General features: G+C 38.3%; 1 long non-coding RNA gene across 1 annotated transcript; it reads left to right on the top strand.

Moving 5' to 3' along the window:
* Positions 1-49,048: 49,048 nt before the first annotated feature.
* On the top strand, positions 49,049-141,204 carry LOC123853823 (uncharacterized). The gene is made up of 5 exons (XR_006793213.3): positions 49,049-49,199; positions 66,724-66,810; positions 69,892-69,940; positions 130,778-130,854; positions 136,537-141,204. It is a non-coding gene; the product is annotated as an uncharacterized LOC123853823 (long non-coding RNA).
* The last annotated feature ends 2,975 nt before the right edge of the window (positions 141,205-144,179 follow it).

The raw sequence follows: 144,179 nt of genomic DNA, 5'->3' as shown, positions 1-144,179 counted from the left end.
CAACCAAGCCACCCAGGTGCCCCAAGAAGCACTTTCTACAGAGTCCTTTTGTCTCCATTAGCAAGAACAGTGACACATTTCAGTTGCACTTATTTTCTATGTTCATTGCCCCTTTCCTGCAGGTGCTGAAAGGATGCTGAATTGCAATGGCAACATGGCTTTTGAAGGTAAATTTTAAAATTTTATAAAGGTGTTGAGAGGACTAATGCACATATTTAAAATTTGATATACAATGAATATTGATCTGATACGAGGGATTACAAATGAAGTATTTAAACCCAAAGATGGCCTTTGCCTCAAGATTTTAATTAAATTTTAATTAAAATGAGGCTAATATTGACCTTTTCTATTGACCTTTTCATTATAAATACTTCTTAGTGCAATAAGCACTAAGTACAATAAGCACTAAGTGCAATAACCACTATCTCTGCTCCCTATTTCCCACACCCCCAACTTCATCCTCCCAAAAATCTTACCAACAGTGACTTAAATCAGCCAATATATAAAAATAATAATGACAGCCTTTTATAACATTATATGGCAGACAGGAGCCAAAGAATTTACTACTATGAATTTGAATAATTCTTACAGTTCTACCATCTCATTCCATCATGAGCCCCTTTCTATAGTTGATAAAAAATGAGAGAGGTCAAGATAATTGAGTACAGAGAATAAGACATGGACAGGTCAAATAGGTGGCCAAAGTCAAAGAGATAATAAGTAGGAGAGCTAGGATTTAAACCCTAATCATAGATGTGAGGGGGGAAAAAGGTAGATGTGGTGTATATGTATACAGTGGAATATTACTCAGCCATAAAAAGTACGAAATCTTGGCATTTGAAATGACCTGCATGGGGCTAGAGAGTATGATGCTAAGTGAAATAAGCCAGTCAGAGAAACACAAATACCATATGATTTCCATCATATGTGGAATTTAAGAAGCAATACTAATGAGCAAAGGGATGAAAAAATAGAAGCAAATCATAAAATAGACCCTTAACTATAGAGAACAAATGGATGGTTATCGGGGTGGGGGAGATGGGTTAAATAGGTGATGGGGAGGGGCTCCTGGGTGGCTCAGTCAGTTAGCATCTGCCTTCAGCTCAGGTCCTGATCTTGGGGTCCTGGGATCAAGCTCCATGTCAGGCTCCCTGCTCAGCCAGGAGTCTGCTTCTCCCTCTCCCTTTGCCCCTCCCCCTGCTTGTGCACTCACGTGTGTGCCCACACGCTTTCTCTCTCTCAAATAGATAAATAAAATATTTTTTAAAAATTAGGTGGGGGATTAAGGAGTGCAATTATGTGTTGAGCACAGGGTGTTGTATGGAAGTGTCAAATCACTATATTGCACAAATGAAATTAATATTACACTGTATGATAACTGGAATAAAAGTAAAAACTTAATCAGTCAGTCAGTCCAGGCCCTTAGGCTCCACCATTCATGCTCCTGTCATGGAGAGTCATTTTCCTGTTGATAAGAGTTCAGACACTTTGTTATCACTTTCTAAGTAAATTAGAGAAATTAACCACTACCTTCTTACAGGAAATTAACAGATTATATTAGGAGTAACAGGGTATTAGACTGTATAGATTAGCCCAAAGATATTTTTAAAATTTATTTTTATAGCACTTTTCAGTACTTATTTGAAAGATGTTATATCAAGCTTAAAAAAAAATCATAATCATGGGGAAATTACAAGTAAGAAAAAGAAAAGCCCAGTATTAGTAACAAATATAAAATTGTACGCATGTATAGTACATAATGACAATATTCTCTAATAACTACCCAAGTATTATTATCCTTTGCCACAAAACAATAATTTCTATGATATATTCTTTAATAATTGTAAGTCAAATTATTGTTTCCTCGAAAAAAGTCATGTCTATAATGTACACTTTCTAAGAATTTAGACTGTGCTACTTTTAGCAAAAGAGAAATTAAAAAAATAGTAGTTTGGACCAAATCCTATGATATCTTCTATATAGTGAAAGCTTCAAATATTTTACTACTTTAAATAATAATAAATCAACTCAGATTGAGACGAATATTTATTATATTTGGAATTAACAATAATAAAACCAAATATTGCCTTCTGCAATATTCAGAGTGGAATTTAATGGAAATAAAATGATCCTGTGAAGTTTGATTTTCTACTTAATACATTGTCATATTTTTGGAACCAAGGTCTCCCTAAGATTACATTACTTGAAAAGTTGAAATAACTGCATTCAAGTGTAAATCAGACTATTTTTCCTGGAGCCAATATCACCACCGTGGCCTAGTTTTACCTCTGTAGCCTTTTAAAAAATGCACTTAGGAACAGTCTGCTTAAATCAAAGAAAGAAGAGAGGAATTTCTTCTTTCTGCCTAAATTTTAAAACCTCACTTGCAATAAGAAAGAAAGGACTTCTGGACATTGGAAATTTCCTTCAAAACAGGGGAAAATCGGTTTTACATCAAGTGCATTCTTCAGTTGCAGAGTATTAAAAGAAAAAAATTAGATACAGTAGAATTTTTACCAAATGAACTGCTCTGTCTATTCCCAACATACCTTCAAAACTAAAGGATAAACGTATGTGTTTCCCCATTTCAGTCTTTCCTGGGAGGCTTTAAAAGATCAGACATATGGGTCGCCCCCGCGGAAGAAAAGCCTTACCTCCCTGTGGTGTTCCGCAGTCTCCACGTAACAGAAGACACTTACTTTGTAATTTACTAAGACACTGCACTCTGCGAAATCGGGCGCAAAGACAAACCTCAAACTGTAGTTGCAGCTCAGCTCCCGAGACAACATACCTGGGCTATATTTGGAAATGTCTGTGTAGACAAAACAGCGCGCGCTTGGACAGGCGGGTGTATGGAGGAGCGCGGCCGGCATTATCTGATTTCAGTGTCTACAGTGATCATATTAACTGAATAATTGCCCATTATTTGCTTTGTATCCTAGAGCCTAGGGCCAGTGTATTTACTTTCAAAGTGAAATGAAGAACAGAGGATAAGTCAGCTCCCCTATGACTTGTCCCTCCTCCCTCCCCGCTCCAGCATTGGCTTTTAGCTTTCCAAATTGAGAAGCTATGCCTAGGCCCTAAATTGAATTTCGCGACTTCATTTGCGATATAATCATGCAGGGCTCTGCACCCTTGAAGCGGAGGCTTATAGATGGCACGCAGCCAGGCTGTGCGTGTGCGCAGCCGCGCGTATGCTGAGCAGGTGAGGTGGGGCAGAGGTGGGACCAAGCAGCTCGGGGATGGGAAGCTCTAAGGGCGTCCGTGATAACTGCGGTGGGTTTGGTGTGGAACCTGCTATCAGATAAATCCGGTAGATTTTAGATTTCACTTAAAACGATTTCTGGACCTTGCCACTCAAATAGTCCTCAAATGTGTGCCTTTCTTTTCATCCCACTTCCAAAGTTCTAGAACAGGCCCCAGCATCAGTAACTTTGAGTATTGTAGCTGTCTTCAATCTGGTTTCCAAATTTCCTCCATCCAGTCCATCTTCGACATTGCTTCCAGAGTGTTCTCCTCAAACAAAACTCTGGTCATGCCTGTCTCCTCCGTGAAAACCCTCCAAGGGCATCCTGTTACCAGCAGGAAAAACTCCGAGACTCTCTGGGTCCCAGCCTCTTCTCACTTTGCTACCTTACCCTGCTCCCCTCTGACTTACCTTCTCTTGGAGTGATACCCAATCATCGCCCAGATATGTGCCCTGTTCTGGTCCGTACTTCATGCCATACCATGTATGTCTTCTGCTTCAAATTCTCCATAATGTAATAAACTTATCACTCTCCCCATTCTTAACCTCTCCATTAAAACTGCACTTGTTCATCAAATATGTTATATTTGTATATCAAATATTTTCTGACACTGGAGCTGACTGCCATTCATCTGTGCTTCCGTAGGATACTGTCCGTAATTTATCAAAGCATCAAAAACATTGGAATAAGATTAAAAATATATATCTCACATTATATAGTAATCTTTTCAAGGGGAGGGTTTTCCCATGACCTAGCACTTCTATCCCCATGACCCAGTAACTAATATATCAAAGACACCGCTTCAATATCTGTGAAGAAATTTCCATAGCACGGAGAGCCACACTAACCTGTTTATACTTGCTGGGTACGTCTTCAGCTTAATGAACGCTTCACGTCAGCTATCCCTGCAGGGACTACTGAAAGTTGACTTTTGCTCTAGGCTAAAAACAATATGTTTGAGAAAAAAACAATAACATGACTTCCACCCTTGAAACTTTCGTTTGGCTAAATTTTATTTTTTCCAGACTGTTTTGAACTACCGCATCAGCCACTACAGAAGTGTACGTTTTTGTATAGTAATTTTGAGTGACTTCAACAGACTCTATACTTGTGGGGGCCTTTATATGTTGGACTAAAAGAAGAATAAAAGCTAACATTCACAGCAGGAAGAACAATTATCAAATTCATGAGTCAGTTCAACTACAGTTGAAATACATGTCTCTTAAGACTGTCCTTTCCAGAAAGAAATTGTTATGATTCTGATTCTAATTGACTCTTGAAGGGTGATCATTTATTATTTTAAGTAAGACCTTATGCCTTGAAGGTAGTTTGAGGCATAAAAATGCTGACTTAGTATAGTCCCCTGCTGTGAAAGGCAAAATATGTGAAATTCAAACAGGGGGTCACCATTTTATCCTAAGCACAATAACATGGATGTAAGCAAATATATAAAATCAACCTTGGCTGGATAATAATAAATAAGACCTCGCTAATGAATTGACTTGCCTTACCCATTTGCTGATGTGAACTTCAATAGTCTGTAATTTAACACACATGTGCATCTTATCTGAGACTGTAGCAGTGTGGTTTAGTCAATAAATATATAGCAAACATCTCCTTGGTGCCAGACTCACCACTAGGTGTTTATGATGCAGATATGAGAGACATAGGCTAGAAATTGGAATATTTCACATTTTTGGGGAAAAGGCAAATGATCAAGCCAGTCATTAAAATGCAGTGTTATAAATGATCAATATGCAAAAGGTAGTACAAAAAAATAGAAGAGAGACATCAAACTCAGCGAGAGAGTTCCAGGAAGGCACTCTGGAGAAAATGCTGCTTGACTGGAATTCAGCAAAATTGTAGAAATAAGTCAAGCAGAGAATATGGCGGGACATTCCAGAAAGAGGTGAAGCAGGCACAATATGCTGAGAGGCCTCTCAGATCATGGCACATGTCAGGAACTTCAATTAATTCAATATGACTATTGGTTGCTTTATAGGGCAGGATGAAGAGATGAGGTCATAGAGGTAGGATATCGAAGAATGGACACCGGGTGTGTATGTCATGCCTAGTAGTTTCGGTGTTCTCATGTCTAGGGGACAACAGAAGGGTTGCAAATAAGAAATAACAAGATCATGTTTACATTTTATAACAGTAGAATGGGGTGACTCCTTAATCAGATCTATGGTAGAGATGGGAGACAAATGCATTATTCAGGGGAAGAAATAATGGAGGTCTGAAATAAAATATTGATGCAGAGAAGGAACCAGGCATGAGAGTCATTTGGAAGGAGAAACCACAGAGCTGATGGTGTACAAAGTGGTGAGCTAGAGGACATTGCCACAGATCTCTGGTTTGGGAGACTGCTGGATGATAATGCCACTTCCTCAAGATCAGGGATAAAAGAATTGGATTTGAAGAGCTGGGGGAAGTAAGAAGGGCTGACTTGTACACATTTTGAGTTTGGGTTCCTCTGGGGGCTTTCAATCAATGAAGTCAGTAGAGAGAATATAGTTGTTTAAAGCATGAGGCAGGAGCAAGGGCTTATAGGTGCTCATTGAGTCATGGGTGCTGTAATCACTCTAGAGAGGAGTGCAGAATAAGACATCGGGCCTTAACAGTAGGATGAAGGAAGAAAAAAGCTCAAAATTGCCAAAGGTTCGGGGCGCCTGGGTAGCTCAGTTGGTTCAGTGACTTCCTTCGGCTCAGGTCATGATCCCAGAGTCTCAGGATCGAGTCCTGCATCAGGCTCCCAGCTCAGCAGGGAGTCTACTTCTCCCTCTGCCCCTCTCCTCTCTCATATTCTCTCCCTCTCAAATAAATAAATAAAATCTTTAAAAAAAAGTTTTGCCAAAGTTTCGAGTACTAAAGGAAAGGAAAACGTTCATTGGATTAAATAAATAGGTCACTGTTGAACTGAAGGTTGTGATTTTAACACCGTTGTAGTGGATGGACCCAAGATGAAAAGGTTTGAGTGATGACTTGGAGGTAGGGGATTTGTAACAAGCTGGGGCTATTCTTTCAAGATTCATTGAGGTGAGGGGAAACATGATTAAAAGTTCAACACGTTTTGATGCTGTTTTAAGACAGGCTAATCTGACAGAGAAAGGGGACTACAGAGAGGAAGAGCACATACAAGAAGGGTGTTTGAGGGGTTTGGACCCAGAACAGAGAAAGAGAAATTGCACTTGGAAAAGAGGAGAAATGTATTCTCATCCGAGGCCAAATGGAAGGTGGGAATGCCAGTATGTTTTTACGTAGAGGTGGATGGCGGTTGGAGGCTGTTCCCATCTGGTGTCAAGTAGGAAAGAAATCATTTGCTGAGCTGAGAGCAGAGATAGTGAGACAGGTGAATGGACAAAAAGTCAGTTATTGGGGGGACAGAGTGCCAAGCCAAGTTGTCTCTTAGCACAACTGATAGCCCAACTGAAGCTTCAATGTCCAGTCCTGTTGTTCAGCCTTCCTTTCTCCCTTCTTTCCCAGTTCCTCTCTTTGTGCTCCGTTCCTCTTTGAGGCAACACAAGCACACAAATCCCTCAGCTCTTCCTGTGGAACATGTGAGCCCTGCCAAGAGATCTGACCACGGTCAGCCTGTGCAGCGAGCTGCCCAGGTCTTCGAAAGACATGAAATCATGTCCTGCTAAATTCTTACTAAATTCTTTTTTTTTTTTTTAAGATTTTATTTATTTATTTGAGACAGAGAGAATGAGAGAGACAGAGAGCACATGAGAGGGGGAGGGTCAGAGGGAGAAGCAGGCTCCCTGCCGAGCAGGGAGCCCGATGCGGGACTCGATCCCGGGACTCCAGGATCATGACCTGAGCCGAAGGCAGTCGCTTAACCAACTGAGCCACCCAGGTGCCCAATTCTTACTAAATTCTTAGGCAAAGGCCACCTTCTTCTCCTTTGGTCCATTTAATGGCTGGTGGGGATAATGATGGAGGTGGAGGAAGATACCATTCTTTTTTTCCAGTTTATGTAAGAAGTTCTTATAAATGAGATGCTAACCTCATTCTGATGTCATTATTATTATTATTAAGAATTATTTTATACATGAGATCTACTTTTGTGTCTCAAATTTTAGAAAACATAGTATAGAAATTTTGTATGTTTGTTAATTGTGTCTTAAACGGATGAAAAAACTGAAGTTCAGTACTTAAAGCCAGTCCCTGTTCTAACTTCATTTCTAGACTGATTTATTTTATTTTGAAGATTTTTCATAAACATACTCCAATTTTGGAGTTATAATATATAATATTATAATATTATATATTATAACAATAGGTATATTATATACATATATATAATATATCACAATACATTTTACTTAAATATCACACTCAATAAGAGATCGCTCCAGGGTTGGGTTATTTCTTTATTTCTTTATTCATGTTTTGAACATGGGAGAAATTGTTTAGGGAGAGACAGACTGGAAGCAACATAGGGGCTTTGATTTTATAAATATAAGGTTGTGTGTATTTCTGTGATTTCACAGTTTTATATATTGAAATGTACTTAATCTTAAAAGGGACCTGGTTACTTTAAAACTACGTTATTGTGAATATCTTTTTAAGTAGGTAATTATGTTTATCTGTGACTTAACTTCATTTTTCAAACTACATATTCTTCATAGCGGGTCATAACTTCATGACAAACCAAAGGTTGATTACGGCTATTTATTCGATTATGTTTCAAGTGAAGGCCAATCTGTCTGCACTGCACAGTGATATAACAGATTTGACTGTCCCTCAAATACAAGGCAAGGGTAATGTGAAGACAGGCAACATTGTTAATACCAGATATGCAGAAGCACAGAAAGAACTAGGACGTAAATTTTGGCCTCTGCCATCTTTTTGCCTTTTGAACTCCTGACACAGCATTTATCAGGATCTCAAGATTAAACCTCAAACTCCAAGCTCTTCCTCTGTGTTCTCCACACCTCCCCCCCAGAGTGAACAGACACACTGAGACTCCTTTGGTGTCTCATTTTCTAACACTACCCAGCAAACATTTTGACTTTAATGCATAGCATTAACTTTTTCTCCATAAATTACCCTGAAAGTATGCATACACTTTGTTGGTCATTCACATCCAAGAAACACCTGCTGTGGAAGAGTCAGGTTGAGCAGAGCTGCCAAACTAGGGAGACAGGAATGCGAGTGAATGGCTTGGGGTCCCTCACACTCTGCTTTCTCCCTACAAACTGGAGGAAGTATAGCCTTGAAGAGGCAGAGTAAAAAAATCCAGAAGATCCAGGCATGGAGTTAACTGACCATGTAGATGCATTAATTCTTCCAACAACTAAGGGTATACACCGGTGTTTTCCAGCAAGAAAACACTGAGAAATAACAAATAAGAGAACTGAAGATGTAGCAAAGGAAAATTATCCTTTCTGTATTTCACCACTGACTTAAGAATTGTGAAAACTGTCTTCAAATTATGCCTCCATATATTTACATGATCCTAGGTACTTGGCTTCTTTGTGTCCCATTTTCTCTATCACTAAAGGGAAGAAATTGTATGAATTGACCTCTACTTATCTTTACTCTCTGTTATTTACATTACAGAAATCCTTAAGTATAAATTCAAGCGTATTTTTAATGTCAGTGAAAATATTTTTAGTGATATGTATAAAAACTATGCACTAAATATTTTTTAAGTCATTTTAGCTTAAGCAGGGCTGAAATAATTTTTTGTGTCTTTTGATGGTCAATAATTCACAAAGAAAAAGGTCAGCACCATAAGAAAGTTAAAAAAAATAAGAATTTAGATGGTGCTTCTGAAGTTTTAATAGAAAATATAAGATTTTATTCAATAAAATAAGCTTGTTTCTCTTTGTTTAGTCTTTTTTTCATTTTATTATTTCCATTGTTTTAGTTATATACATTAGTTTGGAATTTCTCTTGAAAACCATATGCAATTCCATGTCATACAATTTGTTAGTTATTAAATCAGTAGATGAAAATGTTAAACTCAGGCAAATATGATAAACTATTTTGTGTAAAAACTTCTCCAATTCTTCTTAGCAAGTTAATTAATTGACTGTCCTCAGAGCTGGATATATACCTCTCCAAACAGAATATATATCACCTTGTTTGTTTGTTTGTTTGTTTGTTTGTTTGTTTGTTTGTTTTAGAGGGAGAGAAAGGGAGGAGGGACAGAGGGAGAGGGTGAGAGAGAATCTTAAGCAGTCTCCACACCCAGCGTGGAGCCGGACGTGTGGCTTGATCTCACAACCCTGAGATCAGGACCTGAGCTGAAATCAAGAGTTGGACACTTAACCAACTGAGCCACCCAGATACCCCAGAATATATCATTTTGTACTGCAACAATTTCATATCTGTGTCTTCCATCAATCCTATATAATCTTTGGAGATTAGTGCTGGCCACATGCATAGCACTTAAATTTTTATTTGAAAAAATAAGAAAAAACATAAATATGTATACTCCTCAAACTTTGCTTCTCTAGGTTTTTCTATAATATATGATCATAATCATAACCATCATCATCTCCTTCTTCATCAATACAGTCAACTTGATAGTTATAATAATTTTAGGTGGTATTTGTTAAACTTTTACATCTTCTAGGAACTATCTTTAGTATTTTACTTAGTGCTATCCTGATCCGGGTTCTTTCTGTCCTCTTCTGTGTCCTGCTCCGTGCCCTGGAATTTTGATCTTTGCAGAAAGCATCACCCAAGTTCCCTTCATTGGTTAGATTCTGTTGCCTGCAGCCAATGGCAGACATCAAAGAGGGACACAGGATGGAAGAAAATAAGATCAGGAATTCCTTTTCCTGCTTCCTCCCTGCATAGACATCAAGTCCAACAGGGCCTATATGCCCTCATGACTAGAGACCCCACCAGGGTTTCCTCTTTTCTGTGGGTCCACTGGTTTCAGATCTTGGCTACCTCTGATAACACTGTTTTCTCTCTGTGTCCACTGGGGTGCTAATGGCTTCCCACAATTGTTAAGTCTCTTTAAACTTCACTACTATTCCCTCATGTGCCCTTATCCCATCTTTATCTTTATAAGTAGTTTCTTCTTTAAAGTATCTACATTTGAACGATCTGTGAATTCTCTTTTCTGGCAGGATCTTTATTATGTAATAATAAACAAACATAGTATAAAATGTATAATAAAAATAATATTAAATATAATATATAAGTGTATGTAATATTTGCATTTATCTATTTATTTAACTCTATAAAGAATGTGCTTTTCGACCCAGCATTTTATGGTCAAGAAAATTGATACATAGAAATGTTAACTAACTTTCCCAACGATTGTATTTGGCAAAAGCCACAGGTGGTATGATAACCTAGAATTTTTTTTTTTTCCTGACTCCAGAATTTCTCATTTCCCACCTATTTTCCTGTGAAAAAAAAAAACTTCTGGTCATCACTGTTAGTACTCATAATTTTTTACTATTTCATAACCTGGGTTCTAGACCATCCCCATTACCTGGGTTCTAGACCATCCCTGGGGATTATGAATCCCCAGGGAGAAAATAATGTTTTACAGTACTTTTATAAGAACTTCCAGACTTTCTGGGTTCAGTAAACTGGGACTATCACTAACTAGTTGTTATGTTGCCTGTTATCAGTGGCAATCAATTATTAGTGGTTTAAAAATAATAAGAGTAAAAGCATGATAAACTTAATATCATCTTTGCCCCTAATCCAGGCAAGCAGCTCTGGTTATAGAGTCGTCTTTTTTTTTCCTTCTTCTTTTCAGCTGTTTCTCCTTGCTCAGTGCACACGGGTTTGGCATTTATTTTTCCTCTCAGTGGGAACACTCTGAGCTGTGGGTGGCCTCTCTTGAAACCTCTTGTTTAAAATGAAGTTGGGGAGGAAGCATGATGCTTTCTCAACAAAAAAGAGAACATCTGTTCTCTTCCCTGGAGGATAAAAATATAGTGAGATTGGACCCAGGGAGAGTTCATTTGTCCCCTCTACCTCCCCCCCACTCACCAAGCCTATTTTTTTCCCCATCTAATGGCCCCAGTGCAGACAGGGAGGCAGATTCTCTATCTTAAATCATATGCTCTTCCTGCCAGACGGAGACACTTGGACATGGTATCATCAATTATTGGTCAGTGAGATTGTGTTTCTTTACTGTTTGGGATTTCCAAAGGAAATAAGCAACAGTTTTATTTAGTTATCTGCTTTTCCATCTATCCTCCCTTCTCGAAGAAAAAGGGGTCCCTCTTCTGCCCAAACTTCATTATTTTGCTCTGTGGCCTTTCTCTTCTCGGACATCTCTCTGGTATTTCTCCTTATTTTGAAATAATAGCACCAACCCCTCACCCAGCTTTCCTTCTTCTAAACATAAAAGCAATCTAAATATCCCATGAAAATGTAAAAAAAAAAAAAAAATGAAAGAAATCACGTCCACACGTACTTCCACCTACGTCCATATTTCTCTCTCCTCTTCCACAGCAAAGTTTTTGCAGTGATTTTCACTCTCTGTACTGACTCAGCTACCAATCCACTCACTTCCCACTAGCCATCCAGCCTGATGCGGGCACTTCTGTGGAAAGGCTCTGACAAAATTCTGGAGTGTGCCTTTTGCCAAAAAAATCTAGTGGATTTTTCAGCTCTACTGTGACATGACTTATCTACCTGGTTGGACACTCTTGACTCCCCCCTTCTTGAAAAATACCTCATCTCTTGACTTCTGTGACACTCTGACTGACAATCTTTTTCAAAACTTCTCTCTGGTCATTCTTGGTCTTTTCCATGAACAACCCTTCCCCGCTCATCTGTTAAATGATAACGACTCTCCAGTGTTCTCTTGCACATGGTTGAGCTTCCTGCACGACAAAGTTCTGTGCTCAACAACCTTCTAGAAATTTGGGGAACACCACAAACAAAACATGTGCAAAGGACATATCAGCGTGTTTCACAGAGCAAACACACACTGATTCTCCAACCTCCCTTTCTCAATAAATTATACTATCCTGTTTTTAGCTGTACAAAAGAGAATACAGAGAGTCACCCTAAACCATCCCTCTCCCTCATTCCCTTATCCAAATTACCCGTAGGTTCATTATGACTATTACCTGCTCTAAAATCCATTCCCTGCTACATCTCAAGTGTTTCTACTTTGGTTGGAGTTGAAGCTTCTTCTGAATAAGTCAATAGACTTTGCTTTTCTTCCCAGCTTCACTTTTATGTCCCTCTACTCTCTCTTCCATGCTGTAGTTCGAGTGGTCTTTCCAAAATTCACACGTGCCTTTGGCATAAACTCAGAACTCCTTGGACTAAAGCTCATCCGAGTCATCAATTTTTTGCTTCATCTCATGGGCAGCCCTGCTAATGGTCTCATGTGTCAAACAAGACTGCAGATAACCACACATGAATGTTCTCCCAACAACTTGCCTTGCATCTTGTTAAAATTCTGGCAGGAATGCCCTTCCTCTGCCTTACTCTCTTCTTCATCCTGTTTAGAACCTAATTATTTCCTTTTTTAAAATTGTTTTTTAATATTTTATTTATTTATTTGACAGAGAGAGAAACAGCGAGAGCAGGAACACAAGCAGGGGGAGGTGGGGGAGGGAGAAGCAGGCTTCCCACTGAGCAGGAAGCCCAATGCGGGGCTCAATCCCAGGACCCTGGGATCATGACTTGAGCTGAAGGCAGACGCTTAGCTGACTGAGCCACCCAGGCGCCCCAGAACCTAATTATTTCTTAAGATGAAGATTTAAAGCCTGCTGGAGGCTTTCCCTGACCATCGCAGATTGGGTTAACTTCCTTTCTTTGAGCCCTTAGAGTACCTTGTATCTCTTTCCCTATAGTGTGTACACATTCCAGAGTCATTTTCAATCTACTTATCTAGCTACCCCATTGCTCTGTTCATTCTTTTAGCCTGTGTCTATCAAATACTTTATCTGTAGTACCAAATTCAGACAGTGATCCCTAGTAGTCTACAAATGTTGGTGGAGGAAATAAACCGTGAAGTGAATTATGTTATGGCTGGTTTGTCTAGTCATTAAGGAATAAGCTCTGGGAGGAATTTACAACTCAAGGTAAAGAGCATTTTCATCACTCACACTGGGACCTTTTGTGAACTCTTCTTGGGAGGAAGAGGGTTTGGGGGATTTCAAGAAAGAGATACCTTCTGTTTCACACCAGATGCTCAGAGAAATTGTAAAGAAGAGTTAAGCATTTACAAGTCCTCCCACAAAGTACAAAATAGGGGCTTTAATTTTACCACCTAGGAAACAGATTAACCCTACTTGTATCTCTTTTACAAGTGAATCTTTTTACTATAAAGGAACAGTTTGGCTCAGCCACTGAAAATGTAGCAATAGAATTTAGTATGTCTTTAATCCTGTTGCTCAGAGGTCCATACAATGAAGCACTCCACAGTGAAATGTCAGTATGTGCGAGGAGGACTCCAGCGTGGGTTGAGCTGAGGTTTCTCTTTCCTTTTATTTTGAAAATAAATGTAATCACTTAGCATATTTTCACTTAGCATGATATTTTTCAAGGTTCATCTCTGTATAGCATGTATCAGTTCTTCATTCCTTTATATTGCCAAATACTATTCCATAGCATGAATGCATTATTATCTTTGATTTTTTTCATCCATCAGTTGATGGACATATGAGTTCTTTCCACTTTTTGGCCATTATGAATACAGCTGCTGTAAACATTCGTGTACAAATTTTTACATTGGCGTAAGTTTTCTATTCCTCTTGGGTATATACCTAGAAATGGAATTGCTGGGTCACAATAAAACAGAATCTGCCGAAAGTTTTACAGTGGTTTTACCATTTTACATTCTCTCCAGCAGTGTGTAAGCATTCTGATTTCTCTCCAGTATCCCTAACACTTGTTACTTTATGTTATGTTCATTACAGCATGTCAATGTGTGTAAAATGTTACAGAAAATCATGGTTTTGATTTGCATTTCACTAATGGCTAATGATATTGAGACTCTTTCCATGTGACTATTGGCCATTTGTATATCTTTGGAGAAACATCTGTCCAGATCCTTGTAATGATATTGAGTATTTTTCATGTGCTTATTGAATGTGTGTTTCTCTTCTTTCTTTTTTCCATTTCTTTTTTCTTTCTTTCCATTTCTTTTTTCTTCCTTTCTTTTCTTTTTCTTTCTTTCTTTCTTTCTTTCTTTCTTTCTTTCTTTCTCTCTCTCTCTCTCTCTCTTTCCTTCCTTCCTTTCTTTTCTTTTCTTTTCTTTTTTACTTTCTTTTGGAGAAATGTCTGTTCAGATACCTTGCCTATTTTAAAACTGTGTATTTTTTTTTTAAGATTTTATTTATTTATTTGACAGGGAGAGAGATGGCAAAAGAGGGAACATAAGCAGGGGGAGTGGGAGAGGGAGAAGCAGACTTCCTGCTGAGCAGAGAGCCCGATGTGGGGCTCAATCCCAGGACCCTGGGATCATGACCTGAGCCTAAGGCAGACACTTAATGACTGAGCCACCCAGGCGCCCCAAAACTGTGTATTTTTTTTTTATTGAGCTGTAAGAATTCTTTATATATTCTAGATACAATTACCTTATCAAAGATATGGTTTGCAAATATTTTCTCCTGTCCTGTGGATTGTCTTTTAACTTCTTGGTGGTATCCTTTGAAACATACAAATTTTATTTTTGATGAAGTGCAGTTTTTTATTTATTTTTATTTTTTGTCACGTGGTTTTGCTGTCATATCTAAGAAAGCTGTGCTTAACCCAAGGTCATAAAAATTTACTCCTGGATTTCTTCTAAGAGTTTTATAGTTTCAGCTCTTACATTTAGGCTTACGATCCATTTAGAGTTCCATGTGCGTATGGTGTGAGGACAGTGCTCAGTTTCATTCTTTTTCATGTGATTAGCCAGTTGTCCCAGCACTACTTGTTAAAAAGACAGTTCTTTCCATATTGAATGTCTTGACACCTCTGTTAAAAATCATTGACCACAAATGCGAGTATATGACTGGACTTCCAGTTCTACTCCATTGATCTACTTATCTATCCCTGTGCTACCACCTCAGTTTTCATCACTCTAGCTTTGTCGTAAGTTTTTACATGGGGAAAAGTAAGTCCTCCAGCTGTGTTCTTTTCTGGACAGTTTTGGCTATCTTGGGTTGCTTGAATTATCACTCCTATTTCCATGTGAAGTTTAGGATCAGCTTATCATTTTCTGAAAAGGAAAAAAAAAGCTTGCCACAATTTTGATCAGGATTATACTGAACTTGTAGATGACTTTGGGGCATATTGTCATTTTAACAAAATGAAAACGAGTCCCCTGGTCCATAAATTTGGGGTATTTTCTTATTTATTTATATTTTCTTTCATTTACTTCAGCAATATTTTACAGTTTTCTTTTCTTCTTTTTTTTTTAAAGATTCTATTTATTTATTTAACAGAGAGAGAGAGAGAGAGCACACAAGCAGGGGCAGCGGCAGGCAAAGGGAGAGGGAAAGGAAGAGGGAGAAGCAGGCTTCCCACTGAGCAGGGAGCCCGATGTGGGGCACCATCCCGGGACACCAGGATCATGACCAGAGCCAAAGGCAGACTCTCAACCAACTGAGCTACCCAGCTGTCCCTATTTTACAGTTTTCAAAACAGAAGTTTGCACTTATTCGGTTAAATTTATTTCTATGGATTGTATTTGTTTTGGTGCTTTTGTAAATGGAATTTTCTTAGCTTAATTTCAGATTTTTCATTGCTAATGTATAAAAATCAAATATTTTGGTATATTGATGTTATACTCTGCAACTTTACTGAATTCTTTGATTAGTTTTAATAGTATTTCCGTGGATTCCTTAGGATTTTGTATACCCAAGCTCATGTTATCTGAAAATAGAGATAGTATTGCTTCTTCTTGTCCAATCTGGATGCTCTTTATTTAATTTTCTTGCCTAATTGCCATGGCTAAAATTTCCAGTACAATGTTGAATAGAAGTGGTGAGATCAGATGCCCTTGTCTTGTTCCTGATCTTAGGGAGAAAACTTTCATTTTTTCACCATTAAGTATGATGCTAGCTATAGAATTTTTATAGATACTCTTTATTGGGTTGGGGGAGTTTCCTTCCATTCTGAGTTTGCTGGGTGTTTCTTTTTTTTTATGAAAAAAATGATGGGTTTGGTCAAATATTCTTTCCCTGTTGACTGAGATGATCATGTGTTCTTTTCCCTTTATTATGCTACCATGGTGTATGTAATTGAAATTCTTATGTTGAACCAATCTTGCAATCCTGAGTAAGTCTGATATGTTCATGCTGTATACTCTTTTTTATAGACTACTAGATTCAGTTTCCCCATAATTTATTGAATATTTTCATGTTTAAATTTATAAGAAATATATTTAATAGTTTTCCTTCCTTGTGATGTCTTTGTTAGGTTTTTGTGTAAGGGTAAAACCAGCCTCATCAAATGAGTTTAAAAGTTTCCCCTTCTATTCTTAGAAGAGTTTGTGCAAGTTGGTGTTATTTCTTATTTCACAGTTTAGTAGAATTCACCTATAAGCTGTCTAGGCTGGGACATTTCTTTGTGGGAATATTTCTGATTAGTAATCCAATCTCTTTATTTTTACAGGTATATTCTAATTTCCTTCCTGAGTCAATCCAGTAGTTTGTATCTTCTAAAAAATTGTCCATTGTGTCTAAGTTATGTAATGTTCTGGTTACCTAATGTTTAACAGTCACTTAGATATCAACAAAATAACAAAAATTTTGTTTAAAAAGATAAATAACAGTATATGCAATATTTTAAAGTAGGGAATGTTTGGTAATTAATTCCAATTTATGGTTCATCCTAAATTAATTTCCCAAGGTAACAACACATGGCTGATGCTACATTATCTCTTATGCCCCGTACTTTGTCCAGTCACAAGTCCTGTTGTTTGACCTGTTTTAATCTCTTCTGCCACCACCCTAGTGATACAGTCCCATTCTGCATAATATTTTGCCTGGTTAATTTCAACATTCTTCTACCTGATTTCTCTTGGTTTTACACTTGAGCATGTTTAAATAGCACTGCACAAAGACCGATGTTTTCTGAAGGTTATTTCTCCACTTTCTTGAAGAAAGCCAGTAGAGTAGAGCAAATGGATTTCAAAGACCTATTTTGTACTGTCATCATACAGCAAAATAACACCCATGCAACAGCAAACAGGATGCCTCCACATGAGGAATGTGGGCATTTCTCTTATGAGACATTAGGCATAAATTCTATCAACTGTATGTATACACCAAATGCTACTATGAGCATCTTAAAATAAAAGAACAATACAACTCAGTGGCCACCAGATCAATGCAGCAGAAGTACATGCCTAGAAGCAAGTGGCCCAGAGATAATTCAGAACCCTCCCAAGATGGTCACTTAGATAATATGGGGAATTATGTACATTTATGTATAGTGATCCAAGTTGTTCCTTATTTGCCGAAGTTGTATATTGAAGTCATTTTCTTTAACTCAAATTTTAAGAAAGGAGACTTCAAGAATATGGAGAGATTAATATTTTGATTGTAAATCGAATTACATGTGTAGACCAACATTTCCCCAACTACCCCATACAAGCCCCAGCCCTTGGTAACTATCATTCTACTCTGTGTCTTATGTGTTCAACTTTTTCTTACGCATTTGTCTTTCTCTGACTTATTTCACTTAACATAATGCCCTCAGGATCCATCCATGTTATCACAAATGGCAGGATTTCCTTCTTTCTCATTGCTGAATAATATTACGTATGTATTCTACATCATCTTTATCCATTCATCCACTGATGGGTGAATAATAAGTGTTCTGGGCCATGATGACATACCTAGTCATGAATGGATTAGAGGTAATTTCCTTGGAAGATCTGTGTTAGAACCCATTAATTTCATAGACGCCAATTGCAATTACCTAGTAGCATTTAAGTGAGTGCTGTATATAAATGATTTATTCTCCTAACGGTATCATGAAGAGGGAAAAATTATCCTTATTTTACACTTGATAAAACTGAATCTCACCCAAGTAAGGAATAGAGTAGTTTAGAATTCCTTCAACAAAAGATGTTTGTTTTTATAAGCCACCCAACCTCTGCTATTTTTGCTCTAGCAACCCAAACTAAGACTGTGCTCAACATCATTAGCCACTAGGGAATTGCAAATTAAAGCCACTATAAGATATCATGACATGCTCATTTGTCTGCCTAAAATAAAAAGTCATACAACATCAAGTATTAGTGAGAATGTGAAGCAGCCAGAATTCTCAAATATTGCTGTGAGAATATAAAACATGAAATCACTATGATAGTTTCTCATGAAGTTATATATACACCTATCAACTCTGTGACCCAGGAATTCTGCCTCTGGGTATTTAGCCACAAAAACAGAAAATAGACATTTACCAGAAAACACATAGGTGAATGTTCATAAGAATTTTATTTATAATAGACAAAAACTGAAAACTGTCCAAATATCCAGGATGGTTAAACATATTGCAGGATAATCTCATAATGAAATACCACCCAGCAATGCACAAAATGGATGTCTGATCCATGTAGTAATTTGGAGGAATCTCACAGACATGATGCTAAGTTAAAGAAGGTAGATAAAATTAGTTTATACTGTATGATTTCGTTTATATGAAATTCAAGAACAGGGAGAATTAATCTAGAGGAATCAGAATGGTGATTTCTCCAAGTTGGTGATAAGTGGGGTTGGAGGGTGGGGTTGTGGTGATGAGAATGGTGAGGTTCTCTTTTCTTGATAGGGATGTGGGTCACATGGTGTATGCTTTTGTCAAAATTCATTGAACTTAAAACCTGTGTAAATTATATCTCAATAAAAAATTTTAGAAGAATCTACTTTAACTAAAACAACAACAACAAAAACAACAACAAAGACACCCAGCAAATTAGAGGGAGAGATTTTTATAAAGAACTTTAGATCAGTTCCATATATTTCTATCTATAAATCATTCACAAGCTTCTCTTTATTACTCGTAAGAGTTTCCTTTCAACACATCTTACAAGTGATTAAAACACATCAGGGACATGACGATTGAGAAAGCAGTAAATCTTGATAATTCAAGCTTTAAAATCCCTCGCTGTCTCTCTTCCTTTTATCTCCCCTCCCTTCTTGATTGGCTGAAGGTTTGAAAAATCCAATTAGCCACCTTAAGCCGCCACTTGGACTATTCAGAGAAAATCATTGTTCATACAGATAAAATGCAATCTCAGCTGTGCCCAGGGCTTTCCTGTGCTCGTGGCAGGGATTAAATTCTATACGGTCCTCTAATGTTCCCCACCACTCATTCCAGGCCAAAAAATTACTTCAGACTTTAACACCGTCTCCTCAGGATATGAAAGTTTCCACGTTTACCAAATCATTTTCATGGAGATTTGCTCTGCAGCTCCGATGAATAGAGACAGTGCTCTGAATAACTGATACCCAAATACTTAGATAGCTCTAAAAGAATAGCCTCATTTGATTACATACTTCCAGTGTACAGTGTTGTCAGTAGACATCACCTTAATTTAATCCTCCTGGTATTCCCAACAAGGGCTGCTCTAGAGGAAAAACATATACACACAAAACAAATGAATTCTGAGATCAGAGTTTATAGAAATTGCTCTAAATGATACAAGTACTGAGGGGAAGCAGCGTATTGTCCTCAACCATAAATCCAATTACCTAATTTGTATAGTTGCTACATTAAACGGAATACTTTGAAATAATAAAAAGATACTCATTCCTTCATTTATTCCGCAAGCATTGGTGGAGTACTTACAATGTGTTGGGAGGACTATGTTAGGAGTTGAGACCGAAAAACTAAGAAGATGGGGACCCTGGCCTTCAAACAGCATACAGTTGAATGAGGGAGGTGGATGAAGGAAGAAGTAATGTACTATAATATAGGTATGGAGAAGGTGAGGCAAGAAAGCCGAGACGGGGGGCGCCTGGGTGGCTCAGTCGGTGAAGCGTCTGCCTTCCGCTCAGGTCATGATCTCAGGGTCCTGGGATCGAGCCCCAAGTCAGGCTCCCTGTTCAGCGGGGAATCTGCTTCTCTCTCTCTCTCTCTCTCAAATAAATAAATAAAATCTTAGGGAAAAAAAGTAAAGAAAAGAAAACCTAGAAGGAGCTTTGAAATCTGTAATATAGTCATTTTCTTAGGCGAAGCTGAGAGCTCATCAGATCCCCAATGCAGGTCACTCTTGCAAGAGTTGCCTGGGTCTTGTGGGCACAGATGCTCTTTGCAAGGTGACTCACCAACACCTCCAGAACCGGCCGCCCGGGTCCCAAACCAATGCACTGGGTGTGGCCAGATTCATCCCAGTCCAGGAGATGAACATGAGCTTTCTCTAGAAAGATACTTTCCTTTCTCCTTTTTCCAGAGTAAGTTTCCATGAGGTGGGTGTGTTTGGGTTTTAGCAGGGAAGAACTCCACGGTGGTGTGTTGTTTTAGTGGTTAGAGTATGACATAAAGCGAAAACCATAAGTTCAAAGTGTCTGGCTGTTTACGGGAATCTCACCTCCAGAGAACTGGCAGCGGAGCGTAAGATTACTCATCTGGATTAACGTTTTGGATAAACACTTTCTTGTTAAGTATGACACGGACTATACATCTCCTGACCAAATTGTTCTCAGATTTAAACAGAGTATCTGAAGGAGGGTGTCTTTTTAAAGATATATTTAGAAAGAGACAAGTTACTTCAGTGCATTCTTTCCAGACGCTGCCTGGGGTTTTGGGGGCAAAACCACAGACCAGAGACTTGATACCACATTCTCAGTGAGAAGAGAGCTGACCAAGACTCCAGGTATTTCCTGTGACATCACCTCATCTATGTCTTGGCAGCTGCAATCAACTATCTCTGGTTCGGGGTGTTACTTTGGACAGTAATTCTAAAAGCCAAGCTATGGGTTCCTCAGATTCCAATTTATTTGTGAAGCCCAAATCTGCATCCTTGTCTGAGGTAAGAGAGTAAGTGCCCATGGCTGACATAACTGTAAGAATAAATCAACGGGGGCAAAGTCATACTCACAAAAACCCCAAATATAATACACTCAAGAGACAAGAGGGAGAATTGAGAGGATTATCACATCTAACCACCTGCTTCCTTCCATGGAAATGGATATAGGAGCTAGCATTTCCTTAAATGTTTGTTTGCCACGTTTCTCTAAGACGTTAAGGTATACTTGTGGTCTTTTTTTTTTTTTTTTTTTTTTTTGTAGATACACCCAACCATTTGTTGATCAACAGATGCATCTTCAGGGTGCCTAGGTGGCTCAGTCAATTAAGCATCTGCCTTTGGCCCAGGTCATGATCTCAGGGTCCTGGGATGAGTCCCACATTGGACTCTCTGCTCAGCAGGGAGTCTGCTTCTCCCTCTCCCTCTGCCTGCCACTCCCCCTGCTCGTGCTCTTTCTCTCTCTCTCTCTGTCAAATACACAAATAAGATCTTAAAAAAAAAAAAAAAAGATGAATCTCCAAGGTACCTCATTCCGTGCTTTTGGCAATATAAAAATTATGAAATAGAGATATTGCCCCTGAAGCAGAAATTTCTTTGTTTTTAAAAGATTTATGTATTTATTTAAGAGAGAGAAAAAGCAGGGGAGGGGCAGAGAGAGAGAGGGAGAAGCCAACTCCCCACTCAGCAGGAAGCCTGACACGGGGCTTGATCCCAGGACCCTGAGACCATGACCTGAGCCAAAATCAAGAGTCAGACACTTAACTGACTGAGCCACCCAAGTGCCCCTGGAGCAGAAATTTCTGATGCAACTGTAAACAAATAACAACTTCCTTCAAAATTAGTAAGTACCTAGCTACCCTCCTGTCTTAGTCCCTTTGGGCACTATCCCAAAAATGCCATAAACTGGATGACATATAGAAAACAGGAATTTATTTCTCATGGTTCTGAAGACTGGAAGTCCAAGACAAGGGTGCCACTATGGTCGGGTTGTGGTGAGACCCTTTGTTCTGGTTCACAGAGATGTCTTTTCACTGTGTCCTCATATGGTGAAGGGCAAAAGAATTCTCTGGGGTTTCTTTTGTAAGGCCACTGATCCCAATCATAAGGGTCCCACCCCTGTGACCTAACCACCTATCAAAGGCCCACCCCTAATACTATTATCTTGAGGATTAAAATTTCAATATATGAATTTTGGGGGGACATAAACATTCAGACCATAGTACTTCCCATCTTAAGATTGAGCAAACCAGAGGAGGCAAAAAGATGTTTTTCATCCCCCTAGACATGTTAATGATCTTGGGAAAGATTATAGATTTAATAGTACTATTAGTATAATAAAAGAGTGAAGTTATTTAAGTGACAACACTCTTCTAAGAAGTGTGGATATTATCAAGGGATAAGACTTTTGCTTCAGAACTATAAAGAGGGACAAATGCTTAATTAGAGCAACACTGTCTTCTTGCCAGGTTGGATATTGTTTGTTTGTTTGTTTTTGTTTTTGTTTTAATATTTTATTTATTTGTTTATTTGACACAGAGAGAGAGTGAGCACAAGCAGGGGGAGGGAGAGCAGAGGGAGAGAGAGAAGCAGGCTCCTCATTGAGCAGGGAGCCCGACTCAGGGCTCGATCCCAGGACCCTGAGATCATGACCTGAGCCGAAGGCAGACGCTTACCAGACTGAGCCACCCAGGCGCCCCCAGGTTGGATATTGTTAAATGGAAAGACTTTTGCTCTGCTGAGTACCTTGGTGTATTCAGATATGCAGGCTTTTGCATTCCATGGGCTTGAAGTCAAGTATGTGCCCAATCTTATATAGATCTGAAGGAAGAGAAAGGACCCAGCTTCATCCATGCAGATTTTCAAGAAAAACATGAGCATGTCTTGGACGCTAGACCAGTCATGGATTTCTGTTCCTGACAAAACCTTTTACCTCAAGATCCAGTATGGAGCTCTCCATTGCAGGGTTCAAGTTGCTACTGCAAGTAACTCATTCAAACAAACAAACAAACAGAAAACAGAACAAAATCAAAGCCCCACTCCCCCACCCCTTGCCTCTGGGATACATAGAGGAGCTCCTACCCAGAAAAGCCCCCCTTTAATGCAGAAGAGAATCTGAAGATGGGTCAAGATACAAAGAACACCACTGTATCTTTGCCGGACCTCCTGAAGTTGTCAGACCAGCCAAGAGTGTCTCTGGAGCACGAATTGATTTCCTGTGACTCACGGGACCTGAGAAGTCCTCCTGAGCCTTGGCCTCATCCGGCAGCTGGTACGGGCCAGTGTGGCGATGCAGAGAAGGGAGGACTGGTTGCTCAGGAGCCACCGTCAGGTAGTAAATATTGCATAGACGCCTAACCACAATTACTAGCTAGTCCTTCATAACATTTATTACTTTGTGTACTCTCTATGTGATTATTCATATTTGCCCAGGAACTTAAAAGCCAGAAATGACTAAAAGGTGGCACATGAATCGACTATTTCAAAATCCATGGATCGGGTTGTTCCAGAAGCATTTCATCAGCTTCCTTTTTTTTTTTTCTTGTGTAATTCCGACAGAGTTAACAGTGGCAACATTTTGGAGGAGACAAAGCTTGCTGCTAGTGTGTCCTACTTTTTGGTATTGAGAAACTTCTGTTATTTCCCCTTGAGCTTTATGTATATAATTCTGGATTCCTAGCTGAGTTCACACTTCCTGGCAAAACTTTCTAGACTTTTGCTCACTCTAACACTTTAACTCTGAATATCCCATTTCTGTTTATTCTTGCAACCTTCTCTCTGCTGCTGGATTGCTATCATATACCTTTCATTTGTGAAAGGATTTTTGTCAGTTTTAAATATTAATATGTTTCCTTATTGAAATTTCTCCGGGAAAAATAGCCTAATCACACTGTTGATTAGAAATTTAAAGACAAGACCTAGTGAAATTTGGGAACAGAAAGGAGTTTGGGGATTGGGAAGGAAATTGAGCCCTTAGATGATATTCAATAATACAGAATCAGTGGACATTCATTCCATTAAAAATTCATAAATAACATAAATAATAATTTTAAAAATTAACACTATGTGCAGGAGGAATTTAAATCATCATAAGTATATCTGCATAAATTACTTTCTTCCAGTTTGGTCTGTGTAAGCACACAATACCAAGCAAATTTCCTTGCTGGTAGCAGATTTATACACATATACACAAAAATGAAATCAATTTTGTTTTCCAGGAGACCCAGAAGATACCTGACTAATATTTTATAATACCTGACAGGCTCCTAAAAATAAATCAGTGATAGATAGATAGATAGATAGATAGATAAATAGATAAATAGATGAATCCTCCCTGACTACCCAGCTGGCCATTATAGAATTTAGGTACTTAGAGACTAGACATAAACAAGAATAATGTGAATTGCCATTTCACCACAAATGTGATGGTCTCATTTGGATCTGTTGCTGGGACATTTGGTCATAGGAAAATCATAAATGAAAAAGTGTACAGACACATACAAATTAGGAATTGAAAGATGGGCTGCTTGTTTTCTCTAGCCTTTTTTTTTTAATTCCATTATCTATAGGATCTGTGGGGTTACTTCACTTCCAAGGAGAATATTGTTATTCTAACTCCAAAGGATATAATATCGCTGAAACGTTAAGCTACAATATTTTCTTTAAATCCTGTTATCATTAATGGTGATCACTGTTTACTGTTATTCAAAAATCCAGTTTGACTGTGAGTACACCTAATTTGCATTCCTTTATACTCTGTGTTTCCCCTTGGCCATCAGAAGGAAGGATTGGATCATTTACTCTCTAAATTTGGATGTGGAAAATTATCTGGAAGAAAATATTTTTAAAACTCCAGGGATACCAGTTTATATCTGTAATCATAGATATTTTCCCTGAGTTTGAAATGAAGCAGTACAGATCTAAGTGTATATATGAAAATCCAAAAATTATTACTAGAAAAACCTATAATTTCTGTCTCCTCCTGTAGCAGTTGGCTAAAAGTAAATATTTGTTTACTCAGTAATTTATTTAAAATCCACTAAAAAAAGGGACTTGGGTTTTAGAGCAAGTTTTTGGTTTATTAAGCAAACTCCCATCTGGCCGCCAAGATCTTTGTACCTGCTTAAGGACATTCCCAAAAAAGATGAAAAATCAGCTTTGTTTTTTCAAGTCTACCCATTTAGGGAAACCTGGATGCAACTGAAACTAAAATGTTAAATTTTTAATTATGAAAAAGTGTTGTGTTTTTATAGCGGATCCTACCACATTAAGTTTTTGGTCTTTGATACAGCTCTGAGGAACACTCTATTGCGATCCATGCGAGGATCACAGATGACACTTTATCAATCACTCTGCCAGCAAAATCTCACATTTATGCCTAAGAATACAAACTCTCAACCCCTGACCTCCATAGAGATCCTTAAACCAGCAAGAGGAAACGCGTTTGTCTCCATGCTAAAATAATGAAGGTTTATGGATTGATAGATTTGATTCTCCGTATCTTAGAGAGAAAGAGGTAGTAGGTATTATGGGAGGGAAGGAGAGAGGAAGAGAGAAAAACAGCCTCAGTACATCTGAATCATTTAAAAACACAATGAATATCTCATGGATAGGAAAACTGGTTTGCAGATTTACATATAGGCACATAAATATATACATTTACATTTTTATAATTTTATATATTTTAAATTTATATGTTTATTTATATATTATATATTTATAATTTTATTTTATATATATCTATTTCATATATATATTCATATACATATATATATATGTTTAGTTTGTTTCTCTTCAAAGAGGTAGATTTGACCACAGAAGCTTGGGCCCCCACCTAGGTCTTAAGACCCTCAAGGAAGAAAAGCTTTGTTCGGTGCTTTCTTTAGAACAGTGTTTCCTAAGCCGTACGTATATGTGGATGAGCTGAAAATCTCAGATTGCTGTAAGCAAGTTTGAATTGAGACCTGAGAATCTGCATTTTTAAAAGCCTCCCGGGAGATGCTCCTGCAGCTGTGCCCTGATCTCACGTTGAGCAGAAAGGCTGAGAAGACCCAAGGACCTCATTATAGAGAATATAAGGAAACACTGGCCCTCACCCAAAATAGACTTCCTCTCCCATCATGGTGGATTTATTCTTAGTCAAGCAGTTCATAGTGCCTGTCTTCAGTGAAGACTTTACCTTGACCACCGCTCTGGGATCCTAACAAGCAGAATAGAGAAAGCCACACTTTTCAGCTGCATCTTCATCTTCGTGTCCTTCACATTCTCCTGGAATCTGGCTTAGGACGTGATTGCAGCATCGTGAGTTATCAGTTCACCTGTGCACAAAAGCAAACAAGGCAGGGTGCACCTGGAGCTTCTTCATGGGCCTGGGTTTGAGAAGACACCTCAGTTAAGCACTCAGCTAAACACGGGACACTTTAGTTACACTTTTTCTCCATTGTCATTAAACTACCTACTCATATGGACAACAAAATTTTAATGAAACAAACCACCACACTGGGCAAGCAATCGATGACTGTAGAGATTTCTCCACTTAAAACTACATGCCAAAACTTGGGTTTCAGAAAAGTGGAAACCTGTCTCAATTTGCCAGGAGATGAGCTTTTTGAGAAATTTCCATAATAGAATGTTGGAGAAGAAAACTGAAGAAGGCCTTCCCTCATTCAAAAGCTCTGCTCTGTCCCCCTCTCCCAAGGGTTTGCAAACTGCCCCTGGAATTTGCTGTGTCTTCTGCCCCCAGGCGTGAATGCTGACTACAGATGTTCAAAGACAAGCTAGGTATCTGGTATCTGCAGAGGTGTCTCTTCTCTCTAAGTGACCCAAGTTGTTAACCTCCTTGTAACTTGTCTTGTTCTAATGGTCCCCCTGGCACGCAGCTCCTCCTCAAACTTCTGCCACCTCTAAGTCAAGGTCTTCTGTCTTAACTTCTCAGAATACCAATATCCTCAGTGGTGGAACTGAGTTACCCTGCTGGTCAACATTCTCTTCCCATGTTATCTGATGGCTACAAATGGCCTGTCGGGTATCTCTCTCACTGACCTGGCTCCATAGAAGTCTGAGGGAATTCTGTGGGAAGGTAGTGGAAGGAGCAGAAAGGCTGATTAAGCCATTGCTTACATTGATTTAGTAGCCCCAGTTTCAACTGATGCTTTATCAACTCTTAAGTTCAGACCCTGGCTGGAAACTGAGTCATTCATCAAGAAGGATTAGAAAATGCAAAGGGTCCATAAATTTAACAGACTGATTCTTGTTATCTCCAGAGGTTTTCCTGTCACTTAAAAATGATGTCTGGGGTACAATTTGCATCTAAAATGGCCTTGGAAAGAGGCAAAAGGCCAGTCCTTCAAACTAATGAATCCTCAGGTTACAGAGAAATGCTCCCAGCCAAATAAAGCAAACCACATTCTGCCATATTCCAATCGGACCTACCCTGAATCAGCAGCAACCTTGCTAGTGGACTTTAGCTTCTTTCTTCCTGGAGAAATATTATTTTTCCCCCCAACAAAATTCACATTAAGTAGAAGTAAAGGTAGCTATGGAAAACAGAAAAACAGGGTGGTAAACCAAGAAAGCTTGGGTTCTAATTTCAGCGAGGCCACCAAATAGCTCTGTGATTGTAGACGAGTCACATTTTCTCTTTGGGCCTTCCCCATTTATAAAGTTGAATATCCAACGTCCTTTCTGTACTATTATTGTACAGGGTCTTTTCTTACTGTTCCAAGGCTGTAACAGTCTATGATTTTACAAAAAAAAAATAATGGCTAGTGATTTTTCTAATGAATTCAAATGTTCCATCTCCCTTCCTATAGGGTAGGAAATTGACTACTCGGTGCTTTAAAAGTTCTTTAGAACTCTTTAGTTCTCTAGAGTGCTTCATGTCTTCCTCATCCCAACCACAAATGATTTGAAGGTTATCGCTAGTGTGACATCACATCCTATGATCACCCAATCAATGTGTGTGTTTGTGTATGTTTGTGCATGTGTATATACACTTTTCCAGATAAACTTCTCTAAGCCATACCTCTGAAAAAGGAAAGACATGGTCTACTCATGTGAATACATTATTTGGATACTATTGTTAAAGGCTCGTGCTAGAGTGTGAACCCCAAAGTTGTGCCCACTGAAATGCGTGTTTCTTTTGCTTGAGGATTGTGACCAGGGTTCATTTAGACATAAGAAATGTTGCTGCCTCAGTAGGATTTTCAATATTTGAATAGATAAAATAATTGGATCAGGTCTAGCGTGTGTAATAGCCTGGTATCTTTGAGGGATACTTTTCTTTACGGGCAAAACTTTAAGAAATAGAGGGTTGCTTCTGGAAAGTAACATTTTATAAGTTATAATATCTCTGTGTTAATTCCAGTAACTTACTTTTCATTCAGATTCATTCTCCTTAGGGAAGCCTATGAAGATATCAAATCTTGTCTTATAAAAATACAAAGGACTACACAAAATGTTATGTAATAGAGATTCTCTTCTGAGGTTATTTCTATGGCAAGATGTGTTATTAGGCATTTTCAACTAACAAATAAGAGACACCCAGGATGTGAGAGCATGTGTTTTGATAAAGTCAAGAAAAAAGCAAAAAAGCTCGGGTGTATTTTCTGCAACAAAATAGTGATTTGGGACAAATTATTGTCTTAGTCCATCTGTATCCAGTAAAAGCCCCCCCCCCCCGCCCCCACCAACTTACAATGCATGGCTCCCTTTTAGAGCCAGCATCTATGAGACCTTAAATGAAAGAACAGTTGACCCCTGAGCAATGTGGGGGTCACGGGTGCTGACCCCCTGCGCTCTCACAATGCCAAGTATAACTTTTGACTGCCCAAAAACTTTACCAATAGCCTACTGTTGACTAGAAGCCTTATCGATAACATAAACAGTCTATGAACACGTGTTTTGTATGTTATATGTATTATACACTGTATTCTTACAATAAAATAAGCTAGAGATAAGAAAATGCTATTAATAACATCACAAGAAAAAAATACATTTACTGGACTGTCCCATGTTGACTTTAAAAATATCTGTGTAAAAGGAAACCTGCACAGTTCAAACCTGTGTTGTTCAAGGATCAACTCGTAATGGATGCTCATTTTGCAGTTTTCCAAAGTCATCAATTTTGACCTTTTTGCCTCACCTGATCAATTGTCTGCCCTCAGCAACTTTCCCACTAGGAAGTGTTTTTTTCCAAGTGGCAATTATACATCATAAACTCACTGAGTTACTGCTATCACCAATTTGCTTTCTCATTGCAGTGTTACAGCATTGTATGCTAAAATCAAGTTATACGCTCAATATGTTTTGTCAGCAAGCAACACTTCATATGAGTGACCAGCCTGTGGTCAGAGCCTTGCTACACTCTCATGTTGAATTCTTGAGTGGTCCAGTTGCTTCTCCTCTATCAAGAGGGTCACAATAACAATTCTTGTAGGCAAGCAATGTTTTCTCCACATTTTCTATTTTACATAATGTATAATGCCTTCTAAGTGTTTTGAATCAAGACCTGACATGGTTCAATGAACTCAGCAAATTTGACCTCCCGATATCCTATATCTACCTGTAAGCATTGTTAAAATACAGTGTGATTGTAAACCATCTTTGAATGCAAATAATTCTCGACTTAAGCCTGGAGGAAGTTTTTAGTGATCTAGCCTGAAGCCATTAGTCTAGAGAGGAGCTTGTCATTTTAGGGCTCAAGGCAGTGGAACTATCTTCTTATGAAACTATCTTAGGTATACAGTATGTTCAAAGGTTAGGAAAGGCAAATCTGAGAAAGAAGACTATGACATTGGGGCAAGACCAGAGGAGACCCTAGACTTGTCTTGGATGTTGGGGTGGTGTGCCTGAGAGCACGTTTTTGCTTTTACCAGAAGAAAGAATAATCCTAGTGGTGACAATGTAGGCCAGATAAAGTTAAAATTTCATAGTGTTTTCTTAAATTTCAAAGTGTAAATAGTCTGTTTCACTTACCTTCCTGTTATTCTAATATGTTATTCCAAGATAAGACAAACTAAGGGACAACTAACTGCAGTTTGAGGATTGAAAAATGTACGATTCCTAAAATCTTCTTATGCCCTTTAGTTTATGCTAGTTCCTTTGGAAATAAAGGACTCCCAGCTCTGTAAAATGTAAGCTTCACACATTTTAGAATCTCTATTTTAAAAGAACAGATGCCCAAAGCTCATCCCAGATTCTGAATTTTCTTCCCTCTTGATGCTCCAAACTCAACACACTTAGTTGAAATTTCACATCTTGTATATTTTCTTACTTGCTTCAATTAAGGAGCGTGACTAAGCCCCACTTCCATGGTTTCTTAGCACCGTGTGCAAATTTCTATTATATTTTTTATCACATTGCACCGTAAGTATTAGTTTTATGTCTGCACTTTCAACAAGGAACCACACTGACACCAGGTCAGGAATCTCTCCATAAATACTCATTTGTTTGTTTATTCACCAATGATATATTTTTGCCTTTGCATTTAGGTCTAGGAAATAAAGATAATCAAAATATTATCAACAGAGTAAAATAATAATCGTCAAATTGTAGTCATTTATCAACAGTTAAGTGAATGAAGAAAGGAAAAGTGGCTGCTAACCCCACCAGGGACAATAGAAGGCCTGGGACATGGTAGATAATTATAAATATTTCTTAAATGATGTTGAATAAATGAAGAATAAATTATTAAGGGACTTTCAAGTCAAAAGCCATATTCTCTTTAAATAAGCTTTCTTTCTTCCTTCTCTTCCTCTTTTCTCTTTCGCATTGCACGCTTCATCTAGGTCATTTGCGCTTTGCATCATACTCAATACTAGCCTCATACTATCAGCAAACAATCACAGAGGACTACCAGTTTGTTCAATTAGGGTTTTTCAAATCAAATGTATTTATGTCATTGTCCCTGTTCTACTTTGATATGAAAAGGAAGTGTCTGGTTACCATTGTAAATTCCGCTGGGTATTTGATCCCTAACACATAACACTGAACATTTTCTCTCTGACCATTTCTCTGCTCCAAAGCAGATCATTAAATTGCTCCCAGGCAGAAAGAACACGGACCAGAACAGCAGGGCACTTTTGTAATAAGACCTTGTAAATTGAAAGCCTTGGATACCTTTCCCACTGTGAGAACCCATGGAGACTGGTTCCTTTTAACATTGCATTAATAGGCTCTTCAGACCCAGTTAATTAAAGACAGTATATCTAGGCGGGCTCTCACAGGCATGGCAACTCTTAAAAACCAGTTCTTATCTTTAGATATTTTCCCTCTATTCAAGCTTACAGTGGTCGTCAAGATTTGGTTAACCCAAATCTTCTGAAACTCAGTCTCCCTCTTCCATATAGAGCCATGGACTTGAAATGGCCTGTATTAATCATTCAGTCATGTGCTTGAACTTTACACATGTTTTTCACAACAAAGTCAGATGTAAGGAGCATCTAGCTATGATTAACCAAGTCCATTTATTAAATCCCTGCTGGTTAAAGGAAAGGCTTATAATTGCAAATATCATGGCCCTACAGTTACAAACTGGGGGCCTGCTGAGAAACGCAGACCTTAATGAAGAGGTGTCATTAAAACCTCCAAGTCAGTTGAGGTAGTTAATCACTCAATTAGACTCTCATTATCATCTGCCCCGAATCAAAAAGGCTTCCCGCGGTCAAGGAGGGGTTGTAACCAGTCACTTTGACAGGTGATCCCCCTCCTCAAATACAATGGCTACAATAGGCCTTGGAGGAGAGATCAGCAGGACAGGGCTTGTATCTAAGCCCAAGCAGAGGCCCTGGGAGCTTAGACAGCCCTAGCTGAGGAGATCAAAGGCCGGGAAACAGCTGATCCCAGACTGGCTGGTGTCAGCCTGGTGTTTCCTCTGTCAAAGGCAGATGGAGAACCAACTTATTGATTGCTGGCCTCAATATTCTGCCCAGAATGAAAGGACTGGCCTGGGGGAATATTCAGGAGGAATGTCTGGCTTTGGAGGCCAAGGAAGCACAGATATTAAGAATCCGCTAGCCCTCCCTTCAGAAAAGGACTGCCTGAGGAAATGGAGGGCGAATTTGTAATTTTTCCACCACGTGGTGGCATGCGGGGAAGTTAAAACCAGCCATTGGTATAGTTTAAAGCATGGCTCTGTTCCATTTAAAGGTTTTTCAAATGCAGAGCTGGTCTTGCTGGGTGAGACTTTTCACTGGGGACCCCAATAACCAACTGAGGGTTCCATGGGCCAAGCAACACCATAGGCTAATACTGAACACGTAACCAGCAGCATTTCCAAATACCTGAAGTATAGTAAAATAGGGGGCTTATGTTGGCCTGACATAGCATTCTAACCTTTTCCCTAAAGAGTCAAATGCGCACCAAAGTCTGTAATTTAATGCATAGAGAATGGAAGATCTCCAAGCAAGAAGCACAGACGGATTCCTGGATATTCAGAATAGAATTGACCAAGTGGGACTTTATTCGTTATTAAGTCTAGTAAGTAAAAAAATCATGGACTGATACTGTCTTTAAAATAATTTCTCTTAATAGCTATCAGTCCTTACCCACCCATTCAAAACTGGGCTCTCTCTGCATGTACCAAATATCAAATCCTGCAGTAATTAAATCACATTACTTAGTCGTCAGTGAGGTTCATAATTCCTCCCTTTAACAGGAGACCATGAAAACTTTTTTTTTTTTTTTTCAATGCTTTTTAGCCTGAGATCTTTTCCTTAGAATTTGAGGGCATCATAGACTGTCTTGGTAAACAGGCTCAGTTGGTTTTATTTTATCCTGCCCTTCTTTAAAATGCTGATTTTTTTCCCCCAAGAGTTCCTTTAACATTTGTGAATTTTTGTCAAGCTAAAAAGTCTTTAAAAATGTCTGTCAAATCAAGCACTCAAAGGGCTTCTTTTGTGTTTTTAGTTTTGCAAAATAACTTGCTTACGGTTTTATTGCCAATAAATTTGAGATATGTTCATCTGCTTTTAATAATCTCTTAATTTACAGTATCTTTAGCTTTACAGAAACATTGCAAAGCTAGCACCAACTTCTCCTACATCCCACATCCCATTGTCACAATTAATGAACCAATATTGATAGATGATTATTAATTAAAGTCCATTCTTGACTGAGATTGCCTCACTTCTTACTAATGTCTTTTCTGTTCCAGGATTCCAACCAGTATACTGTTACATTTAGCTGTCACGACTCCTTAGGCTCTTCTTTGTTGAGTTTCTCAGACTTTCCTTGTTTTTTGTTTTTGTTTTTATTTTGTTTTGTTTTAAGATTTACTTATTTATTTTAGAGAGAGAGCACAAGCAGGAGGGGCAGGGGAGAGAGAATCTCAAGTAGACTCCTGCACTGAGTGCAGAGTCCAGCGTGGGGCTCAATCAAAATCCTGAGATCACGACCTGAGTCAAAACCAAGAGTTGGAGACTTAACCAACTGCACCACCCAGGCGCCCCAGACTGTCTTTGTTTTAGATGGCCTTGATAGGCCAGCATTTTGTAGGATGCTCACCAATGGCATTTCTCTAAAGTTTTTTTTTTTTTTTTTTTTTTTTCATTATTAGACTGAGGTTATGGGTTTTTTGGAGGATGTCTATAGATGTAAAGTGCCATTTACATACCATCATACCAAGGGTGCATTCTATCAACCTAACTTATTACTATAGATATTAATCTTTTTTTTATTATTTTTTTTGTTATGTTAATCCCCATACATTACATCATTAGTTTTAGCTGTAGTGTTCCATGATTCATTGTTTGTGCATAACACCCAGTGCCCCATGCAGAACGTGCCCTCCTCAATACCCATCACAGGCTAACCCATCCTCCCACTCCCCTCCCCTCTAGAACCCTCAGTTTGTTTTTCAAAGTCCATAGTCTCTCATGGTTCATCTCCCCCTCCGATTTCCCCCCCTTCATTCTTCCCCTCCTGCTATCTTCTTCTTCTTCTTCTTTTTTTTTTCTTAACATATATTGCATTATTTGTCTCAGAGGTAGTGTTTGTCAGGATTCTCCACAGTTAAGTTACTCTTTTTTCTCCTTTCCACACTGTGCTCTTTGGGAGGAAGTCAGTAGGGATAGCCCACCCTTCAGGAGTGGGGGCTATGCTTCGCTTCCTTGAGGGCAGAATATGTACATAAATTATTTTAAATTCTTCTGCATAGGAGACTTGAATGTTCTGAAATTATTAAGTAACTTATTTATATCAGTAAGCACTCATAGGTATTTCTTTTATACTTTGAGCTATTACCCAATACTATCAACTAGTATACAGGGCTTAGTGAATAGTCTTTTTTGCTTTAATCTTACAAATTTAACTCATTTCCAAAGTTACTTAAATCGGTACTTTTTTTTCCCCTTAATCTCCTTGAATAAGGTTGTTTCATACCTTTTTAACAAAAGTGGGTTACATCCTGGAGTCGCGTAGCCTTCTGGTTTTGTTAAAGATCACTCTTTGTGCTGGAACGTTCTGTGAGTTTTGACAAATGCTTAGTGTCATGCCTTTTTATTATACTATTGTGCAAAATAGTTGTACTGCCCTGAAAAAGTTCTCACTGCTTCACCACCCAATCATACCTCTTGGCAAATACCGATCTGTATATAATCTCTATGGTTTTATCATTTCCAGAATGTCAATAAATGGAAGCATACACTGTGTAGCCTTTACAGACTGGCTCTATTTCACTTAGCAAAATGCATTTAAAAATCATCTGTGTCTTCGTGTGGCTTAATATAGCCCATTCCATTTTATTACCAAATAGTATTCCCTTTATGGATAAAACACAGTTTATCTATATATTTATTGAAGGGTTGCTTCTACTTTTTGACAACTATGAAGAAATCTGCTGTAAACAGCATATTCTTGTTTTGGGGGGGGGGGGGGGGGGGGGGGGGGGGGGGGGGGGGGGGGGTAGCTGTACGCTTTCAGTCAGTTGGGTAATTACCTAGGAGCATGACTGCAGGACTGTAGGTTAAGACTGTTTAGCTTTGTAAGAGACTGCCAAATCGTCTTCCAAAATGGCTGCACCCATTTGCATCCCGACCAGCAATCAACGTTGAGAGTTTCTATTCTTCTTCTTCCTCACCAGTATTGGTATCATCAGGTTTTTTGGATTTTAGGCTCTTCTAACGTGTGTGGAGTGGTCTTGTATTGATATTTTATTTTGCATTTCTCTAATGACAAATGATGCTGAGTATATTTTCATATAGTTATTTGCTGTCTTTATATCTCTCTGGTAACATGTCTGTTGGATCTTTGGCCTATTTTTAAATTGGATTGTTTGTTTTCTTATTGTTGAGGTGAAGAGAAGTTCTTTTTTTTTTTTTTAAGATTTTATTTATTTGAGAGAGAGAGAGCACAAGCTGGGGGAGAGGCAGAGGCAGAGGGAGAAGCAGACTCCCCGCTGAGCTGGGAGCCCGATGTGGGGCTTGATCCCAGGACCCTGGGATCATAACCTGAGCTGAACGCAGATGCTTAACTGACTGAGCCACCCAGATGCCTCGAGAAGTTCTTTATATATTTTGGGTACACATCCTTTGTCAGATGTGTATTTTACAATAAAAGCTTGTCTGTGGTTTATCTTTATTTTCTTAACCGTGTATTTCACAGTGCAGAAGTTTTACATTTTAAGGAAGCCCAAATTATTATTTTTTTTTCTTTCACGGATCACTCTGTTTTAATTAAATGCTAAGAATTGTGAAGAATATGAATCTGTAAAGAGATTTCTCCCCCTCCCCCATAAACTTTAATTTTCAGTTGGAACAAAGAAGCAGACATACTCTATAGTTTCTATTTTAGTGACATTTGAATAGTTTGTCATTAAGTTGATTTATTTAAAATGTATACAAATGTCATTTCAACAATTCTATAGAAATTATTTCTAGTCACCCACTACTTTTTAATTTATAGCTGTCCCTAATCATTTGGTCTTCCCCCTTTACTCCCCTTTTAAGTGCCTTCTTTGAAAACATCTTCAGTAAGCTTTTTATTTACTTCTCTACCCATTTATACATAACAAAAGGAAATAGAACAATATCTTGCAAGGTTGGAAGATCTAAATAATATAAGCAGAGCACCTAGTGTATACTGTAGAATCTAACAAGCAGTTGTTAAATGGTGTTATCATAAATTAGAGTGACACTTAAATTATAAGGTGCCTGCACTGTGTCCATGGGTTTATCCGCCGTAAAAGGCAGGGGTCAATATAAGCCTACATGAAGAACCATTAGGATCGGATGTTGAGGTATATGCATCAGGACACAGTGGTTGAGGGCAAAAGTTCCAGCTCTGGGCTGCCCAGGTTTCTTCGCTATCTCTTCTACTTATTTAGCGGGGCAACAGCGGGCAAATTCATCTTGCTATGCCTCCATTTTCCTCAGCTGCTGACAGTACCATCTCCCTTATAGGATTGTGAGAGGATTAAGTTAGTTAGTGCCTGTAAACCCTTAGGAGAATGGCTGTCAATGAATACATGCTACATAACTATTTACTAGTGTTTTTCATTAGCGTGGCATCCCGAGAGCATAAAGCACCTTCCTATAATCATCATCTGCTAGTAGCTTATGGCATCGGAGTATATGAACCCTTTACCTTTAGAAGTCTTAAGATCGCCCAATAGACTTTGCTCCTAAAAACTATTTTTCTTCTCTTCCACTAAGAGGAGAAATGCGTGGTGAGTGTGGTGGTCGTGGGAGTGCAGTGGGAACATGGAGTTTGTTTGGAGCCAGGACTCCCTGCTGGAGAGTACAGGAGAGGCCTGGATGGGGGGAGCTTTGGAGGCAGTGACGTATGACAAATGACTTGTTGCGGCAATGGATCATCAGAGCCTGGCTACACTGGTGACATGTCCCGTCATACATCATCAGAGCAGTGCCCGGCAGGAGCAGCAGCCTGGAAACCACCCTGCCCCATAAATTTTAATATAGCCAAATAAGAGAGCTGTAATTTTCTTTTCTTCTAAATTAAAGATTGACACTCGGGAAAGGAGGGACAGAGGAGTCTTTCATAGGACCCAGTTGCTTTTCAAAGACCCCAAAGTCACTGGGGTCCTCTGCTGATATGCACTATCACCATTGCTCCGCAGTGAGTGAAAAAAAAAAATCCAAGTACCTTGGTTTAACTTAACCAGACTGCCTCACTCCCTGACCTGGCACAGTCTGCCCTATAATGTAGAGACAGCCTGCATTAACCTCCGGACAATTGTCTGAGATGGTGGATCACTTTGTTATTCTCCATTGGTCTATAATCAACTGATGGGAGTGCATTAGAGTTTTGGAATAAGTTTGGGGGGGAAATCAAGACTTCTGTTTTTTGGCCATGTTCTATTGTGATGGCAATTCAGTATCCTAAATGGAGCTCCCAGATAGGCAGTCAGACATGTAATTCCTGAGCTCAGAAGACTGGTCTGGAGATGAAAATTGAAGACTCTTTAGGGTACATATAGTATTTTAAACCATGAGAACAAATGAAATCTGAGAATTAGGTAGAACTGGAAAAGACAGGAAGGTTGAGGATGGGGCTCTAGGGCATTCCAATGTTTTGAGGTCCAGTAAGGGAGAAGGAACACTTCAGGAAGGGTGATAAGATAAGAAAAAGTAGAAAATAAAGCCAGATGGGAATTAGTGTTGGGGAAAAAAATCTAGAAAACAAAGGGTTTCAAGAGGGAAGGATTGGTTCTCCTGTGTCTACTGATGCTAAATTGTGGTTTAAAATGAGCATCAGGAGTATCATCTTTCACGAGGTTAATGTTGTTAGTAACAGTGTGAGAAATATCTATGGAGTGATGGGGATGAAGGTCCAAGTGGAATGATCTAAGGACAGAATGGTGGCTAAGGAATTAGGAATACAGACTATAAACAACTCTTTGATGAAATAGCATGTTACCAGCAAAGGAGATGGAAAATGGAACAGTAACTGAAGATGGACATGAGGTCTAGGGAAATCCTTTTAAAGCTGGGTGATATTAAGGTACATTTGAGTACTAATGGGAATGAACCATTAGAACAATAGAAGTAGGTGAAGCAGGATAGAAAGGAGGAAATTCCAGGAGTAGAGTCTTAAGAGGGTAGAGGGGAATAGATCCAGAGTATACACATGGCCGTGAATAAGAGCAGGGGCAGTTTCAATATATGGTGCATATGCAGGTGGGTTGGTAGATATGGTTGCAGTCAGATAAGGATTCTTATTGGATCTATTTTCTTTATGAAGTATGAATCAAGTCTTCAACTGAGAATGAGGAGTGAAGGTGTTGAAGATTTCAGGAAAAAGACAGTGGGGGAATATCATCTTTAACAGGGATAAATGACTATGTTAAAATGCTAAAATAGTCCAGAAATTTGGGGGTTTATTTGTGATCGTGAATTTTTCACCTTTCTTACTTCAAGGATTGTGCAGATCCTAAGAGCCAGGCATTGAGTAAGCGGTTAATGGGTAACTAGAGTTAGGTATTGCTGGGCATATTTAAGGACACGTGCAAGGGATCGGTTATAGTACTAGACCATGGGACATAGATTGCTTAAGAAGAGAACTGAACACTTGGATGTAAAGAGCTTTTGATGAATAATGAAAACATAGTGCTATAGACGGGTTGGAAGTACTGATGGGTGAGTTAATTGGGAGAACCAGCGTAAGTGAACTGGAGGGTTAGTAGTTGATACATGATCAAAGACAGTGACATTTGAAATTAAGATTTTAGAATTGGTATGGTTACGGATGGGGATCGAGTCTTGGGTATGCCATATAAGTGAAGGACCGACTGTGTAAGTCAGATGAGTGAAGAAACACTGTAGTATCTAAAGAAGAGAAAACACTGAGAGGCTGTTGGAGGATCCTTTTATATGGACATCAACGTTATTGAGAATGATAATAGACACAGAAGTGAAAGAAAGATAGCAAGCCAGATGCACAAGATCCACTTGGCAGGCTATTTTTCTGGAATCAGTGTTCCCCACACTCTACGCCCAGGATGACTTCAGAAGAGTATCTGTTCAGCCCCACATTTGAATAAAGGACCAAAAAAATGCCTCAGAGGAAGTAAACAGGGACTGGGTCTCAGGTATTACCCCGTCTGTGGTATCACACCTGGATGACCTTATAAACCATTCTAAAGTGTGGGGATCCTGAAGCTCAGGGACCAGGGCAGGGGTCTCAGTGTTCTGGGTCTCAGGACAGGACTGACAGAATACAAGATGAGATTATGATATAGGGCTACCGGTATTATTTCTTCCATGACTCGTTTTTATACATGGTACATGATTTATAATTTTAAAATACAATGACTTGAACGCTTGTGATTTTTGTTCTGTGTTGCTTTTTCCCCTGGCTGACTGAACTAAATATACCTGAGAAACAACTCTTTCTTGCTAAAGGAACATCTGCATGTTTTTCCTTCAGGAGAAGGAAAATACATTCTTTAAGACATGCCTTATACCCTCTCCCTGCATACTTTCCTCTATTGTAAATATTATGTTTTCCTAATTCATATTCACGTAAAAAAATAAATAACAATAGACTCAGTGTTGTTAAATAATTTATTTGAATGATAACCATAAGGCAACATTAAGATGAATGCTTTAAGACCCTGAAATGTGGGTGAGCCTATTGCTTGGTTTATAGGAATGTCTCCCTTCCAAATTATGCAGGAGACACTGATTGAAAATGAGGGAGGGACAGATAGAGAGACAAAAATAAATATGTAGAGACCTGCAGAGAGAGACAAAGATAGAGATCAGGATACCATCTCATTAGAAAAATACGTCTAAATTTCTGTAAGAAATCCCTATGCTATGGATGCTATCCCAAACATCTCTTGGCTAATATGAAAAATGTGAATACATCCAGCTAACTGGCTGGAAAATGCTCTCCAGTGCCATGATTTTTTTTTTTTTTTTTTTTTTTTTTCTGAGGCGGTACCTGTGTGGTTTCATTGAAAAGTTTCTTTAGCAGACGATGTTGGAAATTCAGGGAAGAGGTGCCAAGGGTTTCTTAGAAATGTATTTCATGGTACAGCACCAAGGGACAGCATGTATTTTGAATATGCTTCCACAGGAGGATTGAGATGCTGTGGGGTAATTTGTCCCCCCCACCTCCATATAATGTTAATGGTCCTAAATTAATTACAAACCCCAAATTAGTCTGCTCCCAAAAGTGAAAAGGAAATGCCTTCGCGTTTTCTTCTTCTTTTCAAAATTCTAGGGGACCCAGACCTGAACAAACCTCACTCCCACCTATCAAAGGATCCAGTGTGTTAATTCTGTTACTCACCCACATGTGTGCTTTTTTTCTTCTTTTTCTTTCCATTCTCTATTAGATCTCTCCTAAATAAACACTGCAAAAAGAAAACGAACTGGATTTTTAAATCTACAAAATAAATTAATCTGCAAAGAACGCTCTACTATTCAGAGAACCGAGCTAGTATTTGAGAGGAAAGGGAAGAAGTCTACCCACCTTGATCCCTCTCATGAGAAGAGAAATAAAATGTCCAAGTTCTTTCTGTTATGGGAGGTACCTTCCATCATAGAATAGGCAGTAGGAATGTCTTGCTTTTGTTACTATTCACTGCACTTTGTTTGCCCTCATTCATGTTCCAAGGAGAGTGATGGTCTCTACCCAGTTCCACACTTCACATTTCATATAGTCGCCCATCAGTTATTTGCATTAATGGGTAAAAAAAAGAGAAGGGGACACAGATGCCATGGATAACTCTAGAGAGAGAATAATCCTCAAATTGTGCCCATTTGGTCTTTGGAGGGTTTTCTTTTAATATAATGGCAGTGATGTGATATGTAGAATTTCTCAGTTCTTAAGTTAATTTCATGATTCATGTAATGACGTTTAATGAGGCACAGTCACCTTTCTCATCTGCCTTCGTGCTTGGCTCTCCTCTCCTTATTTTCATAGAAGGACTTATTTATATCACTTCTGAGACTGATTATTCCAAACCACTAACCTGAAGAAAAGCAGTCCTTTGCAAATCTTGCCCCTTCACACCTACCCTAGGGCAAGAGATACTTATTTTGGCTTTTGAAAATTTTTCTGCTTGCTAGCCTAACCTTATGTAAATAGCCCGTTTCCACAAAGTGCATAATTAGTTGAACGAATGAAAATGTTAATATAAATTTAAAAGCAGAGTCCTCATGGATAATTTTTAATTCCAATAATTCATTCCTGGATAATTAGGAATTCCTTCATAATTCTTAATTAAGGAACGGGTCATGTCCTCATACATAGTAGTCTTTTTTTTTTTTTTCTAAGATTTTATTTATTTGACAGAGAGAGACAACACAAGCAGGGGAAGTGGGAGAGGGAGAAGCAGGCCTCCCGTGGAGCAGAGAGCCCGATGCCGGGCTCGATCCCAGGACCCTGGGATCATGACCTGAGCGGAAGGCAGATGCTTAACGACTGAGCCACCCAGGCGCCCCCCATAGTAGTCTTCAAAATAAAAGTCATAGCAATGTTTGCAAAGGCAGGAAAAGTCCAGAAAAATAAGGTAAGAAATTGGGTAGTTTTTATGTACAGAAAGACGTATGATTCGGTGTATTTAGTTTAGAAAGCAGGAGACTGGGGAGCAGTAACTGATATTAATTTGAGAATGGTATATGAACAAGTAGAGATAAGAATTATTCTCTATCTTTGGACAGTTATTAGATGCACCCTCTTTGCACAGAGTAAGATTATGAGTTATTTATCTCCATAACCCTAGGGTCTAGCCCAGTGCAGTTCATCTCGAATAATTATTGGAGATTTGGACCAAAGTTAATGAATTAATTATTTAGTGGGCTTTATGATGACTTCAGGCACACTCTCAAAACTTGGGATTTGCCAAAAGGCAGGAAGAAGCTCAGATAATCCATCCATATTTAATATTTCTATGCATTTTACACTTAATCCTAATAATTACCATTTATTGAATATTTTATTCTACATTCAGCTCATTATACATTTTATCCCACCAAATCCTTGTCAATTAAAGAAAAAAGATAAGACCAAAAAAAAAAAAAAAAAGAGAGAGAGAGAGAGAAGAAATGCATGCAGTCTCACATAGCAGCCATTTAAACCCAGGTCTGTCAACCTCCAAAGGCTGGACATTTTCCTTCATGTATCATCACGTCTATACCAGGGCTTCTAATTATTTGACTGAAGATGCCTAGACCTGTTCTGTATTCCACCAGGTTAATTTCAAATGGTCTCTGATAAGAAGCTTTGGTTTTGGTTATCTGCAGTAACCAGAATTTAGACTTTGCCAGTGTTCTCACTATTGTTACTGTTTTAACGTTCTATTCATAAATTACACAAATTTAATCTACATGTGACAAAAATGGCAGTACACAATGTACAATGAGTAAATAACAGTTTATCAACAGAGAAGAGTTCCTTATTCTTTCCCAGAACAGGAAGGAAGTTCCCCTCGATTCTGAGAATCCCAAATGTCAGTCCCACCTCAGACACAGAGCTATTCACAGATTGTACCCTATCTTGTGTCTAGGATCTTCCAAATTTTTTTCCAAAAGACATCTCCTCATTTTTGTCACACGTTCTGCCTACAACAAGCATACTCTTTTTGCAGTGATGTTTTACACCATGTTAATGTGAGCCCATTTGTGTCTGCTGCAATGAGAATAAATTCGGCTAAGCTGTGTCTCAGTTTTAGAAATTGGAGAGGGGGGGAACAGTAAGGGTAACTGGCTAGTCCTAATCCTTGGGGACTGTGCAATGGTGCTATTCCTACAGATCAGGTGAGGACCAGCCACAATAAAACTGATGACAGATACAGGTTTCTTTTCACGTATTGATGCCTTACAAAGCATTTTAGAGTTTACTGTGCCCATGGTGCTTAAAGAAGATAAAATAAAATAATACCAACATCTTAAAAAGAAGGTGAGCTGCTTGTGTGGTAAAATGGGTAAAATAGTTCTAGAGTACAATTTTGCAGTATTCATCAAAGGTCTTACAGATATTCACTTGATTCTCTAATCCACATTCTAGATTATATTTTTTCCCGAGAAAGTAACAGCAGTTCTGCATACGGGCATGTTCAGAAAAGCTACAAATCATGCTAAACAAAATTTTGAAATATCAAAAAAGTATAGCTGGTTAACTAAATTACATAATATTCATACTAAAATCCACGTTATAGAAAACTATCTTTTATAAAAAGATGCTTCTAACATAGAATTAATTTAAAAGATATTGAGAAACAGAACACAGAGTAAGATCCATATTCAAGCAACAGTGAGAATCACATTGACACTCGTTTGCATAGGCATGTTTCCAACTCCTGTTAGCATTGACCTTTGAAAACAGTTTAGGCAGTTGTCCCTCAAATTCTATTTCAATCATGTAACTCCTCTTTAATCAGAAAAAAATTTGATAAATGCTCTAGTGGGAGTGCTAATAACATTTAGTGACTCTCTTTGTGGAAATGAGAATCAGGCCGGGCAGTAGAAAATCATAATGAAGAATGAGATGAGATATCTTAGATTTGGGGGCTTGTGTTTATGTCATCACAGATATCCGAGAATGTTCCAGAGTTTGGTGGCCATCAGAATAATAAACTACACCTTCACTACTTTGGTGCTCTGGCAGCCCTTATGATTTTATGACTTTATGACCTTATGACTTCTTTTTCTAGTAAATTCCCAACACTCAGGACTGTGCTCCTGGGGATTCTCCTATGGTCATCCCTTCCAAAGTCTACAGGCACCCGGATGTGGTTCGGGTCACCACCGGACTGCCTGTCCCTTGAAGACTGGATATACGCTGGCTGCTGACCCAACAGGGAGCCGTCCCTGCATTAGGAGCATCCAGTGAATATCATAAATCCTGCTTGTGAAATTATCTCACCTCCGAGAAGGCTTTTCGTCACCTGAGTAGTGTTGTGTCCCACTCATGAGGGCATCAGAGCCTTGTCACTACCATCCTATTTCAGTGGAGTATTACCACTTCACGTTCTCTGTTCTACAGCTGTAACGTGCAAAAATTATACGGCAGTTTCATGTCAACTGCAGTGATCAAAATATATGGGTGGAAAGCAGAGGATGGAGTCAGGAGAATAGTTTATTTATTTTTCTTTTTTTACCTATATTCATGTTCTACTTTTTTAAGTTCTCGGCTCTTGATGCAGCCAGAAAGCACAGTTTGTACAGTGACAGTAAAAGCCCAATAACATCCCTTTATGTTCATAGAAGTTGGTCCCTAGTGTTTTTAGGGGACCGAAAAACCCACAGCTATACCCAACAACAGCCCATAAAGCAGCTTGAGCAACAAAACGACTGCTGACTGATAGTTTTTCCCGTATTTACATGTCCTTGCAAGATACAGAAAGAAAAATAAATAGATAGATAAAAAAGTACCTCCTGCGCCACCACATTTAGCCATTCCTAACTGTGCCTTCAGGCTTTTCCTGCAATGAGAGAGTCCAGTAAATATAATAAATAAATAGCAGAAGGAACTGCCTTCCCCAGCTACCACTGCTACTCAGCTTACACCCTGCAGCAGAAGACTCAATTTCACTTTTATCATTATTTTAGCTGGCAATTGCTTAGACAATTATCCAGTTCTTCTTAAGAAGCTTAATTAAATTATTTATGAAGTTGACCTCCCACAACAGTGAACTCCTTAAAATTTCCTTATGTAAGAATAGAACACTATTTTATTTTGTAAAGGAGAGAGGTAAGTTAACTGTAGAATCACATGTAGTTAGCATTTTCAACTGCACTTGGGACACAAAGAGATTCTAATAAATAATACTGTTGTCCAAGTTGGTTTCTCTTGCCTTACAATGAAGAGGTCAACAATAATTCAGCTTTATTGATTGACTTGGTTATGCCAAAATCAAAGGGAGAAGTGAAGGAAGGTTGTTCTCATCCCATGTGGATGAAGTTCTTCCAGTTCCCTAATGGTTTAAAAAGAAAACGGGGCTTATTAGAAACCTGGGCCATCCCTAAAATACCATTATGGCAAGTGACATAGAGGAACCATTTTGAAATGTTGTTTTGTTGGTTTATTGCAGTAGTAATGACAGTAATTGAAAATGTTAGAGAAGATCTCTCATAGTCTGCTCTGTAGCAATTAGCTGAATTAGGGCACAGTTATTGGGCTTGTGCAGTCCCCATAAATATGCTTAAGACTGTAACCAACCATGTGCTCCTGTCAATCCATCTGTATTGGTTGTACTATGAGTATATGAAAACAGTATTTTCCAATGTATGCTCCGCTGTATTCTATTCAGTGGCTGTAGTTTTCCTCCTGTTATATATTCAGGCTATCAAAATTTGCAGGCAAATAGTGTGAGCATCCAGAATGATAGAAACCTAACACATCTGCAAATGATACTGGGGAAAAAATAGTGTTCACCTAAAACATTGGCTTTTGTAATAATGGGAACAAATCAGATGAAGCTATTTATCTACTTCAAGGCAATATTGAAAGGTTGCTTATTTCTTATCTTGTTTTCATTCTCCTTGGTACCATGCTTATGACCAGTTGAGGTCAACAAGGCTCCATCCATGAGATCTGTCGGCATTTGCTTTTAGAATGCAACATTTTAGTAAATGTTAAGAGAAGGTGGCCCGATCAGTGATTCTCAGTATGGCCCATGGCTGGTTTTGTTTGTTTATTTGGTTGGTTGCTTTCACATAGCTGGTTTTATAAGTAGCTGTTCCAGGTAGAATAAAGAGTTAAGTGTGCTAAATATGTAGAGGCATATTTAAAGATAATACCCATGGAATGTTTGTAATTATCTCTTTCATCCTTCTTCCTCATCCCTCTGTTATCTTCCTGAGAGTTCTATCTCAGGGCCCTCTCTGCAGATTAGGGAGCGTCAGGGAACCTCATGAGATACTCATACAAAGGCTCAGTTTTTCAATATATTGCTTTTGAGGCTTGAAGAAGTAGAGGAAACCCCATTGCAGGGTGTACCTACAGAATATATGTGCTGTAGTGCACCCACAATACATCATAAGAGAAGACTGCCTGTAAATGATTAAATGTGAAAATAAAAGTGTGCCTGTGTATTTGCAGTAGCTTCCTTCTTCCCTGGTCTCCCTGACTCCAGCTTCTTCCTGTTTCCAGCCTGTCCCACATTCTTCTGCCAGAATAAACTTCCTGGTGTAGTGGAGAACCCAACTTGAGCCTACACTATGTCTGGGCATGTTGTTTAAACTGATGGGCAGTTATGACAAGACATTTATCTGTAGGTGGGCTCGGGGAGCCTTTGGGAGAAACTCATCTTGCGGGAAATAAAGAATTAAAAAGTAAAGCTTGATCAAGTAATAAAACCTGAGTTGTCAGAGATGACAGATGATTCTGAGTTCAGCCAGGAGCCTGTGATTAGTCTACTGGATTTAGAATCTTCATCCAGAGGAACACTGTGGAGCGAAAGCTAGAAGGTCTGTTTTACTAAAAATTCTTTATACCCTAAGAGCAAAATAATCACTACTTGGTATCCTGTGAACTGTGGGTAACACAAAAGGCTAAAGGTTACTTGCTTTCATTTCTCTGCGGTCCCTGGTGGGCTTTTGGAACGAAAATGTGTTTCAGGGGCGCCTGGGTGGCTCAGTCCGTTGAGCGTTGGACTCTTGATTTCAGCTCAGGTCATGATCTCAGGGTCGTGAGATCGAGTCCCACACGGCTCCGCACTCAGCACAGAGTCTGCTCGGGTTTCTCTTCCTCTGCCCCCCCCCCCCCCCCAGCGCTCTCTCCCTCTCCCTCTAAAATGAATAAATAAATCTTTTTAAAAAACGTGTTTCAATGTATGGGTGGTAACACCTGTAGAGCTGGCAAGCCCTGTAGGATAGCTTTCCTCTAATGAAGTGCTGTCAGGGGCACCTGGGTGGCTTAGCTGGCAAAGCGTCTGTCTGACCCTTGGTTTCAGCTCCGGTCATGGTCTCAGGGTTGTGAGACCAAACTCTGCGTTGAGCTCTGTGCTGGGCATGGAGCCTCCTTAAGATTCTCTCCCTCTCCCTCTGCCCATCCTACCTACTCCCCCCGCCCCAAAATAAAATAAAAATAAAGAAGTGCTGTCAGAGATAAGAAAGAGACATTGGTGCCCTGGACTGGCACTTGGTAAGGCACAGGGAGACTCAGGGAAGCAGCCCTGGTCCCTCCTGGAAGGCCAGTGCTACACAAGGGACACCCCATGGTGACTGGCCATGTTTATTTATGACACGTGTGAGATGCTCCCTGAGACTCTCTGAAATATTTGAGGAAGCTTTATTTTTTTTTAAAAGATTTTACTTATTTATTTGAGAGAGAGAGAGACTGAGAGAACGAGTGGGGGAGGAGCAGAGGGAGAAGCAGGCTCCCTGCAGAGCAGGGAGCCCAACGTGGGGCTCAATCCCGGGACCCTGGGATCATGACCTGAGCCAAAGGCAGACACTTAACTGACTGAGCCACACAGGCTCCCTTGAGGAAGCTTTAGATGGAGCTGAAGCATTGAATGAGTGTGTGTAGGAAAAGAGATATAGGAATTTGCCCTTGAGAAATTACAAAATATTTAAGTCCTATGGAAAATTCAGAAAACACTGACATCCAAGTCCCTAGAGCCCACATAAAAGAGTTGTGACTATCTTGCCATATTTGCTTGAAATGCCAATTTTATGCTTTTTCTATTGAAAAAATAAAACATTATAGATATATCCATGTTCCCTTCTACTTTCTCACACGTACTTACCATCAGGGAGCTGAGACGTGGGAATCCATAAAAAAATTCTTCATGTTTCCTTTTCACTTTTGAATGTTAATACTAGTAGACTGTACACAACTTTTTAAACTTTTTACACTTATTTTAAAGAATACTTGATCTACTTCTTCTGTTTAAAATATTGTATAGTCTGCCGTCATTTGAATGAGCTGTGATTGATTTACGCACTTGAGGCACTGACATGTGTGCTGTTGTTGATTTGGGCAAAGTTTTATACACATGCTTGTGGTATACTTCTCATGCCCTCAATATTCCAGAAACTCCTACAATTATTTATGGGATAAAGCCCAAACCCATCCACGTGGCATTTGGGTTCGGCCATTAAGGACACGCTCAGACTTACCCATTGCTCCTCTCCTCCTAGGGACCATGGCCGTGTCACTCCAATGGCCATCCCATGAACTTTTCTCCTGCCCTCTCCCTAAAATCCTTCTTTCTGCCTAAGTACTTACTCTACTCTCCACCCCAGGCCAACGCCACTCTCCTTTTGCAGAATCACGATTCCAGTATTTGAAGTCCAGACTGTTTCATCCTTTTCCCCCCCAATTCCCAGCTGCATTTCACCTCCCCCCGCCCACCAATTCTGCATCTTCCCGTTTCATCTCTATTATGGAATTGGTTACACCTCTCCTTCAGTTAGGACACGTGTGTGCCTTCCCCGACTTTCACCTCTGGATCATCCTTAGCTCCTACCGTAAAGTAAAAGTTAAATGAATAAATAGGTGAACAAAGTAAAAAATAAATAAAGGCTCAATTAAATGGAAAGCAGAAGGTATTGCTAAGCCGAGAGTAGTCTTAGTGTTCCTTAAAGCTCAGAAGCCGGCCATGACTGCGTACCTCCTGGCATCAGCTGTCCTCTCGAAAATGCAATTGTGAGAAAATGCAGTTGTGAGAAATGACCAGCGAGCGGGCGGATGAAACCTGGCCCTGCCCAAACCACCAGGGGACATACACTGTTGACAGTAGGGACCAGGAGTGAGAGAAAACTCCCTTCTCTGTTCCTCAGCTCGGGCCGTGCGTGTGCGCATGTGTGCGTGCGTGTGAGCGAGCACGCATGCGCATTCCTCCATCAGCGGGATTGATTCACAGGTTGTTCCAGGCAGAGCCGCGTGAGGCCGAGTCAAGCCTCCTTGGGGGGCGGGAAGTCCCGGATGGAGCCACGTGCAGACGCAGGCACTCCTCCCCGGCTCTGCTCCAGGTCACGGGGATCTCTGGTAAGAGCCAGAGCCTGCTGCACCGTTAGAGAGAAAATCACTCGGCTCCCCCAGTCTTTTGCGTCCAATTTATGTCCAATTTGCAGACTTTCAACATTGCAACCTCACAGTTCATAAAATCAAACTCAGCCTGGGTAAGTCTCCAGGTAATGGATTTAGGATCACGGGAGGTGTTACCTGCAGTCCATGATGGGTAACTTTCTTGTTAACTAAAGTCCCTTTAGCTAAATGAGTTCCAGGTTTAAGTCTCCCTTTCTTTTTTTTGGCAGGGATTTGGGGGGTGGGGGGAGGGTAGGCGTAGAACTTTATTAGGCTGCGCGTGGAGAGCTTTTCATTGCAAAAGGCAACAGAAAAAAAAAAAAATTGGGATAAGCCAGTCTTTGTATAAACGGAAGGTGGTGAAAGGAAGGCTGTGTATGGGGGCTAAGGGATCAACCCTCCGGCTCCACTCGGCTACGTAGGGACCCGGGGAGACGGCCTGGTGCTCCAGGCGGAGCCGGGCCGTTTCCGCAGGTAACTGTGGCTCTGCGGGGAAGGCCCAGGGAGGCCGAAACCGCAGCGGAGGGGCCTGGGGGAGGGGCCTGCGGGAGGGGCCGGGGGGGCGGGGCCTGCGGGAGGGGCCGGGGGGCGGGGCAGACACTCCGCGTCTCTCATCCCCCCCCCCGGCGCCCTCGCGCTTGGGGCGAACGCACCTCCATCCGCTTGCCCTGGGGGGCGGGGGGGCTCTCATCAGTAGTCCGTCGTCGAGAGCAGGTCAATTCAATATTCTAGGTGTGTGTCTAAGCATGTGTGTGAATATGCATACCGCACGGGAGCCTGTGTGTGTGCTCACACCAACAATTGCGGATCTATTCCAGAAACCCACAGGGAACGATCCCTCCTAAGATCAGTGGCCCTTTAAACGTCAGGCTCAGAAGTCAGGTTAATTGCATGTCTTATGTTTTTCAAACAAGTCATGTTTGAGTCACTCCACTTAAAAAGCTAATAAAATGCTATTTAATTTTGGCCTTCTGTTACTCCTTAACCCAAGACTAGCTACTTCTATATTTTATTTCTTTGAAAAGTCGTTTCCCTTATAAAAATCGCATGGCTGTGTGTGTTTCATTGCTCACCTGGATGCACACGTCTCTTAAACCCTTCACCTTGCCTTCCTGCTCCCTGGACCTCCTCGTTCTCCCCTCTGTCTTCGTGCTTTTTGCCAAAACTATCGTTCTGTCTTTTCCGATCTCTCAGAGTATCATGATCTTTTCCAAAAAGAGCTCTGACTGCTGTATCTGAGAGAGAAAGAATGAGTATTTGACTTAATTTAGTGGTCAGATAATCTACTTTTACTAAAACAAGGGCAGTTCCTATTCTTAGAACTTTCAGTTGAAGAGGTGAGTCCTTTTATTACTTTTTTGTTGTACCTACTGGAAATTGTCCTATTGTTTCACACATTGTAGACATCTGGGCCAGTGTTGACATTTTATATATTATTGCAAGATTAATAAATAATAGACTGGCTATTATGGTATTGTTTTCCTTTACCAGCAGACTCTTTGGTATATATTTATAGACATCATTTATGTCTATAGGAGGTATGTAGTGCTGTGTTTCCATTTTCTCCATTTACATATCTGTAAGATGGAATTTGGGGTTTTGTTTTTGTCTTAATCGGGTTAGTGGATTGTCATAAATATTGGAATAATACAGACACACGTCCTAATCCTATCACTAAATAGGTGCTTACAATGTAGTGGGCATTTTTTTTTTTTAAGTGGGGAGAGGTTACCATGATATCATTCTTGCCCTGTGTCTCTCAACAAAGTTTAATGAGAGAAAAACAACTATTTTTTTTTTCTTTCTTTCAAAAACCCTACATAAACTCATTTAACCTTCTCGATGTTGTAGAAACACTTTATAAGAACGGTATGAGAAAGAGCTTCAAGGAAATATGCTAGAATGCGGAGCAAATGAGTAACACAGATTCTGGTGTCTGAATCTAATGAATGGACACAAATTAATCACCTGGGGAAACCATTCACTAGAACAACCATGGAGTGACTTTGATGACTTGTTGGAATCTTCTCTTGCTCATGTTATTTCTTTCATCTGGTTTGCCTCTGAGGGTCACTCTGCTCCTTCTTTACACATGGGTACTGTTCTTTGCTCTCCCTGGCTCATAGGAGGGAAAGTGGAGACTGAGACTCAGTCTGTTGGCTCAGTGCCTTGGGTCTTGTGAATAACCAAGTTTCATTGGGAAGGAGCTACCACCGTGCAGGGCCTTGATTTTGATATTGCAGTCTATCAATTTGAAGGGAAAAGAAGGTTAAGGACTTACTGGAAAATTTAAATTACCTCTTAGTCATGTGCCCGTTGGAAATTAAACTGCTCTCTCAGAACTTGGACTCCAGACTTGTCCTTTGGTTTGTGTGAGGCATCTGGAGGGGAGCTGTGAGCCAAATGTGGTGTCCTGGGTGGGAAAGGTGGTTAACCTGATCCCAAACACCTTTCCCTGCCATATGCCCCTGAGTGTCTTAGAGTTTGCCTTTCCAAGCCAAGCACCAGAAAATGTCTACAGGATGAGGTTGGGACAATTACATGGTGGTGGTGGTATCTTATTTTTTAAGAAAAGATGGGGGAACCCTTAGGTGTTCAGGGTTTGGCAAACAGAAATAGCAAAAGATTTTGGATTTAGAAATGGGGGGGGAAACTCTCTCCCTAGGACATTTGTCTTTTATTTCTGTTAGCAACTCATAAAATATGAGTTAAAAATTGTATTGCTTTTAATTCATAAAAGTTCTATTTGTGCAGAAAATTGTTACTAAAACAAATATTAGAAGCAAGAAATCAATAGCGGAATTAATATGATTGTCTTAAAAAAAGCAAGCAAACTGACAAAAATAATTATAAGTAACAAGTGTAAATTGTTGGTGGCTTGCTATAAAAACAATATAGAGTGATTAATTGCTTTCTTAAACATCAAGATTAGCCTTGAACTAAATTTGGAATTAATCCTGTACTAGCTGGGAGAAAATACTCAACTTTTCTATGTCTATTTCTTTATCTGTAAAAAAGAACTAATAGTTCTCATCTCAAACAACTGTTATAAGAATAACTGAGATAGCATATATAAAGCATTCAGCATAGTTGAATAAACGTAACATTTTAGTTGTAATTAGTTGGAAAATGACATTAATATTATCTCATCTAAAATTGTCATTAAAATATACAAAAAAGTTCTTAGAAAAAATTACAGAAAAAATGTAGGACCTATAAGAGTGAAAATATTAGATTTTACTATGAAATATAAGGTTTCCTTTCAGTAATGAAATAATATGCTATCTTTATAGATTAGGAGATTCAATATTATAGTGATGTCAGAATATATATAATCCATTGGGAATGTTTAGGGTGTACTATGTGTCAGCAACTGTATAATTATTAATATGTGTGTGTATACCCCAATTATTATTCATATCAACTCAGTGAAGAAGGAATTATTTTGTTCAACTCATAAAAGAGGATACTGGGGCATAAAGAAGAAAAAATACACGAGTCCATATGGCTGGTAGTTGAAGGAATGTGAAGTTGGATAGAAGTAAATTTTATTTCTAATTTGAAAAATGAATAGGACTTTGCAATTGCTTAAATGGTTCAAAATTAATCTGGAAAAGATAAGTCCACTAGAGCAACCAAGGGTAATTTTCAAACAAAGAATAGCATATGTACAATTATCTTAACAGGAATTAAAATATCTTATAAAGCCACGAAAGGACAGATTCATGGTATAGAATCGAGTCAAGAAAAAGAATCAAGAATAAAGGATATTTATCTCAGCTTGAGTCTGCTTTAAAATCAGTCTAAGAGAAACATTTGCATCCAGATAGCGTAGGGATAGGCGCTGGGAACTTGGAAGACTGGAACAAGGAAAGAGGCTAAGCCAATGTAAGGGATGCATTATTTGGCTAGTAAGTGGGCAACTGGGACTTGGGCACACTGGGTCATTCTGAGGAGCTCTGTACAATACATTTTCGTCACTGAAGATGACAGAAGAGCAGTGTATCCATCCGGTCTCCTGTCCCACACACTGGTCAGAGGTTGTCCTTGGTCAAGAGTACTATTCGCTTGTACTTCCGGATTGGTGTATGTGTCATAGTGGTGGAGTGGTTTCACCAAGCATCCTCTGCCACTGCGGCGGAGGAAGTCCCTTGCGCTGGAAAGGAGAGATTTCCGTTTTCAGAGGAGGCAAGTTGCCCTCAGATCTGAGTCCACTCCAGCAGTGGCCGGAGTATGAAATGGTCTGTAAAGATGGGTGAAGTCAGAGAGGGATTAGATGCAGGGAAACAGTTTCTAGTAAAAGTGGCATTTCAAAAGCACTGCGGAAATAGCATTTTATTTGATTATAGAGTTAGGGAAAACTGGTTAAAATATGAATAAAACTTACATAAAGTTAAGTTCCAGGTGAAATAATGATTTAAATGGTAGAAAACAAAAATACTAAAGGATTAGAAGAAAATACAGGTGCGTAGTTTTTTTTGTTTAAACGTTTGATTGGTTGGTTGCTTGTTTTTGTTTTTTAACAATCTTAGGGATGGAAAAGACTGTTATCATAATATTTAAGACTAAAAACCACATAGGAAAATACTACAACTAATTTTTAAAAGTTTTTTAAAAGTTAAACCAAAATAGTTTTTGCTCTTCAAAAGTTGCTTTCTTTCTCCAACTAAACAGTTTTATTAAATTAAATAAATATATCTGAAGTTTGACTAGTTAGTTGCCAAGTACTCATTATCCACTCTCTGCCCTAATATACTGTATTTACAGTACAGCACTTAGTAACTTAAGACCCTATGATCAAAGAGAGATCTAGGCCACCCTTAAATGTATATCTAAAATCTAGATGAATTTTTTTAAAGATCAAAGTCAGATTTATACTCAGAATCTATTAGGGGTGTGGATCTATAAATGGAATATCAGAGCAATTTAAGAGTAAAGTATTCCCCTCTTAATTTCACTGCTATTTGAATTTTTTTTAAAGATCTTATTTATTTGAGAGAGAGCGAGTGAGAGAAGGAGAGAGAGAGAACATGAGCAGGAGGAGGGGCAAAAGGAGAAGCAGGCTCCCCACTGAGCAGAGAGCCCAAGGAGGGGCTGGATCCCAAGACCCCAGGATCATGACCTGAGCCGAAGGCAGACATTTAACCAACTGAGCCACCCAGGCACCCCCAGTTTTTTTTTTTAATATAGTCATTTGAGACACATCTTTCTTTGTTACAGTTGGAGAAACTATGATTTAGTGGTGATGCCCACATTTGCAAAAATAAATAAAATAATGCAGAGAATTTAGGTATTTCATCAAATACTTATTGTAACCACCACCCTCTTGCATCCGTGCCTAATCATGTATCATCAGAGAAGAAGACTTTTGGTCTAAATTATAAACATATTTGATTATGTCTATACTTAGTTTTTATATTTTGATACAATTTATATATTCAGAAGGTGGCTTGCTTAATGCAGGGTAGCATAGGTGAGTTATTAGGCACTTCCATGAATGAACCATTTTCAGTATCTCTCATACTCTCAACCGAACAATGAATCTGAATTTTTTTTCTAATTCAGATTCAAATAATTTTTTCAACTTGTCTCTATTACAGTCTCATTTTTACAATTAATGGAAAATGGAAAAAATCCTCTCCGAGATGCTTTAAGTTGCAGAATAAGATCTAAGCAAGCAAAACAACTTTAAAAACTGTGTCATTTGTCAGAAGAATGCTAGATAGAAGAGAAATGGTCCTCTCCATGGAAGCCAAGACTGAGGAATACCTCCAAATAATATATACATGGTAGCCTGTTCCTTTCCTTAGTGTCTTTTTTCATTCATCTAGTTTTTGTGACCATGTTTTTCCGAAATGAATTTCATACTGAATGGGACCAAATGTTTCCATTTGTGTTTTGTCACTGACTTGCTTTTGATCTACTTTGAGGACTAGCAAACACATTTGATGAATTCCAAAACAACTGGGAAATTAGGTGAGGAAAAACACTGGCCACAAATTGATTATCGAGTGCAGCATAAACCCAGAGAAACTCACCTTTTGCATTTTCCAGGTTTTGGACATTAGGGAAACACAGTATTGGACAGAATTTGTGATGCTTTTCTCCATGGACCATGAAGGGGAATATCTTTGGGAAATTATCAACAGCTAGAATTTGTGCTGGCTTATGCTACTTTTTCCTTTCAGCTTGTCATGTTCTTTATAATTTTTTTTTAGCTTAATAATATGCAAAGCCTTGAATGTGCAATGCTCTCATACTTTCCACTGAGCTTCAAAGAAAGAAAGCAGAATGAAGCTTGTTGTAAACTTTTATTTCCATCTTCTGCTTTATGTAACCTTATTTTAGTAGCTCCAGTAAAATGTAACCACATTAACCAACACTTAATTTGGACTCCATGACGAAAGAAAGCCAAAAATAGCTCAGAAACAAACAAATTTGGAAAGTGTATGTCTGCCCCTACATCAGATGCTATCAAGTCACAATTTCTTTTTTTTTTTAAGCAGGAAAAAGAGCAAAGAAAAGATGATAGAAACTCATTGATAGAAGTATTTGGGCAACTGATTATTCTTTTTTCCTCTCTGCTGTGATAGTCATTATGTAAAATTATGAAATAAAAGGAAATGTGATTCTTTGTCTAATTCCAATTAGCTACATAATTACTAGTCAATTCTTTTTTCATGTGAAGTTAATTATATGTTCAATTTATTAAAAGTCATGGGTTTTTACATAAATTAATGGAATTATAATAGTATACTCTGTATATTGTCTGAACATATTACGAGAGTTTGATAATAAAGGTGACGGTGGGTTAAATTCGGTGTTCTTTAAACTATAATCAACACCTGTGTTTTCTTTGTACCCAACTATCAATCCACGACTGAATTGATTGTGAGCCACTGCAAAATACCTTATATTTGTTTAATGTTTTACAGCATATCAAATAACCTTATATCAGTTGTTTTATCTGATCCTAACAGTTGTCCATGGCATGTGATGTTTCAAAGAGTGTTAGCCAGAGAGCAGTGGCTTGATTGTAGATCTGTGACTCCAGATCCAGAGCATTTCTAGAATATCCAAATATGGTAGATGTTTACACTATATAAAATATGCATTGTTGTCTATTACCTATTTAAATGTGTATAGTTGATAACTATATTTACTTAAACTAACATCCTGGAATTTTAGCAAATTAATGAAGAACTGACATGCATCCAGGACCTAGTTACACTAGGATGCGCATTTCTGCTCTAATAATGTATTGTTATGCATAGTTTTTAGTAGGACAGATTTACTAAAAACTCAGTGGCTTCGAATAATACCCATTTTATTTATTTGACATGATTCTGCCATCTGGTCAGTGCTTTGCGAGCAGAGCTCATGTGCTTCAGTAGCGTAGGTGCAGGTGGGGGTTGGGGGTGGTTCAGGGCCATACTCCCAAGCAGGCTAACTCCCATGGCTGGAAGGTTGATGATGATTGTTTGCTGGAAGGCAGATGTATGGGTTGGCCACTAGCCTTGCTTCACACTTCTGCCTGGATTTCATGAGTCTCTCCCCCCAAGCCTCTCCGTGTGGTTAGCTTGGGTTTCCTTATAGGACTGGGTTCTCAGGGTAGTTAACTTCCAAAAGCTTCCTAAGGCTTAGGCTCAGAACTGGCCCAGTGTTACTTCTGCCACCTCCTCCTGGTTAATATGATTCCCTGGGCCAGCCCAGATTCAAGGGGAGAGGCTAACACGAGGGTGAGCATGTCAGGAAGTATGTTTCACTGGAAGCCATCGATGTATCGTATAGAAACCTGTACATAAACGATCATAGCTTTATTCATAGCAGCCTTACTCTGGAAACTACCCCCAGATGTCCTTCAGGGGATGAGTGGCTAAACAAACTGTGGTAAACCCATACTACTGAATCCTACTGAGCAATAAAAAGGAGTAAGTGCAAGAACTTTTATTAACCTTAACGAAATAATTCTGAGCAAAAAAACAAAACCAAACACTGATCTTAGGATACATGCCACATGATTCCATGTATACAACGTTTGTGAAATAACATGTTATGGAGATGAAGACTGGATTAGTTGTTATGTGGGGTTAGGGATGGGGAGGGTAGGTGTGGCTATAAGTGGGTCATCACACAGAGCTTTGCAGTGATGCTATAACTGAGTTACCTCCATTGTGGTGGTAGCTAGAGAGATGACACGTGATAAACTTACACAGAGTTACACATACATACACGTGAGTGGGTAAGTCTGAAATATGTTCCGTGGATTGTAGCAATGTCAGTTTCTCAGTTGTGATACTGAATTCTGTAACACAAGAGATAGACGTTGGTGGAGCTGGGTGGAAGGCACAGAAGAACTTCCCGTACATTTCTCTGTGGCTTCCTGTAAAGCTTTAATTATTTTAAAATTAAAAGCAAAGAGGAAGAAGAAGATGACCCTTGGGTTTGGAAAGCGGTCAGGGGGCATTTATGCAGTCAAAGGTCTTTGGCTCAACCCTTGGCCCATGTTTTATAAGGTGCCTAGGATTTTGTTCTTATTCAGGTATGGTGAGGCCAACAGATCAGGAGACCATTATCACTGAAAAGATAGTTTGTTACTCACACTTCCCCAGAGGAGGGAACAGGCACTATGCTACATAGACTGTCGGGGAGCAAGAATTTTCTGTCCCTTCAAGGTCCTTCTAGCCAGACCGAGAATGCCAACTAACCTGAGACAGATTAACAGAAGAAAATCAAATTCAATAGCATACAGAGAATCCACACAGACATGGGGATTCCAAAGACAGTCTGACAGGATGAGGGACGTATGTCATCCTGAACTAAGGAGGAGGGGGTAGGGGTCTGGGACTTCCAAAGGAAGGAATGCAATTTACAGGTAGATGAAAAAGAGTAATGTTTGGTACACAAGTGTCTGCTGGGCCACTTGGAAACAATTGGACAAAGAGAGAACTCTGATCAAACAGGCCTTTCTAGCTTCCTCCCTATCTGCCCTATCTAGCTCACATCCTAATGTAGTTGTCTATGGTGATAACCTCTGTTCCTGGAGCCCGTCTTCTATGTAAATTCTTTTAGGCAGTTGAGGGGCAAGTTAAGTGCTTTTCCTGTCTGCTGGGTTTTGATTGCTTTTTAATGACAAAGTGGCCCATTTGGGGGCAATCTGCCCCCTAGGCTCCTACAGGTCCACAGGGACAAGCACCAAGGTCAGTCGGGAGGCAGATCCGGTGTAGGGAAAGCAGGAACCAGAGCCTTGATTGTGGTTTTAGCCGGAAGGAAGGGGTGAGGCAGGGTAAGCAGCTGAACAGGTTTAGGATTGGATAGTTTGAAAACTTTTGGCAAGAGGTGGTCCCAAATTGTTCCAAACCTGGCCCTGGGGTGATTGAAAGCAGAAAGAACAATAGCTTGGTAAGTGAGAATTTGATAAAGAAGGTGATTGAACTCTGAACTGGTTGGTTTGCATATCAAAGGTGTGCTCACAGGCAAATTGATGGCTAGCTCTAGGAATTAGCTAACCCAGCAGGTTGTCTCTTTCCTCCTGGGGTTCTGAGTTTCCAAGACGGGAAAGCATCATAAAACAGAGAAAATAAAAAACATGATTAGTAGAGTATACTACTTCTTAGCAGTTGTAATAGCAGAGTGTTATTTGACCGTTTGAGCCTCAGTTTCTCCCTCTTTATAATTTGGATAATAATAATGCCAAGCTCCTAAAGTTACCATGAGAACAGACAATAGTCCACAAAGCACTTGACAACAGTGCCTGGCATCTATGAGCACTCCATGAAATATGCTAATAATATGCAGGCTTGGACTCTTGACAAAGCACTATCTGGTACAATGGTGGGTGGATTTGGAGGTTTCAATAAATCTTCACTCAAATAATAAATTATGTAATGACCAATATCATATATAGAATTCCGTTCTCCTGAAGCAAAATTCTTCTATCCTGTTTCCATTTTACTGTTACTTATACTAAATTCCAAGAGAAACTCCAGAGGGGAATAAATTTTGGTAGCAAAGAAAATCTTAGCACAATTGTGGGCTATAACATGTATGTAAGACAATTATTCCACAGTTGGAAACTGATCTGGAAATTACCTGCATGAAGCACAATAAAAATGGGTATTCTGACTTTGAACACCAACGCCCTTTGGTTTCTTCTGTGGCAAGCACTAGCTCTGATCCATTCTGTATTTCTAAGAAATGGTTGACTTTCAAGGGCAATATACTCAGGTCGCACACAAAAACCCAGTTATATTCAAAGGTTTAGCTCATTTTCTTTGCATGAAAATAAATCATGTTTTGTCAGCTAGAGAAGGTTAAAAGTCAATTGGTAAATGGATGGCTTCACCACTGATCTGTGGAACTTCACGGGGGCATCCAGCTAACTATGGCACCCCTCACCACTTCATAAATTAAAAACAATCCATAAATAACTTACCCCAAATTAGATGGGAGAATGACATTTCAGGAGGCGTGGGGATGGGAAAGACGGGGCATTTCCCTAAAAAAAATGAAAGTGGCCCCTTGAAAGATCTCAGAAGCATTGCTTAATTTCAGTCAATGTGACAAGCTGAGCACAGGCCTGATAAAACCCCAAAACTATATAAATTGTCTAAGAAAATTAAGATACAAGTGATCCACTTACATAAGAGTCTGAAGTCAGGTATCTTTACAACTGCACTATATTTTCTGCAATATGATATGCAATTAATTCTTCCTTAAATAAACAAACTGATTAAAATTTCATTATGCTGACATCTCACAATAAACCTGGATCCAGGGAACCCCTTTCTTTTTGCTTATGTAAGCCTTTATAATTAATTCTGGATTTATGTCATTTGCTGGTCAATGTTCCAGTCACCTTACTAACTAAGCAATTCCAAAGCTGTCGGAGCTCACAGGAGCCACTGAACCAGTGGGTGATAGCCCCCAGTTTTAATCTGATCCTTATTTGGTGAAGTTTTATTTTCCCGTGCTGTGGCATTTTCTTTTAGCCAAGCAATTAAACTGTAATGTCTTCACTTTTTGCCCCATGGTAATTCAAAGATTGAATTGTAGCCGGACAGATGTGGCAGCATAATTTGTCTAATTCGCAGCCTACTAACACTTTTCACCTTTTAATTATCTTTTTTCCATTTCAGCCCCCAGAACTATTTGGTCCTAATTGATAAATTTAAACTCTTAGTTTATACAAAGATCCTAAGAATTTTCCACATCATCTGGCGATGCTCATTTGTGGTTGTGACTTCTCCTCTCTGAGCAGATGTTGACTGGGCTCCAGGAAGGCATGTCAGTGCCACACATGGAAGGGGCTAGTGGAGCATCTCCGAGAAAGCAGGAGACTCTTGAGGACCTGGTACAGTTTCCCACCAAGCTGGTAGTATGCAAAGGGCAGTCAAAGTCAAAGCCTCACTCTGCACCTGACACTTGGCTGTGAGCTGGTGTTCCCTTTCACATTTGAGCATGTAGAATTTTCACCAGCTCTTAAATTTGTTCATATACATAAATGGTTTAAGAGTGGCCTTTTGAGGGTAGATCTTAAATGGTATCATCTCAGAAAAGAAGGGTAATGATGGGAGTGTTTGCTAACAACAGGGTTATCATAACTTTTTTTTTTTTTTTAAGATTTTTATTTATTTGACAGAGAGAGAGAGAACACAAGCAGGGGGAGCCACAGAGGGAGAGGGAGAAGCAGGCTCCCTGATAGGCAGGGAGCCTGATGCGGGACTGGATCCCAGGACCCTGGGATCATGACTTGAGCCAAAGGCAGGTGCTTAACTGACTGAGCCACCCAGGCGTCCCAGGGTTATCATAATCTTGCAACATATACATGTATCAGATCAACGCCTTGTACACCTTCAACTTACACAATGTTACATGTCAGTTGTATTTCTCAGTGAAGCTGGAAAAAAACAAGAGTGGCTTTTCAGTAGAAACAAAACAAAATCAAATAAATCCTAAGCATGTAATTGGTACTTTTATCTCAAACACGTAGGGCGTGATTATGAAGTCTTATGTCATGAAGATTTTTTTTATGATCCATTCTGTATTTCTTCGTCCCTTGTCAGCACAAGTTACATCCTGCTTTGAGGCGCAAAGTCTTCCAGGATTCCTAGGTCTCCGAGATACTCCTTCTCTCTGAACAATTTCATTGCCTCTGACATTGACGTTCCATTTTCTAGTTAGATTTTTTTTTTTTTTTTTGAGTATGACTATTCATTCCACAAGCATATCGCTTAATCCTAAAACAAGTTAGAAGGGCTTCCAGGGTGAGACCCAGACATTTTCTGTTTTTTTTTTTTTCTTTAGTCTTTCAATGTACATAAATTATATAGTCTAGGAATTCATGATACAGCCAGAGGGAACCATGTTCTATTCATTATTTATTCTTATCTCACTTTGTTCTAAAAAGGTTTCAGGGTGGTGTCCAAGGCAGTGTATTTGAACCTGAATAATAAATTATTTTGTAATAAATGGCCTTGCACTGTACACTTACATGATGGTTTTATATCATTTTCATTCTGTTTAACCTCATGTCAGTTCTGTGCACTAAGAGGCTCTCTGTCGGTGCTCTGCAGGTTACAGAAAACCAGATCATGCTTGAAGCCGTGAGTTTCCTCTCCTGTGTTGCCTCCCCAGGATGCCTCTCCTCACTGAGGAAGAGTATTTTTCTTTTTCCCTGCACCAGTGCATTAATGACTCATCTTTGAGACAGTTTAATAGATACACTGAAACTGATTATTTGGGAAAGCAAACAGATTGAGATTGGTGTCATGGTCACGGAAAGGTAGGCAGGTAACGTGTCTTATCAAACGCTAACCCAAAAAATTCCCAATGAATTCCATTTTGATTTCCATATGGATTGAGGGGAGATGATATTTTTAATGGGGAAAACAAATAGAAAATCAACTCTACACGGATTGTTCAGCTGGTTTAAGTATGAACTGATGCTCCTCTGTTCTCACGGACTATACTTGGGATTATAGAGCAGGTTGATGACCACCAAGAACTTCCGAGCCCCCAGAAAGAGCCATAATGCATAGGTCTACCCAACATGGGGACTTAGAAAGGATTTATTAAGTAGCTTAGCTTTGTTTGCATTGATAAATGAGCCTTTCTAAAAAAAGATTTTCTTTTTTTTTAAACTCGGATTCTAAGTGAGCCAGCTGCAGATGCTGTTGTCATTATGAGAAACCGTCCATCTAGCTTTCTTTCAAAATCTCCCAAGCCCTATCCAGGTGTTGAGATTTAAGGATGTGCCATTTCTTCCATCAGCTGCACAGGATGGACTCACCCACACTGTCAGCACCTCGTGCACAAGAGAAGGCTCTCTTTGTATACTTCCTCAAGGCACCTCAGTGTAGCTGTCTCATTCTGTTTCAAATTAACATCAGTGGTCATTTCCGCTGGCGATGCTGTGTAAAAGGAACTCTATATCCTTCAACTGTTCTCCGTTTGCAGGGCACCATGGGAGGCTGTTAAGATATGCAAATTGTGTTGTCTCAATGTACGCTCCTGGGTAATTTTTTCCCTCTTCCTTTTAGGAAATCTAAAAGAACGTGTTAGAGTTTGGCTCCTAATACTGGAGGAAATAGAACAGTGAGTGTGGGTTCTCCCTATGAATCTTCTCTTGAGGATAGATTTTCTAATAAGGTTGAATGCCACACTTTGGGGCATATGGCATGGACCAGTGAAATTGCCTGGTAAAATCACTAAAGCAATCTTTAAATACACTGAGACACGGTCACTATCATATGAATGTTTGCTGATTACTTTTCTAGATATAAAATTTCGCCAGAGAATGAATTCTGCAGATACGATCTGTAAGTAGTTTTAAGTCACATGGTGAATAATCGAATTTTATCTCTGTGACCTAATAGTTAAGAATATAGGAGGGACGAGACTGCCCAAGTTCAAATGCTCACTTCCATTGACTATGTGATGTGCGTTGCTTAAAATCTCTACATTTTGGCATCCTCATTTTTAAAATCAAGATTATAAATCCTAGCTCATGGTCTATCGCCAGATAATGTTCCTGTCAAGCGGTCATCATTCATTCTAGGAAAGCTAATATTGTTATTGTTATTTAATTGCTTTGGGGAAAATAAGTAGTTGATTGAATATTGCTTATCCCGGGCATTATTTGAGAATTCTTAATGACCCATTTCTGCATCAGGGATCTGATCAATTGCAGCTGAATTCACCCCATCCACCTGTTATATATAATCGATAGATAATTTAATAATAACTTTCTTATAGTAATTAAGCCAGCACAATAATACTGTTTTTGCCATAGTGGAAATAGAAAAACAGAAGTGATACAGACTCTAGCAAATGGCTTAGTGTAAAGGTGTAGTTCTAATTTAAATACCCCATAATAGGTCATTAGTGCAGTGTGTGTCCTGTGTGTCCCCCCTGTCCCAGTCATTCCTCCTCTCCCCGTCTGACACAAGACAATAGCTCCTAGCTCTTTCTCCTCACCCTTCTTAATAAAATCCATATTGTCCAAACAATGGCTGCTAGTTCATAGGCACAATTCCTCCTTCTTCTAGAACCATCTTTGACCAACTATTCCAGAAAATTGTCACTGAAAGGCACCACCTGCTGAAGCCCTACAGAAGATTCTGCCCTCCCTGCCCACGTTAGAATGCTCTCAGGCCTGACGTTTTGCAAGAAAGGCTTATTCACGGTGCCCTTGTTGATTTTCTCCCACAGTAGTCTGTATTTTCCTTTTTCCCAAGTTTAAGAAATGCTTCTCACAAATGGCAGAATATCTTATTTTTTATCACCCGTCATCATTTTGAAAATAATCATTTGAGAGAACAATAACAAATTATGATTACTGGTAAGAAAGCAAACTCTTTCAAAAGTCCGTAAATCAGGGCTATTGTCCAGGATATGCTACCCCAGGATATGGCATCTTGGCCTATTGAGTATTTCAAGTTGAACGTGTTGGAAAAAATGGCAGAAGCAGGCAGGATGCTCTGATCTCCTTGCCCGCTTGCTTTTCTGTCCTGAAGCAGGTCCTAAAACGCTCATGAGCAAAGAGCCACCCTCTGTCCGCAGGAAAGGAGCATCCTTGTCTCTGAGAAAAGGGGATCTCAAGAAGAATCCTCACAAATGGGCCTCACTGAGTTTTCCCCAGTTTTACTACCATTACCTCATAGTCCTTAACCTATCCTGTTTTTCCAGAACTGTCCACTCATCACACCTGGCATTTAAAATGCACAGGTCTTACTGTTTTTTGGGGTCTTCATTTCCTTATAGAGGCTCCGGGTCACATAAAACTTACATGAAATAGATGTGTATGCTTTTCTACTATTAACCTGTCTTTGTCAGTTTAATTTTCATACCCAGTCAGGAATCAACCCTAAGAGGGTTAAGGAAAACGTTTCCTCCTCCACATCAGCTTGGATTTAGACTCTGGGACATGACACATTTAGAATTAATTCTAGAAGCCCCTTACAACAAAATGTTCCAGTTGGTTAAATGCTTCCATTAAAAGTCAAGTAACTCCTGGCACTCTTCTCAAATATTATAAAAAAGTCCGATGTGGAAACAAAATAGGTAAAGTCATAGCTGCCCTAGGAGAGACTCAGAGATACTGCAAGTTAAAGGAGCTCTAGACCAGGGATCATCAAACTAAGGTCCGCATGCTAGATTCAGCTGGCCTCCTGTTTGTTTTTGCCTAGGAGTTAAGAGTGGTTTTTATATTTTTAAATGGTTGAGGAAAAGCATAAAAAGAAGAATCATATTTTGTGACATGTACCTATTATGTGAAATTGAAAATTCTGTAACCGTAAATAAAATTGTGTTGGAAACACAGCCACATCCAATTGTTTGCCCTTAGTCATTCTGCTTCTGACTTGCAAGAGCAGAACTGAGTAGTTGGGGAAAAGACCACTGGCTCCCAACCCCAAACATCTTGACTATCTGGCCTTTTATGAAAAAAGTCAGCTGACTCCTGTTACAGACCATCGGAATTATAGATGGCCATTAGAGTCCAATTTTCAAAGCTCATTTTCATGTGTTGGTTTAGATGACATAAGAAATTGCTTATATTACAGAGTTAAGGAAATAAAAGCACGATGGGAATTATATACAGTGTAATGTTGATTATGTAAAATCAAAATGAGTAAATGACTTAAAAAATAAATATGCTTATATATTAACAGTATTTGACCTCAGATTGAAATTACACACATTCTGTCCCCTGCTTTTCTCTGCTCTTTTGGGATATCTACAAACTAGAAAATCAGAAGAAAGTAATCAGAAGAAAATCAGAAGTACAGTTTTAAATAGAGCTTATTTGTATGACAGTCTGTGAAGGTGTTTCTACACTTTGGTTCTCGTACATCAAACAAGGGACATATTTTATAATTTATAACTATATTCTGCTAGTTAAGGCTCCAAAGACCACATCTAGTTAACTTTATCTCGAAAAATCCATATAACACATATTTTTTTCCAAAATAACTCTTAAATTATTAAATACGTTTAATGGAAATCAGAATCTAATTCTATGAGTAAGCTAAATGTTATGTTTCCATTATTTTGTTAAACTAAGAGAAATATTGCTAATGAATTAGCTACAAATTGTAAATTTTGAATGGGGAATGTAGTTGTTGGAGTTCAAGAATACATTTTAAGTTTCAAATGACTTAATTGACTGTTTAGTTATACATGGAGAAAATCCATTTATATAAATATTAATTTTGTGGCAAACATTTTCCATTTCCCTTTTTTTTTTAATGAAAGAGGATTTAAAAAAAACAAAACAAAACCCTAAACTCAAGCTCTTTGCTATAACTCAAGTACACTGAGAAGGATACAGTTCCAGCAGATGTTTACCTATTTGGAAATGAAATACGGAGATGTACATGAAGATTGATAAAGATGTGCGTATATGTGCATATATTCAAGGCCAGCTAACTCTACAGATTTATGTATGATTAATTTCAGTTAAAAGAATTGTACCTTATAGATTTGTTTTTCTGGTCATGATTTGCATTGTCAGTAATTTTGTAAATGGCTATCCAGAGAGGACATTTGTTATTGGCTAGGCTGATGTATTGGGCCATTTTGATCATTCTTCATTTACAAAGCATTTGTTTGCTTCCATTTGCTTGTGGCAGATTGAAGCAAACAGAAACAGGCTTTCAAATCATTATAAAGCCAAGTATTTTTTGCAGCGAAATACGTGATGAACAGAACTTTAGAGAGCCAAGTAAGAAATAGATGCATCTAACAAAAGCTGGTCCTTCTTCCAAAATACAATCATCACTTCTTAATTATTGTTGTGGTTTTTTTTTTAACATCTTCTTTACAATTTCTCTATTCCTTTTTGTGAAATGAAAGAACACAGTGGTTTTTTGGGGGGAAGAAAAATATGTCAAAAATGAAACAAATTGTTGCTTGAATGTTCACTTCAAGTAACTCAAGTACATAAACCTTATGAACGAAAGAGTATTAAGTTACACTAGGCCATGCACTTATGTTTTAAGGGAGATCATTAGCTTGTAAAAATAACTCATTAAAATGTTGATTTTGTTTTTCCTTCATCTTATTAGAACAGGCATGAAAATGCGTGATATGTACGATCATACTGTCTTCTGCACACAGGGTACTTTTTTTCTCCGAACTTGAACAAAAACCTCAGAATTCTCAGCTGAAGTCAGCACATGAGATGGACCCATCCATGCTTTGGAGGTGAGCTCTTCAAGGTCAAGACCTCCTTGCGTTCATCCATCTACCGCTAGATAGCGTTGTATTCATAAGAGCCGACACGTAGGCAGTGCTATCCATGTCCCAGACACTTTCCTAAGGGCCCTCATCAGTTGCCTCATGGACCCCTCTTGACAGCCAAATGCCCCTAGGGGCCATAATCCCCATTTCACAGATGAAAACACAGGCCCCACAAGGTTTGGTAAATGTGCCCAAGGCACACAGCTGTGAAGTGAGAGAACCGGAATTCAAGCCCAAATTCCATCCCGGCTCCAGCACCTGGGTGGGCTACGCCTGCATAGTGCAGCTTCTTTAGAATGCAGTAGTTGCTTCTTAAGTGTCGAAAAGGGCTATAAATGTGTGCTTCTGGTTGTGGAGGGAAGCACATATACTCAGTAGATTTGCTCATCAAAGCACCTGTTTCTGGGGCGCCTGGGTGGTACAGTCGGTTGAGTGACCAACTCTTGATGATCTCAGGGTTACGAGATTGAGCCCCTCAACCAGGGATTCACGCTGAGCATGGAGCCTGCTAGAGCTTTTCTCTCTCCCTCTCACTCTGCTCCTCTCCCCATTCCCCCCTCCCACCTCAGTCTCTCTCTGGCACTCTCCCTCTCTCTATCAAAAAAAAAAAAAAGGCACCTGTTCCTAAAAGTCCCCACTCTTGTCCACCTCAACCCAACCGTCATCAAATGCCTTTCTCCCCATCACTGTTCTCTGGAAGCAACACCATAAAATTATGCACTAATTACTGTGAATCCTAATTTTGTTAATTTCCAATGGTTATCTAACCTTTTAAAATATTTTCCGTTTAAAGAATAAATTAAATGTTATCCCAGAGGAATCCGTTACTAATAACAGGAAAGACTTTGGGGGGCCAGAGGCCCCTCTGTAGCACTGCTTCTAAAATCCAGCCACCAAAAGGCCATTCATACTTAATGCGACCCATTGCTCATGGAAAGCATCGGAGACAAGGTACCAGGACCTCTAATAAGTTGAGGAGCTCACAAAAGTGTTTTAAATTATTTTAAAATAAAAAAAACACTGTACTTCAAGGTCAAATAAAAGCTTTAATATATAGTACTAACATTTATTTTCATACCAATGCAGTTTTATTTTTTATTTCTTTTGAAGATTTTATTTACCTATTTGAGAGAGAGAGAGCGAGACAGAGATAGGGAGAGAGAGAGCATAGTGAAGAGGAGAGCATAGTGAAGAGGAGAGGGAGAAGCAGGCTCTCTGCTGAGCAGGGAGCCCCATGCGGGACTTGATCCCAGGACCCTGGGACCATGACCGGAGCTGAAGGCAGACGCTTAACTGACTGAGCCACCCAGGCGCCCACCAGTGCAGTTTTTAAAATATGATTTCTACTTCCTTCTCTTTCCATCTCTCCCCCTCCCTCCCCAGGCATTCCCTTGCTTCCTTTCTCCACTTCTTTATTCAATGGAAGAAGGGAGCTATGAAAGCAAAAATGCTTAGGGTCATAATGTGGCTAGTTGCTGAAGAGAAAACTATTTACTTGCATGCTTCCACTTTCTTCTGACAAGTTAACTGAATCTAAGAGAAAAAGAAAGAAACAGCAACAACAAAAAACCCCCACAAAACAAACCCCTTTTTGATCATATAAATAACTGAATCTAAAAATAATTTTTTTCCTATAAAATGGTTTCCATGGTTTCATAAAGAGAATGGTTATAGTCTCTCCCATTCCTGTGCTTTGTTATTTCACAAGAAACTTGGGGATTTGGAGATCTGATCTTTCTCTTTGTGTCTTGGTTATTCTATTAAATAACTAAATAGGGTTAACCAGGAGCAACAGAAGTTAACATTTTATTTGTGTTCCAAAATATAACTTTCTGATTTTGCTCAGGGGAAAATGTTTTTATTTCTGTGCAAACTGTCATATGATTATTTTAGGTAACTTCTATTGGTTTTTTTTGAAGATTTTATTTATTTATTTTAGAGAGAAAGAGAGCATGAGCAGGGGGTGGGGGCTCAGGGGTAGAGGGAGAGGGAGAGAGAATCTCAAGCCGACTCTGTGCCAAGTATAGAGCCTGAAGCAGGGCTCTATCTCATGACCCTGAGTTCATGAGCCAAAATCAAGAGTCGGACGCTCAATCGACTGAGCCACCCAGGTGAGCCAAGTAACTTTCATTGTTAAAATAAGAACAGTTTTGATAACTTGTCACATATTGCTAAATTAACAAAAATTTAATGCTAAAGTAATAACAATGCCACAAGATTTAGCTACGAAATTTTGAGGTACTAAATCTTTAGCCTTCTCAGAAGTCGTGCATTAAGAGAATGGGTTTGGGATATTTCAGACCAGGACTTTCAAATTTGTTCTATCTAGTACAGTCGCCACTAGTCACATATGACTGTTTAAATTTAATTTAAAGTAATCAAAATTAAAAAGTAGAGATTCATGTCCTCAGTCACACCAGCCACATCTCAAAAGCTCAGTACTCTCATATAGCATGTGGCCACCATTTTGGAAATGGCAGATACAAAGCATTTCCATCATTATAGAAGATTCTATGGACTTGGTCAGAGGTTAGCACATAAATAGTTTAGGCTTTGTAGCCAAATGGTGTTTGTTGTAACTACTCAGCTCTGTCATTGTAGTGGAAAAGCAACCGTAGACAATATATAAACCAATGGGTGTGGCTTTGTCCCAATAAAAGTTTAGTTAAAAAAATAGGCAGTGGGCTAGGTCTGGCTACAGAATATAGTTTGCCACCTCATGCAGGGCACTAAACACTGGTTAGACATAGTATAAACATTCAATAAATAGTATACTTTTCTTGAGTTTTTAAAAGCAAGGAAAGTAACTAAAAGACAGGAAATAACTTAAAAGTCCAGTAGTTTTTGTAAATATAATTTGGGGTGTTCCAGGGATGTAATAGCTGTAATTACTTTAATATAACACTGTAAACAAAACAAAACAAAACAAAAAACCAAAACCCCAAAGCTGAAAAGTATTTAGTGGGAAGAAAGATGCTTCTGATCCATCTCTATATTTGAAGGAAATTCTATAGGTTATAGGCCTATTTTTTTTTTTTTTTAAAGGGGACAGAAACACATACAAGTGGTTACACATCTCTGTGCAGTGACTTCGGTAAGTTTTAATTTCACTGTCTTCGCTTACCTGTGTTTTTCAAAATTTCCTACACATAATCTCTTTTATTTTTTATAATCAAAAGAAAGCAAGTACGAAACTAATAAAAGTAACTGGAGTCTTAATCTTCCTACAACACGTTCCTAATGTTGGTGAGGGAAATGCCCCGAATGTGCTCTGTTCTTAGTGAAGCACACCATTGTCCCGTTCTATTTAGTCTGTTTCTGTATACATATTTTATAAACACCTTTGGTATGAGACAAAACAGTAATAGTGTGAAGGTGGTCAAGCATGGAAATCGTGAGTAACTGAGAGATACGGTTTAATGGACGGCTGGATCGTTTATGACTTCAAGATAATCATTTGGAACTTAGGAGACAATTTCATAGACAAAACCCCTCCTTTGCTCACCAATTTTGTCTTCTTGTTACCTAAATATAAAAACAGGAGTTTAAAATATTTTCCATATATGAACCGTGTTGCATCTTCATCAGCAGTGGGTACACACGTATTAGGGATCAGTGTTGTACAAAACCAATGAAACCAGCCAACTCCATGTTCCCTGAGAATTTATAACATAAGAAAATGTCTGCAACAAAGTATTAGGAATAAAAATGGATTCATACACTGCTTGGATTTGGGTTATAATATAGACAAAACATACAAATGTCAAACCGAATTTTTAAATTTACATCCTAGAGTTTTATTTTAAAAAACAGACAAATACACACACACATAAAAGAGAAACAGAAAACTTTTGAATGTGTATTATGCAAATGCACAAATAGTGAATTTGAAATGTACCTTAAAGTTAAACAATTCAGTACAAATATTTGCTCCATCAGGAAACAGAGCATTATCACGATTTCTGGCAATATTTTTATTAGAAATCAAATGCAGCTTTCTTAAAAAAAATGTCCTTTTTCTGTGTTTGGAGCAACAGGAGACCAGGGAAGTTTAAGGGTGATTTAAAGATGTCTTCTACCTAAAATAGTCTGTTTTACTAAAGTTGGCAGCCTGATCCCCTTAGTTTGAATTGTCACGAAATTGATCACAACTGGCAATTATGAAGTAGCTAAACATGCCTGTATTTTTATCTTCTTTTGATGGGCAAAAATTCGGTTATAGGATAGATTAGTGTACATAAGAAAGGGAAACCTGTTTCCCTTTTCAGCTGAGAAAACCTCATTTGGGTAATGGTGTGATTTTCCATCTGAGGTGGTTATGCAGGCGTTAGTCAAGGAGCCCTATAGGAAAGGACGAGATGTTAAGTTTTACCTCAAGAAACATTTACAAGTCCTGTTTGGCAGCATTTTCTCTCAGAACAAGCTACGCCGTATATTTCAGAGAAATTGAAACCATATGTTGACACTTAAAAAACCTTGAGAAATACCACTGGAGTTTGCAAGAAAACATATAAATATAATCAAATCGTTGTAGAATATGTCTACTTGGATGACCTGTAACACTTCACTTGTTTTTCGAGGAGCTGTATTAGTGATCTTAATGCTATTAACTGTAATACACTGTGACCTAATTTAAACCAACTGATTGAGTTCGTATTAAGCTCTTCATCTTATATTTCCAAATTGAAATGAAAAGATTTAATCGTACCCGCTTCAATTTTAGTAATAATTACGTTTCCTTGCTGATCCTTGGCCTCTAGAGCTTTCCTGTCGAAAGACCGAGGTCTTGGAACTTGACTTAGGCCAAAATGAAGCCTCAATAAGAAAACACAATTTGGGTCATCTTTAGGCTGGCAGCTGTATGATGAACTGTCAACAGACATTCCAATTTCTCCAGTGCCCTGACCAGTCACTTCTGTCCACAAAGATTGAAAACAACCCTCCAAAGGCAATGACTTCAATCTTAATTTAAAGATGGACACCTGACAGGAGTTCCCTGTCGCAATTAAATTGTAATTTAAAGCTAGATACAGGAAAGTTCTCCTGGAGCCCCAGAAATATACCTATTTAGAGGTAAATACGGTGATAAAATATCGAGTGATCTTTGCCTATAGAAGATTCTTCACTTGAATCAAAGCATTAATGGTATCGTTGCCATGGTGTGATTTTAGAATTCTATCCACATGGAAAGCATAAAAGAAAAGCATGGTTATGATTTTTTCTGCATTGCGTTGAGTTGGAGATTCTGTGATGGGGCCTCAGGAAGGGAAAATCCGATGTCATCATCTAATTCTCACTGTATCTACTGGGTGTTCCCACTCGCGCTGTCACCTGTGAGTCTCCTAATCTCCATTTGCTGTGACTGCACGGATGAGTGCTCTTGGTTGGCTGCTCCTCTCTGCCCATCTTTTTTGTTGTTCTTGTTGTTAGTTTAATGGACTATTTGATATTGAAAATAAGGCAGTTTTGTTAATGCGGTTTTTCACATGTTTCTTCCATACATTTATTCTTTTTCCTCAAATTTTATTTCATGAACAGCATATTTCTACTTGCAAATCAGGTCCATCTTGCCAATTTTCTTTTTATTTATTTATTTATTTATTTATTTTTAGAAATTTTTATTGTTATGTTAATCACCATACATTACATCATTAGTTTTAGATGTAGTGTTCCATGATTCATTGTTTGCGTATAACACCCAGTGCTCCATGCCGAACATGTCCTCTTTGATACCCATCACCAGGCTAACCCATCCTCCCACCCCCCTCCCCTCTAGAACCCTCAGTTTGTTTTTCAGAGTCCATCGTCTCTCATGGTTTGTCTCCCCCTTCGATTTCGATTTCCCCCTTCATTCTTCCCCTCCTGCTATCTTCTTCTTTTTTTTTCCTTAACATATGTTGCTTTATTTATTTATTTATTTGTTTATTTTTGGTGCTGTGGTAGAGTATTTATGTGGAACAATGTACTTCTAACTCAATTATTTGGAAAGGGAGAAGCCCCCACCCCAACACAAACACATATCACCACCACCACCATTGCTACCCAAGGCACAGAGAAACAGAGAAATAGCTCCATGTTTTCCAGTGAAAATTCACAAAGAATTTGCATTTCGTACAATTTTATGTGATTCTTATTAATATCCTCGTGAGGGAGAATGGAGTTCCCAATACATGTGGACACATGCACTATGGCACACTGAATTTTGGACTAACAGTAACTACCTTCATATATTGAGTACCTATAGTATGTGCTAAAGAATTTGCTAGGTTTCAAATATATCTTATTTAAAACCTAACTAAAATCTATGAAGTTAATCCTCTCTTTATATATGGGGAAATGGAGTGTTGGGAATTTAAATAATTTGCTCACATTCCCATAGCAAGACTATCAGAAAGATAAATTTTTTTAAAGACTTTATTTATTTATTTGAGAGGGAGAGCAGGGGGGAGAGGCAGAATGAGAGAGACAGAGTGTCAAGCAGAGCCCGAGCTAAGTGTGGAGCTGGACTCAGGGCTCGATTTCATGACCCCGAGATCATGACCTGAATTGAAACCAAGAGTCAGATGCTTTACCGACTGAGTCACCCAGATGCCCCAGAAAGATAAATTTAAACGTAGGTTTATCTGACAATGAAGCCTGTATTTTGAAGTGTGTTATTTATTGCCCACTTTTTATGTCTCTTCATGATTCACGATTGCCTTGAAACTACTGTGAACAAATAAAACCAACAAAAGCGCAAAATCATTTGAGACAAAAGGGTGTGTTAGTTCACTTTATGTGTCAACTTGACTAGATCAGAGAATGCCTAGGTATCTGATTATCATTAAAAATTATTTCTGGGTGTTTCTGTGAGGGTGTTTACAGATGAGATGAGCCTTTGAATCAGAGGACTCGGTAAAGCACATTGCCCTCCCCAGTGTGGGTGGGTATTATCCAATCCAGTGAGGGCCTGAATAGCCTAAGAGGTAGAGGAATGGAGAATTCATTCCTTTTTTCTTCCTGCCTGCCTTCTTGAGCTGGGACATCAGTCTTTCACTTGCAGACCGGTACTTAGACTGTCTGCTCCTCTGGTTCTCAGGCCTTTGGACTCAACCTGGAACTATACCCTGGCTTTCCTGGATATCCAGATTGTAGGCAGCAAATCATGGGACTTGTCAGCCTCCATAATCGTGTGAGCCAACTCCTTAGTATGATAAATTTCATATATATGTATCCAATTGGTTCTGTTTCTCTGAAGAACCCTCACTAATACAGAGTGAGAATTTGCAAGAAAGGAAATAGAGAAATACAGATTTTAAATTGCCTTACAGTCAGGATTCTTTTTTTTTTTTTTTAGTCAGGATTCTTTTTGAACATCTCAAATCAATGGACAGAATTATGAAAAATATTTCGAGTATGTTTATGGACACTTTTGGAGAGAGATGGTCGATAGCTTTTATTATATTCTCTAAGTGGTTCATGATAGCTATCTATCTCTTTCATAGTAAGGTTGTTTATTTACCAAATAGCAACAAACCCACTCATCTTATTTAAATTACTAGTAATTGGGTCAGGATTAGATTGTTTCTAAGAGAATGTTCCCTGGTCAGTTAGACAGGCATTCAAAATCAGGATCCTCTTTTACAAGTTGGGTAGGTGTCCAATTTTCCGATGATCATTTTTCTAATCTATAAGATGGGAATAACAACAGTGCATGCCCCATAGAGTTGTTGTAGTTTTAAAATGAGAAAATACAGGCAACACTCACTACAGGGCCTGTCATACCATAAATTTAGCCTTTTTTTTTTTTTTTGAGTATTACTATAATTGCTATTTGTTAAGCAAAAGAACCAAGAACCATAGAAATAATCAAAGAACCATCCAAAACCTGTTGAACCTAAGTAATTCAATTTTGATGAGAGTCAAAAACAAAAGAAACAAAAACCAGGGATTGGCTTGGATAACATAACAATAATAACTGAATGAGCTAATAAGTAACAATTCAAAACTTTATTTGTATACTTTGGTTTCTATAAATGTACATATATTTTTATAAATTATATCAATGTAATTATAAGTGGATATACATTTCTATAAATATATATGTTTGTTGCTCCACCTTTGTATCATCTGTCTATCTATCATCTCTTTCTTTGAGCTAAACTGAGGAATCTCTTTGCCTCTTATTCATTGTCACTCCAACTTACTTCTGGGTTGGAATCCCAAACCAAAGTGCTGACTTTAAAAACGTGAAGGAAAATTACAGAACTCAGTGTTGATACTAGAGCATCATTTTCTGGCTCAAATTAAGAAACGAAGGAATGAATGATGTAAAAATGCACTCCCTTCTTGATGCTTGGTGTTTAGTGATCCCATTATTCTACCTCGCCCCACCTCAGCAGAAAGTTCATGATGCTTTCCATCCCAAGGTCATATACTAGCCCACTGCCTAACTTTCCTTAAGGAAGTTAAGTAATGTAGAGTCAGACTCTGAGGTAGTAATCAATGTGTTCTAGAATCTGTAAGCTCTAGGCTCTGTTATCATATGATTGGTTTTCTGAGTGGCAGGATCCATACTTAATAAAATGAGGTACTGTATAGCCCCTTTGAAGAAGCTCATAAAACAGTGGGTTTAATTTGTCTGGGAAAAAAGAGACTAAAATATGGTGCAGGTCCCTGATGGAAAATGTGGCTCTGTAATGCAGTGTTCCCACTAAATATCTTGGAAAATGGGCAATGTTAACATTGCTCTCTGGAGTAGTGCCAGAAAGAAACAGTGGATGTTCTCTTGTAAAAACCCTGAAAGCAGCAAGCAACCCATAAACAGTATGCAGACTGAGTCTGAAAATGGACCATTTTATGTTCCCTAATGGAAGGATAGCTTATTTGTTCATGGATTTATAGCAACAATGTGATGTCATCAAGTGATTTATGGCCAGAAGCATAGCAAGTGTCAATATACAGTGGTGGGTGGAAACATCCTATTCTCACCAAGACGCTGATCCCCACAGGAGGTAGTCTTTGCCTTAGGGTGGGGCTGATTTAGGAAAACCCAAATTATTAGTGTTACTGGAAATGGAATGAGGGAGGTGAAGAATTACTGGAGCCATCCATCTTAGGAAAGAATTGGGGGAATATAAAATTAGTTTATTTAGAACATAAAAATGATGATTGCAAACCAGATCATCTCTCTAATTCTTGACTCAGCCAATGACCAGTATTTGATCCTCTACAGGAAGGTGGGAATGTTAATTACAAAATCCAGCTGTACATGTAGTGAGTATTTATTTTTAATGAGAAAAAGATACTGACACTATGATGTGATAATAATGAAACATAACATTATTTAATTTTTAAAATTTATATACATTAAAATTTATTCTTTTGGTATGTAGTTCTACAAAAATTAACAAAAATTTAAAAATCATGTAATTGTCACCAAAAACAATAAATACGATGCCTCCATGATATTAAAAAATATTCCCTAATGCTACTCCTTTGTAGTCAGCCCTTCTTTACTCAACCCCTTGCAACTATTGATATCTTCTCTGTTTAGTTTTACTTTTCCCAAAAAACATTTAAATGCAATCATATAATATGTAGCTTTTTAACACTATGTAATGTATGCATTTGAGATTCATCCATGCCATTCCACTTGACAGTAGTTCATTCTTTTTCACTACTGAGTAATATTCCATTATGTGGCTGTACCTCAGGTTGTTAATCCATTAATGTGTTGAAGGACATTAAGGTGGTTTCCAGTTTTTGGTGTTTCTGAGTAAAGCTGTTAAAACTATCCATGTACAGGTTTTTGAATTATCATAAATTTTCATTTCTCTTGATTAAATACTTAGAAGTGGGATTACTGTTTCCTATGGTAGGTATATGTTTAAGTTTATAAGAAACTGCCAAAATGTTTTGCCATATTATTTTGCACCCACACTAGCAATGTATAAGAATTCCAGTTACTCTCTATCCTCATTGCACTTGGCAATGTCAGGTGTTTGTGTTTGTTTTTGTTTCTTGCCATTGTAATAGTTATGTAGTCATAGCTCTTTGTGGCTTAATTTGACCTAATCCTTGAGATTTTCTATGTAGATGGTATGAGCTGTGAAAAGAGAGTTTTATTTCTTCCTTTTTAAATCTGTATTCTTCTTATTTCTTTTTCTTGTGTTATTTCATTGGCCAGGATTTCCAGTATGGTGATGAATAGGAGTAGAAAGCAAGTACATCCTTATCTTGTATCCAATTTTAAGGAGAAAGCATCCAGATTTTCACAAGTGAGTGTAATAGCTTATGTTCTTTGTCCCTGTGGATTCCCTTTTCCATGTTCAGGAAGTACTTTTCTATCCCTAAGTTGCTGAGAGTTTTTATGGGGCACCTGGGTGGCTCAGTCATTAAGCGTCTGCCTTTGGCTCAGGTCATGATCCCGGGGTCCTGGAATCGAGCCCCACATCGGGCTCCCTGTTCGGCAGGAAGCCTGCTTCTCCCTCTCCCACTGTCCCTGCTTGTGTTTCCTCTCTCGATGTCTCTCTCTGTGAAATAAATAAAATCTTAAAAAAAAAAAAAAAGATGATAGAATTCAACATTATAAATGATTGGTTTGATTGCCTGTACAACACTTGATCTTAGCCAAAAAGCCAAGAAGTAGTTTAATTGCTTGTAGAACAAAACACAATTTCAAGAACAAATGGAATGTTTATACAAATTGACTATATACTATGTTATAAATACATGCATGTCAGCTTCATTCAGATCAATTTGTTAACTGAAAAGTCCATACAACAGGAGGAGAATGATAGATTTAAAAATAGATTTTAGAAACTAGAAGACAAGTTTTTAAGTAATTCATGGTTCAGATATGAAATTATATTGATTATAATAAATACATTAGAGAATGTTTAAGAAATTAACAAGTATTGGTTAAGACGCTGGCAAGGAATTCTCCCACTGCTGATTGGGATGTAAACTGGTAGAGCACTTTGTGGAATGAATAGGCAATATATAATAAAGGTGAAAATGCACATACCCTCTAAACCAACAAAACCACATTTAGGTTCATATACACAGAAAGTTTCATTCACATGTAAGAGGACACATAGTTTTTAAGCACTGTTTCCAATAGCAAAAAATACAAAACAATGAAATTTAGTTTCACTCCTGCCATGAACACATAAATAATCATGTACTTATAAAATGGAAAAGCTTCAATTGTCAAAATTAATAAGTTGCCTAGATCACATTTACTTTTTTAGATCTTGCAGGCCAAGGTGTAAGTTGAGGATATTATATAGGTACTTATATAGTATGAGAAAAGAAAACACACACACACCCATTTCCACAATTTTTTTGATGAAATTCAAAATATAGTAATAAACATTAAGTATTTTTTTTATTTTATTTTACTTTGTAATATAGATCTAATGGGAAAAATAGGGTTCCCTTTATGGGGCTAAAATTTCATCATCTAAAATTGAGGTTCAAAGTTAATGTTTCCTATCATCAAATTGATTGCAAATGTTCATTTTAAAAATAAAAACTTTAAGTTTGAAGACTGTACAAAAACCAGATTTTGGCCCCTGGGCCATCGTTTGCCAACCTCTGAACTAGATCAGTGTATCAGCATAATAGGGAGCATAAACACATGTTGGTACCATTTATGCAAGCTATTTTTTAAAAAATCAAAACATCATTATTATTATTTACAGACATGAATAAGTAGTAGAAGTATAAAAAAGCATGAACAGGAAGGGTATATACCAACTGTAGGACAGGGTCAGAATGCAATATTTCAGGTTAAACTAATGAATCCAACATTTCAGTACTAGAATGCCTTTCTGGGCTCCAGATGTACATCCAAAAACTGCCTGCTGGATAGACCTACTGGGGTTGGCCACAGGAATTTAGAATTGGATGTATCCAAAAATAAATGAATCATTTCCCTCTCCCCCCAACTCTTCCATGACTTCCTGCCAAATTATTCTCTTCCTGACCCCAAAAGGTTTGTCTCAATAAATACCACCACCATCTCTCAGTCTTCTTCAATCTGTCCTTTTCTCCCCCAAATATTACTGTTACCTCTCCAATTCAGGTCCTTCTCATCATCGTTCTCTCTCTGTGTCTCTTCCATCTCTTTCTCTCCTCTCCTCTCTTGCTATTACTATAAAAGCCTCATGACTTTTCTCCATAAGAGAAAGCTTTTGAAACCCAAATGGAATGGATCCAGCCATTCCATTTCTTCAGATTCTCTGATGCTTCACCATTCTGGATAAGAAAAAATTAAAAGTCTTTAAAGACTTTCTGAATTGATTTTCTTGACGTTTAAATGTTAAATTCTTCACTTTTAAATCTTTTAATGCTTAACTTTAACCAGCAGCCCACCCTACCCATCTTACACGCACTTTCCACAATGATGGTCTCCAAACTCCTAGGATGACACTGATCGCTAGGAGGCAAAGGGAGGTTATTCAAGGAATAAGGAATGTGTTTTGTTTCGCAGATCCAGCATTTCCAGCCAAGGAGAAGCCCACCTAGGTGTCTCACCTGAGAGCCCCTTGCTAGGTGTGTCTCCCCTGAGAGCCCCTTACATGAGCCAGTTTGAACCAGGTTGGAGCTGAGGACCTACTCTGCAGCCCCCTGGAGGGGACCTGAAGTTACCTTTAGCTTATTGTAATACTAAGATCTCCGCCTGTGGGTGGAGTTTTCTGCCTTTTTTTTTTTTTTTTTGGAACTTACAAAAAAATGTATGCTTTCTGTACTAACCCAATGGGGAGACACTGCTTTGAGAGCTGTCTCCCTGTCTCCTTACTTGTAACAAGTAATAAGAAGTTACTTGCTTTCAACACTTCCTTGGGTTGCTTTCAATTTGATGCACCCCAAGGGGTAAACCCCTTGAGTTTGGTTACAATACCCTTACCAATTTTAGGATTATTCCCCAATACGTTTTTATTTATTTCAGATACAAGCATGTTAATGTATTTGTTGACAAAAACAGTATTAAATACAATCGAAATAAATTTTTTAGGTATAAGAGTAATATAAATCTTTTAGTATTGACAGCATACATAAAAATCTTTTTGTTCTCACTAATACACGAATACTAGGTACACTCCAGATAATGTATTTGATAAGAGCAAGGTGATGGTGTCTATTGCAAGTCTGACCCATTCTATCTGTGCTCCTATGCCCTGTGTCATTCCTGCTAATAAGAAGGGGATCAGTGTTTCTATGGAAGGGCAGCTTCTTCAATTTCCATCCTCTTCTCTTCTAAATCAAAACATAGTTCCAGCAGTTGTTTCTGTTCTTTCTTTTTTAAAAAAAAAAAAGATTTTTATTTATTTTAGAGAGAGGGAGCATGCGTGCATGTGTCTATGAGAACTGGAGGGGGGGGGGCAATGGGAGAGAGAGAGAAAAAATCCTTATGTGGACTCGTCTGAGCAGGGAGCCCCACGTGGGGCTAGATCCTAGGACCCTGAGATCATGACCTGAGCAGAAATCAAGGGTCTGACGCTTAATCAACTGAGCCACCCAGGCACCCTTGTTTCTGTTCTTCTGAACTGGTGTTTTCTTCCCCGTACTTCTGTTGCATTGTTTCAAACAGCATACAAACATTCTGTAATGTTTTCTATCTGAAAACCAAAACAAAAGCATCTCAGGACTCCAATAGCTCACTATCTCTGTTCTGGAAAAGATTTTGCCACCCCAAAATATGTCTCTTTGGCATAACTTTTACCTTGAGCTCATTATTTTTAAGAAAGAGCAGACACAGGAGAAGCTCTAAAAACCACATAGAAGTTACCCTTTTGTAAGGACATTTACATTTCTAAGGGAAATTACCATTTGTAAGAGTGTCTCTCTGTCTCTGTACCTGGAGGGAAGAATGACAAAATCTTTCTAGAAACTTATCAATGGAGAAGACAAAGAAATTAAGTCTACACAACATCCTCAATATTGTTTACTGTTCTTTACCTGATAACCTCCCATATTCCATCCTCCCCCCCCCCCCCCACCTCTTTCTTTTGTCTTTAGCTGAAGATGGTACTTAAGGTAGTGTCTCTGGCCACTTTTTGAAAATTACTCCGTGTTCCTGGGTATCTTCCATGTATATAAGAGATTTACATGCTATTAAACTTCTATTGGTTTTTCTCCTGTTAATCCATCTTTTATTACAAAAGGTCTCAGCCAAGAACCCAGAAGGGTAAAAAGAAACTTACTTTTCCTCCTCTATATCCCACTTTATAGCAAAGTTCTTCCAAAATGTTTCCAATACACTCCCTTTAGTGCCTCCTTCACCTCAAGCACTGCCCCACTGAAATAGCTCTTTCCAAGGTCACCAGTGACCTTCACAGATGTAAATCCACTGGCTAATTCTTAAATACTTGACCATTCCCCCCCACCTTGGGTGGTCATTCCCTCCTCCTTGACACACCATCTTCACCTGATCTTTGGGAAGCACTTTCTCTCTCTTCCTTCCAAGCTTACCTTCTGACCCTGTGTTTACTTTGCTATTTCATTCTGTTCTCTCAAGACTTCTGAATGACAGAGTATACCATCCATCATCCAGTCAGGCTTCATATGCATGTAGTTGATCTCATGCACCCTCATCGCTTTCCATCCAAATGCTGATGACTTATAAATTTCCATCTCAAGCCTGATCCTCTCTACTGGACTCCGGATAGTTCTAGAAACACTGACACCCCTACCTCTGTGTGTATGAGGCATCTCAGATTTAGCAGGTCCCAACCAAACTCCATATTCTTCCCCTTCATGGCTTCTCCCTCATTTGTCACCATATCTGTAAATGACAGCTGTAACCTTCCCTTTGTTCGGTCTTAGAGCCACAGAGACAACTTCTTTTTTACTTCACAAACCATATCCTATTCATCAATTAACTCTTTTTGACTCTACCTTCAAAACATCCTATTTCTGAAACCTGAACACTCCCCTCACCATCACTGCTGCCACTCTGGTCCTTGCCATCATCACCCTCTCCAAACACCCCCCCTCCCCACATTATTTTACTGAAGTACCCTTCTAAGGATTGTCCCTATTGTCCGCACAGAGTCTGTTGGTCACACAGTACTTAGAGTCATCTACTGTTACAGGGTAAATCAGACTATGCCTTTCCTTTGCTCAAAATACTCCTTGCAGATCCTTGAACATACCAAGAACATCCCTTGCCCTGCCCTTTGTTTGGGGTGCTCTTCCCCATAGTGTCTCCACGGGTAGCTCCTTCATTTCCTTCGTGTCTCTGATCCTTGAGCCCCTGCTGACCATATGTACCTCTCTGCCCACAGCATTCCTTACTCCCCTTACTCTGCAAATCATTACCCCCTAACCAATGTAAGCACTTGTAAGTATATATTTTTTAAGTTATGTATTTGTTTACTGTTTATCCACCACCAGAATATAACCTATCTGATTCAGGGACTAATGTATTTTGTTAACGGTTGTGTCCTCAAAACATAGAATGACAGACCAGTTGACAGAAACAGCCTGGCAGATTATTTTCTTTTTGAAAGCGAATGAAGAGCAAATGAGTACATGACTGAATGGATTGGTTCTGATTAGCTTCTTATTGTTTTTGACTTGTAGTATGCCTGTGATGGCTAATTTTATATGTCAACTTTGCCTGAACTGTGGTGTCCAGATGTTCAAACTCCATTCTAGATGTTACCATGAAGGTTTTTTGTTTGTTTGTTTGTTTGTTTGTTTTTTTGATGTGGTTACTGTTTAAATCAGTAGACTTTGAGTAATGCAGCTTACCTTCCATAATGTGGGTAGACATCATCCAGTCAGTTGAAGATGTTAAGACAAAAGACTGAGGTACCCCAAGGAAGAAAGCATACTACCTCCAGGCTGCCTTTAGACCCGACAGTTGCAACATCAACTTTTTTTCTGGGTCTCCAGCCTGCTGGTCTACCCTACAGATTTCGGACTTACCAGCCTCCACCATCATGTGAGCCAATTCCTTAAAAGCTCTCTCTTTGTGTCTACATATGTGTATGTAGAAACACATATATACACACACTAATATATCTATTGATTTTATTTCTCTGGAGAGCACTGATTAATACAATGCCTGATGGAAACCTTTTTCTCAGAGCAAAAGCAGTTATAGCTCTATCATTTTTCTTCTGTTGATTCCTACTTTCATTAGTAAATATAATTGTAGTAGAGGTGAAAGCCGTTGGCTTTACCTCATTCTATGTTCTAGGCACTAAGATATTTACATATGTTAACTCATTTAATGCCTTCTACCATCAGTGAGGAATGTGCCCTTATCTGATTTTGAAAAAGAAAACAGAGGCCCAGAGATGTAAACTGTCCAGTGCTCCAGTCACACAGTTAATAAGTGGCAAAAGTAGAGGAGGGAGTCATATCAAGATAGTCTATCTGTGGCTTCTTTGTAGAAACCATCTAGGCCGTGTGTCCATTTTATGAGTGTTGGGGTAGTTAAAAGAGTCATTGCAACCTGTCGATCCATCTATTTAAATATATTTAAACTGCATATTTTCACAATGCCTTGCAATTATATGAAATAAAGAGGACGATGACACTTTTGCACTGTGGAACCCACACCCTTGTCTTAGGACACCTTTCAGACTGCACATGACACGTGACCATCTGCTACATACCCATACCACTCTATGTATTATGACCATAAGTGACACCCCTACACAGCTGTACATTAAGAACTAACAAACATTAATTCCTTCATTTGCAAATAAAAATGTAGGCATGAAGACAAGTTCTGTTTTCCTCCTATACTCAGTGGATTGTGCTGCTTATCACCATGCCCCACTTTGAAGTTTCCTGCTGTGACCTTGGGGTTCCTTTTCTTCCTAACAGTGCACAGGGGTTTGAAAGATAGAGCAAAATGTGGAGATTAAAATTCTGCATGTGAGGATTCAGTTTGACAGACAGATTCAAACAGTTAACAGAAATGTGAAACAGTTTCATGTCATAGAGCAATTTTACTGTGGCCTTTTCCTGGATAAACAGTGGCCACAGAGTTCCTGAACCTCACCAGCAGTTATAGTCTACTAGGGAAGGAAGATTTCTACATGTTGCAAAACCTTTTTTTTTTTTTTTTTTTTTCTATACTTCTTTTGCAAAAATGCATAATCTTGCAATCAGAATTAGATTTGAGACTGGGAATATGTCACTTTCCTCTAAAGCTTTTTAGTTTATTGTGGGTAAATAATAGTCACACTGGGTTATTTTTTCCTATATACTACATCCCCTAAAATAAAATAAAATAAAATAAAATAAGATAGAATAAAGTGAAATGAAGTGAAATAAAACAAAAAGTAAAATAAAACAAAAATGAGATTGTGAACATTTTACTAAATTTATTCTGCAGATCATTTTAAAGATTACTCCCAAGTACATAATAAATAAATAAACAAATAAGTAAATATACATACATATGTATATGCTAGCATAGATTTTGGTAGTTTTAGCATTGTATTAGTGACAATTTTGACATTTAAATGCTCAAACTAAACTAAGTAGACACTAATAACTTCCCCATCCCAAGCATTATGTATAAATACACTAATGGCTCTTAAAACTTAAAATAGTATGGAAATGTATTGTCATCCTCACAGAGTCAAATACTCAAAGGAAATAAGGACAAGAGGAGTATATGACAACAGCCAAATACATCACCAATACTCAAACATTAAAATTAAAGCAGTCATATTTTCCTTTCTTACAACCACAACTCTGTTTGACACCTATTACCGTGACCATTTTTTAAAACTGCATGACTGGAATGGGCTCACATTTCTCACACCTTTATCTACTTCATGGCAGGTGTGAAAGAAAGAGCAGAAGACAAGTGTGTGGCTAAAACCAAACTCAATTGTGAATGTCAATTTTGAGAAGGGGAAGTAGTGCAAAAATGAAGCTGATTCATTAAATTGAAACCATCTTTTCCCTTCCAATTAAAAACATCTCCTACCCTCAATCTCTTTCAGAAGTTCCCTGCGTATTGCATGGATATAGGATGCCGTTGCTAAGAGTAAATCAACATAGAATAAAGCTTTAAAGTGAGAACATCCCTGATTGAATAGGAATTTTAATGCTTTGTTGTAGGAAAATAACTAGAGGATACTCAAATCAGATATCAAAAGGTTAATAAGCTTCCCCTTTCTCCTACTTTTATTTTATTTTATTTTTTTTAATTTTTTTTTTTTTAAGATTTTATTTATTTATTCATGAGAGACAGAGAGAGAGAGAGAGAGAGGCAGAAGGAGAAGCAGGCTCCCAAGGAGCAGGGAGCCCGATGCGGGACTCGATCCCAGGACCCTGGGATCATGACCTGAGCCGAAGGCAGACGCTTAATGCCTGAGCCACCCAGGCGCCCTCTCCTACTTTTAAAGATAGACAGAATCCACTGGGATCAATACAAGATTGATGAATCACTGACCTCTACCTCTGAAACTAATAATATGTTAATTAATTAGTGTTAATGTTAATAATGTTAATTAAATTTAGATAAAAATTTTTAAAAAAGTAAAGATAGAACCTACCCATAAATCAATCACAGTTGAACACTTGGACAACACAGGTTTGAACTGTGCAGGTCCACTTATAAGCAAGTTTTTTTTGAATAAATACAGGAGAGTACTATACATTTATTTTCTCTTATGATGTTCTTTTATCTTTTTTTTTTTTTTTTTAAGAGAAGGAGAGAGAGGGGAAGGGCAGAGGGAGAGAGAGAATCTCAAGCAGCCTCCATACCTAGTGTAGAGCCCGACGTGGGACTCAATCTCACAACCCTGAGATCATGACCTGAGCCAAAATCAAGAGTTGGACACTTAACCAACTGTGTCACTCAGGCACCCCTTCCTTACAATTTTCTTAATAACATTTTCTTTTCTTTAGCTTCCTTTATGTAAGAATACCGTATATCATACATGTAACATACAAAATAAGTGTTAATGGATTATTTATTTATCAGTAAGGCTTCTGGTCAACAGTAGACAAATTAGTAGTTAAGTTTTGGGGGAGTCAAAAACTATACATGGATTTTCAACTTTCCGGGATGGAGAGGGTGTCAACATCCCTAACCCCTGCTTAGTTAAAGGGTCAACTGTATTTTCATTTTGTTTTCAGATTTCACAGAATCAGTGAAAGTACATATAAGAGCATGACTCATATGAAACTGTGTGTTTAACTTGCATAATTAAAGAAACCTTTTCTTCCTTCAACGATTCTACATATGATATTTAAACTAAGTTGCAAAGATACTAAATGCTGAAAAAATTCCTAAAAGCCAATATTGTACAAATAATAACCATAAAATATGTTTTTAAAATGTTGTTTGTGTTTAACATAAGATGTATATTACTGGAAGCTTACAGTGTGGGCTTTCTCACCTCTTGAAATTTACTCTAAAATTCGCTGATTTCCTTATGAGCTAGGTCTTAAAATGATTTAATGACTTCTTTTATGTCCAAGAATCATATACGTCATTCTTGAGTTATCACAAATCAGTGCATTTCTGTTATAAAGAGGCTCTAGGACACATCATACTTGAGGTAGAATCTTCCCTAAATGATACCAAAAGGACAGGTACAAAATTAACCATTCATAGGTGGTTTATATGATGAACCAGTCATTATGATATTTGAATATTTTTAAACTTTAATATACTCACAAGCAATTGAAATTACTAAGTTATTTCAAAATGTTGATATGTTGACACAATCAACACTTTAAATAATTGCATACCCATTATGCATTTTAATTATTTTCCCCCAGTACCAAGAAGAAAGTACATATGCATTACTCATTCTGTCTTCATGAGTGTGCAGGGCTCATGAACAAGCTCTGAGAGAAAGGATTAAAATCAGACTCATGTGGAGAACTGATAGGGCCATGAGTATTTGGACAGGAGAAAGAAAGACAGTTATTTAAAAGGTTATTCAGGAAGGAAAAATAAACTACTTTGTGTTGTTTACAACTTTAAAAATAAGTAATGTCCCTATACCATACCAAGGTAATGCTAGGCTTGTTAACAGGACACATTGTATGTGCATTTACCTGTGTGTGTGTGTGTGTGTGTGTAAAGAATTCAGTCTTTCATCTATCGAGCATATAATCTGCCTTCAAATCATGGATATGGACCAATTTACCACTGAAACTTGTTCTTATCCCCTTGGTCCAGAGTAGGTGTGACGTGGAAGGTTCTGGAAAATTTCCTTTGACAGAAGCCTGAGTATAAAATATTCAGTGTTGGGCTGGCAATGTGGATTAAAATGCTCCTCATGGTATAGTTCTGGCATTGGAATTTTAAGAGAGAGTCAACACCCTCATTCAGAACCAGGAATAAGTGAAAATTGTATAAAATTGTCACGTTCTGTATTGCAATTTAATGTAAAAGCCTCTGAAACCTTGTAAAACTCTTTTTCCCCCCCATGCAGCAGCAGTTTACTTGTCGAAAGAGACGTTGGATATGTTCTAATACATTTTGAAAACTGCAAATCTGGGTAAATAATAGAAACCATGGCATGGTTGACTCTGGGGGATATGGCAGTGCTAGGGCTTAGTCGTCCTTATTAAAGAAAAATGATACCTCGGCCTTTTAATTGTTTTATATCTTTTACTTTGATTTCCTGAGAAATAGTCGCATTGATATGGAAGGCAGCTAGCTGAATGATTCAGTTGTCACTTATTTCATCGGGACCAAAAGCAAATGCCAAAGATGACAGGACATTTTAAAAGGAGCCTTTAGGTGGTCCTGAAGGTGCATTTTGCTTTCCGTCAGTCGGCTGATACCAACCCAGTGATAATAAGACGACTTTACAGGAACATAAATGTCAGTTCTGCGCCTACTTGTAACCTGAGGAAATGGATGAAAAGGTAGCACACACATCCACACAATTTAAACTTGGTAAAGGAGCTTTGGACGGACTCCCTTGGTTTGTGGTTTCAGGATCCAGGGTACCCGACCACTGAATGTTTCTTTGTGGGTGTTCAGGCCTGCGGAGGTTTATCTGCAGACTTACATCCCCACCCTGTGGCTCTGCTGGACCCATGATGCTGGGTTAGAAAGAGTCCCTTACCGGTACCTTTCTGAGCCCTATTTCAACACGTGTCCCTTAGAGCAGCATGTTCAGTTGGTACCAGAAAAGGGGCTTTCTTATTTAACTTAAATTCTGTAACGAAAAATCCTATGTCTTTCTAAACCCAATAATTCACCTAAATTATTCTGAAACCATCCTGGAAATGTAAAAATAGGCTGCCCTACCCTAAACAGCCAAGCCTCGCTAATGTGCGTCCAACAGCAAGAATTTGTCCAAATGAGAAATAATTTCTTAATTTTGCAATGTTAACTTTCGCTTTCTCACTGAAGGGAACTGATGACGTGATAAAGCTAGAAACTGAAGCAAGTACCAAAGATGCATTAAAATAAGAGAGGGAAAGGAGAAAAATTTGATTTATAGAATATTGCTGTAAACCTTAACTCAAGTTTGGCTCTTTATTTCAAATCTGCCTTTAATATCAGTCATTTATTCCAAACATGTATAGCCGAACGAACGACAAACGTTTTAATCATTGGAGTTCAAATTAATAGCATTTATTTCAGTTTGATGTTTCCTATTACTTTTCATTTAGTGGGAAGTCTTTTATAGACTAACAAATTGCAGTGTGGTTTAATTTTCAGAGCTCACTGATTTAATGCATCCCTTTCAGTGCCACTTGGTTAGTCTACCTGTTGAACCCACTTGTATCCCTTCATCGTTTATCATGGGAACTAGGAATGTCTCCTGCATTATCCTGACTTGGATCTGGAAGTAAAGAGCTTTACAGTATATTTTCTGATGAAGTCTTACTCCCTTAAAATGACATTCTGCTCCACAAATCTCCTACAGCTCCCCAAGTTACAATGATCCTTGTCTGATGACAATCATGAACAAGGTGATATTAGTAAAAACTGATACGGAGAGGGGTTGATGTGTTTAACAAGAATCTGTTAATACTCTGCACCATGAAAGCCACCTTCTTCTTCTTCCTTTTTTTTTTTTTTTTTTTTTACAAAATGTAAATTCTAGATGGGCGCTAAAACATACAGTATTTGACTTCTGCCCCCTTTCTTTCCCTTCTTTCTTATGTTATCTCTTGGCCATTTCACTGCTCATTAGCACTGTTGACTGAACCTTAACCAGAGGTAAGGGCAAGAGAAGAAAACTCAACCAGGCTATTTCTGCTACGGCTATTATAGCCTTAGGAGGGAAAATGTGGAGGGTAGATTGCTGTACCAAGGTGAAAAGAAGATTCCAGAGCCTATAACAGAGGTAGTGTATCTTTGGAGTCCTTCCTACCAATATGTCTTCCTGAATATTAGTTAGAGGCACCTGGGTGGCTCAGTCGGTTAAGCGTCTAACTTTGGCTCAGGTCATGATCTCAGGGTCTTATGATCCAACCCCTCGTTCTGCTCCCAGCTCAGCAGGGAGCCTGCTTCTTCCTCTTCCTCTCCCTCTGCCCTTCCACCCAAGTTGTGCTCTCTCTCAAGTAAATAAAATCTTTTTTTTTTTAAAGAAACAAGTTATACTCAGCACATGCACATGTGACTTTCATTCTGAGATAAATAGGAAGCTTTGTTGGTTTGTCAATTATGAATGATCCATGGAAGACGTAATCTAGCATTTATTGAATGCCTACATGGAATTCCCATGTATGTAATCAAATTTGCATAAACCTCTCCATTGCCCTAATCCTCATTACTATTCAATGGTAAGGGAAATGCCACCATACTCCAGAGTTTTCTTTCTCACTTGCAAGTCATCCTTGAGACCTCTCTCCCTTCCATGTCCCTACCCCACTGTACTGAGTCCATAATCAAGACTTACTGGTTTTTACCTTCTAAATATCTGTCACAAGTATCTACTTCTTCCCAAATTCCTCACCCTGAGCCTAGGCTAAAACTACAATCTGCCTTCTCAATAACGAGTAGACCTCCTAACTCTGTCCCACAATTGTGGACTTTGAAATCTTGAGGTTGGGACCATGTTTGTTTTTGCCCCTCAGGATCTAGTATAGGACCTGGTATTTAGTAGGAGAAAGAAAGTGGAAGTAGCTACTGCTAATAAATTAAAAAATATAAGTAGAGAAGATAATTATGCTCTTAACACCTTAATTTCTTTATTTACTAACAACAACACACACAGCCCACGAACACTTATTTTTCTGTATAGAGACTTTGTGGAATGTCACTGAAGGACCACAGTGGACAGATCCTGAGTCCACTGGTTCTAGATATAAGCATTACCTCCGGCCTAATAAAAAAAAGTCCCGTTCATCTGATGAGCTTTGCACAAAACTATTAAACTGACCTAAAATGAACGGTTCCAGCAATAGGCCTCTATACTGTGTAGTGGATGACTGGCACCCATTGCTTGGGATCAGCGAGTTCGGGGAGCTAAGACCACTTCCACCATGGATAGTGTGCAATCTTAAGCATGTCATTTCAGCTCTTTGAGATTTAGTTATTCTTTTGTCACGTTAGAATAAAGACATACAACTCCCCAGGATTTTGTGAGGGTTGAAGACAATATAAAGTGCCAAGCATAGAAGAGATGCCCAATAAATTTTAGTTTGAATTTTCAAATAACCATCTTTTTAAGCTATAAAATAATTTGTGCTGATCTTCCTGGCAAAAAAAAAAAAAAAAGAAAAGGTACTGTTACAGCACATTTTTAGTGCTTTCAAAGGCCATTTGCAACTATTCAAGAATCTGCTTAGATACTACCAGGAAGTTGGCAGCTCAGCTGTTATTAGTCCCATTTTTTAAAAATAAAGAGCTAGAGACCCAGATAGTTGTATGACTTGTACAAGGTCATAGAGTGAGTTAGTAATGAAACTTGGAAGAGGGCCTAGACTTTAGGATTTCTAATCTGTTTTTCTCGGCCCCCCCCTCCTTGCCCCCCCCAACATAGTAAGAATTTAATTCATTTCAGAGAGGTTCAGTTTGTGGGTGTGAATTGTCCAATGTACCAAGGCTTTTTGGAACTGTCAATAATAACAATATTTTAAATTACGAGAACTATTCTACTATTTCACTACGTGGTTAGTCCAGCTGTTCTGTTTGAGACTCTGCTTGATCAACACGTTCGTTTATTCCTTTACTCATGAAAAATTGTAAAGCCAAGATTATAGTAAGCATGATGAAGAGATGCAGAGATAGTGTGCCCTGGTGTCAGAGACTCTGCCTCCTTATGTGGTAGCCAAGAATAAACTGGCTAAGATGCCCAGCAGCGAAGGGGTAGGGGGAAGACCGCTATTAGAGGTGCACCCTCCCAATGGAATCACATGATATTATCTACCTCCAAGAGATGGGAGGTAAGCCCAAGGTTGTGATAAAATAATTTGCCTTATACCAACTGCCCCACCCTATTACCATAGAAGATCCAATGGAAAGAATCTCAAAACAAAACAAAACAAACCAAAGAAAGGAAAGAAAAGAAAAAAAGGACACACAAAAAAAGTACTAGATAGAAATGGGATCCAGAAAATATTTCTGGGTGGTAGCATGTTGAAGTCCAGATGGAAATTTAGCATTAATTTGGTGAACGGTATTTTAGTCACAGCACATTTTCAACTATTTATTTTTGTACTGAGCCTCTCCTAGTAAGGTGGGTATCGAATGGAAATTTTTTTTCTAAGGTGGCATTTCACATAATAACAATAATAATAAAATCCTGGATCAGGAGCAGTTTTTCCATTAGATACATAAAGAAGCACAGCAGGGACCTTGAATGGGCCTATATTTTTTGCTAATTTAATCTGTGCATATAAATGACATCTTTCCATGTCTTTTTTAAAGAAGGCTTGTTTTTCCATCGTTTTAAATGATTGGCTCCAACTTCGAGATGCTTGTTTCTTTAGTGTTGATACCCAGCTACGAATGCAGTCCTTCTTATGTCTACTGGGGGAAAAGGAGAGCAGAGTATGAGAGAGGAGGATTTTATCCATGCCACGGTTCCATATATAGAAAATTGATTTTCCAACCATACCAAATGATAAAGTCCATCTTTGATATATTCCTGTCTCGCTGCTTTCCAGGTCTTAAGGCATCTGATCTCAGGTCAGCTCCCCTTGGAGCGTAATTCAGAACACAGTCCCTTCCCTTCGGAGATCCCATGCCACGGGGCATGGGTATGTTGTTTTTGGCTGGGACAGACCTTATGAAAGAAATTATTCTGCCGCCTCACTGACAGAGTTGGGCATGGGGTACTGAGAAATGGAGCCTCTCCCAGTGGCCCTTTGCCTGGAATTTGTCCTAAAAGCATGAAACTGAGCAGGATTTGTAGCAGACAGATGTGGATAATATATGCACCACCTTTCCATTCTGGTGTCTGTTTGCATGAAAATGAAAAACTGCAGGATTTTAAATGTGGCCTTAGGTGATGGTGGGAGCAATGAGCTCTCACAGAGCCCGGGTGGCAGGTTCCACTGGGAAGGTTACTGTGGGTGGATCCCCCAGCCAAATCACAAAGAAATTCCCCCCGAGGTGCTGTGTGGGCTGGCCCAAGTTTTCTGAAGGCTAATACCCTAAAGATTTTTAGTAGCCCATGAAAAGAAGATGTGATATAAACAGAGACAGCCGTCCCATCCAGGAGCTGGCCCCCACAGTTGCTTGTCCTAAAACTGTACCTGAAAAGTGGGGATATTTAGCAGGCTACTGGCATGTATTCAAAACCCTCTCTCTGCCAGGTCGTTCTAAAATGAGGGAGAAATAACCGGGTCAGCATCTTCACCTCGAATTACCGAAGGGTCCAAGAGTTTGTTACTTTGGTTCTGTTTTTGTTGGGGGTGAGCTTCCAGGAACAATTACAGTAAAACATAATCGTGTAGTGAAAAGGGCCCCCTCTTTGGTCATATGAGTTCTAGTTTCACCCTGCACGGATTTTGAGCAAATTATTCTACTTCGGTGGGACAGTAGTTCCCTCCTCTAGAAAAAGAGAGGATTTAAGTGACTTCTAGCTTATGTTTTTCACTTTAAAACATTCTAACGTCACTGACGAAGAGTCGGCCGTTGTAGTGAGCTGAAGGTAAAAGAATTGAAAATCAGCCATTTGTCCTTGGAATGCCCCAGGATGAGTGGTTTGAAAGAAATATACATAACGGATTATATTTTTATAACATTTATTTAGTTTTTCTCCCTGGAATTTGAGCTGGAGGTAAAACCTGGGATTTGGGGTGACCTCCAGCTATTAGTACCCCTCTCTCTGAGCCAAGAACTGCCCTTCTCGTCTGGAGCATGGTTGTGAGGTTAGCTCTCTGCTTGGAGCTGGAGTCAGTACACTATGACCCCCAGGAGGAATCTGGCTCAGACAACCTGTTTTGTAGGACCAAAAGTTAAGAATAGTATCCTCTCTGGGGCACCTGGGTGGCTCAGTTGGTTAAGCGACTGCCTTTGGCTCAGGTCATGATCCTGGAGTCCCAGGATCGAGTCCTGCATCGGGCTCCCTGCTTGGCAGGGAGCCTGCTTCTCCCTCTGCCCCTCCCCCCTCTCATGTGCTCTCTCTCATTCTCTCTCTCTCAAATAAATAAATAAAATCTTTAAAAAAAAAAAAAAAAGAATAGTATCCTCTCTGGTTTTAAATAGTTGGGGGAAAAAAACCCAAAAAACCAACCATCCGAAGAAGAATGATATTTCAGAACATGTGAAAATTACATGAAATTAAGATTTCAGCATTCATAAATAGAGTTTTACTGGAACACAGCCATGCCCATTTGCCTACAATTACCTGTGACTGCTTTCATGCTGAAATGACAGAAATGAGTGCCGCACAACGCAGACCAGAAATATTTACGAAGAAGCCCAAAATATTTACTATCTAGCTGATAACCGATGACTATGCCGACCTGAGCTTACAGCAAGGGCGGGAATAGTCAGAGAAATATTAGTCAAGATGTGCAAAGGAGAAAGAAAACCCGAGAAGAACATAAAAAAGAAAAGAGTCATGATCACTAAATTATAATTCCAAGAGCGTTAGCAGGATCTTTTTAGGGATGATGCTACTAACATTTTCAAAATACAGCACATCTATTATTTTATTTAACCAGGCCCAAAAGAAAATCTTGAGGAAGTAATACACGTCAGATATTCTCCATTGTACGAATGATAGCAAGACCCAAAAAGATGCAAGGACTCGTCCAGTCACCCAGCAGCCACATGGGTAGGGATTAAAATCTAGGTTCCTTCAAACTAGTAGGTCTAACTCATATTGGGTACGCTGAAGAAAGCTGATCGAAGGGGAAGGATCATTCTGGGAAAGTGAAATCAAAGCTTTTTTTTAAGACTGGATTGTAATTCCTCCTAATAAATACATTTAAGACCCCAGGTTGGCCATATTATCTCATGTGTTTGTTCTTCTAGAATTAGCACATACACATACACACACACACACACATATAAATATATGTAAAACATTTATCCGACTTTAGGAGATTTGCATTTATCAAAAAACATGAACACACGAACTGTTTAGTTTAGACAACACTGTATCCATTGCCCACAGAACTACTCAGTAATTTTATTAGAAATAATGTATTATATGCATCATTACTATACATAGTGTTATTATAGTTATATATATTTTTAATTTGTATATTAATATGGTAGGTATGGTTATACATACCTAGATCAACATAATGGAATATAGAATGCCATTATATATAATGTAGTATTATTATATAATGTAGTATGAAACAGATGTAGTTGCTATTATATATATATTTTTTTAAGATTTTTTTTTTTTTTTTTTGAGACAGAGAGAATGAGAGACAGAGAGCACGAGAGGGAGGAGGGTCAGAGGGGGAAGCAGACTCCCCGCCGAGCAGGGAGTCTGATGCGGGACTCGATCCCGGGACTCCAGGATCATGACCTGAGCCGAAGGCAGTCGCTTAACCAACTGAGCCACCCAGGCGCCCCTATATATTTATTATTATATTATATTATTATTATTATTATATATGTAGTATGAAACAGAAAGTTTCATTATATATATTATATAATGAAATACAATATATATATTATAGTCATTATTATATATATTTTATAATTATATAATGTAGTATTATTTATATTGTTATATATTATTATATATTGTAGTTTGAAACAGAAAGCATAATCTTTCTGTTATTATTATATAATGTAGTATGAAACAGAAAGTATAATCAAGTCTAGATCTCAAGGTTTTTACCTTGTATCTTTTTATCTTTTATCTTGACCAAAGACCAAATTAAAAAAGCGAATGAAATAACATATATATCTAGTAAATTCCACGAATGCCCCAACCGGTACTCGCTGATCTGGATGTCTTGTGAGAAAGTAACCACTGCGTCTCCCACCTCAGCAATCACCATCAAACCCAAATCCAGAGCAGCTGATACAATTTAGTGGCGCAGGAAGAGACAAACACGTGTGAAAGCCAACCCTGAAAACCCATTGGATTACACAGTGGAGACTTTTGTGATAAAGGGGACTTAGTTTTACAGCCTAGCTGGGCGGGGAGGCGGGGGAGAAAAACGAAAGAAGAAAAATCACCCAGGGTCTCTTTGGTTAAGTTATTTTGCAGATTTATTGAATCGTGCACGTGGTCGAAAATGACTTCCAGAAGTCAGAATTTCAGCTAAGCCATACCGTGGCTGCCGGCTCTCATGTGCAAACATGGCCTCGCGCTCTGAGGTAACGTGAGGTAACAGTTTACAGGCAGGGAACACTTGACAATGTGCATTGCAGGATGTCTCAGGCCCGGGCTGGCATGAGGCTCCTGGATCCTCCACTCTGATTAGAAATTTGTGAAATATAACACATCTTGCCAGGTCCATTCACATTTGGGTCAAGCCATTTCTACCAAGTAAAAAGAGGAAGAGAGATCTCATGGAAACACACACACACACACACACACAAAGACACATGCATACACACGCATGCACACGCATGCACAAGGTGGGTCATAGGGCCAATGCTGCGTCTACACAAGCTCGCCTGATTAGCTCTTTTAACTGATCACGACACTGAAAATGATCAAGTTGGGTTATCCTTGCTGCCAGCTCCTCATCAAATGTGCTTTTTCTGTGGTTAGTGTCGTGCTGACTGATAGCTGGGAACACTTTCTTAAATACTAACCTACTGATGGGTTTAAGCAGTTTCGCTAATTCCTTGGCTTCCTAATATATAGCCCCACAGTCAACAAACAGATATTAATATCCGAGCGATGCCTACAAGAATCCAAAAAAGCCCATGAATTTTGTTTAATCCACTTCACCACTTTGATTGAATTCACAGGTGGTTTAGTGAGTCCGGGTAGAAATAGCCACAAGTTTAATTCATAATAAAACAAAACAAGTGTCAACTGAACCAATCCAGTGGGGGAAAACAGAGCCATGCCGTTGGTCACCGTAAGGCTGCACTAGAGGGAGGTAACTTTGTACAATTCGTGATGCTTTTCTGGAGCTCTGTGATGGTGCGAATGATGTCTTCCTCCACTGGAATTTCTTAGCATTTCGTACAATACTCTTTTGTAGGTCAGATATTCCCCAGGTAGAAGCATTCTGTGTTATTTTGCCTTCCCTATTCATTTATAATCTTCTTGGAGTAAGGGACTCTGATGCATTTTTGTATCACACGCAGCAAAATGTCATCCACAGACTAGTTGCTCTAGAAATATGGAATGAAAATAAATTTAAAAAATTAATGATTGAGAGGTGAAGTCTCTCACATTTCTTTGGGCTCTTCTGTTGTTAATTCATTCCACACATGCTCATAATAGATATATCCTGTGTTCCAGCGTGCTCCTCGTCACTGAGGTGCTACAAATATGAACAGGATACACTCCCTGCCCACAAGTAATGTAGGGGGAGCATAATACGAGCACAAATATTTTAGTACAATATGAAATATAGCATATCTTATTAGAGAGGTCCAAACAAAGCCTATGGAGGAATCCGAGGAAGGGCTTCATGATTTTATTTATTAATCCCTTCATTTATTAAATGCATATTCCTTTTAGGCAGGCGCTGAGAACACAGGGTTATTGGTGATCGATAATGCTATTACCTGTGTTGTGTTTGCTCTGTGCTATAAGCTATTTTCAGTACATTACAGTATTAATTCGGTAAGTCCTCACAAAAAATTGATGAGGCAGATCTTACTGCTTTCCCTATTTGCCCGATGAGAAAACTGAGGACAGAGAAATTAAGAAACTTACCCCCTCTGTGTAGAAGCCACAGAGACACACTGATCAAATAGCTTCCTTTACTGGGGGAAAAAATCCCAAGGTAAGATCCATGACCGCAGATAGCTATAGAACAGACCAGGGTAGTATGAACTTTACACTGATATTTTAGGCACTATTTTGAAATCAGCTTATCTCAAGCGTGTCCTAAACTGACCAGAATCTGCCAGGTCCAGGAAGTGAGTACGTAATTTAGGATTTGTAAATGTGACCATAATGATAGTGGAACCAGGCACAAAAGTACTTATATTAGAAAATAATTCAATATAAGACAAATCATGCTGGCCCTGCCATGTCATCTATAATTATAATAAAATGTAACTGTTAGCATAATATCATCTATAATTACAAAATAAGATGTGGGGGGAAAAGCCTAATATTTGGGGTTGCAAGGTAAATTCTGTGGCATAAGTAAATTTCTCAGAAAACTATCAACATTTCATCTCTTTAACTATAATACCAAAGAAGTTTGCAAATAAATTAATTTAGCTTATAAGAATACTTTTCTTCCTTTATTGCCTTTTAGCATAGAAGAACCTGAAGACCCATAGCATAAAGTTAAAAAATCTCACAAAATTATATCTCTGCTGTAAAATGGAATAAGATAACCAAGCTGAATTAATTTTATTTGTAATATGTACTTTGAGCATGGTACATATTCCAAAGAAATAGAAACTTGAGACTAATTCTCATTGAGTATGGTTTTGAATCCTGTGTAATAAATACATAAAGAAAATTTCCATGAGTTGTGAAAATCATTTTCTTCATTTCAACCAGGAGATTTGTTCTTTAAAATGATAATGTGGTGTTAAAAGTTTGATTGCAAAATGGCCTTGCTCTGGGAGCTGCTCCTGTGCTGCCTTGTGGTTTCTGCTGATATAAATTTGATATTTTACAAATGCAGAATATGAAATATATTCCTAACATGTGTTTCATACACTTATAATACACCCAAATGAAAAACAGCATAGGCTTGGAACATTTCTTGGCTGTGTGCTTAATGCGCTGTATCTGGAACATGTTAAATGTTATTAGAGAAATAATTGAAACATTTCACACAGTTTCATGTAGTGAATTTTGCATGTTAAACTCATACTTCTTCCTTCAGTTACAGAGGACGTTACATGACTGATACACATATGTTTCCCGTAGAATCGGGAACACGGATCTGGTGGGTGGGTGGGGGGGTTGTTGTTTGTTTGTTTTTTTAGGAACCCATGTTAGGTAAACTTTGGAAGTATTTCATACTCAATTTTGCCAACAACCGCCTACCCTGAAGAGATCCATGAGGAGAGGTTTTTCTTAAAGTGAATTATTGAAAAAACATAGACAGGATTTCTACTTTCACAATTGAAAATGACATCTTTTATTCCACTTAACTTCATTCCTAATTTTTCCTCTTATTTACTTGGTGAATTCTCTTTGTTTATCTTGGTGTCCTAGCCTTATCTTTTCACTGATAAGCTCTAAATATTTAATCATCCAAATATAGCTCCCTTAATTCTGTGTGCTGAGTGTGGTCCATTTCTAATGAGATTCCCTCTTTCAATTCCCTCCCAGTTGCAAGCTTTGCAGTTCCTATGGAGAATCCAGGAAAGAATGAACCTGAGAGTTCATCTTTTTCTTATTTTTTAACCCAAAGTTACATCTAGTGCCCGAATAGATTGCTGATAGCTACAAAAAGACTTAGAAAGTCTGAAGTTATTTAATAATCATAGTAAGTTGTTTTTGGATATTAATCTTTTGGTTTGTTCTGTGAACTGAAAGTGACAATTATTTATAAATCTATTAGTAACTACTTAATATATATTTTATTCATTGATGTAACAACAGACTACACTATTTATTTACTGAATATTTGACTACTATCCCTAAAGTACATTATGGGCTTATGTATAATCCATTAATAGTGCCCACTCCATTGCAGTGGTTCTCAAAGTGGGGTCCCTAGAGTAGCACCAACAGCACATCTCCGGAACTTATCAGAAATGCAAATTCACAGGCTCCACCCTAGACCTACAGAAGCAGAAACAAGAGCCTGGGAGCCTGTGCTTTGACAAGCCTTCTAGATGATTCTGAAGCATCAAGTTTGAGAACCATTGTTCTAGAAGGATCCATACATTTTACTGTCTACTAAGATGATGAACATCCATGTTTCGCCAGAATCTTTGCCTATTTACAGGGTCTTTTGTAGGTTGGAGAAGAAATACGTATATTAAAGTCAAATAAATCTACCAGAAATCTATCATTTATTAGGCAATAGATAACTGATCTTAAGATTATGGGTAAAATATTCTTCTTGCTTTCTCTCATTTTCCCCGATGCCCCATCTTTTCTCTACCAAAATATACTCACATCTGCATACACACACACACACACACAATCCCTAAAAAAACCAAATAAATATAACTTTTTTTTCACTTTTATTTCAGCAAAGAAATTACTTAAGACCATCATAATCAAATTAATTTGCGTATGTATAGAAATGTATAGTTTAACTCATGGAAAAATGATTTATTTGATTTTGAGAGATCCTGGAGAATAAAGCATTACGTAAGTTTACCTAAATTTGTCCGTACATCTATCTGACAATCGTCAACGGCAATAGAATGTAGAATTGCGTGTGGTTTAAGAAACCGGATTCTGAATCTGAGTTTCACCAGTTATTAGTTTTGTGACTTACAGCAAGTGACATAAACTGCCTGATTTTCAGTTTTCTCCATTGTAAAATGGCAAAAATAATACGACCTGCACCATAGTATTGTTTGGAAAAAAATAACAAGCTAGTGTACGCATAAAGAAGCATGTAGCACTTATTCAATAAACGTTAGGTATCATAAGCTGGATTTTCATGGCATGTCTTTCTTAAAGTCACATCCTCAACCTTACTTTATTTTCTTGATTAATGTGCTAATACATTACCTTTGGAAACATACAGTGTAAAGTTTCCTTTCCACTGAATTTTCAATAAATTATGAGCTTTCAATGTAATGATATGCATTTACCTTAATGCCCTCCCTTTAAAAAAACTCCCTTTAACATTTATATTAATGAGTCTTTTCAGTAGTTATGAGTCTGGACTATGCTCTTCCAAAGAAGTTTCCTCATAAATTAGCATTAATTGATGTCCAGTTTTTGGAAAATGTTAGCACACGTTATTTATGACACGTTCTGTTCGTGTGGTGCCTCTTAATGTGAAAAAAAAAAAAAAAAAAAAGCTTTTCAAAAGAAGTTCAAATGCTGTTTCCTTTGCTTGCAAAATGGTGAAAGCCCCGGCCTTTGCGTGTTTGGCAAACCCTCAGCAATATTTCTAGTTAAAGAGCATGTAGGCGATCTGAAGTCAAGGGTAAATGTGTAATCACTCTTGTAGGGCAGTTCTTTCCACGTTGACTTTAAGCCTGCACGAGCTGCAGATCTTGTGCAACCAAGTGACAGAGGTACCCTCCTTAGACTTCAATAAAAATGCCTTCTGTCGGGCGCCTGGGTGGCTCAGTTGGTTAAGCAACTGCCTTCAGCTCAGGTCATGATCCTGGAGTCCCGGGATCGAGTCCCGCATCGGGCTCCCTGCTCGGCGGGGAGTCTGCTTCTCCCTCTGACCCTCCCCCCTCTCATGTGCTCTCTCTCTCTCATTCTCTCTCTCAAATAAATGAATAAAATCTTTAAAAAAACAAAAATGCCTTCTATCTAAAACGCAGCAAAATTTTGAGAAGGTTGCCGTCCCTTCTCTACATCTCACGTTCTGAGAATAACACACATGCTCACAGATATTAAAAATACTTCGTTTTATTATTCACTGTGCATTTGTGTGCACATGCCCGTACTGTTTGTACTCTGATAAGTATCTAAATAGACCAGAAAAAAAAAAAAAGCAAGATTCCATTAAAAAAATAAGGTTACAGTTTGGATATGTGCTTGTAAGTCTACAGGGAAAACGTGATGTAAGATTGTAAGCAGAAATGTTCCTAAAAGTTGGGAAGTTTTTTTCTTTACGTTAAACACCTTGAACTCATGTGTGCTGACTGATGGTTCACACAGATGTGCTAGAAAGCTAATCCTTGGAGATACATGAAATGGGTGGTTAGACTGTAGCACATAATAAATCTCAATCAATTGTGCCTAGTTGTTTAAATTTTTTTCTAGTCTTCAATAGTTGGTGATTTTTTTGTTTTGTCCTTTTTTTCAAATCTGCCGTGTGTTTGCTGATTTTGGGGTAACACAAGGCTTAAGTAGAGAAGACTCTCCCAGTTAGAGACAAATCTGTGTTCCACTATAAGAAAATCTGGAATTAGTCACTTCCTTTAATATAATCAGTCATATAAATATAAATCTATACTGGCTTTTACTTAGGAGAGATCAAAGTCAACTGGGTATTTCCATAAAAATTCAGATCAACCGAAAAACATGGGATGCTTTTTGCATCAAATGTAAGCCTGATTGAATAAATAAATCAAATCAAAGAATATCTTTTTAAGTTCAATTGTAAACCCCATTTTTGAGTAATAAGTGTATCTACAGATATAACCCTTTCTCTAAGCAATTTATACTTCTTTTTTGAGGAGAGGCTATGTACTCTGGACAACTAAGAGAACTAGAAACATCATATAAGAGACTCTGCAATTTGCTGCCTGGGTTGTATATGGGCAATTATAAGTATATAAATTCAGAAGATGTAAATAATATTTTCTGCATTCTACAATACTTCAAGATTTGAGTGAGAAGAGGGCTGGTCCCAGAAATATATGACCTTTCCCAGAGGGACATTTCACAAAAGATGGTCTCAAAGTCAAGGAGGAAAAGAAGGATTAACATATAGCGAATCAAGTATACTTAAGGTGCAGAAAGAAGACAGTTCCTGAGTTGAAAACAAAGTGATTGGTTAGAAGATAAGCCAGACCCACAAAGTGTTGTTGGTAGAGAAGCAGCAAGAAAGACAATCTGAAAAAACAGATGGCTGGAGTGAGGAGCAGAAGTAAGAATAGGCTCATGCCATGATTTTTTAGAAGCTTAACTAAACATGGCTGTTGGCACATCTGAGAGAATATGGGCAGGTTTTAGACATAGTATAAGGGGGTTATTAAAAAACACAGCTTAATTGGTGGAAAAGATACTGTTCGTAGGTCAGATTCTGTTAGCATCAAAGAATATCTGGGTGAAACAGAGACTTTGTAGGCACAAAGATTTAGATTGGTGTTGTCCTCTGCTCAAATTTTCACCAGAAATGGGAAAGTCATGTAGTGTTCTTGACCTTCTGTTTTCTCATCTATGGTATAGGATTAATAATACAAACTTCGTGGAATTCCTCTGAAAGTTAGCAATGGTAATATGCGTGGTTACCACGAGATCTAACACAAGCTATGTTTTCAGTAAATAATACCTGTGGTTCTTATTTAGCTCATTTTCCTACCCAGTGCTTCAGTAGTCCTGATAACATGCACATCAATTTGCATTATAACTAAGGGCTTGAGGAGTAATTGTTAGACTCATCAGTTGTTTTTCTTTTTGTTTTAAACTAGAAGACTTCATCCCACCTATTAGAAAATCTTCCACTCTATTAAAATATTCTCAGCCTACAGTTTTTCCGCACTGGTTTCAGTTTAACCATGGATAACCAATAAACCTAAAGTTTCTTTTGCACAATAGCATGTCCAAACTTACCTATGCTATCAAGGTTTCGCTATTCTTTGCTTCTGTAGGCTGAGTATCCCCGTTGTCTCATTACTCAAGGGAACTCAGTGGTTGCTCTCTCTCTCAGAGACTGTATTCCATCTGAGAGAGGGAGTTTTAAAGCAAATAGGGTGTGATTTGATCCACACAGAATAGATCTGAAGAATTACCTCTCTTGCTCCCAGATAGTATCCTTCTAATAAAATATAGTCTAAATCACCAGCTTTTGAGAGAGACATCCCAGGATCTCTGACTGCAGATAGTCATCTGAAAGCTCTTTCTAGGGTATAATCTGTTAAGTCAGTCCTCTGACTGACTGAGCCATTTGAGTTTGCATTCATTTCATATACGCCCAGTGTGAAAAGGCACTTCTCTCGAATTTGCAGAGATTTGAGGAACCTCAGAGATTCCCTCTCACACCAGGTTCAGATAGTCCCAGATCCCTGACAGTCAATACGTGAACTCAAGCAGTTGTTTTTTGTTTGGTTGGTTTTTCCTTGGGCCTAACCATGCAGATGATATTTGCATCACCTCAGCATCCTCCTGAAAGTCAAAGAGTAAAGAATTCACTACTTAATAAGAGAATGTAGAGACAGGAAGGCTACTAGAATGTTGTTTATCTACTTCTGCTCTTTTAATTTATTTTCTCCATGTTCCCTCTGCCTTCTCATTCCAGTGTCTGTTTTCCCTTTTGCTTTCATGAGTAGCCATGCAAAAGGAATTCAGTAATTTCAAATTTTAGTAAACTGCACTTCAACAGTAAACAAGCAAAAGTGACCACATCAGTGTCATGTTCCCAATAAATATTAGAGTCTGACGTAGATTGGGTTTTCCCCTGACTGCTCTGGGGACTCTTGAAGTTCCAGTAATCAGTCTTTCCTAGATTCTTTGACTTATTCACTAGATGTTCTGCACTCAACTTTGAGTATGGGGATTGTATTCACCATGAAATGACACGGCTGAAGGTTGAAGTAGAAATCTGTGACTGTAACCAGCCTAAAGAAAACAGAGAAATCTGTTTCAATTAATTGTATTCTTTTTTATCAAAAGTGAAAAATGTTGATAGAATGAAGTATACATAGTTGATTCCTCACAATTTGTTACACCTTACGCTTAAGGATAAATTTTCTGTTAAAAAAATAATAAATAGAGGCACCTGGGTGGCTCAGTTGGTTAAGCGTCTGACTCTCGATTTCAGCTCAGGTCATGATCTCAGGGTCATGAGATCCAGCCCTGCATTGGGCTCCACGCTGGGCATGGAGCCTTCTTAAGATTCTCTCTTTCCCTCTGCCCCTTCCCCTTCTCTAAAATAATAATAATAATAATAATAATAATAATAAACGTATTGATTTACCCTGAAGAGTTTCAGAAAAGTTTCATATTAAAAAGACATTGATCTGTTGGTAATGGAATTGCATTATTTTTTTCCTGTAACTGTGATTATTCTTTCAAAAGCTAAAAGCAAATCACAGAAGAAAAGACAAGTAGTTATGTCACCAAGGAGAAGATGCAGGTGCAGTTGAAGGTGATTTTATAGTTCCAATTCAAGATGTATGCAATCCATTACAATTTTCAAGACACAAATTTCTGATCCCTCTTCTTTTAAGAGATCTATTTCCTGTGCTATTTAATATTCCTATTGCCTGGAGTCAAGTTCAAGCCATAATGTCCAATTTAACAAAAATAGTAATGCAAAAAAACAAACAAACAACTGACATCTTCTAAGTGTTCACAGAAGACAGACTCAACCAGAATTTCACTGATAAATATAATTACTCATCAGTCAGTTCTCCCTGAAGAGCTTGCTTCTAAAACTTCTGAAAGTAGTTTCCTTTGGATTTGATGATTTCAGAAGAGGGTTCTAGAGGGGAGGGGTTGGGAGGATGGGTTAGCCTGGTGGTGGGTATTAAAGAAGGCATGTACTGAAGGGAGCACTGGGTGTTATATGCAAACAATGAATCATGGAACACTACATCAAAAACTAATGATGTGATGTATGGTGATTAACATAACATAATAAAAAAAGAAAAAGAAAACTGAACCACAGATCAGATGGAACTCTGAAAAGAAATTAGGTAGGAAACACTCAAGTAAATTAAAGGAGTAAATTAAAGAGGGGGAAGTAACTAGAAATCTCAATCATAAGCCATTTTCAAAATGGTGTTTTATTACTGTTAGGAATGCTCAGTAATAGGAATAAGTGGCTGGTAGTGTTACCAAGTAAGAATACTAGCAGACAAGCTGGAAGAGATAAAACGTAGCTGTAAATAAAATAGTATATTAGCTACACATCGGTAAAGTTGGTTTTAAGAATGCTGGAAAAGCATCTATTTTAAATCATCTGAACTTTTTATTCCGTAACATAGTATATCAATTTTTAAGATGACACAAATGCCAACCCAATCCATTCTCATAATATTGAAACCCAAATGAGTGAAAAACGAAGTAGCTTTTCACCACATTTATATTTCTATTCCAAAAAGCAACATCACCAAGAGCAGGATGCCATCCATGAACATACACGTTTTATTGATGGTTGAGTAAATGAGAATAAACCAAGTGCCATTTGGAGGGTTAGGTAACAGCATGAGCAAGAAGACTTGAGAGACCTTTGGGCCGTAGACGTGTAAAATGTAACTTAACATATGATTCCTCCCGCCTTTCTGCTGTATCCTGCCCCCTCCAGCTGTTGATGGCTTCCTAGGTGGAATTCCTTCTTGCAGCATTTCTAACCCTACTGAACATCCATTAATCAAGGCTGCTAAGGGTAGTGGTTAAATACATGGGTTTTCCAAATCCTGGTATGGCCATGCACAGCTGTGTGACCGTGGGCAAGTTATCTTCTCTCTGCTTGTTTATAAATTGGGGATAAAATAGTACTTCTTTTTCCCCCTCATAGTTGTGCATATCAAATGAGACAATGCATTGCAATGTTTAGAGCAGTGTAGGACTTACATTAAGTCCTAAAGGACTTATTGTTTGCCCTAGGCATATAAGCTAGAGCAAGTACCCTATTTTTTTTTGTATTTATCTAGTGCTCACTATTTGCAGAGTACTGTGCCTTGCAATATGACAAATGCAGAATTTCATGCAGAAATTTTCTGTAACTTATTTATTTGTTTATTTTTTATATTTTTGTGAGAGAGAGAGAGAGAAAAAGAGATCAAGAGTGGGGAGGGGCAGAGGGAGAAGGAGAGAGAGAATCTCAAGCAGCTTCCACACTCAGCACGAGCCTGATGCAGGGCTGGATCTCACAACCCTGAGATCATGACCTGATCCGAAGTCAAGAGTCAGACGCTTAACCGACTGAGCTATGCTGGCGCCCCAGAAATTTTCTATAATTTAAAGCAGTTTTCAATTTAGTAGAAAAGAGAAAATTTCTGAAAAAACTGTAGAAAGTGACTGTTGATTGAAACTGCCAATAAGAAATGGGCTTCATCTTAACTTCCACTTAGCAAAGCAAACAGATCTATAAGCAAATAATTGTATCTCATTGACAGACAGACTAGAATCAGGATGTGTTCAAGGGAGGGTGGAGTGAACTCTTCTAGGGGGGAGGGGGGATCCCATTTCAGAGATGAAAACAGGTGACCCGATCTGGAGGAATAAGTGGGAGCAGTGTCAGGCCTACTAAGCAGGTGAGCCTTGCAGACAATAGAAGTCAGAGTGTGGTGCGCTTAGCACCTGTCGGTACCCCTGCATTGCTGAAAGAAGGGGAGCAGGTGCAGAAGACAAGTCTGTGAGCAGAGAGCCTTCCGCGGTGATTATTAGTGATTCACATTCCAAATTGCAGCAGATGTGAGAAAGTGATGAAGAAAGACTAGTAGAGGAATTATGTCTGTATGTCCAGTAGTACCTCAGCCTTCACCATGACCCCACATTCCCTGGCGCCATCATTTGACTCTGTCTTCTCTGAGCTTATTCAAATGGAGGCCTTCCTGCTTCTTCAAAAAACTTGTTGGAAAATAGAAATTGTTATAAATAAAATTCTTTAAAATTACTCTCTTTTTCAAAGGAAGAGCTTTATGTGCTGTCCATTTAAGCCACTTTATTTTTGGCAAGCCTTTTAGAAAAGCTCTCCTTTAAAAAAAATGTAAGTTTTCCTTCCTAGAGGCATAATACTCAGACATGAGGAAATATCAGTCAAGAAGACAAAATAAACATGTAATTCAGGAAAGCCTTGAGCCAACTGGAATATATTGAATACTGTGTGTGTGTGTGAGAGAGAGAGAGAAAGAGAAAGAGAGAGAGAGAGAAAGAAGGAGGAAGAGGAGGAAGGAAGGAAGGATAGATGGGAGGGAAGGAGAGAGAAAATCTCCTTCAAGACTTCTGGTCCACGATGTGGATTGCTGAGAATGATAACCCCATTCTCTCCCAGACTATAGCAAAACAGTGTTAGTCATCTGACAGTCCCACAAGGGATTGAGGGTTGGCGAATGATTGTTGCTTTAGGTTTTGCTTTGTGGTCTGACTCAAATTAAATCTATGCACTGTGCATGTCTCTAGTTAGAATAGAATCCACCATGAGTGCTGTTTCCACACTGAGCAAATAGCATCACTATATTTCCCAGAAATGGAAGAGCTGAGATGGGGTGGGAAATTGAATACACAAGTCTTTTTCCTCATTCCAGACAACACTGAGTTCAATGTGATCATTTCTATTAAACTTTATAGCAGTCTTGTGTGCCTGGGTGGCTTGGTTGGTTAAGCGTCTGCCTTCGGCTCAGGTCATGGTCCCAGGGTCCTGGGATTGAGCCCCGCATCAGGCTCCCTGCTCAGCGAGGAACCTGCTTCTCCCTCTCCCTCTGCCTCTCCCCCTGCTTGTGCTGTCTCTCTATCTCTCTGTCAAATAAAGAAATTTAAAAAAATCTTAAAAAAAAAATCTTTATAACAGTCTAATCTGTAAGGTAACTATGTGCTTGAAAGACGTTTTGGGGGCCTTTGTTGTAATGTAGGTAACAAAAACCTTAAAATCTATGGAATAGGCCACTGTCTGCCTTCGCTAATCTCTTTAGAGGATTATTCATTTTCCTCAGAGAAAATCATCTATGTGGGGACACAGAGGGCACCTTGAACCTGAACAGGTCCCTGTCCTTGGTCAGAAGAGGAAGGAAGATTAAGGCCAGTGAGCACCAACACATCCCACCATTAGAGGATCATGTGTTTCTGCATTGCGCTAATGACATCAATTCTGTTTTGGGAAGAACAGCACTTTCAAATACAAATAGAATATAGGAAGCAGCAGAGCTTAATGAAGAGAGAACCGACTTTAGAATCGATGAAATACAGGTTTACTTTTCAGTTCTGCGTGGGAGTAGTCACCTAATCACAAAGGCATATGTTAAAAATTAGTCAAAACTTATGTCAAGTGTCTGTTGGATCACCTGACACATGGCAGTCCCCAAGTGCTAGCTGTTCTTCACACAAAAAATGCAGGATAATGGGGCGCCTGGGTGGCTCAGTCGCTAAGCGTCTGCCTTCGGCTCAGGTCATGATCCCAGGGTCCTGGGATCGAGCCCCGCATCGGGCTCCCTGCTCAGTGGGAGGCCTGTTTCTCCCTCTCCCACTCCCCCTGTTTGTGTTCCCTCTCTCGCTGTGCCTCTCTCTGTCAAATAAATAAATAAAATCTTTAAAAAAAAATGCAGGATAAGCCAAAATCCAATGCATAATTCCTTGTTTGCGGTGGAAAGTCAAGGACAGATGGATTATGGGGAATGTAGGAATCAATGCAAAGGAGAGAGAATGATACTAATGCAAAAGGCAAGTTTCAGAAGTCCCAAGAAACTAGCAAAGACAAGGCCAGAGATGGTAGGTAACCTGTAAGGACTGCCCAAGTTCCACTCCCCTGCCCTGCACAAGAATCTGTGGTTACTTAAAGGAGCTTCACTCCTGCATGTGAAATGTCTTTCCTTCCGGTTTTATTTCAGTGGCGAGTGGGGTGACCTTGAGTGACCCCTTGGTAATGTCAGGAGAGTGCTAATAGTACCTCTGACACACAGTGTGTGCAGTCCCTAAATTTGGAGGCTCCTAGCATGAAGTTGGCCATTCATTAGAAGTATGGCTTGCAAAATGTGATGGCGATTTAATTTTTCAAGCCCTCACATTTTTATCTGTCAAGTAAGGAGAATGAGTCCTGTGATCTAAACTCCCAGTGAGTGCTAAGAAAAGATGACAGTGTTTTTAAGGATTGGGAAGGAAAAGGATGAAGCGGGTGGGATAGGAGTCTATGTACAGCAGAGTTGACAATGAGGCAGCTGCCAATCAAGTCTAGCAGGCTACTAACTCCCCACCCACCGGTTGCACCCACTGACAATCTTATGGTGAGAAGCCCATCTTGCCATGTACACGGTATATACCCATTCAAGTACATATCATATATTATGGGGCCCAGAGCGCTATCTGAAGGTATAGAATGTGTTCAGTTGGCAGGAAAAAAAGAAAAAAAGAAAATACTCCAATGTGTTTTGTTTAAAAGAGTTAGCTTTTTCTCTTATTTATTTATTTTAATTCAAGAGAAAACCAGCAAATTCAGCCAGACAGTAGCTGTGTCTTTTGGCTATAGAAATATTCTAATAAAAGCATCGCCTTTCAAAAGGGAAGGTGGGGGGAGGAGGGGAAGAAAGAAAACCCATCTCAGACATCGATAACGTCATTTCAGCCCCAAATATATTTCACTCCAGGTTTGTATTTTTTGGACATGCTCAGCTTACGATGGTTTTTACCCCAAGTTCATGCCACCAAAGTTGGAATTCATAACACAAACACTGAGACCAGGCAATGATTGACAATCCTGACTCTGTTAATACCCCGTAGTAGGTCTCCTACCATGGTCACAAGATTTATTTTGACAAGTTTTCTCCTGGTTTTGTAGACTAGGAGTTGTATAATTAGGGCTATCCCATGACTATATATATGGCGTAGATTATCTGGATCTGTAGCAAAATGGCCAACAGCCCCCTCCCTTGTGTACCAGAACCCACAAAGAATAGAATTAGGTTTTCAGTAAGTCATTACCCTCTTTAATGGGTAAGATGTAGATCTTGTTTTTGGGGTGGAACCAGACAAGAAGTGATCACGACTGTAAGCTTCTCAATTAAGGAAGTCTCCTTGCAGGGGAATTAAAAAAAAGAAAAAGAAAAAAAGTAAACAATTTTTTCTGTGGTGACAGTCAGTGCCTTACCTTCAAAAGCACATCTTGGCACCGAAAGCACATTCAAGAAGAGGGTTTTAGATAGACTTTGGATTAAGGCTGCTGAGATTTTTTAAGAATGTGATGTTTCTCAAAGTGATGATTGAAGGGCCTTCACTAGTAGCATACCTGGGTTTTTAGAACAGATTATAATGTATAGCTGGATGGAGAAAAGGGACCATATCATGATTCTTATAGTCAGAATACTCATTCATTTCTTTTTAACATATGGGTTCCAGTCTTTAAAAGTGTTTTCATCAAAAATGCAGTAAAGCTCTGCACGTGTGTGTGTATGTGTGTGTTGGACTTAGTCATGACTTTATTGTCATTAGGTGAAATAATCAGTCTTAATTCTTTATTTCTCAGACATGTGTAACAGTCTGCCCTGGAAGTATCCAGGGTATGCTGAAAGCTGAGCCTAATGGTGGCCTAAGGAAAGTGTTGCTGGGGCTCATTCTGCAATTGTTGGGTATTTATCACAAAATAGTCTGGCATGCTATGCTCATGAGACCAAGGATGTGTTCTTAAAAAAAAAAAAAAAGGAATTATAAATGTGTTTAGACAAGATAATCTTTGTGATTTCAACCAGTCCTGAGATGCAGGATTCTAAAGACTCAGTACAAGAGATTCAAGAACATTTCATAGTTTTTAGCAGCATATCAGTAATTAGAATCAGTTTCTTCTTCATACAGAATCAAGCTAATAATCATTTAACTGTTCTTTAAAATATTTGCATTGGCCATCTATTTATTTGTAGGCTCTGTGTCAACTCCTGGGTGTATATCCTAAACATGTGGAATTTACAGTTAATGTGGGGACACCAAACATTATTAGCTACAAGTAAGAACTACAAACTGTGGAAAGAACTATAAATGACTCAAATAAAGTGATATAATAGAGAGTAAATGAGGGAGGCTAATGGAAGACCGAATAGTTAAGAGAAGGCTTTTCTAGGGAGGGTAAAAATGAGCCAACTCTGAGAAGATCTCAGAGTCTAGTGTCCAAAGAGAAGAAGCAGCAAAGTGAGTTTCTGAGAAAGAAAATGTGGGGCCAATTTAAGTAAGAGAGCCATGAGACTAAAACAGAGCTTGCTGGCAGGGGAGTGGTGGGAAAGTGTGGTCCAGCATGGAGTGGCAGGCTGGACTCAAGTCATTCAAAGCTTTTTAGGCTGATGTAAGATTTTGAAAGAATATAATTTTAGTATCATAAGAGGCCTTTGAAGATCTTTGAATGAGGGAATGATAGAATTTGATTCTCAGTTTTAAAAGTCACCCTGGATACAGTGTTTAGAAGGCACCAGAGTAAGACTTGGGGAGTAAGGAGATTCATAGGAGACCCTTTTCTCTATTCACTTTCAAATGCTGGTGGCTTATTCTAAAATGCTAACCGTGCAAATGAAAATGAAAAGCAGATTTAGTACATATCAAAGAGATAGAATCAACAGACCTTCGATTAGATGTAAGGTAGAGATTATAATTTAAATTCATGCTAATTGGGCACCTGGCCGGCTCCATCCTCCATAGAGCATGGGACTCTTAATCTCAGGGCTGTGAGTTCAAGCCCCACGTTGGGCATGAAGCTTACTTAAAAAAAAAAGAAAAACCAAAATAACAACAAATTAATATCAGTTGCTTAGCGTCCTAATGCAAGAGAAGTTTGATACTGGCTCAGTATCTAATCAGCAGTAGAGAGGGGTAGGGCTAGGTTTGAGGAACTGTTCTTTCCCCAGCCTTTCAAGGAAACGAATTGAGAGAGGCTCCACCATTTTCAAAAGATAGCTTACAAAATTACTAGGGGCTTCAACGTATAGCTAAGAACAGGGAAAGAGAACGGAGAGAATGCATGCCCACTTCTTCCCAACTTCATCTCCAAAGTGATATACACCATTTTTTTAAATTTTAAAATTTTTAATTAATTTATTTTTTATTATTTATTTATTCATTTCTGGCTGTTTTTTTGGTCTTTATTTTTATTTTTTTATTAACATATAATGTATTATTTGTTTAAGGGGTACAGGTCTGTGATTCATCAGTCTTACACAATTCACAGCGCTCACAATAGTACATACCCTCCCCAATGTCCATCACCCAGCCACCCCTTCCACTCCAGCAACACTCAGTTTGTTTCCTGGGATTGAGAGTCTCTTATGATTTATCTCCCTCTCTGGTTTTGTCTTGTTTCATTTTTCTCTCCCTTCCCCTATGATCCTCTGCCTTGTTTCTCAAATTCCACTTATCAGTGAGATGATATGATAATTGTCTTTCCCTGATTGACTTATTTCGCTTAGCATAACACCCTCTAGTTCCATCCACATTGTTGTAAATGGCAAGATGTCATTTTTTGATGGCTCCATAATATTCCATTGTGTGTGTGTGTGTATATATACACACACACACATATATACCACATCTTCTTTATCCATTCATCTGTTGATGGACATCTAAGCTCTTTCCACAGTTTGGCTATTGTGGACATTGCTGCTATAAACATCAGGGTGCACATACCCCTTCAGATCCCTACATTTGTATCTTTGGGGTAAATACCCAGTAGTGCAATTGCTGGGTCATAGGGTAGCTCTATTTTCAACTTTTTGAGGAACCTCCATACTGGTTTCCAGAGTGGCTGCACCAGCTTGCATTCCCAGTAACAGTGTAGGAGGGGTCCCCTTTCTTCGCATTCTCGCCAACATCTGTCGTTTCCTGACTTGTTAATTTTAGCCATTCTGACTGGTGTGAGGTGGTATCTCATTGAGGTTTTGATTTCTATTTCCCTGATGCCGAGTGATGTTGAGCACTTTTTCAGATGTCTGTTGACCATTTGGTTGTCTTCTTTGCAGAAATGACATACACCATTTTTGTTCCCATTTCTTTGGTAGAAAATAGCCAGTTCACTTAACCTAGATGAAAGAGTGGCTGAAAAATACAATTCTTGCCTGCACAGTTGCTCCCACTAACAACTCTGCACTATAAATTGGGGTCATGAGCCATTTCTGCCACAATGAGTAAAGAAATACCAATCATCATTTTCTAAGTCGTGTGTATTTAAAAAAAAAATTAGGCAGAGAAACTTTGATTTAAATTCAGTTATGCCTGTAATATGAAGTTGTATAATTTTCAGATCAGAGAAGTTGTTTGTGTTAAAGAAGCAAATTCTGAACACTTAGCTTCAAAAGGTCTTCAAAATAATAATGCTCAATGCTGAGAACGTCTAGGTGTGTGCTATCATAAAACTATAATCCTTAACCAAGCTAATTTGCCCATTTATTACCACAACTGTTTTAAATTGTTATCTATTGCACAAGTCGTAAGCCGTCATCGTTGTTCAATGAGAAATTTCCCACCATTTTCGTAGGCAAATTAGACTTCACCTCTCGCCACCAGGATAGAGGTATTTACCCAAAATATTTCAACGCTCAATGTAATTTGTCCATTGTCCCCTCTCTCCGTTGTCTGCTTAGATTACTTGAAAATAAACAGTGTAATTTCATCTGATTATAACCAGCTAGCCGCTGACAAACAAGTTCTCCATTGTTATTTCATTCATCATTTTATTTAAACATTGTTTCATGTGTGAGTAGCCAATAAGCAATAAAAATATGGCAGTCCCCAAAAGGGTAACTGGAGGTTTATTCCTTACATTACCAATCTTAATTTAGACATGATGCTTTTCAGTAATTTTTCTGTTGTCTCTGGCTAGAGGTTTCACATATGCTAAGATTACTATGATAAGATATCCATTGCATAAAAACTTAAATACACCTGGTGGGTTGTTTTTTTTTATTGCTTTTGTCAACCATAGTCAGATTTTCCTATCAGTTCCCAAAACATCTGAATTGAGATATATATATGTATATATAATGTAAATATATAGTATATTTACTGATTCTAAGAAATGAGAAAAAAATACCCAAGTTTTCAGAGAAAAACACATCAATTTATTGTATTTTAAATATAAATATTTTCAAAAGTTTTTTTTAAATTGTAAAATACACGTAACATAAAATTTACCATCTTCACCATTTTTATATGTCCAGTTCAGTGAAATTAAGTACATGAACATTCTTTTTTTTTAAAAGATTTTATTTATTTATTTATTTATTTATATTTGAGAGGGGAGGGACATAGGGGGAGGGACGAGGACACTCTGTGCTAAGCGCAGAGTTCAATGAGGGACTTGATCCTACAACCCTGAGATCATGACCTGAGCTGATTGATACCAAGACACTTAACCAACTGGACCCCCAGGCGTCCCAAGTATATGAACATTGTTGTGGTACCATCACCACAACCCACAGAACTGTTTTCATCTTGCAATACTGAAACTTTGTGCCCGTTAAACAATAACTCCCCATCCTCCCTTCCCCCATCCCCGGGCAAACACTATTCTACTTTCTGTCTCTATGAATTTGACTACTCTAGGTACCTCATTTAAGTAGAATATAATAATATTCATCCTTTTGTGACTGGCTTATTTCATTTAGTATAATGTCTCCAAGTTTTATTCATGTTGTAGCAGATGTCAGAATTAACTTCCTTTTTAAGGCTGAATAATGTTCCATGGTATGTAGACACCACTTTTCGTTTATCTATTTTGATGGACATTTGAATTGTTTCCACCTTTTGGCTATTGCAAATAATGCTACCATGAACATGGGTATCCAGTCATCTAGCCAAGTCCCTGCTTCCAATTCTTTTGTGTATCTCCCCTAAAGTTGAATTGCTAGATCAGATAGTAATTCTACTTTTTAAATTCTTTTGAGGAACTGCCATGCTGTTTTCTACAGTAACCGCATCATTGTATATCACCACCAAAGGTACACAAGGTTCCAACTTCTTTGCATCCTCTCCAACACTAATTATTTTCCATCTGATTTTATAATAACCATCCTAATAGGTGTGAGGTGATATCTCATGGTTTTGATTCACATTTCACTAATGATGAGTAATGCGGAGTATCTTTTTTCATGTGCTTTTTGGTCATTTGCATATCTTCTTTGGAGAAATGTTTGTTCAAGCCCTTTGCCCATTTTTTAATTGGGTTTTTTTGTTCATTTTTGTTACTCAGTGGTAGAAATTCTTTTATATAATCTGAATGTTAAACCCTTATCAGATATCGAATTTGTAAATATTTTCTACCCATTCTATGGTCTCCTAACTCTGTTGATTGTGTCCTTTAACACACAAAAGTTTACAGTTTTGATGTAATCCAATTTACCTACTTTTTCTTTTCTTGCCTGTGCTTTTGGTGCTACAGTTAAGAAATCACTGTTAATCTAATGTCATAAAGCTTTTCCAACATTTAACCTACATTTAAGTCTTTGATTTATTTTGAGTTAATTTTTGTATGTGACATAAGGTCAAAACTTTTAAATCATTAACTTGGATTGGCATCTAAGATCACATAATTCACAAATGGATTGAATTTAAATATCATTTGATTTAATGCCTGAATTAACAAATTCTTTCTAAAATAGTCATAGAATATTTTTTTCGACTTAGGCTATCTTCTACTTTTCCTTCAAAATTCAACTGAAATGTTATCTATTCTGGAAGTACTCCAGAACACCTCCCTCCTCAACATACGCTTATCTTGAATGGATTTAAGTGACTCATTTCTGAGTTCGTCCCAAAGTACCCACCATAACATACTATACTTTTAATTCTCCTTGCCTTTCAAGAATATGTAATCCTTAAGGCAGAAATTATATCTTAGTTTTCCTTGTATTTCCAAAGTGTACTTGTCCAAAAAAACGAATCTGGAGGGTAATTTTCCAGCTTCCCTGCCTTATAAGAGGAACTGCTCATTTTTGGTTGAGTTAAATTACAGCAACGTATTTTTCTCTGCTGCAGTTAACATATTGTTCCTAGTTCAGCTTTAGATCAAGTAAAATTCATCTTTTATATGAGAGTCTTCTAATTATTTTGACACAACCATGTGGCCTTCCCCAATGTGAAATCTTCTTTTTTTGTTGTTGTTGTTTTTTTTTCTTTTTAATTTTTTATTCTTATGTTAATCCCCATACATTACATCATTAGTTTTAGATGAAGTGTTCCATGATTCATTGTTTGTGCACAACACCCAGTGCTCCATGCAGAACGTGCCCTCTTTAATACCCACCACCAGGCTAACCCATCCTCTCACCTCCCTCCCCTCTAGAACCCTGTTTGTTTTTCAGAGTCCATCGTCTCTCATGGTCGTCTACCCCTCCGATTTCCCCCGCTTCATTCTTCCCCTCCCGCTACCTTCTTCTTCTTCTTCTTTTTTTTTTTTCTTAACATAGATTGCATTATTTGTTTCAGAGGTACAGATCTGAGATTCAACAGTCTTGCACAATTCACAGCACTTACCAGAGCACATACCCTCCCCAGTGTCTATCACCCAGTCACCCCATCCCTCCCACCCCACCCCCCACTCCAACAACACTCAGTTTGTTTCCTGCAATTAAGAATTCCTCATATCAGTGAGATCATATGATACATGTCTTTCTCTTTTTGACTTATTTCACTCAACATAATACCCTCCAGTTCCATCCACATCATTGCAAATGGCAAGATCTCATTCCTTTTGATGGCTGCATAATATCCCAATGTGAAATCTTCTGTTCCAAAACAAACTTCTTCAGATTCTTTACTGACCCTTAATCACCCTCCTCATTTAGCAATGACTTTGTATGTTGAGAGTTGGGTTTGGGGGGTGATAAAGTCATTTTCTTTGGGAGATTTTCGTAGCAAAAATACAGGAACCAATATAAAACTCTCATAAAATGACACAAACTATTTGGAATCACTTTAGAAAATTAGTTCTGAATCAGGAGACGAGAAACTATACACAGAAGATCCATGTACAATTATTCTTAGTTTGAAAATGGAGCCAGTTCATATTTTGCAGTTTGTGACTCTTTCCCCTGGGAATGTGTAGAGTAAATCCTGACTGTCCATACCTCTCCGGTCACTACTGTCTTCTATAGGTGTATGAGCTTCTTTAGAATTGTACTTCCTCTTCCCAAGAAACGAATTCATTTTCCTGATAGAAGTTGATAAGATTTTTGAAAACACACATATGGAGAATCCTAGCGTTCTTGATTGCTTAAGTTGAAGGGTATCATAATATCAGATTCTTGTTTTTCATTTCCTCTTCTCATAGTCTTTTCATGTTCTGTGTGTGTGTGTGTGTGTGTGTGTTTCTCTGTCTCGCTCCTTGATCCTTGAACAACACAGGTTTGAACTGTGTAGGTGCACTTACATGCGAATTTTTTACAGTACAGTACTGTAAATGCATTTTCCTTATGATTTTTCTTCGTAACTCTTTCCTCAAGCTTACTCTATTGTAAGAGTGCAGTATATAAAATACATATACAAAATAGGTGTTAATCCACTGTTTATGTCATCAGTAAGTCTTCTAGTCAACAGTAGGCTATTAGTTAAGTTCTGGGGGAGTCAAAAGTTATACATAGATTTTGGACTGTGTGGGGGTTGGACCCCACATTGTTCAAGCATCAACTGTATATATATTCTCTGTGTTCTTTGCAAATAAGATGTGTAAGTTAAGGAATTCCAACTGAACTAAACCCAGCACTCATATTTCATTCACAGTTTTTATCCTACTGCTTTGGGAGTAAAAAATACCAACTGAGTTCTAAGTTTGCAATGACAAATGTAGAATTCATCTCGAATTCATGTATGGGTGACATTTGCATGTTGATTTCTTTGCCGTCCTAATGGTTAAATTTCAAAGCACATCTTTCCTTTTATCTTCAGCTGAATGAGACATCAGAATAAGGGCCAGATAAAGGCGGAAGTCCTTTGTCTGAAACTTCCCAGGCCTGGCCAGCTGTGATGAAAACTGTCTGAAGTTTCACAGGCTTCTTGTCTGGCCTCAAGCTGCTGTTTGCCTCTTTTATTTTGGAGATTTTAAAGGAATATTGCATTCTAGCATACAATGTCATAAGGGACCATGGGAGTCCTATTCATGGTGGCGTCTGAATATATGTTAGATTAAATCATTTATTAGATAATAAACCACTAATTACACAAGGGATATGTGCTGGCTCTTATTTTAATCATGTTAATTTCTAAGATCAACCTAGTATTTAGGTTATATCACAATCTGAGCCCCAAGGAGATTGTTTGTCCCTCTTACTGATAAATCTAACCTTTTGAGGATGTTTAATTTTCTGATATCCCAATATAGATGACGAGATCATGTGTTTTGCTTTAGCTTGTTTATTTTTAAATATAAAATCTGTCAGTAGAACCATCAATAAACAAGATACTATCTGATGATAGAAGAGAAGGGTGAACAGACTGATTATATCAAATTACATTTAATCAATTTTGAATAAGAAATAATGGTGATTTGATCTAAGCAGCAAGTAAATTTGGACAACTAGATTTTAAAAAATCAGACAATTATGTCAGAGAATGGTATTGGTATAATTAAGACTCTAAAGCATTCCTTTAGTTTTTTCTTACTTTCTGTAAATATATGCCTAATTTGGGATAGATACCTATACGTTATGCCTAGGAATAAAAAATATCCTGTGGTTATCTGAGCCTGCAGCATTATTTGTTGTTTAACATTGTTTTAGAGAAAAAACATTTATTATTTCAGAATAGTTTGTTCTCCGAAATAGTATAAGGGCAAGTACACATAACACATCATACAATATCTTGAATCCAAACAGGTCAGGAAAATTTGGTAATTATACATAGAGGGTCCTGAGCTATTTTTGGATCTAGCTTCTTGAAGTGCCATTCATTAAATCAGGTTGACTCACTTCCTCATACCCTTCTGTTTTTTTCATGCCTGACGGCCCAATCTACTTAACCTGACCTCAAGACTTGGCAGTCTGCCTCCAATCGAAGTTCCGGCTCCTTCAAGCCTGCATCTTGTCCTGCACATCATACACCTGTCAACCTGGACTATTCACTTGTCCCAGAACCTCCTCTGTGCTTTTTCACCTCTGTAGTTTTGTTCAGGATGTCCCTACAGCTGGAATGCTCATCAGCGCCATCTTTGTTACAGTCCTTACTGGTCTGTGAGTCCAGTTCAATTGCCTGGTTCTTCATGAAGTTTCCCATAAGCCCTCTTTTCTTTTCTTTATGTCATCATAGACTTGTCTGTGATTCTTCCATAGCAATGATTTTATGCTGCATTTTAGCTAGGTCTTCTTGATAACATAATAAATATCTTGTCCATAAAGACAGTGTTTTCTTAACAAAAGAATCTGCAGTACTCCTAATCCAGTGCCTTATAAATGTCGGAGGACATCAGATGACTTTAGGGACTTGAGTCCAAAGATAATGCCAAATATTTTAGGTTTTTGTGATGGCAGCAACCCACTCCTAATTTTTATTTCAGTAATCTGTTGGAGTTTAACAACCTGCTCAAAACTCAGTAGCTTTGAACAGTATTTATTGTATTTTGTGATTCTTTGCATTGGCAACATGGGGAGTTCTTCTGCTGATCTTTCCTGGGATCACTCATGTGACTACAGTCGTTCATGGTTAGGCTAAAGCTGGGAGTTCCAAGATGGCAGCGCTCACAGATCTTGCTACTTTGACTGGCTATAAGCTGGGCATCCTTGGCTTTCCTCCAGTTGACCTCTCATTATCCATTAGACTTGACTTCTTCATCTTATCGTGGTTTCAGGATTCCAACACAGAAAAGGCCCAAGCCGTGCACTCTGTGAAAACCCAGGCTTTGGAACTCACACAACTTTACTTCTGCCACATTATAACAGGCAAAACAACTCACAAAACAAATTAAGGGGATGGTAAGATAAACTCCACTTCTTTTTTTTTTTTTTTTAAAGATTTTATTTATTCATTTGAGAGAGAGAATGGGAGAGAGAGCACGAGAGGGGGGAGGGTCAGAGGGAGAAGCAGACTCCCTGCCGAGCAGGGAGCCCGATGCGGGACTCGATCCCGGGACTCCAGGATCATGACCTGAGCCGAAGGCAGTCGCTTAACCAACTGAGCCACCCAGGCGCCCAGATAAACTCCACTTCTTGACACAAGGAGCTGTTATGTTCTCAAATTAACTTCTTGTTCTTGAATCCCTTCCACCTTTTCTCCCTGACTCTCTTTGCCCAAATTTGTAAGTTAACATTCTGTTGCTCCAAGAGTTTCTCCTGCTAGCTCATCCACTTCTGCAACCACTAGTAAAAACAACAAGCCTTTGCCCCTTGCCTGTTATACTCCAGTTCCTTTACATACATCATCTGCATTCAACAACTCCATTAAATACATATGATCATTAAACTAGAAAATACGAGATTTAGACTCTTTAGGGAGCTAAGGTATACATCTGGGCTTATCTAGACAAATCTGTATTCTCTCCACTCCCTCTAAGGGGTTCTACAGAAGGATCTGGTCAAAAAATAAATATTTACTGAGCACCTGCAAGCACTAGGCAGAGGGTGTACAAAGCTTTCGTAGAATGTTCAGTCAGGCCCAGCCTTCCCACTCATTCCTTGCCTTCTCTCGGCTCCTCTGTGTGTCAAAAATACAAACTCTTCCCTATGGTATCACATACAGCTGTCAACGAATGTTTTATTTCTCACCTTTAAGCCAGAAAACTCAGAGTTTAATATCTGTATATTATTTTATTTTTATTTTTATTTATTTATTTTATTTTTAGTATTATTTTTATTTTATTCCTCTTCATCTTTTTTTAACTTAATTTTATTTTTTGACCATTTAATTAATTAATTTTATTTTTATTTATTTTTTAAAATTTTTTTATTGTGACCATTTAATTTATTTAAATTTAGGGTTGGTATTTACATTTAGGATTGATGGCTATGACAACATGTAAGTAATATAGTGCAGTCTTCTGGGCCTTCATTTTGTTGTTTTCTTGCTGTTGTTTGTTTTGAATCAGTGTAATTCTAAGATGTCTTCAGGATCTGCTTCTATGAATAGAAATGGGGAAGAGAACAGACAACCTATGCAAAGGGTCAGTGGCAAGTTAATGCACATAAGTAACAAAAGATGAAAGAAGAAAGGGAGTAAACTGTCAAGGGGGCATTTTTCTTCTCCTTCACCTCTCTCCTTTTTAGTCAAGAAATGAAGAAATCATTTAGTTTTGGTATTAGCATCTCAATCTTTTTTGATCTGCTGTTATGTTGACTTGGATTTAGGAAAGTTTCACATATCATTTTTTCAAAAGGCACAGAAGAGGAAATATGGTAAAATGACAAACCTTCCAAGAAACCCACCTTAGACTCAAATTTTAAGATAAAGCAAAGACACACACACAGTTTTCCAGTGGATTTTGATTTGAATGTGAAAGCTCTTCAGAACTGTATTTTTTCAATAGTTAATTTGAACATATGAAAAAGGAGAAGGGGAATGGTTTCCAAAATCTCTTTGACACCTTACACCACTGCAGAAAAGACTCATGCAAAATGTAGTAGGAAATACCATGAATTCCATCTCTACCTCCATCTCCAGCCAGTGGGTCCTGCTGTGGAGGTCTTAACTCCACTTGATGGGAAGAACACTCCAGAACACTAGGAGAAACAGAATAGGATCTGCACAGCAGGAACCACTGGAAGGAGGTGGAGATGAAATTCCCATTATTTCGCAATGTTTTTTATGTAACAGAAGGCTGATTTTTCTCAGTAAGTGTATCAATCCCCCCATTTTACTCTTCATGTGTAACACACTCAACATCACAAAAATTGAAGAGGAAAAGACTAAGTTTAAATTTTCTCCTGAAAGCCTATATTTTGTATTGCCTGTCATAAGAAACAACTAGATAAAGGAGAGCTACCTGATAAAAAACTGGAAGAGCTAAAACCTTTTGTACCTTACTATAGTTCTATATGGTTGTGGCTAAAAATTGGTGTTGTCCTCTTTCAATAAATAAGAGTATTCCATCCTATGGAAATGGCCATTCCATCCTATTGATAACCATGGAAATATTTAGAAAGGAGGAGATGTCTTGAAGAATGGGCAGGCTACCCTCATAGGCATGCAAAAAGGAAACATATTTCATAATGGAAAAAAAGGGAACAAGGATATAAACATCTCACGGGCTCCAAGGAAAGGGCGTGCAACATAAATAATTTTCCCTCTCTCTCTCTCTGGGGACTTACTTGCTTTTTTCATTACTTCATTTTTTGTATTGATTTTATTTTTGTCCTCAGAAAGACTTCCTCTCAGATGCTGATTAGAGTATTTGAAAGCTAATTTTAAATTCTCATAAAAGAGTGTCTCATGGTTCCAACTTGAGCTAGATTTCTACTCTGGGTCCAAAGTAGTTATGGATGCCTAATGCCCCTTCAAAAGAGCTTAGGACGGCAGACGGTCAGAAAAAGTTTGGGACATATTTTCTTCTAAAGGGAGCATAGAAAAGGAAGGAAATAATTGGTAGAGAGTGTAATTGATATTTCTGGTACATTCTACCTTTATATTTTCCCAGGTACATGTTTAGAGTCCATAGTGTATAGCTGTTGCTAAGTGATAAACGAATCCAATGCGTACAGCCTAAAACAGAAATAATGTATTTCTTGTGTGTGCATGAGTCAGGTGGGCAGTTCTGCTGCTCTGGGCCAGCCTTGGCTAATCTCACCTGGGCTCATTCACATGGCTGCTGTCAGCTGGCAAGTTGGCTGGGAGCTTGCTGGTCTAGGATGGGCTCACCCCTCACCTCCCCATGTAGCCCGTCATCATCCTCCAGCAGAGTACTTGAGCTTATGCTCAGGGCAGATTGAAGAGTCTAATAGAGAAAAAGCACACGAAACCTCTTGAGGTCTCGTTTCAGAACTAGCATGATACTGCTTCTGAGCATTCTATCGGTCAAAGCATGTCTCAAGGCCAACCCCATTTCTTGGCTAAGGAAATAGACTCCACATCTTGGAAGAACTTCAAAGTCACATTGCAAAGGGAGGGGCTACAGGGAGGCCCTGAATTGGTGTCACCAATGCAAGTATCTGACATATTTATATCTTTATTTATCTCACCCACTTATCATTTAACCCAACCAACTCTCTCTTTTGGCCTTTCTATTCCTTTTTCAGAAAGGCCATGTCTTCTTGGACCCTTAAATATTTTCTAGTTAACTTTCTATTATCATGGTTCCTTTAATAGATCATTTTCAGACACGTGGTCTTCCTAAAATCTTCAGGGTGATATTTCTCTTATTTCATCCTACAGTATTCATACTTAGGCTTTTTTTTTTTAATATTTTTTACATTTTTATTTGTTTAAAATCACGGTTAAGACCAGAGACTTTATAGCTAGACTGCCTGTGTTTAAATCATAGCTTCACTACTTACCACCATATAATTGAACAAATTGCTTCAAAGTGCACTCTCTTTGCCTCAGTCTCCTCATCAGAAGAATGGGGATATTTGTACTCACCTCATAGAGTTTTAAAGGGATTAGTGATTAAATATTTCTAAGTGGGAGGGGTAGTACCGGTCACATGGTAACTTTTTAGTAACTTTTATTATTATCATTAACTTTATCAACCATCAAATGAACAAGACTATATCCAGACTCAGCATTTTGATTGAATAGATTGACCCTTTGCTTGTCATTTGTTTGCTGAGCAAAACTTAACCTCAGGGCTGTAGCTGAAGAACTAGATGATGTGCAGAAGTCCTAACATCTCTATGAACAATTACAATCCATCTTGTGCTGTGTCTTCTCCTGAGTTTTATTTGTGGGTTTCACTGCCAACGGGTTTAACCTTTCACTGCCAGCCCATGCTCCCCTTGCTCCTCTCTCTCTTATTATACAGGCAGTATTGGAGTTTCTGTTTCTAGAAGAACATACAAGGTGAGTGGGCTGAGGAGGGAGGGAAGAGAGAAGAGCATCAGCTACAATCATTCTTGGTCAGTGTAGGCCCTGCTTCTCTGCCTGAGCCTGGGGGTGTGTGGATCAGTTTCACTATCTCTCCAACATCTCTTATTCTGTCAAGGCTGGTCTATTTCATGAGATGAAGATGCAAGGGCACCAGTTGGTTAATACACTCAACTCTGACTTCCAATTATTGAAAATTCCTTCCAGATCCAAGGCCTTAGGTTTTCTGTCAATCTTAGTTTATAAGGTCATAAATTTGCATCTTTTCTGTCTTTACATCGTTCTTTTAGTGGGAGTTTGGGAGAAGCTTTGTACAGGACTTCTAGACAGAGGCCATTTTTAAACCAGAAACTTTGTTCATCTAATTGCCAAGTTTATTTGGCTCTTGTTTTCATTCAACCTAAAAATCTCGATGTGAACATTATCCAAGAATAACTCCTCCTTAAGTAAATATAGTATGTTATTGAATAAGAAGCACATCGAATTTTAAACTAAGAATTCTAAAGTTTCCAGAAAACAGGTTACACTCTCCTGCAGTTTTTTTCTGGGGGGCGGGGTAGTAAGTGACTTGTGACCCTCAAATGAAAACAAATTCTAAGATCTCAGTGGTGATAGTTGGGTATTATTTTTGTTTAAGAAGTTTGAATATTGTAGATATAAGACTCTTATAACACAAGGAATATTATTAAATATTTGCATGTCTCCAGATTATGTTTTTTTCTTTCCTTTTTTTTTTTCTTTTTTTGGAGCTAGAGTTTGAGTCAATAAGAGATGGAAAGATATTTCTTCCTGGCTGAAAAATAAAATTCGAAAATAGGTATTTTGAACTTGTGCAATTTTTATTTCCTAAATCTGTCACTAACCAGGGAATCATTTTGTGTGTGTGTGTGTGTGTGTGTGATTGGCTGTTATTTATGAATAAGTTATATTTTATGAAATTTTAATTTTGCAAAATATTATTTGACATGTTTCTTTGGAGTGCTGTTTATGCTGATCCCGTACTTATCAAATTACTCATGAAGGGACAACTTTATGCACACAAAAAAACACTTTTGTAAACGTTCATAAGTTGTTTAAAAGAAAAGCTGACCCCCTAATAATTCCAACCCGTTCATCTAAATAAGTGATAGAGTGTGGAATCCTGTCTGTTGAGCAGGCTACTTGGTGGTCCTGGTTACCAGTATTTCCCCAGTGACAAACGAATCACCTGGGAAAATAGATGTATTGAGAGGTACATATTTGTTAAACCCAACTCAGAAATGTGACCATTTGCAAGGAAGCAAACAAATGCTAACGAATTGATGAGTCCAATCAAATTCAGTGAGTAATTTAGATATATTTTAAAAAGCAATGACATATAACGTTGACTAAAAACAGCATTGTCATCAAAACAAAAACATAACAACCACCCTTGCAATTTGACTGATTGGAAAATAAACTCCAACTTTTTAATGACTTGGTTCAGTTTTATCAAGAACCGCTTCATTATACCTATTGTGACATATTGCACATTTATAGAACTCCCATCTCTGAAACTGAATTGGACAGGATCTAACAGATTTATTTCTAAAAGGGTATAATTGTGTTTGTTTACTGGTAATAAAAGTGATTGAAACAGTTTTGGAGTTTTGAGAAGGCCATTAATGTGTTTCCCCATTTCATTAATAGTTTCTGTGTGAGTGCCAGGCTCATTACACCATCTTGTGAGAGCATTTTCACCAGATCCCTCTTAGGTAGGGTTAATACACTAATCGACTTTCTCAATCAAAAAATTTGCTGATCCATCTCTCTGTACCTTTGCACTTTTGATTCTCATTTGGAATTGTATTTATCTGTCCCTTTGGTAATAATTATATCTAAAGTTTTTCTCCTATATGAACTTTTACTCTCGTTAATCACCTTGTCTACATTGCTACTTTAATTCTCATTCTTTGGTGTTATTCTGGGAATTATCCTAATTTCCATGAGATAGAACACAGCTTTGAAAGTGTTTTTAGGTAGTACTTTGGTATGCAAACTTTTTTTTTACACAGTGGTCATACTTTCTAAGCCAATAAAAAAAGCATTTATATACTTGGGCAACTATAAGTGTATTTCTCAGAACAATAAGGGAGTATATCTGAAATTGGAATGTGTTGGGAAATCTGGACTGTGTACTCACCATAATTACAAGGTTTGGTCACAGAGAACAAAGCGGTTGACTGACCAACAGGCTTGTAAACCATCCTATTATTTGCATTAGTTTCTGCTTGGAATCTGTTGATAGAGGCTATAGCTCCTGGAAGAAACAATGTTTAATGTGGATTCAATGTTAGAACAAAAAGTAATTTTTTATAAATAATTTTCAAGCTGTAGAAATACCTCAGAATCTTGTTCTTCCTTTTTTTTTTTTTTAACTATCACACACCTACCATGTTCTGTGTAATTTGCTAAGTACTGGAGATTTGGCGATGGATGAAACAGAAAGCACTAACTTACCCTGTGTCATTTTAAGTGTCTTAGAAAGTCTTAGTGGAAAATTGGATCAAAAATAATCTCTGAATTCCATACTTACCATGAAATTCGAAGTCTAAAAATGCATTTTTTAAAGATGATATATTGGAAAGTGAGAGTTAAATTATAGAAGGCAATAATTGGGATGTAATAATTTATATCAGAAATGATACATATGTTAAAGAGTAGCATTTTGACAGATGTAAAATTGTATCAGAAATTTAATAATAATAATACACTAAGAATTATATAAGACAAAGGAAAATGCTGAATCAAATTTTTCTTGGATAAGAGTCTAGGTCAGCCATTGGTCATTCCTTGGTTTCCCTTCTCTAGCAATAGAAATCATTCTCCATTCTGTTGAAATTTGTAAGGATGACTTGAAACATTGTAGACTGATGAAGTGTACAGCTAGTTTTCTCCACTCTTCCTCTTTTCCTTTCCCTTAGATTTTCTTATTTGGCCCCAAACAAGTGGTTTGTCATTGATGCTTTCCTTGTATTCATTGTCATTGAAATAGTGGTATTAAGGATAATATTTCTTAAATGATATCATACTTTTATTACCCTTGTTCTTTTCTTCAAGCAACTCTAGAAATCATTAGTTACATGATGGAAGAGCTGAACACCATCCCTATGGAAAAAGTTATTCCAAAGTCTTGGCTCCACCAGCTGCTGCCTACACACAGAATTTCTGACCACAATACACATGAAGAGATAAGAATATTAACATATTTGGGGCGCCAGGGTGGCTCAGTAGGTTAAGCATCTGCCTTTGGCTTGGGTCATGATCTCAGGATCCTGGGATTGAGCCCTGTGTCAGGCTCCCTGCTCAGCAGGGAGTCTGCTTCTCCCTTTCCTTGTCCCTTCTGCCCTTCTCCCCAACCCTGCTCATGCTCGCTCACTTTCTCTCTCTCAAATAAATAAAATCTTTGAAAAAAAGAATATTAGCATGTTTAATCAAAGGCATGCACTTTTCAACCTAAAATACTCAATGCAAGATAGCTTGGAAAGAATAACATTTTACACACACACACACACACACACACACACTGCAAAAACCAACTGTGACCCCTATCTTGGGACCTTAGAGACTGTCATTTATGTCAGTATAATTAAATCTTCAAATCATGGGGGAGTGGTGTCATTATGGTGGGCACTGGCTGTGTGAAGCTAAGCTTCTTTAAATAACAAAGTAGAAGTAATTCATAATAGGACCATGGAATGATGATTTTGTCTCATGCTGGTCTGACAAATAAAGTGGTTTCTCTTGGAAAATATTGGGGACAAAAAATCTAATTCCAATGTGGACCATAATATTTTAGATGTATTGTTCTACGGAAAAGCAATACTAGTTAGATAAATTAGCATAGTGATATGATTTGAGTCTCTCCCTGTTTTCATTTGTGCTTCTGGAATGGGGATGGCTCCATCTGATATTTTTGTTATGAGGGGATATTAGCTTTTTCTCCTCATGCCTCTTTTATAGTCCTGGGGAGGAGGACATTTCACTTCCCTAAGCACCAAGTTTCAAGTGAGTACTGCAAAGTATACACTATAAAAAATGCAATGACTTAATTGATTAGTGAGGTGGTCTTTTCTATTCCTTTGCCAAAGTAAGCTCAGAATAATAAATCTTATGGAACATAATGCATCAACAGCTCTATCCCATAATAACAAACCCAAACCTTTGTAACTTAGAAAGATGGTGTGAGAGAATGTTTGTCTCTTACATTTTATCATCAATCTTTTCATCTTTATTAGAGCTGATGCCGCAGAGTACAAAGTTGAGTGGAAAGTACAGATTATCCATGGATCTCACTGAAGTTAATGAGTTTAATCTACTTTCTGTCAAGCTTGACTCAAGTTGTTAATTAGGAGGCAAATTGGCCAATTTAATTTCCCCCTTCTTACCCGCCCCCCATTTTCTGCTCTCTGGAATATAAATAATCATGGATTAGGCAAAAGGTCAAGAAGAAAAATAAGGAAAGGGGCTTGAATATTTTAGAGACTATAAGATGTTGAATGAGCAAAAAATAAATTATCTACCTAATTTTTTCAGTGACTATCAAATTTCTCATAAAGACAAGCCCTCTTAAAAGGGAAACAACAAAATCAAAGCTCAAAATCAGGGGAGTTTAGCTGTAATTTTCCAGAAATTAATTTTCATTTTTTTTTCATCTTCCATATAGTGACATATTAGATGCTTCACTTTTAGGTTAAATATATTTTTGTAATTTCCCACTTAATCTGTTCCAAATAGTTACAATGTGTAGGTCTGGGTAGCTAATTGCTTTTCTTGATTCCCTTTCAGATTTTCAAACAATGTTTACAATGACTCACTTTTTTTTTTTTTTTTGCTGTCACTTGTTTGTTCTACTTTGCTTTTAATGCCCCTTCCTTAGATGTCTCAGCCAAGAGCTGCATCATATTGACACCAACTTAACTCTCATGAATGCAAGTTGGTTTTCCAACCCATTAGTGCCCTCCACCAGTCAAGTGTTGGACCGCTAGAAATGAAGAAGCAGAACTTTGGTTTACATATGTTGACATGAACAACTCAGTTGCACCCGTTATGAGAGTAACTGCTTAGCTCATGATGAGTGAATAGGTCATCCAACAAGAAACAGAAAACACAGAAATGGGCCCTCTATGGGAGCAGGGTAGCAAGGTGCTGACAGTTTAATGAATGACTTGTCTGTTATGACAGTGGGACACCTTGCAATGCCAAGTGCAAATATTTGAAAGAATATGCAATGCAGGAAATGTATATATGTTCTATATATAGGACACTTAGATTGCCTGTATCACTAACAGATGGGCAGAGTTTGAGAAATCTTATTTTATAATGTGCAACATCACCCTTGTCAGATATACTTTGAGATCTAAGGATAAATGGAGCATGACACTCAGAGTAAAATGGGAATTCCACTGTATGTACTTTGGGACTGGGGGCCTTAGGGTAGATGAGATCAGCATAGAATAGTGCCCATATTTTTTACAGCCCCAACTCTGATCTCATTTATGATTTAATTGTACACAGCTCTAAGCACCATGTGAGATGAAATGGGTAAGGAGATCATTTCGAGAGAAGACTTTAAATAAAATTAAATAGTGAAAGCATGACTAAGGAGCCAACTGATCAGAGTAATAAGAGGTTCACTTCCTCTTTCTGATTAGGAGATTGCCTACATCAATGCCGAAGAGCAATAAAATATCCGAGCTCTGAAAAATGGCATTATTTTTCAATGGACTCAGAGTTATAACTCAGATAATTTTTAATTAAATCAGCATAGGTAGATGACTGACTGATAGGTCTTCAAATAGATCCTGAGACACTCATCCATACTCGCATGCATTCTTGAAAATACATTTGCTACCCATAATAAATAATCACAGAGACAAGGAATTAGACTCACCAACTGCAGAGATTAATGGTCATTTTAGAGTCTGATGGGTTGAAAGTGTACGCATGGTAGATTAGTGTGTGTGGTATTTTCTATTAAAGAAGTAAAGCAGGGGATGGGCAACACCTGAAACCTGTAGATAGCCACACTGTTGAATTTCTTTTTTTTTTTTTTTAAAGATTTTATTTATTTATTTGAGAGAGAGAATGAGACAGAGAGAGAGAGCACAAGATGGGGGAGGGTCAGAGGGAGAAGCAGACTCCCTGCCGAGCAGGGAGCCCGATGCAGGACCCGATCCAGGGACTCCAGGATCATGACCTGAGCCGAAGGCAGTCGCTTAACCAACTGAGCCACCCAGGCGCCCCCACACTGTTGAATTTCATTAATGCTAACTCATTAGCCAGATTAAGCCATAGTGAAGTCTCCCTCTTGGCTCATCATTACGTGCATTCCCATTCATTATTCATCAGTTTTACTGGCAAATGGCTCAGTACCAACTGCTTTGCTGAATGTTCTAGTTAATGGCATATCGCCTTCAGAAATGTACTGTATCAAAGCCCTAAAAGCAAATCTATGGATTGCTGTTCTTAGCTTTCCATTCATTCTCTGGCAACTCTCCCAGCAAAACTGGATTCTCAGAGCCTTGCTAAGACAGCATTTCTTCCTAGGCACGAAAACAATTCTGTAGGAATAAAGGGCCCAAGCCAATAAGAACTCACATGAAGCTGGCAAAATATAGGTCCTTTACAGCTGGTTAGACTGCTTTGTCTGTGTAGCCAGGTCTCAATATCTGGTGTAAACTACTTGGCTGAGGCAAGAGAGTAATATATCTGGCTTTCAAATCATCAGAGCACCATCATTTGGCCTATTGAATTGATCCAATTAGACAAGGGATCTCAATACTATTGGAACATAGCTATTATAACTTGCTGCAAAATAGTATGTCCCTTTAGTGCAGGCTAAGTGGTCTGCTAAATGTTTATTTCTCTTAGTCAGTTCTACAATATTTTTTGATAAAGAACTTAGCTGTTTATAAAAATGAAAATATAATTAAGCACATAAAAATTGTATGTGAAAAAATTTGCCTCTGCACTTTCTCACTATCTGTGATCTCCTCTTTCCACAGGAACAGCTCTACCACTGCACTACTTATGCTCTCCCCATTGGAGCCATTCTGGATGCTTCCCTCCTCTATCTATCCTGGTGGGTTTACCTGATCAGCCTCTGAACACTGCCAGTTGTGTACAACTATTGCCCCCTCAAATTCACCCTTCCTTTCCAGTCCATCTGCTTTCATTCCAGGTCAGGTCTTCATAATCAGCGAGTTAACATTATATACGGTAGCTTCATGGAACCATGTCTCGAAACCCTAGTTGGAGAAGAATGCGTTAGAAGTCTCTTTCCTTTTGCAGTTAAGCCAGATGAGGATGTAAATCATATAAATGTAAACTCTATGACAGGTGAGCGGGGTGATGGCTCTTCCCTTGATGGAAGTCTGTTGACTCTCAAAATATGGCAGCAGCTGGGTACTAGAAAATGGAGGTGAGCTGTAGAGATATGTTAGAGACACCCAGAAACAGATCCTCCCACTCAGTGTCCTCATCTAGTAATAGAGGCTTGTCTTTGAAAACTCTAGAAAAACTTACTAAATGCTTCAGCCCAAAAGGAAAAAAAATAAAAAGTATACGGACAAGGTCAAGTGACAGGCAATGCGTTTTATAACACGTATGACAAGGAAAGAGCTAATTTTCTTAGCATGAAATATTCCACCAAGTCAGTCAGGGAAACCAAACCTTCCAGTGGAAATATTGTCAAGGGACAGGAACAGATAGCTCCTAGGGGTTTAAAGAGAAATTAAATTTAAATATGATGAAATGTTCAAATTTTAAAATAAAACTATATGTGTTTACATAATTAGGTTCATAAAGACCAGAAAGTGTAAGATCAAAGGGAATGTGGAGAACCGTACTCACATACATATATGGAGGGAATAGAGACCCTTTGCCAGTACAATTTGCCCAAAGTTATCAAATTCTACAGAAGCATATTCTGATAAAGAATTCCATTCTTAGAGTCTTGGTTATAGATTAGATGTGTGCAGATATGTAGGTGCAAGAAGGCAGCTATGTCATTGTTTATGAAGGTAAAGGACCCAGAAACAATGTTTAAGTGTGGTAAGAGGGGGTTAGTGAACAAATACTGGTAGTTCCATCCAATGGAGTAATAGGGAGCTACGGCTGTCAGAAAAGAATGAGGAGGGTCTGTATACTTCCATATGGACCAACTTCCAAGACAAAGTGAAAATGCAGAGTGAAAGAGAATGTGTACCAAATCCTAGTTGTGTGAAAAAGGAAGGTTATACACATGTTGACATATACCCATATTATCTGTAGATTTTTACATAAAACCTTTGTAGTAGTGATTATGTCTGAGGTGGGGAAATAGGAGACTGAGAATCACTAGCAGACAGAAAACATGATTTGCACTGAATACTTACTTGTTCCCTTAGGGTTTTTCAATTTTGCATAAATTAATCTTTTAAAAATAAAAATATGTATGTTATGTATATATATGTAGATGAGATATTGTGTATAATATATACTCATTATATATAATATATAAGTATACATATCACATAAATAAATATCTACATTATACACACACACACACATACACACAACTATCTGGAATAATTCATCTAGGGATTAGGAAGAAAAAATCTGATCAGAAAAATGTACCAGAAGATGGTGATGACTAACATTTGGCTAATTTTCTACTCCCTCAAATCCAGTCAGTTGGAAATTTTCATTTAAAAACAAAACAGTCTCTAATTAATAGAAATTTAAGCTAGAGGAGATGATGGGTTTCCTTGGTTGGAGGGAAACTTCTGTGCTTGATATATTCTGCCTCATCTCTGAAAACCCCGAGATGAACAGGTAAGTGAGGTTTTGATTCTTTACTTTTATTTTTTGTTACTGATTTTGATGCGTTTCTTCCCTTCAGCTCTTTTCCTATTCCCAAGGAAGATTTGTCCACTAATCAACTTCTCTTCTATTGGCTTCCTGCTTTGATTCAGTGAGCATTCCAGTATTGCTTCATTATAAAAAGGGGTCAGATGGAATTACAAAAAGATAGGGGCCAACCTTCATACATACTACTGTCATTTCATGGTGGCTGCACTCATCAAATGGCTAGCTTGAGTCAATTCCGCAAGTTGCCCCTAGAACATGGATGCCTAATTTGTATAAAACCATACTTTTCAGGGTGTACTCTTCCCACCTTACAGCCTAAAGTGCTGTCCCATAAAGCAATTAGTACTCTTCTCCCTCTCCCCCCCCCCATCCCTCTTTTTCAAAACTAGTTTGTACCAAATGCACATGACAATTAGAATCTCCACAGTATCTGGATATTCAACCAAATGACTTTCATGGCTCTTGTTATAAGTTTTGGACCCAATGTGCTCTGCCTTCATTTATCTCATCCCTCCTTTATTCAGTTCCTTATTCTGATATGCATAATTCCTTCCATCAGGCTCGTTTTTACCTCACCCACCATAATTCATCTTCTTTCCAGTGAACTGCACGCTTTAGAGCCCCAATGCCATCAATCACAATTGACCTGCATCTTCAAGCTTTCAGAGAAAGAGTTCTCCACCTTTTTGTAACCAAAGTAAACCAAAGCCTGGTAAGATGGCTTCTCCCTTAGGCTCATCCTCTTTCAGGCCTGGGAAGCACTGTAGCAAATGTCCTAGTCCTCATTACCCACTTCAGTATTTCTTCAGGTCATTATATCTGTAATTAGCCCTCTCTCTCATCCTCCATACCTCCAATCCCTAAACCTTCATCCCTTTCCCTAAGCCATCTCTACTCACCTCTCTCACTTGATATCTTGCTCTTTGCTCACTAACTTCTTCAGCTTCCTGCCCTCTGCCCACACAGTGAATTGCATCTGTGCCCCTTCTTCTCTGTCTCGGAAGGACTGGATCCCCTTCTACACACCAGACTTATGCACACACCTTTGCTTTCCATCCCATTTCTTTCTGAGTTCGAGAAGACCTCAGGGACTTGGTTCCATTACTAGAGTGTCTCATTCGCAATGTCTCTTCTTCTGTGGCCCTTTTGCTTCTATTTGCTTAAACAAACAAATGAACAAACCAAGCCAAAACAACAATAAAACACATGGGGAGGGGGGCAGACTTCTTTAACTTTTGGGTCTCCAGTTATTTGAGCCAGAAATCAACCCTTCCCACTGTTTCTCTGCTTGTTTAAGCACACCATCAGTTCCTTTTCCATTCCTATAAGCCAGTACTTCTCAACGTTGAAAGCATTCCTAGGGATCCTGATTGGGCAGATCTGAGGTGTGGCCACGGTGTCTGCATTTCTAAGAAGCTCCTGCTTCTGCTGCTCCCTGGATCACCCATGGTGTGGAAGACTAGAGATGCTTCTAACACACTTGGTGAGATTTCAGGAGCAAATTTCAAAAGAAGGCACACGATTATTTTCCATAGCTTTTATCCAATGGCTTGGAGAGAGCAATCTAATCTTAACATTGATAATGCAATCACCATCGTTTCATTGATGTAGGTACTAGATTAGGTTTATTTACCTACCTTAAGTCATTGATCTTTATAATACTTGGAGTATAGATGAGGAAACTGGAGTTTAAAGAGGTTGGATGACTTGCTTGTGTGCCAAACTGACAAAAAAGAAAAATGGTTTCCATGAGAGACGATGGACTCTGAAAAACAAACTGAGGGTTCTAGAGGGGAGGAGGGTGGGAGGATGGGTTAGCCTGGTGGTGGGTATTGAGGAGGGCACATTCTGCATGGAGCACTGGGTGTTATGCACAAACAATGAATCATGGAACACTTCATCTAAAACTAATGATGTAATGTATGGGGATTAACATAAGAATAAATAAATAAATAAATAAATAAATAAATTTTTAAAAAAAGAAAAATGGTTCCAATCACCATTGTTAGAATAATTAGTGTCCATGCCTCTTAAAATATTTTGAATTTATACTCTGATTTCCCTTTTATTTATTACCTACTTTCTTATCCTATTTTTAAAAAGATTTATTTATTTATTTTAGGGGTGGAGGGGCAGGGGGAAAGGGAGAGAAAGAATCCCAAACAGACTCCACACTGAGCACAGAGCCTGAAGCAAGGCTCAGTCCTAAACCCTGAGATCATGACCTGAGCCAGAGGCTGAGCCACCCAAGCACCCCTTTTCTTGTCCTATTTTGTCCCTCTTCACCAACATGACTGGGTGTTAGGAAGTAACTTTTGTCTTTAGAGAAAAAAAAGTTCTATTTCTCTACAGAACAGAAACACAGGGAACAGAGCATTTAACTTGACAATCCCCTTATAAATAAATAACGAAATAATAAAATTTCGTTCTGAGATCAGGCTGATGAGGTTTGAAACATGGCTTTGCCTCCCAGTTTGTGATCAAATTATGTAACTTCTCTGTACCTCATTTCTTGAAAAGACAGGGAAATACTAAAATTTTTCTCATAGGTTGTGACAAAGATGAAATGAAATAAAGCCTCTTATAAAATAAGCTAGCACCTGGCAAATGATTAATGCATGTCAGGAATTACTATTTGTATTACCATTAATGTTATTATTGCTATTATTATTATGGATTTTAAAAAATTTATTCCTGAGATGATGACGGTGATTATCCTACTGAGACTGAAAGATATAATTCAGCCAAATGATCTATCATTTTGGTTTGCTAGTTCTGTCCACAGACTGAGTCTGCAGAACTCCCCTGATGCTTGAAATTCTGCAGACCAATTTCTCCTCCATCTCTTAATCCTCTCCACGAAGATAGAGCAGTTAATGAATTAGCTTGATCTATCTCCTTAAGCTTTACTGTCATCAGCAAATTACCCTAAAGAATATTATAAATGGACTTTACAAATTAGAAATCATGACCTTAAATTACTTCCTTCCTCCCTCTATTCTCTCATTTCAAAAATTTGCAAATCTACTACCCATCAATTTAGCTCTGGCAGACAAAATTTAATCAGGCATTTCTTATACAGAATTGTATACAAAAACTCTTTAGTAGGACTTGTAGTTTTGTTTGCTGGGATTATCCAATGACTTCAACTGTAACAATTATTTAAAGAAAAAAAAAACGACCTTGATCATCCTGCCATCCGAGGATTATTATAGGATTAGAGTTACTGATATTTTGAATCTCTGTGATTCTTGTTGATTTCATTTGGTAAATTGCCTGAATTGATATAACTGATGGACTAACATTAATTTTCCACCTAACTGTACAAAGAGGATTTATATATGTCCCAGAAATATTTTTAATACTTATATAGATATAAAGTTTAGCAATGGTTCTATTAACAAAGCAGAAAGGTGCTTTCTTTATACTGACACAGTGAAATAAGTTCATATTTTCTTTAACAGATGATAAATTTATAAAGCTGGGATTGACCTTGAAAGTAATGAAATAAAAGACTAATTTTTTTTTTCCATTCAGTGAGCTTTAGAAAGTTAAGTGTCTTGCCCACTATCATGGAGGGACAGTTAGGATAAAAATAGCAGATCAATTTCTTTTTCACTGGAGGAACAACACTTCTGAATGAATGCCAATTTAATTTGACTTCATATTAGCTATTATCTACAATTTGGGATAAAATTAACTTAGCAACGGAATGCATAATTACCATATGTCATTTGATTTTAATAAAAATGTGGTTTATATTATTGTTTTGCCAGGATGTGTTTTGTTTACAGCCTTCTTAGTTCACGTAAGACTCCCTATACAAATAGTTGCACAAGAAATGCTATTTCTACTCTGTCATAACCTAGACCTCCCTCTGACTCAGATTTCAAATGCTTTTGCTTCTGTTAAGTTTCCTCTGCATGAACACCATGAAGAGTAGAGGCTGCGTCTGGTTAAAGATGGAAAGAAGATCACATGCATACACTATCCTGCCTTCCAGATGCCTCAGTATAATAATTTCAGGGAATAAAGGAGAGAAAAGCAAACCCCACAAGAATAAAGAGAAAGTATTAAGACAAATGATGTTAGAATGATAGCCATGTTCCTGCAGTTGACTGTTGGAGGTGCACTCTCCGGAGTGAGTAAACCAAATGGGATCTGGCCTGGGAGACACCATTTGACAACGAGGACTTCATGTGAAACAGACGCTGATGACGAGTTTACATTGTGAATGTTTAGACTCCCAGCTTTCCACCTCACCAGCTCCCAGGATGCTGGCAGCAAGTTTGTATTAACTCAATCCTGCTGCATAACAGGATAAAAACAAAACAAGACAAAGCAAACAATGTTAGCATTTCAATTAAAATATAGATTGAGATCAATAAAGTTTTTCTGTAAGCGGTCAGGTAGTAAATATGATGGAGTTTGTGAGTCATGTATCATCTGTTGCATATTCTTCTTTGGCGGTTGCTGACTTTTACAATCCTTTACAAACTTGAAAAGCTGTTCTTAGCTAACTGGCTGTAAAAAAAATAGGCTGCAGGCCAGATGTGGCCCAGATTTGAACTGTAGTATGCCAACTCTTGGTATAGAGGATCACAGGTGCCATTTATCCTGCATCTATAACAAATAATGCAAAAATATGAACAAGGTGTATATTCTACCTGTGAAGTACAGGTAAAATAAACTCCAGACATCTAACTGTGAACACACAGAATATGAAGGAACTAAGTCCCACAGGAAGCTCACTTCTTGGGTGAGCAATGATCAAAAGCTGTTTCTTCCCACAGGCCCTTGTCCATAACTGGGCACCTGCTGGTAGAGCATCGTGTCTGGGCAGAGGGTATCTGCTAGAGTAAAGGGAAATCTAGAGACAATTTAGCAGCCACATAGACTGGCAAGACCTATTTGAATCTAGTGAAGTCCTAAAATCAAAACTGATCCTCTTTACCCATTGGATCACAACCACAAGATTTTTCTCAGTGGGAGTGAAGGGTATGGTTTGTGTTTGGCTAGAAAGGCATAGAGAAACCTCTAGTACATAATATAAAACCATGGGGAAAGAGAAAAAAAGCAGGGAAGAGAAGTCACCCCGCATTGACTAAGATATTGCAATCAGCTAGCAGGACTTTGAAATAACTAGTATAAGTGTATTAAAGGAGAGAGAAAAGTATGTACACAATGAAGGAAAAGATGGATGGAAAATTTCAATAGAGAAAAGGAACTTTTTAAAAAAGCATTAAATGGAAACTCTAGAATCGAAAAAAAATCCTTAAGAGCTGATAAACTTAACAACAAACTAGACACTGCATTAGAAGAGATCAGTGAACTGAAACACAGATGAGGAGAAATAATCTAAACTGAAGAGCAGGGAGAAAAATGTGTTAACAACAACGACAAAGAAAACCAAAACCAAAAAAAACAGAACCAATGTGAGAGACATAGGATAATAATAAACAGTGTGATAGATACGTAATTGAAGATACAAAGGAACAAGAAAGAAGAGAAAGCAAGAGCTATTTTATTTTATTTTATTTTATTTTTTTGAGGGGCAACTATTTTTATTTCCAATACACAGATATGAAAAATGAGTCTCAGAGAAGCTACATAACATGCCTTGGTTCACAAAGCTCATAAGTAGCAAGTGGCCTAATGAATCTGAATCCATCCCCAGCAATTCCACTCCTAGATATGTATAAACCAGAAATGTGTACATGAGCTCACCAAAAGATTAGGACAAGCTGTTCACAACAGCTCTATTTATAATAGCCGATCCAGAAACTTTCCCCATGTCCTTTAGGAGAATGGGTAAATTCTGCAAAAATCATATCATGGAATGAAAGCAAGAGCTATGTTAAAGTTGACTTTGGTATACCATATGATTTCACTCATATGTGGAATCTAAAACAAAACAAAGCAAAACAAATGAATAAACAAACAAAAAGCAGAATCAGACCTATAACAGAGAACAAAACTCATGGTTGCCAGAGGGGATGGGTGGGGGGATGGGCAAAATGGGTCAAAGGGAGTGGGAGATACAGGCTTCCAGTTATGAAATGAATATGTCATGGGAATAAAAGGCAGAGCATATGGACTCTAGTCAGAGATGTTGTAAGAGTGCTGTACAGTGACAGATGGTAGCTACACTTGAGGTGAGCACAGCATAAGGCATGGAATTGTCGAATCACTATGTTGTACACCTGAAACTAATGTAATATTGTGTGTCCACCATATTCAAATAAAAAAAAAGAAAACTAAAATAAACATAATAAATAAAATAAAATAAACTGACTTTGGTAAAGAATTTTCCAAAATGAATCAAATTCTTCAAATCAAATATCCAAGAAGCTTGCTGAACTCCAAGAACACAAAACAAGATAAAAGCACCTAGATACATCACTGTAAAATGGCTGAAAATAAGCCTTAAAAGAAAGAAGAGTACGAACACCTAGCTGGTTCAGTTGGTTGAGTGTGCGTCTCTTGATCTCGGGGTTGTGAGTTCAAGCCCCACGCTGGGTATAGAGATGACTTAAAAAAAAAAATCTTTAAAAAAACGAAGAAAAGAAAAAAAAAGAAAGAACAGTAAAACAAGCACAGTGCATTCAAGGAAATAACCATAATATTGACCTGTAGCTCCTCAAAAACAAAACAAAATAAAACAAAAAAAATCACCCTCAAAATGATGGTGAAATGAGGACTTTTTCAGAAAATGGAAACTAAGAGAGACAGAAGTATCCCAAACATGATTCTGCTTTTCTTTTGGAATAGCTCATGCTTCCTTAAAGTTTCTAAATTGATGGCAGTAAAAATATTTGTTTGGGGTTGCCTGGCTGGCTCAGTCCATAGAGCATGAGACTCATGATCACAGGGTTGTAAGTTCCAGACCCAAGTTGGGTGTAGAGATTACTTGAAAATAAAATCTGAGAAAAAATTGTTCTGAAAGGTGGTCTTAAATGAAGAATAAACTTGCTAGGAGGGGTAAATCTAACACAATGTAATAAAATGTGAAAATCTGAAAAAAATGGAGTGGTAGCAAAGATTCAGAAGTAGCCACTTTTACAAGGCCGAATGTTTATTCTTGTCAAAAACTGCATATTTAATCCATTATGCTAAATGAGGTTTATAATAAAGTATTTCATTTGGTTGTGACTCCCACTGTGTAACTCTCTTCTTCCAATTTACATACTGAATGCAAAGAACCAAAGAACTATTTTGACTACTTTGTATTCTAACTGACCCCATTCATCTAAAACACCTGGGTTATTTGGGAGAACTTGTGTTCCCTGGGTAGAATTAACCAGGTAATTGCTTCTTGATCACAACACAAGACAAGTTTAAATCTGGCCTCGGTCTTTACACGTCCTTTCCTAATGGTTTCTTTCCAAACTATCACTCACTACATGGACTGTTTTAAGACACCTAAATGTTTTCCATTCCTTAACATCTCTACTCACCACATCCAGGAGAAGCCATGTAATGGCTGCCCAGTGAGAGACCTGAAAGAGGGGAGGATATGAGATTTTTGAGTACTTTTGAGCTCTAGAGGCAGCTCAAGAGACCAGTTACTGGAGTCATTTCTTCTTTTACTGTGATGCGTTTTCTGGTGGAAGAGACACTGGTTGGGTCTCCTCCAGCAGAAGGCAAACATCTGGAGTTGATCTTTCACAGTTTAGGAAAGAATTGTTGTCAGCAATTTGTGACCACTTGTAAAAGTTTTATGGAAGATGAGCATTACCTTGAAAGCCTGACTAAAGCTCCTCATACCAACCTGAAAATGGGCTGTTCCTCCCTAATGAGAACTCATTGACTGTTAGAGGCACTGGCCTGGCTTTTGATGCAGTTAATATGAATTCTTATGAAGAACCAAAGGCTGGAGGTCATTCCCTGCTTACAGTACATGAAAGAGTGGCTGGTTTTGCAGGAGATGACCCAGGAGCTATGTACCTCCACATATTGCTGTTCGTGTTCTTGTCAAACCTCACCTTTGATGTGATGACACAGATATCATCTACCAAAGATCTACCAGAGATCTTCTCCTATTCCCCAGGAGAGAAGAACTGCACTCTGTTGGGTATCCTCAGCTACAAGCTTGTCTAATCTTCACACACACCATCTTGACCCTGCGGGACAAGGACTATCAACAGTGCTGGGCACTGGCAAAGCCAGCATCCCCTCTCAAGCTGATAAAGAGGAGACACATGAATTAGCCTTTTTAACCAACCTCATGGTGTCCAGCCAGAGCTTATCTTCAGTTTTAAGGAAGGAAAAGCTGAAGTTGGCTAAAAGCTTTTCTTTATTCTCTTTTCCCTTGATAGCCTATAAGTCACCAGGGGAGCTGAATATTGCAAAATCCTGTCATGGAACAGCAGGCTGATAAACTGAAAAATAAAAACAGATGTGGAGCAGGGAAGGCTTCTGGACATTTGTTTCTTGCTTTGGACTGGTTCAAGTACTGAGACTCTTTAACCCTACTCCTACTCAGAAAAATCTAGTATTTCCTCTGCCTCGACTATCACAATCCTTGGATAATTCACATCTTTGGATAATCACCTCCCCCACATTGAAGTCAAAATAAAGTAATGGGAAAATGCAAAATGAAAATGCTAAGTGACATTTATTGCATGCGTATGTGCCAAACAGTCGGCAGGTGATAGCGTGTTTAAACAGCTCATACTCTAGAGCCCAACGACCTGGAGTCAAATCCTCACTCTAGCTCTTAAGAGCTGAGTGGTCTGGAGCAAGTTGTTCAGCTGGTTTGTGTCTCAATTTTCTCACCAGTGTAAGGGGAATAATAATACCTGGATCTCCCTCATTAAGAGTTAACCCTTGCATAGTGCTTGGAACAGCATCTGGCACGTTGCAAAACCTCAGGACGCATGACCTATCAATCTTATTATAATGCAGTGAAATAGGTAGTCTTATCCATCCCCGTGTGTCATGTGGAGAACTGAATCTCAGTGAGATTAAGCCACATGTGGAATATGCAATATTCACACCAAGCAGGGCCCTTGCCTGTAGGACTCTGTACCCAAAGTAGTGAACCGGAATGCCACATAGTGCAAGTTTCAAGGCAAAACCAAAATGGAGACCCCCACCCACCTAGGAACATCATGGTGATTTACACATATGTGTGGGCAACAAATAGAATTCAGGCTCCAATCTCCTATGTTTTCCATTCATAGATTTGGATACTGATTCTACGGAGTTCTTCAACTTTTGACTTGCTTCATGAAGGTACAACTGGTGTTATCGTTTTAGGATCCGAGGGATAGAAAGGACATCACCTTTGCAAAGGGACTGATCTCTACCCTAAGAATGAAAAAACACACATTAGCTCATCACATGGATGGACTAACTGGAGAGGGTAGATATGTATCTTTACCCTCTTTCATCTGAGATTTATCACCTAGGAATCTATTGGCTGCAAGTGACAGATGACCCAATTCACAATGAAGTATAAAGTACTTATTATCTCACATGACAAGAATCCCCAAGAGAGGGTGTTTCCAGGTTAGGGTAATTCAGTAACTCAAGGATGTTAATTCACTAACTCAAGGATTTCCATCCTTTTACCTAATCACCTTAGCATATTCCCTTTTAGTCCCCATTTGCCCTCATCTGATGGCATGATGGTTGTAGCATCAGCCTGATTTGTAACTGGGCCTATGACCTAAGCCAGCTTAGATATGTGACTCATTTCTGAATGGTGTATGAAAGTGACACATGCAATTTTCAAAAGCAGCCTTTCTATCTCCTCCATCCTTCTTATACCCATTAGGGATGATAGAATGGAAATCTGGAAATAGCCTGGATTCAACATCAAAGGCTCTCCCATGTCAACACTAAATCTTCTCCTATTACATACAAGAAAATGACATTGTTCTCTCATTTAAGCAACTACTACCTTGATTCTCTTCTTCTTGCGTCCCAATCAATGTCCTAATGATAGTGTCCCTGGTAGTTTCCCCAGTAACCTACACTCAACACTGCAACTGGAATGATGGCTTAAGAATTAAATCAATTTCACTACTCAGTGCCTGCCACTGTTTTCACTGCCCCGATGCATTATCTAGTCCTTGCTTACTTTTGATCCATATCATACACTTCTGCTCTATACAAATTGAATTCCAGCAATCTTGACCTCCTTTTTGTCCCCAAAGGGAGAAAACAAAACAACAAAAATCTTATCCTCACTCTAGGTCCTTATGCTTTCTATTATTTTTCTCTGCCCTGTCTTCCCAAGAAGCTTTACGTGGTCACCTTCTCACTCTGGACTGACCTCAGCTACCATCTCCTGAATGAGGTCTTTCTTGAGCATCCTTTCTAAAGGACTCTACATCACCACTCATAACACTGCTTTATTTGCTCACAGTTCTTAATAGTACCTGAAATTTTCTTTTCTAATCATATAGTTACTTATTGGTGTGCTATGCCTTCTACCATTAAAATGTAACCTCCTGGAAAGCTAAGACTTCATATACTTAGACATATCAGTTTTTTAAAAGCGCAATACTATGTAATTTCTATCAACCGCTTTTAGCTTAATTTTCTGGATCCATTATCATGCTATTCCATAAATATGCAGATTGCTTGAGGGTACCTGTTAGCTGGAGCCTTATTCCACAGACGATTTTGTGTTCTCCCTCTACATGTGATGAAGGTTTCCAATAGACCACATTTAAGTCCCTCTGGTAATCAGAAACTAAGAGATTTTTTTAAATAAAATCATAAAGAAACTTAAAAGGTTTAGGCAAAAAGCAGCTAATTGGGAGAATAAACATCCAAAATGATGTCTAATTTGGTTGAAAATAACCAGAATCTACCACCTGACCCTGGGAAAGATTGCTGAAGTGCTTGACTTCTGGCTTAATTTGCAATCCAACCTAAGGAAGATTGTTAAAGTCCTCTAAGTTGGATGGATACTCTCTAATAAATGCATTGTGAATCTCAAGGTACAACAATTTCAAGTCAAAGTTGGGAAACTTTAATGTGTGTTTCCCATTATCTTTAAAAATTAAAAACAGCTCTGCCTGTGGCCCTCTTGTCTTGGCGAACAGAAACACTCCCAGCAAGTGCTTGTGTGAAGGCAAAACAATAGTTTGGAAAGGGAGAATGAAAAAATCAACTTTGTCTTTATCTGCATAATGACAATCCATCGATTGTACTGATTTTCAAAAATCAATTTTATGATTAACACAAATTTTAAAATAGCATATCTTTAAATGCTGTCTTTCATTATTCGTCCATGTGACAGTTGTCTTTTGCAGGCTATGCGATTGGCAACATGGAGCTAAAGCTTCGATATTTGGATGATGAACAGATGAAGGGATGTTCAATGTCGAATGAGATGTTTTTCCTTTAAAATTTTACATACCTGCACTGAGTCACATAATTCTATAGAAGTTCTCTGCCAGCTTTCTAATGTTTCAAGCCTGTTTTCACTCTATTATTTTTCTCTAAGCAGACTTAAACTTAGAAACCAAATAATGACATCCTTCCTAGAAGAAAAAAAAAGTTTCCTCAAATTACTTGAGCGGACTTCCGTCGATGTTT

This window comes from Mirounga angustirostris, unplaced genomic scaffold, assembly GCF_029215605.1.
Source record: "Mirounga angustirostris isolate CCGP_5_RB_7025 unplaced genomic scaffold, mMirAng1.0.hap1 SCAF_17, whole genome shotgun sequence".
NCBI classification, from domain to species: Eukaryota; Metazoa; Chordata; class Mammalia; order Carnivora; family Phocidae; genus Mirounga; species Mirounga angustirostris.
The sequence above is the reverse complement of the archived record's forward strand: the minus strand, read 5'-3'. Positions and strand labels throughout refer to the sequence as shown.